Source organism: Leopardus geoffroyi, chromosome E2 (assembly GCF_018350155.1).
Source record: "Leopardus geoffroyi isolate Oge1 chromosome E2, O.geoffroyi_Oge1_pat1.0, whole genome shotgun sequence".
NCBI lineage: Eukaryota > Metazoa > Chordata > Mammalia > Carnivora > Felidae > Leopardus > Leopardus geoffroyi.
The window spans coordinates 8,445,919-8,577,686 of NC_059335.1; the positions used below are offsets into that span (position 1 = coordinate 8,445,919).

The following is a 131,768-nucleotide window of genomic DNA, read 5'->3' on the forward strand; positions in this document are numbered from 1 at the left end:
CTCTACCATTAAGTCTTTAGAGTCCTGCTAAACCATTCCAAGGGCCTGCTAGTCTGTGTCCCCCAGAACCATCAAAGTGCCCTATGGGCTCTGAGAAAATCTCTGCAGTCTTTCCCCCGTGTGTCCCAGCATCCTGCTTCCGTCACCATCCTCAATGGCCCTAGTTCATTGCATTTATTTCCTGCTGCCGCTGTAATTAATAACTGCAAACTCGGTGGGTTAAAACGACACAAAATTTTGATCTTCCACTTCTGGAGGTCAGACGTCTACATGGTCCACGGGACTGGTTCTTTGTTGAGGCTCTGGGAGGGAGAATCTGTTTTCGGGCCTTTTCCAGCTTCTACAAGCTGCCAGCCTTCCCCAGCTCATGGTCCCTTCCTCCAGTTTCAAAGCCAACAATACAGCCATCTTCTCTCCTTTCTGTTGCTCTGTGCCTGTCCGTCCATCCACACATCTCTCTGACTCTGATCTCCCCCCTCCCTCTTTTAACAAACTTTTTTATGAATTATTTTTAAGGGTTTTTTTTTTAAGTTTATTTATTGATTTTGAGAGACAGAAAGAGTGTGTGCGAGTAGGGGAGGAGCAGAGAGAGAGGGAGAGAGAGAGAATCCCCAACAGGCTCCACGCTGTCAGCGCAGAGCCTGACTCAGGGCTCGAACCCATGAACTGTGAGATCATGACCCGAGCTGAACCCAAGAGTTGGATGCTTAACTGACTGAGCCACCCAGGTGCCCCACGTTTTTTTGTTTTTGTTTGTTTGTTTTTCTTTTTTTAAAAAGTAATCTCTACACCCAACATGGGGCTTGAACTCATGACCTGGAGAGCAAGAGTCACATGCTTTTCCGACTTGAGCTAGCCAAACACCCCCTCCTTTTTCTTAAAAAATTAATTGTTATTAAACATGAGAACTAATGCTTTTCTCTGCCTGTTTGAGAAGCAAACCCGTGACGTTGATGTTATTAGTTTCACATTCTACCCAACTGAACTAACCAGCCCCCCAGCCCCCACCAGACCCCTCTTATAAGTACTCTCCTGATTACATTGGTCCCCCTGGATAATCCCAGGTCATTTCCTCATCTCAAAACCCCAAATTTAGGGGCGCCTGGGTGGCTCAGTTGGTTAAGTAGCCAACTTCAGCTCAGGTCATGATCTCATGGTTCGTGTGTTTGAGCCCCACATTGGGCTCTGGGCTGACAGCTCAGAGCCTAGAACCTGCATCAGATTCTGGGTCTCCCTCTCTCTCTGCCCCTCCCCTGCTCACGCTCTGTCTCTCTCTCAAAAATAAATAAAACATTAAAATTAAAAAAAAAAATCCCAAATGTAATCATTTCTGCAAAGTCCCATTTATCCTACTGAGGTAACATAATCACAGGTTCTGTGGGATTAGGGCATAGACACCTTTGGGGGACCACTGTCCAGCCTAGCACAGTCGCGAGGGATGCCCTTCCTTGCCCCTGCTAAAATATCCTCATTCTGAGCTCCTCCTCCCAGGTTTGGCACTGAGGTCTCTCAGTTGGCCAGAACATTCCCCATAATGTCCCTGTTTCCTGTTACAACAAAGTCCTCAAGGTCACTTGGTACCCACTGGGAGTTGCTTCTGGGTCCCGGGGGTCTTGCTGTGTCTTCAGGGGCCATTTACAGTACCTGCTGGCTGTCCCTTCTCATAGTCCCAGGTTCTTGCTCTAGTGATCCTGCCTCTATGCCCTCTAGCACCCCTGGGGCCCACTATACTATAAAGAATAGAAATATATTCTTTCTATAAAGAATAGTGTCCCCAGGGGCCCACTATAAAGAGTAGAAAGTCCAAGGCAGGACCAGTTACTTAATCTGCGGGGCCCGGGGCAAATGAAAATGAGGGGCCCCTTGTTCCAAATTCAAAGACAGCTCAAGCAGAGCATTGAACCCAGTGTGGGTCCCTTCTGAACGATTGCTTCAGTCGCGTGGGGAGCTCATCCAGGAGACCTCCTTGGCCCTGGGGACTGTGTCTGCCCCTGCACCGTAGTGCCCCCTACTGACCCCAAGGGACAATCACACATGAGTTCAAAACCAAATGCTGCCTGTTCCAGGTTGGCCTCTCTGAGCCTCCGTTTCTTTATCTATAAAATGGGAACAACAGTCATGCCAGCCTCAGAGAGGCTTCAGCGAATCGAGAGTTTGGCATGGGCCACATGGTAGGGCATAGGTTCCTAACACTTGTTCCCCATTTTTTGTTTAAAAAAAATTTTTTTTTAATTTATTTTGAGAGAGCGAGAGAGAGAGAGCAAGCAGGGGAGGGGCAGAGAGAGGGAGAGAGAGAATCCCAGGCAGGCTCTGGGCTGTCAGCGTAGAGCCCAATGGGGGGCTCTAGCTCACGAACTGTGATATCATGACCTGAGCCGAAACCAAGAGTCAGACGCTTAACTGAGCCACCCAGGTGCCCCACTTGCTCCCCTTAATGTACCCCGCCACCCCACTCCCAGTTGCTGTTAAGGTCCCAGGGATCTCAGACACCAGGCTCGGGATTTGTCTTGCTCACTGTTGCATTCCCAGGGGGCCAGCACCGTAAATCTATGTAGAACGAATGGTGGCAATAACGAATGACCCGGGGCTGATTTGGTCCCTAAGACGTCTGGAATGGCTTTGGTGTCCTGTTAGAATGTTGTAGCAGAAGCTATGCTGTAGGCCTCTGTTATAATATATCACAGAGCTGGGACCTACCAGTATGTTAGATCCCAGGATTTTCCCATGATGGGCTCGGGGCTGTGCTGAAATATGGCAGCGGGGACTGCTCAAACACACCGGGAAGCCACTACAATTCGGTTTCCCTGGACTCCACGCACAGACCTCCGGACCAGTTAAACGAATTCACAAATAACTACCGCTACACAAGGAACGCTCACGGGCTGGCTAGAATATATCCCAGGTGTACTGCAACCATTAACAGGGTCTGCTACAGGACCCCTGAGGTCCTGCTGTTATAGAATACAAGGGGCTGCAACAGTGTAGCTACCATGGAATATTCCAGTGGCCTGCTGCGAGAGTTGCATGGCTATGATACATTGTGATACCGCCAAAAGGTGCCCTGTTTTCCTGTAACAGGCCTGACGCCTGCTGTCATCATAAGCCTAGTACCCTGCTATGAAACTGTGCCTGCAGCTAATTTCTCTGAGAAATGGCTATGCCATGGGGACCTCCTGCTAAATGCATGCAACAGAATATTCTAGAAGCATGCTAAAATAGATTCAGGGTCCCATGCCAGCCCACCTGGGCTTGCTATCATGGACGCAGGTTGCACAACCATATACTTGATACCTCTGGGGCCCCCTGTCAAAGACTCTTGTCCTTGGACCTTCCTGGAGGGACCCAGGGCCTGCCACCCTAAGATAGCCTGGGGGCCCCTCTCGAATAGGCTCAGGGCTCTGGAATAATTACTTCCGTCACAAGTATGACTTATTAGAATTACTTCCACTCCATTAACACACGTGAGCATGTTTCCTCCTCCAATAGGGGAGAGAGGCAAGAACCCACTTTACAGATTAGCAAGCTGAGGCTCTGTGGTTGCCGGGAGGGGCGAGGTGGATCACCTGCTAACGCGTGGCAGGGCAAGAAATCAGAACAGAGCCTGCAGTCATAATGCTACCGCTTGGAGGCATGTGCTCATGGTCACTTCTTCCGGTTACTCCAGGCCTTGTGATCTTTGAGATGTAAATCCTATGGGATTTAAATCCTTGCGGGATTTAACTTTAATTCGGTTACTCAACTAGATGTGAATGGAGCGCTTACAGCCTGTCCAGGCGCCGGGGATGCAGAGATCCTTGCCCTCAAGAGTTCACATTCCAGCGGCTACTAGGTAAACAAACATGCAATATCGCACGGGATTTGTACAATAAACATACAAATATACAAGAAATGGGCGTTATCGGTCTCTGTAGGACAGTGAAGCAGGGAAGGGTGGCTGGGAGGGGACCGGAGGTTTTGCCAGATGGGACAAGGCTGGTGAGCCTGAGGGCCTATGGTGCAAACCTGAGAGCTTCCAGACCCAGGGCACAGTCAATGCAAACGCCCAGAGGAGTGAGCAGGTCTGGCGGAGTGAGGAGGAGGGAGAGCGATGGGCACAGGGCAGAGCAGAAGCGCTGAGGCTGTGATGGACTTAGGAGCTGTCTCTGCTTGTGACCCGATTCTCAAAAGGGTAGACGCCGTGGTGACCTCTCTTTGGACACAAGTAGTGCGGATCCAGGGCCTCTCTCCTTGGTCTTTGCCACCTGACCCACCAGGCCCGGCAGCGCTGTCCTTGAACGCACACCAGGCAAGTGCCCCACCTGCAACGAGGTGGTCTCACACGGCGGGGTGCCAAGGAGACACCCCAACGACCGCTGGGAGGGACACGGGAGCGAGGTTGCTGTTGTAAACACGGCAGCCCCACCTCAAACGGAAACACCTGTGGGGGGGGGGCGGCCTCCGGGAGCAGCCTCACCACCCTTCCTGGGTCCCGGCCCCCTCTCCCCCTCTCCGCAGGGTCTCTGTCCTCCAGCGTGGGGTGGGGCGGGCTCGCAGGCTGAAACTCCGGGGCGGTGCCCCCCTCTGACCTGTCCCTGCCCCTTCCTGCCCTCTTTGATGCGGCCCCACTTCCTCTGGCAGGAACCCCCGCCCTTACTGGGTCTGGGTAAAAAGGAGCCGCTGAGCCGGTCCGGAGAGGCGGCGGCGTCCCTGGAGGCGGCAGCTCCTCTCTTCTCACGGCCCTGTCTCCCAACCCTTGTACCAGTGCTGTGGCTCAGTCCCTGGTACAGGTATGGGGGGCAGGGACGTGTGGACCCCAGCAGCACCGGGCCCCAAGGGGTGAAGCCAGGAGGGGACTCCAGCATCTTCCTCTTCTGTGCCTCCATCCCTGCCTATGATTCCGGTGAGGGTCTCTCCAGATTTTGGAAGTCAATGCCGTCTGCCCCTGCCCCTCCTGCCTCGCTACCCTTAGTTCTATCATCCCTAACTTTGTGTTCAAGGTCCGTCTTTTTCTGAAATCTGTCACTACCTGTGGTCTCCGTCCTTGTTCAGAGTTCAGCTGACCCCTGTCCTTATCTCTGCAACTGATGACTCAAGGTCCCTCTCCCTTTTCCCAGTTTTTCTCGATCAGAATGCTTTCCACTGCTACCCTCAACCTTTCTCCCTTCCCCGTTTTCCCGATACTCAAGGTCACTGTCTGGCTAGATCTCTTTTCCTGCAATTTTTTTGGTCTTTCCTTGCATTTGCCTGACCCTGTCCCCATTTCTCCCCAACTCCCAATTTCTCTCCTTCCCCAAAGCCACCCCAACACGGTCTCACTTCCAGGGGCTTCCCTAAGCCATCTCTGAGTGGCCTGCAATTAGGGGCTGCAGAGGTGGGTTCCAGCCTGCCTCCAGCTTGGCCTCACTATACCACATGCCTTCAAAGCCAATTTCCTTGGATTTTCAGGCAAAGGAAGTCTCTAGAACCTTAGGCCTGGAGCTTGGCTACTCACCGAGGGGAGAACCTGCCCCCCTCAGATGAGTTTGCTCATCTGCAAAAGGGGCCTGGTGCCGGCCCAGGAGGGGGCAGTGGGGTGGTGGCGGGGGGGGGGGGGTGGCTGCCAGGCTTCCCTGGGCCACTCCACCCAGGAGACAAGAAATCCCAGCTTGAAGTCAAGACCCCTGAAGTTCAGAAAGAGGCAGCACAGAACTCTGCAAGCCCACCGACCTCCCCCCACCCCACCCAGACCCAAGGGTGGCTGCTTCTTCCTCCCCCCTCCCAAGGAGGCCAGAAAGGGCCCAGACCGGAGTTGAGAACCCAGGGGCCTACGCCCTCACTCACTTCCTCCCCAGAGACTGAGGGGTGAGGGGGGACACGCCCCGACCAGGTAGGAGACTTTACTTACTCTGACACCAAGAGGTGACATGGACCAAAAGGAGGCCCAGAAAGAGAACAACATCTTAACACAGGTTCATATCTTCACCCAGAGAGACGAGAACAGACAGGAAGGGTTTGGCTCCCAGTCCCACCCATACATAAGGGGGTCCAGAGGATGAACGAGAACCCCGTGTTCCCATCAACCCCAATTCCCAGGGACAACCCCTCTGGTAAAGGCGCAGGTACCCGGAGCCAGGCCCGTGACTGGGAAAATAACTTTATTTTCTTCGGGGGTGTGGACAGACGTCTAGTCTCAGAACTTCTGGAACTGCTTTTTGGTGCCAGCGGCCTTTGTGACTTTGAGCACGTTGAAGCGCACAGTCTTGCTCAAGGGCCGGCACTCGCCCACCGTGACAATGTCGCCGATCTGGACATCCCTGTGGAGGTGGGCAGGGGCTGTGTCACACGCTGCGCTGCCCCACTCAGGCCATTAGAGGCCAAGGCCTGTCCTCGTGAGCTCCACCAAACCCTCTCCCAGCTCCAGCTTCCAATCCCACCTGCCCCCAGTCACTGTTTACGGAACAGAGCGTGCAAGGCACTGAACTCAGAGCCGTGCAGAGAACACTCCAGCCCTTCCAAGGGGCCTCTCAGGGCAGAAGATCGCCATCAACCCTCTCCACCTGACACACACAGGGGGTTCCTGAGGACATCTGCTGGCTTCCAGCAGTCTCCTCATACCGTCTCCTATAGTTTCCTGCCCACACAGCAGCCGGAGCGCCCTGTGAGCCCGGGCCAGGTCCCAGGGTCACTCAGACTCGGGTGCAGACCACCCCCTCCTCTCCACCTGGGAACCCGAGGGCCCGCCATGTTCACCTGAAGCAGGGGGACAGGTGCACGGACATGTTCTTGTGGCGTTTCTCAAAGCGGTTGTACTTTCGGATATAATGGAGGTAGTCCCGGCGGATGACAATGGTCCTCTGCATCTTCATCTTGGTCACCACACCTAGGGGGAGGGGACAGATGGTAGGTCAGCCCCCCTGGGAGGGAAGGGGAGCCTTGGGCCGCCCAGAACATGCTGAGAATTGGGATCCCAAACCCTGCTTCTGACATCAGCTGTGCCAAGTGGCTTTCTCAGCAGTGCCCGTGGTGGGCATCTGAAGACCATCGTGAGAAGACATCATCTGCCAGCGCCCTCCTCACCCAGGAATCCAAGCGTCCCCCAGATGCAGACGTCCTCACCCAAGCCCCCAGAAGTCCTCACTCACCAGACAGAATCCGCCCTCGGATGGAGACGTTACCAGTAAAGGGGCATTTCTTGTCAATATAGGTGCCCTCAATGGCCTGAACGAGGGAGAGAAAGGAGTGAGCCTGGCTCATGTAGTTCCTGAACAAAATAGGGGGTGTGGCCTTAGGTACACAAACTACAATTCCCAACGACCCCGGGAACTGCCACTCCGTGTGTACCCACGTGGGAGGACACTGGGGTCTCCTTCCTTCTGAGTCTCTCCAACCCCCTACCTCCTTGGGCGTCTTGAAGCCCAAACCGATGTTTTTGTAGTATCGTGGGAGTTTCTCCTTGCCAGTTTCTCCAAGCAGGACCCTCTTCTTATTTTGAAAGATGGTTGGCTGCTTTTGGTAGGCACGCTCAGTCTACGTGGATGAGGAACAAGCTGGTAAGCTCTCGGAGCCAGCAACCTGGCCTGGAAAACCTCCCCAGAAACCCCCAAACCCCACCCTCTCCAGCCTTTACTCCCTAAACGTCAACCTCCAAAACCTGGATAATGACCATCTACAACAGTCACACCAAGAGCTGAGTTCAGACCCAACTCTGAACCGGAGTTACCTCCGTATTTATGCTCCAAAACACTTCCCATCACCCGAATTCATTCCTTAAAACTCAGACAGAAACGATAATTCCTCTAACAACCTGAACACCTTTTGGCAAAGATTCTCCCAGACACAAGGGCGCCCACTCAGGATTCTCTCCTATGATGTACGCGACTTCGGAAATAAATACCAAAACGATGGGCTTCCTGGATTAACCCAATGGCCCAAGGCCTCCAAAAATACCTCTCCTAAGGCTTGAGCCTCTCCTAAACCCCACGTGGGGGAGACCCTAGTATTTACGCGGTGCTAATTAGATTAATTCACAGACACGCGCCCTCTGCCCGAATTAATGTCTGGAAAATCGAGGCCGCCCTGCATTAACCCCCAAACTGGGGCGCGGGTCCTTCTCTCCAGGACGCGCCCCTGACGCCGGGACTGGACCCCGCCACCTCCGCGGCGGCCCGGAGCCCGCACCTGAATGTCCGCCATCTTCCCGGCCGCCTGGAAAAAGGAAAGCCGCGGCGGCGTCCGGGTTTCCTTATCGACCGCACAGGGGCTAGAGAGGAAGTGACGAAAGGGGGCGGGAGCACGGTTTGGGGCGGTGCCTCGGACGCGACGGTGATGGACAGGAGGCCCAAACACAGCCCGCGATTCGGAGACTGCAGGGACCCCCACAAGTTGAAGGGCCGAGGGTCGGGAAGCGGCGGACACTGTCTCGCGAAAGTCAGGCCGCGACTGCGCTGGGCGCCCTAGTTCACGTTGGGAAGGCGAGGCCAGCCTTGAGCCTGCCTACATTATCGCGAGAGTTACAGGGAGGCGGTCAGGGTTCGGCCGGGCTAAAATCACGTGGGATTTGAGGACCGCGTGGCTTCGTTTCTGCAGATTTCAAACGGGATGCGGTGGCGGCCATCTTTTTGCGGGGCACGCGGCTGGAGGGTCTTAGGAGCTTGGGTAACGGCACCGCCGTCTTTGTGAGGGGCGGGCGTTAACCAAGAGTGGTTTTTTGTTTGTTCAAATTTAAGGAACGTTGTTGTTTCATTCCCAGACAATGGTTTCGCGAATAAAAACCCTTCTGCTGATGTACCAGCACTGTCCGTAACAGCACTGTTGAGAACTTTTCTGCAATGATGAAAATGTTCTGTATCTGCACCACTCAGCACCTGGCCCCTGACACTTGAAATGTGTACGAGACTGAGGACCTGAATTTTTAACTTTGTTTAATGTTATTAGGTTTAAATTTAAATAGCTACTTGGAGCTAAGCCTATGGCATTGGGCAGTGCAGGTCTATAGTTGGATACTTGTTATTTATTATTTTTTTCGAGAGTTTATTTTTAAGTAATCTCTAAACCCGCCCAAGGTGGGGCTCAAATTTACAACCTTGAGATCAAGAGTTCCATGTTATACTGAGCCAGCCAGAATCCCCCTTATTTGTTATTTTATATACATTCTTAGAAAGCAAAGTCTTACGAAACAGGGTTTTTTTGTTTTTTGTTGTTGTTTTGTTTTTTTAGATTCAGCTGACAAAGGATTGCTATCGGGAGAGTCCAAACCCTCCCTTGTCAATTTGTGTACTTCTCCTGTAGCGTGGGACACTGGTGCAAGACATATGAAGGAGCTAATCCCTTGTGATCTGGCTCTTGTCTCTGTTTTACGCTCTTAGAGCCGATGCTCTTTTCCTCCTCTAATTTACATCTACATCTAATTTTTTAGAAGTTTATTTATCTTGAGAAAGAGAGCATACAGGCGCTAGTGGGGGAGAAGCAGAGAAGGAATCCCAGGCAGGCTCTGAGCTGTCAGCGCGGAGTCCCATGAGGGGCTCCATCTCACAAACCTTGAGATCATGACCTGAGCCCAAATCAAGAATCAACCTACTGAGCCCCCCCGGGCGCCCCTGAAGGCAGGAATCTTTATCTGCTTTGTTCTCCAGAGCATCTGGCAGCTGTCTTATACTGGGTGCCTAATTTATACTTGTGGACTAAATCACCAATGAATGAATGGAGGATTGGGGGATGTGTCAAAATGTCCACCATTACAGGCAGCCGTATAAATCACGCCATAGCTCCACCTTGGAATATTCTGCAAGCACTTAATAAACGTGAGGTAGATCAATCGATCCAGAGGTGAAAAGATTGCCAGCTATATTTTGTTTCTAAGTTTGCAATTCTGAATCGGTATTTCATGCGCGTGGTACGAAATTCAGAAAGAACAAAAAGCGAGAGGTGCCTGGGTGGCTCAGTTGGTTAAGCCTCTGACGCTTGATCTTGGCTCAGGTCACCATCTCCCCATTTGTGAGTTTGAGCCCATCGGGCTCTCTGTTGTCAGTGCAGTTCCTGCTTCTGACCCTGTCTCCCTCTGCCCCTCCCGCACCCTCTCTCTGTCTCTTTAAAAAACACCAAAACCCACAAAACTGCAAAATTGAATGGCTCTCTCTCCTACTCTTCTCCCCAGACACCCACACCCAGTTTTCCTCTCTAGAAGCAACTGTTGTCATCCTGCTATCAGCTTGCGATGTGTCTTCCAGACTATTTTACCTTCAGATGAATTTATACATGGACAAAGCAAACTGCAGAGCAAAGGCATAGTATGACCCACAAAATCAACAACAAATACGTATTGACAATCTATGGGATGACTGCCTTTTTTATAGCTGGGTACTGTGATATAATTGTGGACTATATCTATTTGTAGGTATCACAGACTGCCTTGTTCAGTAATGTAGCCGAGAGTTACATATGGTTATTTACATGTAATCTGAGTGACTGGGGAGGGGTGGGGGGTGGGGGGTGCAGCTCAGTGCCAGAGCCAGTGCTTCCAGGTCCTGGGTTCCTGGGTTCGAGCCCTGGCAAGTCCAACCACTGGCTCTTCATTCTTTTTTAAAATTTTTTGTAATGTTTATTTATTTGAGAGAGAGAGTCAGTCAGAGTGTGAGCGGGGGAGGGGCAGAGAGAGAGGGAGACATAGAATCCAAAGCGGGCTCCAGGCTCTGAGCTGTCAGCACTCGAACTCACACGTTGCAAGATCATGACCCCTGCCAAAGTCAGAGGCTTAACCAACTGACTGGCTTTTCATTCTTTTTTTTAATTTTTTATTATTTTTTTAATGTTTATTTTTGACAGAGAGAGACAGAGAGAGACAGAGCATGAGTGGGGGAGGGGCAGAGAGAGAGGGAGACACAGAATTTGAAACCGTCTCCAGGCTCTGAGCTGTCAGCACAGAGCCTGACACGGGGCTCGAACTCACAGACAGCGAATTTGTGACTTGAGCTGAAGTCGGACGCTCAGCCAACTGAGCCACCCAGGCGCCCTTGGCTCTTCATGCTTTAAGAGATACAGATTAGATTTAAATTGAATAGAATTTAAAACTCAGTTCCTCAGCCGCTCTATTCATATGTCAAGTATCCAGAGGCCACATGTGGCTTGTATATTAGAGAAGATTCATAACATTTTTATGAACACAGAAAATTTTGTTGGACGGCCCTACTATAGAGAAATACATGTGTGTGTGTGTATATACATACGTGCACACATATATGCATATATGTATAAGTATAAATAATAGTCTTATAGTCTTTAAGTTTAATAACTTCAGAGATGTAAACGCTACAAACTTACAAAAACCAATTAAAAACTTAATTACTTAAATTTCTTTTGCACTTAATAGCTTTGTGAGTTCTGAAACATTTTATTGTTCTGGTCATCTGTACACCCAAGGCGGGGCTTGAACTCACAATCCCAACATCAAGAGTTGCACACTCCACTGACTGAGCCAGCCAAGCTGTCAGGGCAGAGCTGGATGTGGGGCTGGGGCCCACGAGCTGTGAGATCACGACCTGAGCCGAAGTTGGGCGCTTAACCAACTGAGACTCTCAGGCGCCACTGAGTGAAACTTTTTTAAAAAGTTTATTTATTTTGAGGGAGAGAGAGAGGGAGAGAGAACCAGTGGTGGAAGGGCAGAGAGAGAGGGGGACAGAGGATCTGAAGCAGGCTCCACACTGATAGCAGAGAGCCCGATGCGGGAATCGAACTCATGAACTGTGAGATCATGACCTGAGCCAAAGTAGGATGCTCAACGGACTGAGCCACCCAGGAGCCCCCATATGGAAGATTTTTCAATGTAGTTGTTTCAGTCCCTTTGACGGTAGCATTAGAAGGGAGGGACTTTTCATTTTTCTGTTTTATTTTTAAAAAAATTTTTTTTTCAACGTTTATTTATTTTTGGGACAGAGAGAGACAGAGCATGAACAGGGGAGGGGCAGAGAGAGAGGGAGACACAGAATCGGAAACAGGCTCCAGGCTCCGAGCCATCAGCCCAGAGCCCGACGCGGGGCTCGAACTCACGGACGGCGAGATCGTGACCTGGCTGAAGTCGGACGCTTACCCGACTGCGCCACCCAGGCGCCCCTCATTTTTCTGTTTTAAAACCTTCTATATTCCACCCCACCCCCCTGCAACTGACCTCATAGTAGGTTTATTTTTTTACACTTGATCTTAGCCAAAAGGCCGAGAAGCAATTAGGTTTATTTTATTTATTTATTTTTTAACGTTTACTTATTTTTGAGACAGAGAGACAGAGCATGAACGGGGGAGGAGCAGAGAGAGAGGGAGACACAGAATCAGAAGCAGGCTCCAGTCTCTGAGCCATCAGCCCAGAGAGCCTGACGCGGGGCTCGAACTCACGGACCGCGAGATCGCGAGATCGTGACCTGAGCTGAAGTCGGATGCTCAACCGACTGAGCCACCCAGGCGCCCCAATTAGGTTTATTTTTTTAAAGAAAAAAGTAATTTCTGGAGTGTCTGAATAACTTGATAAGGATTTATTATATTTAGTTAAAAAAAAAAAAAAGCAGGCCTCAAGAGTTGTTATCTGCAATGTGTGCTAAACTATGTACAAAAGTGACTTAGAAAAAAGCCTGGAAGGAAATGCATGATGCTGGCCCTGGTGGTTTGCATCTCCAGGTGGTGAGATTAAGTGTGATTTCCTCTCTGGTTTTTAAAATGCTCAGTATTTTGCAATTTGCTCAGAATAGCTGGTGAGATTTTGATGATAAGGGAAAAGGGAAAAAAAATACTGCTTCACCGTGAAGGGGGTGAGGGCAGTTTGGAGATATTTAGCTGCACAGCTTTTAATGACCACAACCCACAGTAGGAAGTACATTCTGCATTGTGACCAAACACCTGTTTCTCTGTCCTCCTCTTCCCTTCCTTCCTCTTGCTTTCTTTTTTTTCTGAGTTTATGTATTTATTTAAGTAATCTCTCTACCCAAAGTGGGGCTCAAACTCACAGCCCCGAGATCAAGAGCCGCATGCTCTTCCGATTGAGCCAGCCAGGCCTCCCCTTCCTCATGCTTTCTAACTTAACTTTCTCTTTTCCTTCCTGCAACTCACTGATTTTTTTTTCTGTTTCTATTTCTATATTCATTTTAAGCGTGGTTGGACCACTATCCTCGATTTTCAGACCTGCAGTGTCAAAGAGCCTTGATGTCCAATAACCAACTTCAGCCAACCCTAGTTATTACCACTCGAGCGAATATTTCCTGCCCCTGCCGGGTTTCAGGCGTACTTACCAGTGTTTCACAGCGGAAATGCAAACCCTCCTTGACCTGGAGCTCACGTTCTCCAAGATGCACCCCAATGCCTAGCAAAATAAGACCCTCCCTTGTACCCTGCACATGGCCCAGGATGGGAAAGGTTGCTATTACCTGGTGGAGATGGGCCAGGCGTGCCCACGCGCTGCTGGGGGGGGGGGTGCCTTGGTGGTGAGCGGTTGGGCGAGTTGCAAGATCGAGCTCTGAAAATGTTTCTGCAGCTGACCCGGGTGTTGGGAGTCTCCGTAATTGCCCTCCAGGAAGGATTAGGGGATGCCCAGAAAGTCTATTTTCAAATGGTAAATGATGTCCAGCAGCTTCTCATGTGTTCATTGACTTGTAGATCTTTTTGGGTGATATAGTTCTCCAAATTCTTGCTCAAATTTACTTGGTTGTTTCTTTTTTTCCCTTTATACACACACACACACACACACACACACACACACACACACACACACCTGGGATACAAATTCTTCAAAAGAGATGATTTGCAAACATTTCCTCCCAGTCTGTGGCTTGTTTTTTTTACAGATGAAAAAAATTTTTTTTTTTAACGTTTGTATTTATTTTTGAGAGAGAGAGAGCGTGAATAGGGGAAGGGCAGAGAGAGAGGGAGGCACAGAATCCAAAGCAGGCTCCAGGCTCTGTCAGCACAGAGCCCTGCGTGGGGCTCGCACTCACGAACCTCGAGATCATCTGCACCAAAGTCGGCTGCGTGACTCAGCTACCCAGGCGCCCTAACGTGGTTGGTTTTTCAAGTGGCAAGTTGTACGTGTTTATCAAGCCGAGTGTATCTTTTTAAGGGATCCTGCTTTTGGTGGGACTATATTGTGCTGCTTCACCAGGCAGTTTTGTTAACAGTATTTGAACTCTGTCGGTTTTGGTCGCTCCTGGAGGCACCTCCTGTGGCGAAGGGGAACCCCGGGCAAGCTAAAGGTACCACTGATCTGTTAAACGATTCTCAGCGAAAACCTACGCCACTGAGTTTGGACATCTTGGGAAGATTAACCACGACAGGACACGGGAGTTATAACTTGCCCTGCGAATTACACAGTGAAATGTTTAACATATTCAAGTAGTTTTCTTCGCACCGTTAGGCATTTGAATACTGACCTAAATTAGAAAATTTCCAACTATTGGGCACCAGGGTGGCTCAGTTAAGCGTCCAGGTCTTGGTCTTGGCCCAGGTCAGTATCTCTCAGTTCGCAGATTTGAGCCCCTATCGAGCTCTCTGCTGACAGGGTAGAGCCTGCTTGGGATGATGTCTCCCTCTCTGCCTTTCCCCCCACTTGGATCTCCCTCAAAAAACATTAGTTTTCAAGCCTTGCCCATTAATCCCTAAGGGCACGTTAACAGGTGACAGTTAACTGGGTAGCTGCTAAATGCTCCAGGTCTAAAAGGTCTAGCTTTTGTCTTACAAAGCATCACGGAGGGGCGCCTGGGTGGCTCAGCGACTAGGCTTCTGACTTCAGCTCAGGTCACGATCCCGTGGCTTGTGGGTATGAGCCCAGCGTCAGGCTCTGTGCGGACAGCTCCGAGCCTGCTTCAGATGAGGTCTCCCTCTCTGCGCCTCCCCTGCTCATGCACACTCCCAAAAAGAAACATTAACAACAAAAAAAAGGCATCACAAAATTTGCAGAACATTCCCTGTCCCTTTCTTTCCAAAAAAGCCCACACTTCCTGGTGTGGCACAGACCAGAAGGGCCCATAGGACCGCGAGGATGGGACTGGGTCTGAGATGGTGGCAACTCCATACTTTACAGCTGACCCGACAGCTTCACCCACTAGGCAACCTCGGGCCGTGGCGGTTTTGAGAACTACGCGGGACCCTGGAGGAAATTCCTTGAAGGGTAGGTTACAGGGCAACCGTTGTGACAAGCCCACTTTTCTTGCTCAGGGGGCCTCCCTCCCCTGGGCCTGCCTCCGCAGCAGACACACATTGCCAAGACACCACATTTGTTTAAAAATAATTTATTGGTTTGGGATCACAAAGTACAGGGAAAGTCAGAGGGCAGTGCCTGTGACCCCCAGCTGTCCTTCCCTGTGTGTGCACCTGGAAATACCTTTGTGGACACCAAGCTTGGCCCTCAGCACCCTCACCCTAACAGCTGCAGCGTTAGCACCTGACCGCGTGGGAAGTTTGGACACACCCTGTGCACAACGCAGGGTCCCCCTCGGATCACTTGCCAGGTATCTTTTTTTTGCGAATGGTGAAACCGCCCTAGTTGTTGCAACTGTCAACTTCTTAAAACTTCGTGAATGAGGACGCCACGGGCAACCTATGCCTCAAAGCTCTTAGAGCCGTTTGAACATTTTAGGAGGCCTTCCTGAGCAGCAGTGACTAAAGCCCTGTGGTCCCAGTATTCTAAGGCCCAGGCTGCCTGTGGCACCTAAACAGGGGCCCCCGGAGTCCCCCACATCCTAGGGCGGCGATGGAGGAAGCGCAGGCCAGGCCAAGCATGAGGAATAAACGGTCAATTTTATTGGGCTCAGACCAGGAGTCCGTGGGTCTTGAGGACCTCTGTGTATTTGTTGATTTTCCCCTCCACGTTCTTTTCGGCCTGTTTCCGTAGCCTCTGTGGGGTGAGGAGGACAGATGCCGGTCGGTGGCTGCCGCCTGGGACACTCCTCCTCCCAGGACCCCACCCGATCCCACTCCCCTCCCGGAGTTGGGCCTCAGAGAGGCCTCCGGGTCTGAACCACCGCATCCAGACACGCGCCCGCCCCTGCCCCCAAAGGCCCTGCCCGGGCCTGGTGCCCTTAGCTTCCAGCCCATCCTCACCACAAGCTGCTTCTTCTTCCGGTAATGGATCTTGGCCTTCTCCTTCCGCTTCTCCTCCAGGGTGGCCGTTACTGCCTGGTACTTCCAGCCAACCTCGTGAGCCAGGCGCCCCAGGTAAGCAAACTGTGGGGGAAAGGGGAGAAGTGAAGTGGAGCCAGGGTGGCTAGGGGACGGGTGACAAGCTGTCACAGCAGACCCTGCTTTTCTCAGCAGGCATGAGCCAAGACACAGCCGCCCCTGTAAGGGCTCCCCGCCCCCTCCTCCTGGCATCAGCTGAGCCATTGGCGTTGTCGGCACTGCCAGCAGTGGCATCCGCAGACCATCGTGAGAAAGAGACATCATCTGCCAGCCTCTGGGACCTCAAGTCCACCCCCCCCGCCCCGCGAGACCACGCTATGTAACCGACAGCTCACCTTCCGTGTAGGCTTCAGCCGCACAACTTTGAGGGCGGCGGGAACCACCATCCGCTTTTTCTGTTAGAGAAGGAGAGGGGCTTAAGAAACCTGGAGTGAGGGACAGACAGGGGACAAGGCTGGCTGGAAGAGCGTCTCAGTCAGTGCTGTTCTCACGAGGATCAAACAATGTAGGTACAACTGTGCAACATCACGGACGCCGCGCACACGAATGCGGCACGGGAACATCACGCTCACCTTGTCGTAGGGGGGCGGGATCCCATCAAACACCTTGAGGCGCTCCAGGGCGGCCTGGCCTCGCTTGGTCTTGTGGGGCAGCATGCCTGTGGGCAGAGGGGCGGGCGGCAGGCTCGCTCACCGGGGCTCACGAGGACCCCCGCCCCGCCGGCGCACAGGCGGCCTCAGATGGTAGTGCATGTGGAGTCATCTCATGGTTGGGGAACTCGAACACGAGTGGGAGAAGTCCTCATCACTGGCCACCCGGCCGTCCCCGCCTGCGGTCCTCGGGCCCAGCTCACCTCGCACTGTCCGCCAGAAGATGCGGCTGGGCGCGCGGAAGTGGTAGGGGCCTCGGGATGGGTTGGTGTTCATCCGCTTGCGGAGGAAGGCCAAGTACTTCACTGCGGGGAGAGAGCAGCGCGAAGGCTCAGCCCCAGACACACGCACATCCACACTCCCAGGGACCTTTTAGGAACTCACACGGGCACTTCCCACCACCTGCGGGCTCACTTTTGGAGCCAAGGAAGCCTGAGGCTCTCCCAGGTCAATCCTCTCTAGCCCTCCTCCCACGTCTGAACTTACGCTTGTTTCTGTAGAAATTGCCAGAAATGTTGATGCCCTCGCAGCGCACGACGACGACCTTCCGGCCTAGAGAAAAAGGAAAACGAGGTGACGGAGGAGAACAAAAGCTTGGTAGCCAGCCGAGGGCTTTACCTACAAACTGGCCACCACACACCTGCCCGGTTACGGCGCGGACCCGGAAACAGGGATCCTCCCCTGTATGGAACTGACCGTAAGGCACAAGAAACCCAAGACCCTGGCAGGGGATCCCCTTGCCCCACCCAAGTCACAGAGCTAGACTTGTGCTTAAATTAACAGCCAAACAGGAAAAGAACGTTCCATGTTGGAGCCCCCGACCCCAGGACAGGGAGGGGCTGGCAGGTCTCAGAGCGGTGCATGGGGTCGATCTCATGGTCGTGAGACTCAAACGAAAGATGGTGATTGTTGCTCATCACGGACCTCTGGGTGGGACTCGGTCGGGGGGGGGGGGGGGGGGGGCAGAGCAGACTTACCCAGCAGCACCTGTTTGGCCACAATGGCCGCCAGGCGGCCCAGGAGATGGCCTCTGCCATCGAGCACCAGGACCTGGTGGAGATGGGGGGAGAGCTTAGACACACCCACGGCACTGACTACCCACCCCCCAAAGCAACCATTGCTTTCTACTTGATTCTTTCACCTTCTCCCCCAGAGCAATTCCTATCCATTAGCACGCCTGGAAACTAGGACCCAAGGCCCATTTTACAGATGTGGCCAAACAAGCAAATGGGGGACTCGAGACTTCAGTAAATGGAATAAAACAGAGACCTTGCCTCACATCTCACAGCTGCCTGAAGGGCAGGAATTTTTCAAGCCCAGATTACATTCAAGGCTGAGAGAACGTGCTGGGATTTGAACAAAGACTGGCAACTCTGTCCACGGACCCAGGTAGAATTTATCATCGGTGACACCAGCTGCGGGAATGCTGACGGATTCTCTCTCTCCTGATCTCAAGGACAAAATCATTTCCAGCACAAACCGAAGAGTAAAGGAAAACGGGCCCAGTGTGGGTGAGGCTCTGCGGTGTAGACAAAAGCCTGTGCTGGGTTTTACATGGACTAACTGTGTCCCTGGGTGAACTGCTCAACACCGAATCCTCAGCTCCTTCACCACGAGCAAAGTCCCCACTCTTACCGAGTGCTTGTTATATACTTGTGATTGTTGGAAGGCAGAAGGGTACAGAATCTAAAGCCAGACTTCCTGACAATGTGACTTTGGCTAAAAATCTCCAGCCTCCTCACCTGGAAGATGAGGATAACAGTATCTGCCTCAGGAACGTTATGGGAAGGTCAGGGAATTACACAAAATATAACACAAGCCGTGCCAGGAACACGTGTTCAGAGAACTTCTCTACCACTTTCCCCAGGGCACACACTTGCTTTTTCCTTCCTCGACCACGACTCCTTACATGAAATTCACATGGGGACCGTTTCCCCGAGCCATCCCCTCCTTTACAGAAAAGAAATGACAGGAGTGCGGGCCCTCAGACCTAAGCTTCTGCTGTGTCCCTCGAGGTCCCCAACCTCCCCCCCCCCCACCTCCCGTTTAAGAACAGTGTAGGTCCCGGGGTTGTGGAGCCTTTTTATTACAGGTCCCTCCTTTCAGATCTTTAAAATCAACCCCAACGAGCAAGAGAAAAAGAGGAATTCGTTCCTGCACGCCCTGTAGGCGAGAACGCTCTGGACCCACTGCCTAAGTTTCCTACGAAAACGCTCAAAGCTGCAGAACACGGATTAGCAGTCCCACGAGGTTGAAGCAACGCGCGACTGGGGCATGTTGGTCAGTCCTCGGCGTCTCACCGCCGCGAGGCCGCCCAGGCGCTTTCTGCGTGCTTCCCCGCCGCTGGGGACACACGGGTCTCATTCGGCCAAGGGACAAAGGCAAACGAGACCTAATTTTAAACTAACTCTTCCCGTGCTGGGAGCCCCCATAATCACCCCTAAGGGAGGAACGATGCCGCATTTTAGTCAGTCACCGACCAAAAAAAACCCCCGTGTATCTCCTATTTCCCCCGTTGCTGACTCTTCTTAGACCAAAAGCTGCCCCGTTTCGCTCAATTAATCTAGATTAGATCTCACAATACACCTACGAGGGGAAAGAGGGTATAACTCGGCCCCGGCCTGGATCCCACCCGGCCCCACGCCTCCCCGGTCCGCGCGGAGCCCGCACCTGAGCCTCCGCCATCTTCGGCAGCCGCCTAGGAAAGGAGGAAGGCTCTGCGCAGGGTTTCTTATCCCTTGAAACAGGGGCGGAGGAAGTGACGCCGCATGGGCTGTGCGGGCAGCTTTCCGTCTTTGTATTGGTTGAAGCGTCTAGCGCGTGCGCAGAGAGGCCCCGCTAGAAGGCGGGTCGTCTCCCGACTGTCCAATCCGGGTCCAATTCTTCTCGCCGGCTCTTAGATAGCCATTGCTGTGAGGGGCGAGAGATCACGTGGGGGTAGGACGGCTCAGCTGGGGCGGGGCTGGCCAGCCTCGGCCGCCATATTTTTGAGGGGCTGCTAATCTCCCTCTAGGGCGGGGGCTCGCCCGCTAACGCGAGCGCAGGCTGCAGGGCACGTGGTGGCCCGCAGAGGGCAACGAGGCTTTCTGTTCGGGGCCCAGTCTAGACTGGGTAGGTCTGGGTCCGGTGCCTGGTGTGCCTCCTTATGACCTGGCCAGACCCCTGGCCTGTCTAGACCTCAACGTCCTCATCTGTAAAACAGGTGGAAGTCGTTTTCCCTATGCGATCTGAGAGTGTGTGAGGGAATGACTCCAGATGGCTTCTGCTGCGTCCCTTACCTGCGATGTCCTCCTCTCCAGCCCCACCTTCTAATATCCGGCATGTCACAATCCCAGTGCTTTTTGGCTGGGGTCCTTTCCTCCAGAGAGCTTCCCCGGTGTCTGGGGCTGGGCCGGGTACCTCCTCTGGGCTCCCACAGTGCCTGTTCTCCTGCCATCGGAACGTGTCACGCTGTACTGACCCCAGAGGGGTCCCGTGTCTTCTCCCCCATAGATCAGGAGCCCTGAGGGGGCTGGGTGGGTTCTGACTCGCATCTGGGTCCCCGCAGTGCTATGCACTGGCTCTGGGCCCCAGGAGGCGTCAGAAAACAGCTACTGAATGAAGCCTTGCGTTAACCGAAAAACCAAGACTCACACGCAAACTGCCCCGTCCACACCATGTCCCACCTACAGACAGGCCTGGCCAGAGCTGGTAGAAAAGGATGATTTATATACAATTTCCTGGGGACAAGGACTTTGTACAGAGGGGGATAGGTGGGTCTGGGGCTGGCGTTGGGGGCTGGCGTTGCCTCCATCCCGGGGGGAGAGTGAGCGGGGCAGCGTGGTCGAGGAAGGAACCAGTCTCTAGCTGAGTTTCTCCGAGTCCCGGCTCTGTGTCCTCGGGCAGGTGATTCCTCTCTCTGGGCCTCAGTGTCTTCCTCTGTAAATGGGATGATACATGTGTCTGTCTCACGGGGCTGCTTGGGGGGTCCGTGGAGAGAGGAGAGGAAAGCATCAAGTGCAGGGCTACTGAAAACAATTCCATTTGCAGTGAGCGCTCGCTGTGTTAGCGCATCGCTGTCCTAGACAAGACGGTTCTCTCAGACAGCGATGGGAGTAGCGGGATCTGAGCTCTCCCAACACAGCCACAAGGCAGCCCCATTGAAGGTGAGCATTCCAAGGCAACTAAGGAGCTGATTGTTACATTTTACCTAATTTAAACTTAGGCAATGGTGTATTTCTTAGGAGAGCAGGAAGCAGAGTGGATAGGAGCGAGGATGGGAGGAAAACTCAATGGATGGCCTTAAAAAAAAAAATTGTAGGGGCGCCTGGGCGGCTCAGTTGTTGGTTAAGCGTCTAACTTGGGCTCAAGTCATGATCTTTTTTTTTTTTTTTAATTTTTTAAAAATATTTATTTATTTTTGAGAGAGACAGAGACAGAGCAGGGGAGGAACAGAGAGAGAGGGAGACCCAGAATCCCAAGCAGGCTCCAGGCTCCACAACCCCCACACCTGTCACCACATTCCCCCCCCCCCCCATGCAGGGCTCAAACCCACACCGTGAGGTCATGACCTGAGCCAGTCAGACGCTTAACTGACTGAGCCCCCCAGGCGCCCCTACAGATGAAGCATTTCTAATAAAAATTTAGTGTCGCATGCACACTGGATTCTAAAGACTTGGTATGAAAGAATGAGTAAACTATCTTGGGGCACCTGGGTGGCTCAGTGGGTTGAGTGTCCGACTTCAGCTCAGGTCATAATCTCGAAGTTCGGGAGTTCAAGCCCCACATCGGGCTCTGTGCTGACAGCTCGGAGCCTGGAGCCTGCTTCAGATTCTGTGTCTCCTCCTCTCTCTGCCCCTCCCCCACTCATGCTCTGTCTCTCTCTCTCTCTCAAAAATAAACATTTAAAAAAATGAGTAAACTACCTCAATAATTTTTAAAAATATTGATTACATGTTGAAATGACAACATCTTGGATACACAGGGTGAGATAAAATATATTAAAGTTACCCGTTTCTTTTTACTTAAAAACATGTGGCTACAGGATGCCTGGGTGTTAAGCGTCTGACTTTTGATTTTAGCTCAGATCATGATCTCACAGTTTGTGAGATCGAGCCCTGCATGGGGCTCCGCGCTGACAGTGTGGAGCCTGCTTGGGATTCTCTCTCTCTCCCTTTCTCTCTGCCCCTCCCCTCTCCTCTCAAAATGAATAAACGCTAAAAAAAATTAAATTTAATTTTAAAAAATGTGGCTACTAGAAAGTTTTTTTTTTTTAATTTTTTTTTTCAACATTTATTTATTTTTGGGACAGAGAGAGACAGAGCATGAACGGGGGAGGGGCAGAGAGAGAGGGAGACACAGAATCGGAAACAGGCTCCAGGCTCTGAGCCATCAGCCCAGAGCCCGACGCGGGGCTCGAACTCACGGACCGTGAGATCGTGACCCGGCTGAAGTCGGACGCTTAACCGACTGCGCCACCCAGGCGCCCCGAAAGTTTTTTTTTTTAAGTAATCTACATGCCCAATGGGGGGCTCGAACTCACAACCCTGAGATCAAGAGTTACATGCTCTACTGACTGAGAGAGCCAGGTGCCCCAACTATTAGAAAGTTTTAAATGACATGTGTGGCTTGTGTTCTATTTCTGTTGGACAGCCTTGCTCTGAGGGCTTTGTGTGTGCCACTTAACCTCCAGACAACTCTATGGTAGAAAGAATATTATTAGAGTCTTTTGTACAGATAAGGAAACTGAGGCAGAAGAGGGAAAGGCTTAGATGCCCAGAAAGCCCAGAGTCAAGCCTTGGCTCTGTCACTCATGCGCTGTGTGACTTTTGGCAAATTATTTGCCTCTCTGTGCCTTGGTTTCAGCCTCTGTGAAACAAAATAAAAATGACACTAGCTTCTCAATTAAGTAGGTTAATTCGTAGAAAGCCGCAGCATAAGGGCCGTAACTCTAAGGCATTATATGTGTGAACAATTACTGCAAACTGCTTCTTCTTAGAGTCCTCTGGGCCCATCAGGAACCCACTAAGGCTTTCTGTCCTTTCTCCCTCCTGGCCCACCTGCCTCCTGCCCTCACACCTGTTCTCACCTTCTTTTTTCCATCACTCACCTCCCCTGGTTCCCTGCTACCCGGGACAGGAAGTCCCAGCTCCCTTGCTTGGTGTTTGAGGCCTAGATTTTCACACCCACACTCCGCTCACAGCTTTTTCACACCTGGAAGTCTTTGCAAAGATGGTCCCCTCCCCCTGCTTCAGGAGGCTACTCTCTCCTGGCTTGCAGACTCCTGTAGCCAAATGTCTCCCCTGGGGCCCCCTCATGCACCCAGGTCCCCGCTGAGCTCACTCTCTTTCCCTAATCTCCCTTGTCCCTCAGGTTCCCCACTGGGCCAGACCCGGGGTCCTCTGTGCCACCTGCCCAAGCCTGTCAACCTGCAGCCCTGTTCTTTTTGTCTTGTTTTTTAAAGATGTGCTTTTTAAAGATTTTATTTTATTTTTTTATTTTTTTTTACATTTATTTATTTTTGATAGAGAGAGACAGAGCACAGGTGGGGGTAGGGGCAGAGAGAGAGGGAGACACAGAATCTGACCCAGGCTCCAGGCTCTGAGCTGTCAGCACAGAACCCGATGCGGGGCTTGAACTCACAAACCGTGAGATCATGACCTGAGCCGAAGTCGGACGCTTAACCGACTGAGCCACCCAGGTGCCCCTATTTTATTTTATTTAAACATTTTTTTAATGTTTATTCATTTTTTGAGAGACAGAGTGCCAGTGGGGGAGGGACACACACACACACACACACACACACACACACACACACACACACAGAATCCCAAGCAGGCTCCAGGCTCTGAGCTGTCAGCACGCACAGAGCCCGATGCGAGGCTCGAACGCATGAACTGTGAGATCATGACCTGAGCTGAAGTTCGACACGTAACCAACTGAGCAACCCAGGTGCCCCCTAAGATTTTCTTTTTAAGTAATCGCTACACCCAACGTGAGGATCGAACTCACAACCTGGGGATCAAGAGTCGCCTGCTCCACTGACTGAGCCACGCAGGTGCCCCCGCCCTGTCCTTCTTGATCCCTGACTCTTGAAACTGCCTGTCCCCTTCTCTCCATCCCCATGGTGCCAGTCCTGGCCCTGACTCAGGCCTTGTCCTCTCTCCCGGGACATCCTCTCGCCCAGCATCCAGTCTGTCTGGTCGTCATGGCCCCAGAGTGGTCTTCCTCATCCAGAGCACACTCCCCCCCTCCCCACCCCTGCCCTACACACACACAAAGTCCAGAGTGCTGGGCTTGGTGAAGGATTCACCGAGCCGAGTCAATGCTCCACGAGCCACAGGGGCAGCACAGCCCGGAGCCTGGAGGCGTAAGCGCCTGTGGCCTCCACAGGGTCCGTGTCATCCCCTCAGACCTCCCCAAGCCCTCTGTCCATTCTGCTGGCTCACCTGCTCCCTGGGGCAGGGCGTTCTCCATCTCCTCCTTCGCCAGTGCAGGCACCAGGCAGCGGACATCAGCAAGAGAGCCACAGGCAACAGCAGCAGGAGGAGCAGCAGAGGGGCCTGAGGGGCTGGCAGGGCTGTGGCCTCCAAGGCCCTGGGGCTCCTTGGGGGCAGTGGGGTGGAGGAGTCTGCTGGGAGACAGGAGGCTGGGTGAGTGAGGAGAAGGGCTGGGTCAGAGAAGGGCAGAGCAGGGCAGAGCAGGGGAGGGACCGAGAGAGAGGGAGACGCAGAATCCGAAGCAGGTTCCAGACTCTGAGCCATTAGCACAGACCCCGACGCGGGGCTCGAACCCACGAACCACGAGATCATGACCTGAGCCAAAGTCAGACGCTCAACCGACTGAGCCCCCCAGGAGCCCCTGGAGAAATATATTTCTAGGGCTTATGTATTGATTTGTTTATTCCTCTTTTTCCTCCAATCGGCTGTGAGCTCCATGCGGGTGACAGGAACCTCATCTGTCTTATTTATTGCCAGACCCTACTACTCATTAGTGCTCATTAAGTAATATTATAATAGCTTAATTTCATAAATTAAATATCTGGCCAAATGACAAATTGACAAATGGGCAGATAATAAAACGGTCAAAGACCCTTCCCTGTATACGCTCACCCCATTCTCTCTTCCCTTCACCCACTGGGCTCCAGCCACGTGTGTCCCTTCACTCTTCCTTAAACACATAGGCAGGTTTCCGCCTCAGGGCCTTTGCACTGGCTGTTCCCTCATTCTCAACTTTCAGTGACTTTCCAGCCAACCTTCCATCACCCTGTTGTAATTTGCCTGCATAAGGCTCCTTATACTCAGCTGTTTTCCTCTTTAATTATTATCCTTACATGTTTATCGTCTTTCTCCTCAATTAGTGTATCAGCCCCCCATGTGCAAGCACTTGGTCTTGCTCTGGGCTGTGTCGTCACCAAGGACATGGTTCATAAAATGTGGTCAAATGAATGAATAGTCATAAATGTAAGTACCAATGACAAATGAAGCTTGATTTAGATGGCAAAATGATTGGAAGTGTGGGGAGAAACTGAGAAAATTAGGATGGAAGGTAGCTTAAAAAAAATTTTTTTTTAATGTTTATCCTAGAGAGGGAGAGAGAGCGCGAGCTGGGAAGGGGCAGAAAGGGAGAGAGAGGGAGACACAGAATCTGAAGCAGGCTCCAGGTTCTGAGCCACCCGTCCAGAGCCTGATGAAGGGCTCAAACTCACAAGCTGTGAGATCATGACCTGAGCCGAAGTCGGACGCTTAACCGAATGAACCACCCAGGCGCCCCAAAAGGTAGTGTTTAACCATCCCTCTCAAGGGCACCAGACGGGCTCAGCCAGGGGAGCGCGTGACTCCTGATCCTGGGGCTGTGAGTTCCAGCCCCGGGTGTGGTATAGAGAATACTAAACGAAAACAGAAATAAAAACCAAACAATCTGACAGATCTAGTAACAAGTACCAGGACAGGAACCTCCAAATAATACCATAGTAAGGTGGGGAGAAAATATGGACACACAGATTCAACTCGGATCCTGCCAAAAAATAATCTATTTTTTTTCCCCCCCTTTTCCTCCTAAGACAGGGTCAGTTACAGAACGGATTATGTACTTGGCCACAGAGGAAACCTTACTATGCTGAAGAAGTCGTGTTTTCACAGGGCGTAGTCTCTCATTATATTCTGATTATGTGATTTCCCATTGATCCTTTAGAGTTGGTGAGTCCCCTCCCCCAGCCACTGTTGACACACCTCCTACGAGAGTCTGAATTCACATGTGTCAGCAGTGTGAAATGCACACTGGTTCCTAAAGATTTAATGGGGGACAAAGGACGTGAAATGTCACACTAAATAATTATTTATTTTTGTAAAAGCCTATTTATTTATGGGCCTGGGTTCGAGCCCTGAACTGGGCTCCTCGCTGATAGCACAGAGCCTGCTTGGGATTCGCCTCTCCCTCGCTGTGTCCCTCCCCTGCTTGTGCGCTCTCTCTCTCTCTCTCTCTCTCTCTTTCAAAATAAATAAGTGAAACTTGGGGAAAAAAACCTGGAAAAAAAAAAAAAGAAAAAGGCAGGGATGACTGTTCCCTTCTCAGAGATGGGTAAACTGAGGCCTAGAAAGAGGAATGAACTTGGGGGGACATGCCCCAAGGTCACACAGCCATTGGGAGCAGAGCAGGGTCTGGGATGGCCTGAGGGGAAGGGGTGAGGGGCTGTGGGATGCGAGAGGTGAGGGTAGGAGGTGGGGGCTTGGGGGGCTTGGGGGGGCCTTTACCGGGCTGACACTGTAGCTCCAGGCACCCCGAGAAATTCCTGCGGGTGATCCAGGGCTTCAAGGCCGCCAGCTGCTCGGAGGTGTCCTGCAGGAGGTGGGAGATGTTGGTCTGGACGAATCGAAGACAGCTGGGGAGGGGCTGGGGGCAGGGGAGGGAGACGTCACCACCGCATCACCCTCCGCTCAGGCCAAGGGCCTTCCCTGCCTGGCAATGCCTAAGAGGGTCCCTTGAGGGTCTCCAAGGGAGAGTTTGGACCCCTGCCCCCAGGATTGCTAAGGGGAGATGTCCTTAGCGATGCACAGCGAGCGGGCCCAGTCAGATCTGGGTCCCGAGGGGTTCGGATCGCCTCCTTCTGGTTGCTAGAGGAGAGAACCCCTCAGCAACGCCCAACAACGGGCCTGAGAAATCAATTCAGAACTGGAGCATTAGGCCCAGGACCCTCGCCATCCTTCAGTGCCCAGGGAAGTGTTCTTTTCAGCAGTGGGGCCCCCCAGGGGGACTGGGGTTCCAGCCCCACCACCCGTGGGTTGCTGGTCTAAAGAAATCTCCAGTAAGTAAGCCCTAGGAAGGCATTTCACGCACTCCCCTAGCTGTCTCCCAAGTTCAGGGCTAACCTGGAAGGCACACAAGGTGACAAAATGTATCTCGGTGTTGACCGCCTCCAGCAGGCTTTGCATCTGGGACCCAGCCACAGCCTTGAGCCGACCCATCCAGCGCTGGGCCAGGACCAGGCGCCAGAATGGCCCACAGAGCTCGTCCTGGGAGAGAAAACCCAAGTTCAGGGGCCCGCCGGCGGAGGGGGCTGGGGGCCGGTGCTGGTGGGGCTGGAAGGATGAGGGGCCAGGGCCTGGGGTCCTGCATCCCAGGGGAGGAAGGGGCAAGTCGGCCAGCTGGTGAGTTCCTCCCCCCCCCAGGGGTGGTGCTTCCTGAGTCTACCCCCGCCCCAGCCCCTCCCATCTGCGACTCACGTCCTGTAGGTTGGAGGCGACGGTGACTGGGTAATCCTGAAGCAGGTAATCAGACTATGGGAGAAAACAGGGTCAGACCCAGCTGAAGACAGGAGAAAACGGAACTATGGAGACCCAGAGAGAGAGGGATAGGGAGCCACAGAGAGAGAGGGGGACAGAGAGCCAGAGAGAAGGGGACAGAGAGCCAGACACCTAGAGGGGGGAACTTAGCCCCAGTGGGCGCAGAAAGGCGCACCGGAGACGATGGGACCGGGCCCTCACCAGCTTTCGGATGGTGACCTTGAAGGTGGAGGAGATGGGGCTGTGGCTGAAGGAACAGTCGGGGGACCCGCGGAGGCCAGGGCTGAGCAGTAGCAGCAGCAGCAGGGAGGTCTGCGGGCGAGGCACGGGGTGGGGGCGCCCTCTGTTGGCTCCACTCGCACCCCTCACCTGGGCACTCACCCCCCACCAACCCCGGCCCCCTTCTCTCTGTCTCCCCTCTTTCTCCCTTCCCAGGTCTCCTTCCCTCTCATCCAGCAGTCGGCCTTCCTGCTTGGGGCTCCCGTGCCCGTCTCGGACCAGCCCCCCCCACCCCCCCACGCTTCCTCTCTGCCTGTATCCGATGCTGGCCCCGTCCGTCTCCCCAGCTCCCCATTTCCCCGCTGCGCCCACGGCTCCCCGTGTCTGCTCACCTCAGCCCGGGACTTTCTCTCTCTGTCCACCTACCTGCCCCTCTCCGTCCCACTCTCCTCTTTCTCCACGTGGGTCCTGCCTTCCCCATTTGTACCTCCGTTTCTTCCCCGACCCTGTCCATCTCTCCCGTACCCCTGTCGCTGTCCCCCACCCCTGTCCAAGTCCCCCTCCTCTGTGCATGTCTCCCACCCTTGTCCGTCTCTCCCCTGCCCCTATGTCCCCCCGCTCTGTGCGTGTTCTACCCCCTGTCCAGGTCCCCCACCTCTCCATCTCCTCTCTCAGATCTGCCCATTTTGATCCGGCTCTGCCTCTCCCCCAGCTTGCCCCCCAGGTATACGCACAGTTGGGCTCCAGGCTGGCGCCAGCACTATCATCTCGGCCGGAGGCCCCTCATGCCTATGGCCAGATCTTGGAAGGGACAGAAGAGGGAGTCTCAGACCCCCACACCCCAGCCCCTTCCTCACCCGCCCCTTCACCTCCCCACCCCTCCCTCGGCTCCTTGATGTGGCTAAGTTTCCGCCTCCTACTCCCTCGGGCTTCCTGCATGAGCCCCAGTTACGGTGAAAACTCATCTCCCCTTCTAAGAACCCCGACGTCCGGTCCCCGGAACCCTCCCCAGGCCAGGGACCCAGGAACCTGACCCCCATCCCTCCTCCCTCAGCCAGGAGGGGGACCCCAGCCCCGCCCCTCGGGGACCCGGAGTCCATTTCTCCTCACGCACCAGGCTTGCCCCGGCTGGGCGTGGAAGGGGCCAGGCCGGGTGACAGCCAGAGATCGAAAGCGAAAGGAAATTTTGGGGGGCGATAGTGAGCCCGGGGTGGATCGGGCTGAGGCAACGGGCGCCACCTGGTGGTGACAGGTGGCGTCTCACGCGCGCCCCGGAGCACCGAGTTGGGTTGATTCCCAGGTGGGACCCACAGCGAATGGGGAGCGGGCTCCAGCCAGAACCAATGCACGCGGGGCAAGGAGAAGGTCGCCCTGAGGACCTCATCCTCTCCTTGAATGGGGAAGGCGGGTCCGAGATGCGCACAGGAGTCAGAAGGAGGAGGGCCGAGCGCTGGAAGAGATGGAAGGAGAGCTGGGAGGGGAGAAAGAGGGGAGACAGAGAGAAGGGGGCTGTGTGTTGGGGGGGGGGTCGTCCAGGTGAGGGGTGCGAGTGGAGCCGACAGAGGGCGCCCCCACCCCGTGCGTCGCCCGCAGACCTCCCTGCTGCCGCTGCTACTGCTCAGCCCTGGCTTCCGCGGGGACCCCCGACTGCTTCAGCCACAACGCCATCTCCACATTGGATGCGTGTCCTAAGCGTAGCTTCTGGGAGCTCCGGGGTTCCTTGGCTTGTGTCTGCATATCTCCATCTCTGCCTCTGTCTTCACCTGGCCTTCTCTAGAAGTGTCTCCCCTCTGGGTGTCTCGTATAACAACACTTGTCATTAGATGTTGGGCCCACTCGGATAACCCAGGATGATCTTTTTTTTTTTTAACGTTTATTTATTTTGAGAGAGAGAGAGAGAGAGAGAGAGGCAAAGAGAGAGGGAGAGAGAGAATCCCAAGCAGGCTCTGGACTGTGATATTATGACCTAAGCTGAAGCCAGACACTTAACCAACCGAGCCACCCAGGCGCCCCAACTCAGGATGTTATCTCGAGATCCTTAAGTTAATTATATCTGCAAGGACCGTTTTTCCAGAGAAGGTCGCATTCATAGGTTCCAGAGGTGAGGACAGGGACGTATCTTTTGGGGGGGGGGCACTATTCAAACCACTACAGCCCCCCCCCCCCCAGCCGGGCTGTTTCCCACCTCTGGGCCTTTGCACATGCTGTTTCTTCTGCTTGGGATTCTCTCCCCCTCTCCCTCTCTGCCCCTCCTGCGTGCGCTCTCTCAAAATAAATAAACTTTCCAAATAAATAAATAAATAAATAAATAATATGATGTAGCAATGCCACTTCTGTTATTTCTCCAAAGGAAATGAAATCAGTCTCTCAAAGAGATATCTGCACTCACGATAGCCAAGATACAACCTAAGTGTCCACTGATGGATGAATGGATGAAGAAAATGTGGTATATATACACAATAGAATATTATTCAGCTATAGGGGCGCCTGGGTGGCTCAACCGGTTAAGCGTCCGATTTCGGCTCAAGTCACAATCTCAGGGTTCGTGGGCTCGAGCCCGGAGTCGGGCTCTGTTCTGACAGCTCCGAGCCTGGAGCCTGCTTCAGATTCTGTGTCTCCCTCTCTCTGCCTCTCCCCTCCCTTGCACTCTCTCAAAAGAAATAAACATGTTAAAAATTAAAAAAAAAAAAAAATTACTCAGCTACAAAAACAAGGAAATCCTGCTGTTTGCAACATCGCAGATAATAAATCTGGAAGGCGTTGTGCTACGTGAATTAAGCCAGACAGAGAAAGACAAATCATGTATGGAGTCACTTCTACGTGGAATCTAAAAAAGTTGATTCATAGAGTCAGAAAGTAAAATGCTGGTTGCCAGGGGCGGGGGAGGGGGCTGCCAGTAGGGGAAATGGGGAGATGTTGGTCCAAAAAGTACAAAGTTTCAGTTTTTTGTTTTTTTTTTTCAACGTTTATTTATTTTTGGGACAGAGAGAGACAGAGCATGAACGGGGAAGGGGCAGAGAGAGAGGGAGACACAGAATCGGAAACAGGCTCCAGGCTCTGAGCCATCAGCCCAGAGCCTGATGCGGGGCTCGAACTCACGGACCGCGAGATCGTGACCTGGCTGAAGTCGGACGCTTAACCGACTGCGCCACCCAGGCGCCCCCAAAGTTTCAGTTTTAAGATGAGTAAAGTTCCGAGGATCTAATACAGCATGGTGCCTATCATTAACAAAACCGTATGGTACATTTGAAATTTCCTAGGAGAAACGTTTGTTTTGCTTTTGGATATATCAGAATTTTCTTTTTTTTTTTTTTTTCCAGAGGCACTGAGCTAAGAGAGTGGATCTTCAATGTTCTCATCGCACACAGAAAAGGTGACTTTGTGAGGCAATGGATGTGTTCGTTCATTAAGTTGATTACGGTTAACTATTTCACGATGTATAGGTATAGTAAACCAACACGTTTTATACACTTAAAAAAATCAGGTCGTATCACCGAAATATATGCAACCTTTGTCAATAATACCTCAACAAAGCTGGAAAGAAAAAAAACAAAAAACCCTGAACGCACACGGCACCTTCCTTGGGAAGGTGGCCGCCGTCCCTCACCCTCCCCTTGCACATGCGCATTCGGGTTGGATAGGGTGACATCTCTGGGTACCCTGAGCTCCTTCTCATATCATAACACCTGTCACCTCAGGTTACGTGGTATCTTCCAACCAGAGCTGAGCCTACCTACCTCTCTTCTGCTCACACACCTTCTGTGGCTCCCTATTGCCCTTGGAACAGCTTTCTAGCCCTTCTGCCGTGCCACTCACTTCCTCTTTATCTCCTCCCCGTTCGCCCACACCAAAACTCTTATAAGATCCTCAGTCTCCAGGTGGTTTCCCCCCCCCGCCCCGTGTCCCCTCCACAGTCGCACAGATTATGGGTCTCCCTGGCACAGGCCAGGAGCTTGTTGTGTTGCTGGGGTCTGACCGTCCTCTGGGCCTCTGGCTTTGTCCTGCCAGGGCCCGCGACCCAAGGGGACTTGGGGAATAGGTCTTGTTGCATCAGGCCTGGCAAATATCACTTTTAGCTCTGGCTGGGTCATTGTGGGAGCTTGGCCAGCCCCTTATCCTCAATAAGCCTCAGTTTCTTCGACTCCAACCTGGAGGTAAATGAGAAAATATAAGGTCCCTTCCACATCCGTGCTTCTCTGAAGCTCGTGCTTGGCCCACCCATCCCCGGAAGGATTGTTCACAAACATCCGGGGGCCTTCCTCTGCAGGAGTCTAGGACCATGTGCCCTGTGGAACTCAGGCACAGTCACGTGACTCCCTTGGGCCAACGAAAGGAGGGTGGAGGTGCCGAGTGTCACTTCTGGATGGGGATTAAGTGGGTCAGGGAGTGGCTCTGTAATGACACAAGCCACTTTGAGATCGGGCCACAGTCAGCCTGGGTCCCTGCGTGGCTCTGAGGAACGGAGGGCCCCTACCGCCCCTTGATGGACAGGTTACCGTGAGCGAGAAATGAACTTTGTGGTTGTCGACCGCAAAGGTCTGGGGGTTGTTACTGCAGCAAAGCCTCACCCAACCTGTGATATCATCCCTCTCTCCTCCTTGCCCTCTTTACCTCGCTTCCTGTTCAGCCTGGCGTAGCTTGTCACGCCAGGCAGATATTTTCTCGATTATTTAGTTTTGTGTCTCCTCTTGCAGTGGGCAGAATGGCTCTCGAAGATGTCTACTGGAGGGGGGCCTGGGTGGCTCACTCGGCTGAGAGTCCGATCCTTGGTTTTGGTTTTGGCTCAGGTCGTGAGCTCGGTTTGTGAGATCGAGCCCCGTGTTGGGCTCAGCACGGACAGCTCGGCGCCTGCTTGGGATTCTCTCTCTCCCTGTCTCTCTGCCCCTCTTCTGCTCACACTAGTTCTCTCTCTCTCTCTCTCAGAATAAATAAACTGGGGCCCCTGGGTGGCTCAGTTCATTAAGAGTTTGATTTTGGCTCAGGTTGTGACCTCATGGTTCGTAGGTTCAAGCCCTGTGTGGGGCTCTGTGCGGACAGCACAGAGCCTGCTTGGGATTCTCTCTCCCTCTCTCTCAAAATAAATAAATAAACTTAAAAAAAAAAAAAAAAAAAGATGTCCAGTGGAACCTGTCAATGTTACCTCACATGGCCAACGGGCCTCTGCAGACAGGACTTGTCTTGAGGTGGGAGATGATCATGGATTGGGGGGCTACAAAGAGCAGCACAGGGTCACGTGCCAAAGAAAAAGCAGGGAAAACATTCTTCCCTTGAGCTCCAGTCAGGAACGCAGCGCTGCTGACACCCTGAGTTTAGTTTGGTGATGCCCATTTTCAGACTTCGACACCCAGGGCTAAGATCAAACACTTGTGCTTAAGCCGCTAAAACTTTGTTGCAGTGGCGACAGGAGCCTGACACAGCTCTCGCCCGCTAGAACATCAGCTCCTGAGGCCTAGCTTCTCTTGTTCCTGGCCGTCTCCCCAGTACGTGGAACAGTGACTGGCTCAGAGTAAGGCACTCAGTGGACAGCTTCACAGACGAGGAGCTTCCACCCCTGGCCAGACATGATTGATTGGCCGAGAAGTGTATGCCTGACCCAAACTGGCCAGATTTCCTCTCCCTGGATGCAGCACGGACGCTTGCCAGAGGTCAGGGCTGGGGTTACCTTGACCTGGTAGTTGCCCTTGGCTGGTTAAAGCCACAGGATTAATGGGAAGGACACTGAGGCAGCCCGTGGAATTCCAGAGGGAGTTGTCAAAACACAGACAGAAACTAGAGCCTTCCAGGGACTTTCCTCCAACTCTCTCCAAACGTCCAGATCCTGGGAGAGGTAATGATCCGGTCCAGCTTTAATCAGATACTCACAGGAGGCTTCTTAGTCTCATTTGCCCCATGACAGAATCAACCTCTATTTAACAGCTAACACTGGTGAAGCATGTGCTGTGTACCCATCACTAAGTTAACCAGTCTGGTTAGAACTATTAGTCCCATTTTACAGATGAGGAAACAGGCTCAGAGCAGTTAAGAAGCTTTCCACATGGCTGAAAGAGTTGATTGAGGCAGACAGGTAGAGATAGAAAACCCCAGAGATGGGGCGCCTGGCTGCCTCAGTGGGGGGAGCATCCAACTCTTGATCTTGTGGTCATGAGTTCGAGCCCTATGTTGGGTACAAAATTACTTAAAAAAAAAAAAATTCCAGTGATCACATGCCCACAGAGAAAGGACCAGCCTGGTTCCTGCCTGCATCTAGGTTCTCAAGACCTGGGGCACCTCAGATGCATGTCTTGCCCTATTTTCTGTAAGACATCTCCGTAGCCTTCTAGAAAATTCCTTCATCCTGAGCTAGCGTGAGTGGGTTCCTTGCATCAAAAAGAATTCTAGGGGTGCCTGGCTGGTTCAGTAGGCAGAACACGTGATTCTGGATCTCCGGGTTGTGAGTGCGAGCCCCACATTGGGGGTAGAAATGACTTAAAAATAAAACCTTTAAAAAAAGAAAAAAAATAATTCTAAAACATGATGTGCTCGAGCCGCTCCGATTCGCTCATGGGAGCGGACTGTTGAAAATTTAGGAATTCTGGGGACGCCTGGGTGGCTCAGTCAGTTGAGTGTCCAACTTCTGGCTCAGGTCTTGATCTCACAGTTCGTGGGTTCGAGCCCCGCATCTGAGCTGTCAGCGCAGAGCCGCTTCGGATTCTGTGTCTCCCTCTCTCTCTGCCCCTCCCCCGCTCATGCTCTGTCTCTCTCTCAAAAATAATGAAACATTAAAAAATTTAGGAATTCTGTTAGCCTGTTGTTTAGTCATCGGGAACATGGTGGGAGCGTTTATACCATAGGAATTGGGAAAAGTAACTTACCAGGGTTTTTATTGTATTCCAGAGAGCCACTGTGTTTTATTGTTTGTCTGCAAGTTATGGGTCCTAAAACTATGCATAGGCAGAGAAAGTCAAAGGGGAAGAGCTACACGATGGAGAAGACCAAGGGGGAAACATGAGGCTCTGAGGGCCTGCCTGGGGCTCTTCAGAGTTCCCTTTATCTGTCTCACAAATACCGGGTTATACTGGAGCCAGCCCACCCAGCTGCTGAGTCTTACAATTCAAAAGGCCTCAAACAGAACAGAAGTCGCTGCTCCCCCACTTCCTCCCCTGAGAGGCACAGCCAAGGTTGGTCAGAGTTTATTGGAGGGCATCGGAGCCATGATAAAAGAAGGCTCCAGGCTTCTGGTGTCTGTCGGGGTCCATCTCTCCTCTGTCCAAGACGGAGTGTGGGGGCACTCAGGCATCAGTCGCCCATGGGCAGCCACAGGGCCTTGGTCCGTGCTGCCCGCAGCCCCAGCTCTGGGCCTGCTCCCTGGGCTTCCTGATCCCAGGCCCGAGGGCGGCCCCTGTTCACCCACACCGGCTTCAGGTTTCCTGCTGAGGCCCACTCCACAAACTGGGAGCCCTGACACAGAAAAGGGGGATCAGCCCTTCCGCCAGCTTGGTTGCCAAGCAGCTGCTTCCTTGGCAACCAGGACTATTACTGCGGAGGGGCCCCAAGGCTTGACCTAGGCTCTGGTGCTACAATGCTCAGCTTGTAGCAGGCAAACCTTCCAGATGTGAGGGAGACAACGTTGACCTTTGCGGACGGGCCCCAAGGCTTGACCTAGGCTCTGTTGCTACAATGCTCAGCTTGTAGCAGGCAAACCTACCAGACGTGGAGGGAGACAACATTGACCTTTGCGGCTGGGGAATTTCCTCCCCATTAACAGCCCACATTCAAAGGAATGAGGCCTGAGGTTCTTATGACAAGGAGTTCCCCTCTATCACCTTCAGGCTTGGGGGTGGACTGTGGGCTTCTGAGTCTGTTACAGGGTGTGGTCCCTTAGCAACGGGTTGTCCAATGAGATTGGGTCTTTGGGCCGGGCAGGATCTCAGGCCCTTGTTGCTATGCTAAGGAGATCCTCTCCCTTAGCAACAGGGACTCTGGAGGGCGGGATCTCAGGACCCGGTTGCCAAGGAATTTCTCCTCCTTAGCAACGGGAATTCTAAGGGGGCACTGCCAGGTTTCCAGAAAAGGAGGAGACCGTTGGTGAGGTTTAGGACGCTGGAGAGATGGCAAAACAAAGGGTACCTGGGCAGATCCGAAATACCACAGGGCCTGGACGTCCTGGTGCAAGGCCAGGCAGCGGGTCAGGTGGTCCCGGTCTCCAGTCACCACATTCACCAGGCCCGCTGGCAACAAGGTGGCCATATCCTAGGGGATGGGAGAGGGGGTCGGGAGGGAAGGGAGTCAGAGACGCCGAAGGCAATAGGTTGGGTGAGGAGTGAGCTTCCGGGGAGGGCTCACGGGGTCCATGAGCAGTGCAAGCTTGGATGGAGGGCAGGGGCAATGGGGACTGGGGTTGCCGTGGTTACAAGGGGGTGGGGCTAGTGCAGGCCTTGGGACACCGTCCATCCCTCTGCTGCCCCAGGGGCTGCTGGGAGCAGCGGCAGGAAGGCGGGCAACCGTACCTGGCAGACCTCCAACGCGGGGATGGGGCAGACCCCGCTGGGCACCAAGACCACGGTGTTGCCATGGGCCAGGGCGGCGGCCAGCAGGGACGCAAAGGCAAGCAGGGGCCACTCATCAGGGCACACGATAGCCAGCACGCCCAGCGGCTCCCGCAGCCGGAGCACAGGGCCTCTCAGCTCTGCCACCTGCAGGGACAGGCAGGAGGTCAAGGGCTGGGTTGAAGAGCCTCATCGTCTGCCCCTTTCCTCCTCTATCTATCTTTGCTTCTCTGTTACAACTCCAACAATAATTAACCAGGTGACGGTTCAGAGCAGACTCGGGCCAGGCAGCTGGGTTGAAGTCCCAGCTCTGCCACTTACCAGCTGTGTGACCTTGGGTGAGTTACTTAACCCCTCTGGGCCTCAGTTTCCCACCTTTCAAATAAGGCTCATAGTGCTTACCTCGTAGATTTGTTTCTAAAATGAAACAAGTTAAGGTGTGTAGAGGGCTCGGAATCTGGCCCATGTTTTGTTTCTGTGTGTGTGTGTGTGTGTGTGTATGATTAAAAAAAACCTACAAAATTTTATTGAATATAATTGACATTCACTAATCTGCATGCATTTTAAAAGGTACAATTGGATAATTTTTTTTCTTTTTTTTAAGTAAGCTCTACGCCCAACATGGGCTTGAACTCATGACCCTGAGATCAAGAGTTGCATGCTCTAACGACTGAGCTAGCCAGGTGCCCCAATTTGATACATTTTGAGATCTATATGTACTCCTAAAACCTACACTATAATCAAGGTAATGAACTTCACCCTTCAAATCTCCTTGTGCCCCTTTGTGATCCTTCCCTCCTGCCTCCATTTGTTTTTTTTTTTTTAATTTTTAATTTTTTTTTAACGTTTTATTTATTTTTGAGACAGAGAGAGACAGAGCATGAACGGGGGAGGGGCAGAGAGAGTGGGAGACACAGAATCGGAAACAGGCTCCAGGCTCTGAGCCATCAGCCCAGAGCCCGACGCGGGGCTCGAACTCCCGGACCGCGAGATCGTGACCTGGCTGAAGTCGGACGCTTAACCGACTGCGCCACCCAGGCGCCCCTCACTCACTGTATGTTTCATATCAACCCTGTATTTGGTTGCCTGTCATGTATATAAACAAAACCAAAGTCACACGAAGCAACACTCTATGTAAGACATTCTATATTTCCTGTTCTATTCTGTTTAAAAAAAAAAAAAAAAAAAAAAAGCTGGGTGGCTCAGTCAGTTGAGCGTCTGACTCTTTTTTAAAAATTTTTTTTTTTTTCAACGTTTATTTTATTTTTGGGACAGAGAGAGACAGAGCATGAATGGGGGAGGGGCAGAGAGAGAGGGAGACACAGAATCGGAAACAGGCTCCAGGCTCTGAGCGGTCAGCACAGAGCCCGACGCGGGGCTCGAACTCACAGACCGCGAGATCGTGACCTGGCTGAAGTCGGTAACTCTTGATTTCAGTTCAGGTCATGATCCCAGGGATGGGGGATCGAGCCCTGTGTCGGGCTCCATGCTGAGCGTGAAGCCCGCTTGGGATTCTCTCTCTCTCTCTGCCCCTCTCCCCTGCGTTCTCTTTCTGAAAAGAAAAGGAAAGAAAAGAAAAGAAAAGAAAGAAAAGAAAAGAAAAGAAAAGAAAGAAAAGAAAAGAAAAGAAAAGAAAGAAAAGAAAAGAAAAAAAGAAAAGAGTAGAGGGGCGCCTGGGCGGCTCAGGCGGTTAAGCGTCCGACTTTGGCTCAGGTCATGGTCTTGCAGTTTGTGGGTTCGAGCCCCGCGTCCGACTCTGTGCTGTCAGCGCAGAGCCAGCTTTGGATCCTCTGTCTCCCTCCCTCCCTCTCTCTCTCTCCGCCCCTACCTTGCTCGTGTGCACTCCCTCTCTCTCAAAAACAAATAAACATTAAAACAAAAAAAGAGTAGGAAGAAAATCATACTGCAACCACTAAACTGATTTTACGGTCCAGAAATGGGTTACTAACGACAATCTGAGGTGTTACACTGTGATGCAGACCATATGCCCATTACACAGATGAGGAAATCGAGGTGCGGAGAGGGGAGGCCACTTGCTGGTGATCGTGTGCAGCTGGGATGCTGTGTGGCTGGGCTCACTCCAAAGCCCTTGCTCTAACCTCTACTGCAGACCGCCCGCCCCGTCTGCTGGTCCCCAGAACCCTCTCACCTGCAAGAGGTGGCCTTGGGCCTGGGCGCGGGCCCCCCACGCCCGCAGCCGCTTCGCGCTAAGCTCCACCTCCACCTTGGCGGTCTTGAGCTCCACTCCGTGCCTCTCCAGCGCCGAGGCGAGGGCAGGCTCCCGGCGCTCCAGTGCAGATGCCAGGGCCCACAGCAGGGACGCCCGGGCTCCTGGTGGCTGGCTCACCCAGCTGGGGGAGGGCAGTGCACGTTACGGGGCGGCTTCCTGCTCCTGGTTCTTTCCAGGTGCCCCAGCTCTGTCCACAGCCCCTACTGCGGGGCTCCAGACCCCACGGCCCATCTGCATGGGGAGGGGTGTGACCCATATCCTGTCAGCTTTGGGAGCTCAGCCCTCAGGACCCAGACCCCAGATCCCATCAGCCCTTGGGGGAGGGGGGTCTCAGGCTACCCTCTGAAATGCCCCACGACCTCTGGGTTTTCCCACGGGGTTCCCCTTACCCAGGGGCAGCCTGGTGAGCGGCCTCCACGGCACCTCGGATATCCTTGGCTCCGCCCTCAGCCACGTAGGCATGGAGATTGCCTTTCGAATCCTGGATGTGTCTGGAGCTCCGGGCCCCAGGAGCTTGGAAACGGCCCCCGATGAAGAGCCCATAGGGGGCCGCTGGGCTGGAGCAGGGTGAGGCGTGGGGGTGGGTCCTGGGGCCAGGTCTACTCGGACCCCAGGCTCCACCTACTGAGCCTCTGGGAGGGCACTCCTTCATTTAGCAGAACTGAGACTCCCTTCAGGCAGGGGTGAGGGGGGTGGGTGTGAAGCCACAGACTGAGAATGCAATTCTGGGCAGGACTCGGGGACCCCCCTCAAGATGGCTCTAATGAACCCCTCCTCCAGTCCCTGGGCAGCCTGCTACAACTTCCCTTCTCCCCGCCTGCCGTACGCCCAGAGATTCTGGGAGTTGCAGCTCACCTGGGTCCTATTTCAGGCCCAGATGGTAGGGTCAGGGGGACAGCAAGGCCAAAGGTGTCATAGTTCAGATTCTCAGAAAGGGAAGGCAGCCGGGCAGGGGTCCCGGAGGGCCGCAGATACTCGTACAGACCCTGTGAGAGGGGCAGAGTGTCAAAAGGACGCAAGGTGGGCACTGGGTGGTTGAAGGGGGTGCTGATGGGGGGCAGGAGGAGGGAACTCACGTCTGGGCCCCCGTGCCAGGAAGACCCACTCTCCTTGCAGCCACCTGTGGGCACTTCGGGGTGTCTAAGGCCGTGGGCGTTGATCCAGACCGTGCCCACCCGGAGCCTGTGCGGGGAGAGGAGGACATCAGCAAGAACAGAAGGTTGCAGGGGGTAAGTGGTCGGAGGGGCAGGGTGGAGAGAGACCCAGAGACCCACAGAGAGTGGAATGGAGACCTCAAGACTGACAGAAAGAGCAGAAGCTTGAGCCTCCCCCTCCCCCCGCCCAACAGACTGCCTTTGTGCCCCAGCAGGCGCCGACTGACCCATAGCCCAGCTCCAAGGCCTGCCCTAGTCTCTCGCTCCACACACTGGCACTGCCTCCTCGGGGCGTCCCGTTGGCCACGGCCAGTGCCTCCTTAGCTGTGCGGAATGGGGAGGCCACGACCACAGGCCAGGGCACCTGGAAGGGGTGACGACGGAGTTCAGGTGGCCCGGCCAGCTCCACCCCCCCCAACACCCCACCCATTCAGCAGCCCCCAGACCCGGACCAAATGGTCACTCCGGGGGCCTCTGCAGGTGTAGTGTTGCTGCCCATGTGTGGCGGCAGACGGCTGGATGGAAAAGGACTTCCGGGGCCCTGAAGGGCTCACCTCTGCCTGGGTACATGGGGAGGCTGGGGGCAGGTCAGAGACCAAAGTTGGGGGGAAGAATGGGCTGACTGAGGGAACATCGCCAGCCTGGAACACCTGAGGGGAAAGGAAAGATCTAAGGTACACCCCCAGTCCCTCCTCCCTCAGACCCAGGAGTCCAGACCCCCAGCCCCTCCTCCCTCAGACCCAGGAGTCAGGACCCTCAGCCCCCTCCTCCCTCAGACTCAGAGTCTGGGACCCCAGCCCCTCCTCCCTCAGACCTGGGAGACTAGGCCTCTAGCCCCTCTTCCCTCAGACCCAGCATCTCGGCCCCCAGCCCCTCCTCCCTCAGACCCAGGAGTTGGGTTTCCAGGTCCCTCCTCCCTGTACGCCTTGCTCACCTGTGCGCCCTGACTCTGGGCCTCGCGCACGTAGCGCTGGGCCAGGTCATGTGCGGCAGCCCCTCGAGCCCCCATGTCCACAGCGCCGTCCAACCCTCGACCGCCCCGAAGCCGTGCCATGCGCTCCTGAAGCCGCCTCATCGTCTCGTCCCATACGGACTCCTGGATGAGGAGCCGGAGTCCCCCCTGTGAGGAAAAGGGATGTCAGGGCAGGCAAGGTCGGGGCTCACGTTGAGAGGACGGGCCCCCACAGAGGGTGGAGACTCGGGGATGTACATACACAGATCAGAGGAGGGTCAAGGGGGGGTGGCTGGGGACCCTAGAGACTCACTGAGGCCCCAAACCCAGGCAGGAAGTGAAGTTACAGAAGTTGGTGATTCAGAGTGAAGACAGAGATCGGAAAAGTAGGGACACGGATACTTAGAAAAGTGAAGAGAATCTTAAAGAACAAGAGACGCGAGCCCCCTGCAAAAACTGGAGAGCCGGGATGTGGAAAGGCAGAAATCTGAGGTGCGGGAGCCCCACACGCGCCATGGTGCGGACACAGAATCTGAGGCACAAGGAACTGAAAATTATAATCAGTGGAGACATGAGGCCCTGAGGTCTGGAGACGGACACGCACGATCCCCAGGACTTGGGGGCACACGAGTGCACGGGCCTCACCGCGCTGCGGTCGGACCAGGCTGCATCCACGACGCCCTCCACGGCCGAGTCCACGTCCGCCGCCTCCGTCAGCACCAGCAGCGACTCGGCCCCCAGTGCCAGGCCCAGCTCAGCACCCTGACCCGCCAGGGTCCGCCGAAGGACACGTCCTTCCTGCAGGGCCCCCGCGGGATTCAGCCGAGGGGGCCTTTGGGCCTCCCCGCCACGTCCCGTCCCCCTCCCGACCCCGAAGATACCTCGACGGCTCCACAGAAGGTCACCTTCTGGACTCCAGGCTGGGAGGCCAGGATGGGGCCCAGGGAGGCAGGGCCGTTGATCACGTTGAGGATTCCTGGGAAGGAGCCTAGCTCCCCCGCCAGCTGGGCCAGGAGGAGGGGTGTTGGAGAGCCTGGGGGCACCAGCACCACCACAGTGCACCCTGGGAAAGGTGGGCAGTGCAAAGATCCTGGAGTCTGGGCTCCCGGCCCCTCCTCCCTCAGACCCACGAGTCCCAGCCCCCTCCTCCCTCAGACCCAGGAGTCCGGACCCCCAGCCCCCTAATCCATCAGACCCAGGGGTCAAGGCCCCCACACGCATCTTCCCTTAGACCCATGAGTCCCAGCCCCCTCCTCCATCAGACCCAGGGGTCAAGGCTCCCCAGCCCCTTCCTCCATCAGACCCAGGGGTCAAAGCACCCAGATCCCTCCTCCCTCTGACCCAGGGGATAAGGTCCCCACACCCCTCGTCCCTCAGACCCACGATTCCCAGCCCCCTCCTCCCTCAGACCCAGGAGTCCAGGCCCCACAGCCCCTCCTCCCTCAGACCCAGGGGTCAAGGCCTCCCAGCCCCTTCCTCCCTCAGACCCAGGGGTCCAGGCCCCATCAGCACCGTCCTTCTCAGACCCGGCCCATCAATTACCCACAGCCAGGGCAGGGCAAATTCTCCACATCATCTCAAGGAAGGAGAACGTGGGGGACAAGATGAGACCAATCACTCCTGTAAAAGTGAATAAGACAATCGGGGCAGGCACTGCTGGTTCACGAGGGAGGAAGGGGCTGGGGACCAGGACTCCTGTGTCTCACCCATGGGCTCCCAGCCTGCCAGCGTCTCCTCCTGGGTGTATGCCTGGACTGCATGGCATTGGAGTAGCTGCTGGGCCAGTGGGATATCCCTGTCTCGAACCTCTCGAACGGCTCTCCCAGTCACCAGGGACTCCAGGGTCCAAAGTAGCCGCTGGTGCTTCTGGATCATCTTGGCCAGCCTGTAGAGAAAGCCAGGGGGAGAGTCATTTCCCATTGCCTCTCAGTCAGAGTCCTGGAACACCCCCTACATACCTGGACTACAATCCCCATGATCGCCTCCACCATTTACCAGAAGCGAAGAGCACCAAAGATTTATGGGAAATGTAGTCCGAGAAACACAAAACCCGAGGGTGCCTTTTGCAGATCTCGGCCGCCCGCAACCCCCAAAGGTGCTGAGAAATTGGAAATTCAACCTTTAATCTCAATTGCATTTTAGAAAATGGAATGTTGGTCTCTAGTTGCTCCAAGAGTATGATGGAAAACGGGTGGCGCTGAGGCTCCAGCAGCCCCAATGAACTGCCAGGAAAATGGGGCCTCGATGAGGCCCGAGGCTATTCTGGGAAACAGAGCTTCGTCATTACTAGTCCTGGTGGATGGATGCTTTAGCTGCTACAGGCTCAAAGCATGCTGGGAATGTGAGCCTTAGCTACGCAATCAATTCCGCGAGACATCGAGACATCGGGAAATAGAGTCTTTGTTCCCAGAGTCTCAAGTGGTTGCTTGAGGTGCTGGCAGGCTGGGAGCCCATGGGTGAGACACAGGAGTCCTGGTCCCCAGCCCCTTCTTCCCTCATGAACCAGCAGTGCCTGCCCCGACTGTCTCATTCACTTTTACAGGAGTGATTGGTCTCATCTTGTCCCCCACCTCCCAAGGTCCACACCTCAACCGCATCACCTGGTCAGGTACTGGGCCCGAGAGGCTCCAGGGAGTCTGCTCCAGGTCTCCCACGCAGTCCTTGCTGCCTCCACGGCTGCCGCCACATCCTCAGCCTGTGCCTGGGGGCAACTGGCCAAGTTCTCTCCTGGGGAGATGAAAGGAGGGACCCCAGATGTGCCCCCCCAGGCAGTAGAGCTGGTCCCCAGCCCCACTCTGTTATAAGTATTTTGGTTGTAGGGGCGCCTGGGTGGCTCAGCCAGTTGAGCATCCGACTTCAGCTCAGGTCACGATCTCACGGTTTGTGGGTCGGAGCCCCGCATCGGGCTCGCCGCTGTCCGTGCAGAGCCCGATTCAGATCCTCTGTCCCCCTCTCCCTCTGCCCCTCCCCTGCTCGCAGGCTCGCTCGCTCGCTCTCTCAACAATAAATAAAACGCTAAAAATATATAAATATATTAATCAAGGAAGGGATCTTGGTAGACACTGACTTCAAAAAGCATCCACAGGCACTTGGAGCTATTATTTGAATGACTTTAACAGGAAGAGCCAGAAATCTTGGGCTTCTCCCCCCACTGGCTACTTCCTGCCTTCAGGGCCCTGAGCAAAGAGAATGGGGTGTTGTTGGCAGATACGGCTGGGGATATGGATGCCTGCCTCTCCCTCCCCGAACAACCGGGGGACACTTCATACCTGTGATAGGATCCCGGCAAGGTACTGAATTCCTGTGTTCCGGCTTTAGCCACTTTCCATTTACATAGTGACCCAAGTGCCGGTCTTGGGTGTCCAGCCAGGCCTGGGGGAGGCAAAGACAGTTTAGGACAACGTCTGAGAGGCAGCTAGGGGAGTTCGGTCCCTACCTAGGGTCCTCTGGGAGGGGGACACTTGCACCCCTTCGCCCCACCTGCCAATTCTTTGCCGGTGTGGCAGGAAAATGCACATAAACATAAGATACGTGTACCAAATGGAGCGCCTGGGTGGGCTCAGTCGGTTGAGTGTCCGGCTTCGACCCGCGTCACGATCTCACGGTGCGTGACTTTGAGCCCCGCATCGTGCTCCGCGCTGATGCGAGAAGCCTGCTTTGGGTTCTGTCTCCCCCACCCCCACCTCTCAAAAATAAATAAAGATGAAAAACAACAACAACAACATGGAACATAAAACCCACCACGTTAACCATTTCAAAGCGTACAATTCAGCGGCATGGGGTACGTTCACGATGTCGTGCAACCATCACGACCTAGTTTCAGAACATTCTCATCCCCCCAAAACGAAACTCGGCACCCATCAGGCAGTCACTCTCTCTTCCTCATGCCCCTAGCCCCTAACTGCTAATCTGCTTCCTGTTTCTGCGGATTTGCCTTCTCGGGACATTCCACGTGAATCGGGACCCCACAACACGTGGCCTCTTTGGCTGGCTTCTTTCACCCAAGATGGTGGTTTGCTTTTTAAATGTTTTCACTGTTTACTTATTTTTGAGAGAGAGAGAGAAAGCACAGGCTGGGGAGGGGCAGAGAGAGAGAAAGCCCGAGGATCTGAAGCAGGCTCTGAGCTGTCAGCACAGAGCCCAATGCAGGGCTCGAACTGACAAACTATGAGATCATGACCTGAGCCGAAGTTGGACGCTTAACCGACTGAGCCACCCAGGTGCCCCCAACATGGTGTTTCTGGAGCTCATCCAAGTTGTAGCACGTATCAATCATTCCTTTTTGTGGCTGTAGGACATTCCATTGTCTGGAGAGGCTACGTTTTGTCTCTGTTCATTATCACTTGACACATTCCGTTTGTTTCAGCCTTCTGGTTAATGTGCACGGTGCCGCTGAGGCAGTTTCCCGTACCTGATTTTGTCTGAACACCCGCCTTCACTTCTTTTAGGCAAATGTACCCAGGAGCGGAATGGCTGGGTCATATGGCAACTCTCTGGGTAACCTCTTGACGAACCACCAAACTGCTTGCCATGGTGGTTGTGCCATTTTACGTTCTCACCAGCCACACGTGAGGGCTGTCCTACTGACTTTGACATGCGGCTTCATAAAACCCATTCCAGTTGGGTGGCTCAGTCGGCTGAGCGTCTAATTTCAGCTCGGGTCGTGACCTTGAGTCCCTGGGTTTGAGCCCCACGTCGGGCTCCATGCTGACAGCTCAGAGCCTGGAGCCTGCTTTGGCTTCTGTGTCCCTCTCTCTCTCCCCGTCTCTCTCTCTCAAAAATAAATAAACATTAAAAAGCAAAACAAAACAAAACGAAGCGAAACAAAACAAAACAATCTGTCCTCCTCCATGCAGAAGTGACCTCAGGTGAACTTTTCTAATACTCAGGGAACCTGAGACAATTCAGCTGTATTACCAGACAACAATGACCCCTGAATGGTCCACTGCACCTGAACGGGACAACTGGGGACACACCCTAAATATCCAATGGGAAGCCAGGGCATTGAGGCTGTCTGGAATTGTCTGCATTCTTTTTTTTTTTTTTTTTTTTTTTTAATGTTTATGTATTTTTGAGAGACAGAGAGAGCATGAGCAGGGGAGGAGCAGACAGAGAGGGGGACAGAGGATCTGAACTCTGAAGCGGGCTCTGTGCTGACAGCAGTGAGCCTGAGGGTGGGGCTCGAACTCACGAACCGGGAGATCGTGACATGAACTGAAGTCGGACGCTCAACCCACTGAGCCCCCCAGGTGCCCAGAGTCCTCTGCATTCCTGTGATGGGGCATATACCGTGGGGCGTATAAGACTCTGGAAGCAACGCCCATGACACTGTATTAGGCACCATCGGGTTCTTTTTGGAAGGTGGGGTTTCTAAGCCAGGTAGTCCCTGCACCCAACCGTGTGATGGCATTCCCTCCCCCCTCGGCAGCCGTCACTTAGAGGAGCAGTGTGGACCCCCAGTGAAGACACAGGCCCCACACGTGCAGCTTCTTGGGCTGAGCCCCAGGCGCGGCACGTAGGCATTGCCAACGGGGCAGCATGTGTGGATTCGAAACCCGGTTCTGGGACTGAGCGGTGCAACCTTAGCCAGGGTGTTATCACACTCTGGTCCCCGCAAGGTCACCTGAAAGATGGGGATAATCCCAGCCCCTCCCTACTTCACAGGGTTGTGGCGAGGATGAAATGGATCAATGCACGTGACACTCTGAGAGCAGCACTACGTAAGACTTGCTCTTAATCTCTCCCTCCACGTCTGCTTCAGATTTCTCTCCCTGCTCCTGTCCCCCCCCGAAATCCTCGCTAAATCCGAGTCACGCTTCCCATTTTTTCCTTCCACAGATGTTCTCTCTCTTCTCTTAGCATCCCAAATGCCCCATTCTCCTAATCTTTCTCTTACCCTGCCAACTGGCTCTTCGTATGGGGCTGGAACACGAACGGTGAGATCATGACCTGAGCCGAAATCAAGAGTCAGACGCTTAACAGACTGAGCCCCCCAGGCACCCTGACATTGGATGATATTAAAGAATGACCCCTAGGGGCACGCCTGGCTGGCTCACTCAGTAGAATGTGTGACTCCTGGTCTCAGGGTTGCGAGTTCCAGCCCCACGTTGAGCGTGGAGCCTACTTAAAAATATTCAAAAAAATTAAAGAATTGGCTGCTAGTGTGAAGTATGAAAAATGGCCAGGTGGGTTATGTTATCAAGTGAGTTCTTATCAGTTAGAAAAGAGGATCCAAATATTTATGGGAAGATAACATGACATCTGGGATTTAAATCATTCCAGAAAAAAGAGAAAACCAAAGAATACAACTCTGGCCCAAATGCTGACGATTCCTGAAGCTGAAGTAAATAGCAATTCATAGTATCAAGTTCTCTGTGGAAGTTTGCAAATCCCCCCCCTCCCAAAGAAAAACAAAACCCTAAAAGAATGTCTACGGGGTCCTGGCAGGTCACGCTAGTGTGAGAAGAGGGCCTGGCGGAGACTGGGAACTCACAACTTTCCTAAAAAAGACCGTCACTATTGGATCCAGATGATTTTTGTCAGGGAATGTGAGCCAAACATTGCCAAATTTTGGGATTTTATTTTCAAAAGAAGCTGGAATCCTGGGATGTTTCCATGGAATTCGTTGACCACGAATTCACATTTTCAAAAATAAAGTTCGGGCCAAAGAAAACAATTTGTGGGGCGCCTGGGTGGCGCAGTCGGTTAAGCGTCCGACTTCAGCCAGGTCACGATCTCGCGGTCCGTGAGTTCGAGCCCCGCATCGGGCTCTGGGCTGATGGCTCGGAGCCTGGAGCCTGTTTCCGATTCTGTGTCTCCCTCTCTCTCTGACCCTCCCCCCGTTCATGCTCTGTCTCTCTCTGTCCCAAAAATAAATAAACATTGAAAAAAAAAAACAAAAAAAACCAATTTGTTGGATGAATCGGGCCCACATGTTGTAAGGTTGAGACCTTTGCTTGGGAGGCGGTGGGGGAACTGTGAATCCGAGGGTTCAGGTTCAAATCTCAGCTTTACCTATTTTAAACCGTGTTGGCTGTGGGCAAGTTACTTACCCCCTGAAGCCTCCGTGTGCTATCACTAAAAGGATGACAACCATCCCCTCCCACAGCTGTTCTGGGGATTAAAGGAGATCACACTGAGCACAGAGGCTGGCACATAGAAAGCACCCAGTAAATATAAGCTATTTCTCCATTATTGCTATTTCAGTATATTCCATCTCAAGCCCACCTTCAACTGTGGGAATTCTGTGTGCTCTGTCCCAGATCATCACTCCCACCGTCCAATGGTCTTACGGTGGTGACTCCCAGGTCCCCGTCTCCAGTCCTGAAAGGCTCAAGCCCAAGTAACATCAGACTCCTGCACATAACTCAAGGCTGTCCCCGGATCCCTCACACTTTCACCATGCGATAATCACGCTCAGGGTCTTTCCTTGCAACTCTAGTCCTCCTGGGTTCCTCCCTGGTGGTGGTGGTGGAGGTATGGAGACACAGCTGGACCCCAGGCATTGCCCTTGCCCTCTCAACTCCTCAAACGGTTCCCCTGCCTCATCCCCTCCTATCCACCTTATCCATTTTCACAGCGGGCTCCTGGCTCTGACCTCATCTTCTTCCACTTGGACCACGGTTCTAGACTCCTCTTCTCTCCTTGAAGAGAAGCCCAAGCTTCTCATTCCTGGGTGCTAGAAGACCCTGTGCCATCACGAGAGCCCCAGTGAGGGAATTCTGAGGGGGCTAGGTAATTACAGGATATTCGAGCCACCCTACTTCTCCCTAAGAACCACAAGAGGTTCTGGGGGACCCTGAGGGATCACAGAAGTCTCATGAGGATTTGAAGAGGCCCTGAAGAATCACGGGAGCCCCACGGGGGGTATTCTGAGATGGGTGAGGGGGTCATGGGAGCCCCATGGGGATATTCTGGGGGGTGTAGGTTAATTACAGTTTAGTTCTGATGTATTCTGGAGTTCTCAGTTCACAAGATCCTAGGAGACCCTCAAGTATTGGTGGGGGCCTTGAGGAATCCCGGGACTCCATGGGAAGGCGGCGGGGGGGGGGTGGTACTCAGGATCATGGGAGCTACAGGATGTTCTGGGAAGTCTACGGGGCTTCTGAGGGTCCTTGGAAGATCAAGGGAGCCCCACAGGAATCTCGAGTCCCGGAGGATCCCGGGAAGTTCTGAGGGGGCTGGAAGAATCACGGGAGCCTCCGGGGAATCCGAGGCCTCGAAGCAATCGGGGAAACGCCATCCCAAGTAGGTACCAGGGAGCAGGAGAGCTACTACCAAACAACGGAAGAGGATCCAGGGTTAAGAAGAAGCAACCGCGGGGCGCCTGGGTGGCGCAGTCGGTTAAGCGTCCGACTTCAGCCAGGTCGCGATCTCTCTGTCCGTGAGTTCGAGCCCCGCGTCGGGCTCTGGGCTGATGGCTCAGAGCCTGGAGCCTGTTTCCGATTCTGTGTCTCCCTCTCTCTCTGCCCCTCCCCCGTTCATGCTCTGTCTCCCTCTGTCCCAAAAAAAATAAATAAACGTTGAAAAAAAAATATTTAAAAAGAAGAAGCAACCGCAAAGGCTTAAAAGAATGCCCTTCTAGGGTGGGTCCCAAGGGGTGGCGAGAATCACGGGAACCGAGAAGGGCGGAGCTGCTGAGCTGCCGCGGTGGATCACGGGAGTCCGCGCGCTAAACTGGACCTGGATGCCTGGTTGGGGGGGGGGAAGGAGGGGGCGGGAATGGGCAGCGCTGAACGGCAGGCCCTCACCAATGCGCATGCGTGGCTCTCAGGCACGGGTCCGTACTCCAGCGTGGTGAAGATCTCTCGGGTGCTGCGCTGTGCGTGCGTCGCAGCCATCACTCGCCCGGACCGCTTTCCACGAAGGAGTGCGGGGCCCCCGCTCTGCCCAGAGGAACCTTGAGGTCGAAGGGCGACACCGCCCCCTCCAGCCCAAAGGGCGGGGCTACGGGAGATAAAGCGTAACCCCACCTTAGACCCGGTGGCCCCGCCCATGCCCCCAAGCTGGGAAGTGTAGTTTGGAGCATGCGCAGTCCTCAAAGTGGGGGCGGCGGGGAACCGAGATGTGGGCGCCTGGCCGGTAGTTAGGGATGCTCCAGATTTAGAAGAATGACCGTGTGGTTCTTCCCGCCACCCTTTTTATACTGAGGACAGGAAGTATATTTAGTCCGAAGTGTATTTACTAGAGAATCGAATCTAGCTCTGGGACGAAGCGATAGTTCATAGATCAGAAGGGAATCTTTTAGGATGGACACTGAAATGAAGGTTTTGAAAGTGTGCCAGTCTGGACTCCCCCGTAGTTTGGCTAGATGTTGTTGGGAGGGAGAAATACGGCTTTAATCGGCACAGGAAGTGTGGCATTTAGAGACTAGGTTCAGGATTTAGTTCTGATTGGTTGAGGTGAGAGGCGGGGCTTAATCCTTAGATTATGATTGGTCGGAACGTAATGAGGTTGCAGGATTGGTGAATGAGCTTTTGAGGCAGACGGAAGCGTGGTCGGCCGAAGTCCTTGGTTACACAGTGACTAGAAGCGTGGCTGTCGTTTACATAGCACGTAGGACGTAGAGAGCATCTGGAAATATTGGCTCCAAACAGATTTGACAGTCGTATCTGGTCTGAGTGGAATTACAGTTTCAGGACAGATTCTTAGATTTTCATACGGAATAGTGGGCACCAGGAGCCGGGGGGTGGGTCTGGCAGCAGGCTCCACAATTCGCATCCTGGAGAAGGTTCCCGCTCACGTCGGAGTTACTGAGGACGCCTAGGTCTTTTCCCCAGGGCCATGGCGGACTCGAAGCTGCTGGTGCCCGAGCTAAGCGAGGCAGAGAAGATGGGCGCTGAGACCATGCGTTTCGAGGAGCTACTGCGGCAGGTGCGGACTCACCGGCCTCCGGGTCCTGGGTCCCTGGGTATTCTGGGGATGTGTGTGTGTGTGTGTGTGTGTGTGTGTGCGTGCGTGTGTGTTGTGTATATGTGTGTTCGCCCGCGGGTGCTCTGAGATGGGACTACATTCCCAGAAGGCACTACGTGGGATTGTAGTTGGTTAGCTCCAAGTTTGCTAGGATCTGGAAGAAATGCAGATGGGGTTGGGATTGTTCATAGGGGTCCTCAAAGGAGGAGAGGGACATAGTATGTCTTATTCTGCTCATATCTCACATGCACAAAATTTCTCCATAAACTTTTGAAGAACAAATGAGGGTCTGATAGCATAGACACCGTGACTGGAGGGTGTTTTCCTTCACACAGGCCTCCAAGGAGCTCCAGCAAGCCCAGACAAGCAGACCAGAATCCACACAGATCCAACCTCAACCTGGTAAGAAAGGCAGAAAGCCAGAGAGAGAGGGATTGAGTCTCAGAGAGAGGTGGACAGAGACTGGGGGCAGGGGACAGAGACAGAGGAGGCAGGAGAGAGGCAGAATAATGGAGTATAGAGGTCTTTCACGGGGAGAGGGGGAGGGACCAAGAGCTAAAGAGAGAAGGAGGAGGACAGGAGTGACTGGGGGACAGACTCAAAGATAGAAGGAGAGTCAGAGATCCCAGGAATGGGGAGGGGAGCAGGCCCAGAAAGCAGAGGACTGAGACTCAAAGCAGGGACAGATCAAGGGAAGGACAGAGACGCACACAGAGGCAGACATCAGGACAAACCCATTTCCACCAGGTTTCTGCATAAAGACCAACTCCTCCGAAGGGAAGGTTTTCATCAACATCTGTCACTCTCCTTCCATCCCTCCTCCGGCTGATGTGACCGAGGACGAGCTGCTTCAAATGCTGGAGGAAGACCAAGCCGGGTTTCGCATCCCCATGAGCCTGGGAGAGCCTCATGCAGAACTGGACGCAAGTCAGTGCCCTCGGGGGACCCAGGAAGCTAGCTCCCTGGGTCCTTTCTTCCCTAGGATCCAAGATCCAGGGCCCAAGATCCCCCTCCCCCCTTTCCCCCTAGAAATCTGGCCCCCTTTTCCTAGGAGGCCCCCTAACCTCCTAGGCCCCCTAGGAGGCCCCCTAACCTCCTGGGCTTCCAGTGCCTGCTACACGGGGTAGTTCTGTCCTCGTTCTGCCCACCTGGCCAGGCTGGCACTTCTCCCTGCCCTACCCCACAGTGAGGGAGAGCTGGGCGGGTGTCCTCATTAGCTGGCCAGACCAGCTCTCAGTCTTGTTCCTGTTTCCTTCTTCACTCTTCTCCCCTGTCTCTGTCTCTCTGCCTTGTCTCACGTGTCTCTGTTGAGTTTCTGTGTCTATATGCTGGCTTTTTCAATTAACGTATGTCCCCTGAAGCCTCCTGGGACCAAGCTTTGGGCAGTGCCCTGGGGAGTAGGGACTGATCCAACCCAGAACTTGCCCTTGAGAGACTCCTAGTCTTCGGTGAGGGCAGAGAAGACAGATGCAATTTCATTATGGTGTGATCTTTGCTGCTCTGGAGTTGGAGGGGGGTGGGCTCTTTCCCCGAACTGAGGAGTCAAGGAAGGCTTCCTGGAGGAGGTGGCAGATATAAGATGCAAAGGAACCGAAGGAGTGTGTCAGGCCAAGACACAGAAGAGGGTTAGAGGAGTCCAGAGGCTGGAGAGAATGGTTGAATTGGATCGGTCAGTAATTGAAAGAGATCGGAAGAAATTTAAAAGGACGAGGTCCCCAACAGAGAAGTGAGCTTCTCTTCAGGTGGGAGGAGCTGACCACACAGGGCCTCCAGCGCCAGACTGAAGGACACAAACCTTCGTCTGGGGCGCTGGGGAGCCATGGAAGGGCTGTGAGCAGGGAAGGGGCAGGGTCATTGCTGGGATGTGGTGGGAAAGGACCAGAACAGTAGAGAGGAGGCTGGTATGACTGGCGAGAGCCCTCACTTTATAATTGTCTCTGGGTCTTTCTGGTTCGTGTGGCCGCTGTCCTTTATCGTTTTTGCCTCGTCGTTATCTGGGCGGTGGGGTTCCTACCGAGGGCTGGGGGTCTCACCCCCTTTCTCTCCCCACAGAAGGCCAGGGTTGTACCGCCTACGACGTAGCGGTGAACAGCGACTTCTACCGGAGGATGCAGGTTGGGGGCGGGGCTGCGGGTGAGGCCTGGGCTGGGGCCTCTCCCTCCATCCCGAGCCCTCCGGCAAATCTCCCTCTCTCACTTCTAGAACAGCGATTTCTTGCGGGAGCTCGTGGTCACCATCGCCAGGGAGGGCCTTGAGGACAAATACAGTCTTCAGCTGAATCCAGGTGAAGGGCGTGGCCTGCACTAGCGGGGACTCGGGGAGCCAGAGCAGCTCGGGGACAGCCCTTGGAAAAGGTGGTGCTGGTGTGGGCAGGGATTGTTTTGGTCCCCGGGCTGCGGGTTACAGGGAGAAGGTGAGGCTTCCCAAGGTGGGGGTGAGGGTGGAGATGGGACTGGCCCAGGAGCCAGATAAGGGGCGGGGTCTGGCGAGCCAGAGGGCGGAGCCAGGAGCACCTCTGGCGACAGGTCCCGCCCCCCCATACCCCTAGAAGGGCGGGGCTAAAGTGGGCAGATTTCCTGAAGCCAAGCTCGGGGGTGTGGCCAGATCCCTGGCATCCTGGGAGGGGCGGAGACTTTCCCCTGAGGCTCTTGCTGCGTGGGGACCGCTAGGAAAGCCAAGGGAACCCGCGCTTGGGCCACCTTTGACCCTGAGCTTCCTACTCACAGAGTGGCGCATGTTGAAGAACCGACCTTTCCTGGGCTCCATCTCCCAGCAAAATATCCGCTCCCAACAGCGTCCTCGGATCCAGGAGCTGGGAAACCTATACACTCCCGACTCCCCGAGACCTGAGGAAGGGTGGGCCTTCGCTGGGTTCTGTCTCTCTCATGTCTCCCCAGTAATTTTTGGAATCCCTCCCTCAATCCTGCCTCCCCATAGGAGGCGGTGTCCTGGGGCCCTGGGAACCCAGAGAGGGGGGGAAGCAGGATGGCCACTGAGAAGGCTCCCCGAGGCAGCAGGGTTTGTAGGAGGGAGAAAGGGAAAGAATAGCTTTGGCAGAGACCTAGTGGGCTCTCCTCAGTTTTGGGTCTTGGTCTTTCGCAGCCCTGAGAAGCCTCACCTGAACCTTTGGCTGGAAGCCCCTGACCTCCTCTTGGCTGAAATTGACCTCCCCAAACTGGTGAGTGTACCTCTGACCAGAGTGGGAGAATGAGGTCTGGAAGGGTTGGGGTCCCCGAGGGAGACTGAGCTGGGCATATGCAGACAGCGCTGAGCCTGGAGCCTGCTTTGGATTCTGTGTCTCCTCCTTTCTCTGCCCTTACCCTGCTCGCGTGCTGTCTCTGTCTCAAAAATAAATAGACGTTAAAACAACAACAACAACAACAACAACACACAAGCCTTTTGTTCCTGGTCCATATTATTACTGGCCTATTGCTGGGAACGGAAGGGTGGGCTCACTCCATTAATATTCCCAGGATGGAGCTCTGGGGCTGTCGCTGGAGATTGGGGAGAACCGGGTAGTGTTGGGGGGCCCCCAGCAGCTGTACCATCTGGATGCCTATATCCCCCTGCGGATCAACTCTGAGGAGAGCAAAGCAGCCTTCCATAGGAAGAGAAAGGTACCTGGGGAGGTAGAGGGAGGTGTGCAGGGGGAGCGGGGACGCTGGGGAGGCCTGGGCTCCTGGTCCTGAATCCTTAATCTGTTTCCTGTCTCTCCTAGCAATTGATGGTGGCCATGCCCCTCCTGTCGGTGTCTTCTTGACCTGCTTTCTTTCTGTGCTTCTAAGTGGAGAGAAGAGGCTCGTGGCTTCTCTAAAATGGAAATAAAAGATGTTTGCCTTTGTTCTGTGTCTGGCTAGGAATGCACGGGGAGCGGGAGGGAAAAGGGACATTGGACCGTGTCCTGGAGTCACAGAAAAGTCACTGTCCCCGCTGAGGCCTCAGCCTCTCCCCACCAGAGCCCCTCCCTGGCCGCCAGTCTCTCCCGTCGTGTTGCACACGATCCCAGAGCCGACCCTCCCCTCTCCACTTCAGGGGTCCTCGGCTCCCCAGGGTCCCAGGAGAAGGTCCCAGAGCCCCCTGCAGCGCAGCACTCCAGGCCATGTGTGGTGTGGTCCCCTTTATGCTTCATCTTCTCCCTGTCCTTCCTGTCACTCAGTCCCAGCACAGTAAATGGTGTCCTGAGCACACCTGTGTTTTGCAGCCCCTCTTTAGTTTCTGCTGTACCCGCCCCCCCTTAGTGTGCCTTGTCAAACCAGAATTTTTTTAAATTTTAAATTAAAAATTGTTTGATGTTTACTATTTTTGAGGGAGAGAGAGAAAGAGACGGCGTGAGTGGGGGAGGGACAGAGAGAGAGGGAGACACAGAATCCCAAGCAGGCTCCAGGCTCCGAGCTGTCAGCACAGAGCCCGTCGCGCGGCTCGAATTCACGAATTGCGAGATCGTGACCTGAGCTGAAGTCAGATGCTCAACCAGCTGAGCCACCCAGGCGCCCAAACCCAGGGAATTTCTAATTGTCTTGCCCTCCCAGGGGGCCTTGCCCAAGTCCATTGGTGATCCGATGCATGCCATCATCTCCAGCCCCCCCTGCGTCTCGTCCTGGAACAGTGCCTCATGTCACAATCACACAAAACTGTGTCCCACTTTCCAACGCGGCAAGCACCGTTTCCTGTACCGCGGACACTCCCAAAGTTGTCCCTTTCAGTGAACTTTCTCTGGGAAGCTTTTCCAACTTCAAGCTGTCTCTGGTCTCCCCTGGCTGAGTTAGATTCCTCCTGTGGCAGTGGCGGTGTCTGGAACCAGTGTTACCTGGTTGTAGCTCCGCCCCTGTGGTGCGGTAACGCTTTACAATAAGCAGGAACTCAGGAGTTAATGAACGAATGCTAACTCTCTCCTTCCATAGTGAGTCCTAAGACGATAGGTAAACGGAGGAGCCTCAGTGGTAAACGTTGGAAGAACGGCGAGACCAGTGCGGTTGGAATGGAGTCAATGAGGTCGGGTGGCAAGGAGTAGATGGTGAGAAGGTGAAAAGGTAGCGGGGATGATCTCCGGTAGGGTCTGTTGGACCTGAAGGAGCGAGCGTGGGCTCCGGCGTCCACCAGAGGGCGCCTCGCAGCCTCAGGCTGTTGTCTCAAAACTACAACTCCCAGCGGCCCTCGGGGAGCGCGGCTCTTCTGAAGCGACCGCTGGGACTTGTAGTTAGCACGGGGACCCTCCGTGGGAGGCCGAAGAACTCTTTTTCAGGTCCCCAAAAAAGTGTGGAGCTGGGTCCTTTCCGCCTTCTTCGGTCTCCATGGTGACGGTTCCGGCGCAGGCCCGGGATTTGGCAGCGGCCGGGGCCCCCCTCCCACTCCCTCCTCTTCACCATCTGCTCCACCTTCACACCTGGCCCGGAGCCGCGGCCGCCGCCTCCGCACCCGGGCCGGGGATTCTGCCGCCACAGGGTGGCGCTGGTGGACGGCTCCGCGGGCTACTCCTCCCACAGACCCGGGAGTCCGGGTCTCCAGCCCCTCCTCCCTCAGATCCTGAGGTCCCGGCCCCCAAACCACCACCCCTTACCAGGGATGCGGGGGGTTCTCAAACACTGGCAAAACTGTGAGCCCCAGGGACCCAATGGGACAAGGCGATAAACGGGAGGCCGCGGTGGGCAGTGGCTGCCGGGCCACCGGGTCAGTGGCGCCCGCCCGCCGCGCCGGCTGCTCCCTCCCAATCCACTTGAGGGCCTGTGCCACATCATGAAAATTTAATCCCAAACGCATTTGCGGCCCGACTCAGGGAGGCGGAGAGGAAAGGAGCACCCTCCCGGCGCTTGGATCTGGAAGTGGCCTCAGCATCGGGGAGAAGGGCTGGTCTGGAGAAAGGAGCAGGGGCAGGATCTGCCTGCGGACCAGGGACCTAGAAATAGTCCGGGTTCAACCCCAAAGGGGCAGGGCTGGAAGTCAGAGATGGAGTAAGAGGGCGGGGACAGGTCCTAGCAGGAGGGGGCACAACTCAGGGGGCGGAGAAAGAACTCCGGGTGTGGGTGGGGACAGAACTCAGACGGGCAGTTTCCAGGGGAAAGGGGCAAAAATTAGGGCAGGGACAGATGTCTGGGGAGGGGACCGAACTCAGGGAGCGGGTAGACAACTCGGGGGAGTGGGGACAGAACTCAAAGGGCGGGTTAGATTCCAGGCTGGGAGGGAATTATGGGGGTCGCAACTGGGAACTGGTATATAACCGTCAGGGGTTAGGAAACAGAGGATGCAGAAACCATGAGGGGCATGCGCCCCAAAGGGAAACAGAGATGGAAGGGGGTAGAATTTTAAAAAGGAAAGACGGAAACAGGTGGATGGAAGTCCAGAGGGAAGAAACTGGGTGGGGGAAGAACAAGAGGGGACAATGGGTGGATCGAAATGGGGAGTTGGAATTCAGGGGGAAAGAATTCTCTGAATGAGAAAGCACCCTCTGAATGAGGAAGTCGGAGCTGAGGGACGACGCGGGATGGGGGTGGAATTCGGGAGGCGGGATGTGGAACTGGAAGGCACAGAAACTCGGGGGGATAGGGCTGGAGAATGAAACGTAGAAGATGGAACCGTAGGGGGCGAAAGCGCCAGGATGAAATTAGGGCGAACTAAAAAGGAGAGGGAAACCTCAGGTGGGCAAGAGAACTCGGGAGGAGAGAAAAGAGATAGAAGGAGCTGGGGGGAGGATGGAAACGGGGGGGGGGGAGTAACTCCGGGAAGGGATAGAATTGGGGCGACGCAACCCGGAGGAGTGAGTTCAGAACCCAGAGGCGTGGTCTTGGAGTGGAAGGGGCAGGCGGAAAGGAGCCGGAGGGCTGCGGGAGGGGGCGGGACTAGAACACAAGAGGCGTGGTCTATCGAGGGTGGGCGGGGCATCGCCACCGCCCGCCCCGCCCCCGACGCTGAGTCCACTGACAGCCCCTAGGCAGCCGGCACACGCAGCCTCCTTCCCCCCGAGCGGAGCTGCGGGGCCGGCCGGGCCGGGGCGGACCCCGGGAACCCGGACGCGGCCGCCCGGGCCCGCGGGCGGGGGGATCGGCGGGGGGGGGGGACCGGCGGCAGGGGCAGCCACCATGGAGTTCCGTCAGGAGGAGTTTCGGAAGCTAGCGGGTCGCGCCCTCGGGAGGCTGCACCGGTGAGCGTGGTGAGGGTCCTGGGTGGGGAACAGCCCGAGGGTCCGAGGAGGACGCACATTCCCACCTGGACAGAGACGGACAGTTGGACGAGCGATACCCGTGCATGGGGGTTCCACTCATCTGTTCTATTTTCTCCCTCCTCCAACAGTCCGCTCTCCCTGGTCCAGTCTCGTCCATCATCTCATTCATTTTTCCGTGTCCCACCCCACCCCAGACTCTACCCTTTCCCCTGGGACTGCCTCTTTCCTTCTCTTTGGATCTCTGACCCCCTTCCTCACTTTTGGGTCTCTGTTCACTTATCTTCACTCTGTCTCCTTTCTTGGGATCTTGCCCCCTCTCTGAGTCTCTATTTCCCTTTATCTGCAAGTCTCTGTCCCCCCCTCTCTCTGAGTCTCTGGCCACTGGTCTCAGATCTCTAGCAACCCCTCTCTCTGGGTCCCTGCTCCCCTCTCTTGGGGTCTCTGACCCTCTCCTTTTGGGTGTCTGTCCCCCTCTCTCTGGGTTTTTATCCCCTGCCCTGGGTGTCTCCATCTCCCTGTGTCTTTTTCAGTGCCCATCTCTCAGAGAGTTTAATCTGAAGCTAAAGCGGATTGGGGCACATTGGTCCTTGTCCTTGGGGAGAGCTAAGCTGGGAGGAGAAGCCAGGGTATCCTGGGTCTCTGGGGGGGGAAAGAAGTTGCAGGCCAAAAATTAGGCCCTGGGGTACGGTGGACTTCCCAAAGGATATAGACTAGAGCTAAGAAGGACTTTTCATCATCCAGGGAGATGACCCCAGTGACCTGGGTGTCCCCAGGACAGTCTGCTGGACACCTCCACCCAAATCTCTCACCCCCAACCCCAGCCCTGGCTCCAAGTCAGAGAAATTACTCAGCTGCGGAGAAGCCTAAAAATATCCGGCCACAGTGCGGGGAGGAGATGGCCTCATCAGGACCATGCCCCTGCTGCCATTCCCTCGGACCCTGTCCCCTTGGCCCTGACCCCGTCTTTAGTTGACCCTCAGTGCCTCTCCCTAGGCCATACAAGTCCTTCTCTAAGACTGAACACCGGTCCTCCTTGCTGCGGATCACTTCCTAGCTCCAAAGTTCCCCCACCCTCTAGTAACTGGAAAGATGGGAATAAGGCTGGACAGAAGGGAGGGGGCAGGAGGGTGGTGCAATGGGGGGCGGGGGAGCTGAGATAACCTCACCCCTTCTTTCCCCAATCTTCCAGCCCCTCCCCACCCTTTTTCTCGCCTCCTTTCACGAGTTTCTCAAAATACATCAGTGCGAAGTCAGGAGAGGGAGAGAGCCGTGCTGATGGAGGGGGCTGGAAGGAGGGTGGTGGTGGGAGGGATGTGTTGCTCAGGCCCCCTCCCTCAGCCCCTGCGTCTCAGCTTCTCGTGTGTGTCTGGGCTTCTCAGTCTGTCTGTGTCTTACCTTCACCTCCCTGAGCTGCCTCCTGAGCCTCTAGAGACCCCAGAGCTCAGAGCTGCCCCCAAGACAGTCACCAAGGAGCTGGAGTTTGAGAAGAGCTTTGCAGCTGAACCCTGGGCTTTACTTCGATGGCTGGGGACAGGCAGAATGCCTGTACTGGACGTAACACCCTGATTCCATTAAATCCTTTAGACAAAGCTGGGGAAACTGAGGCTCAGTTCGAAAAGGGGGGAAAAATCAATGGATTAATTACAAATGCCGTCATTCGAACCCAGACCAGCCCCTCCCAAGCCTGGGATGGAGGCTGCAGTTTCCTCGAGATGAGTGATCCTGGAGTGGGTGGGAACTCCCTCAGACCAGGAAACAGACGGTCACCCGGAGCGACTTGTGACAAGGACATGGCAGGGGGAGGGGAATGCAGGAGAGACAGGAGCCAAGGTGCCTCCTTTCTGAGAACCAGGCCTTGGATGGGGCGATGGCAGGGGCCAGGGAACGCTCAGAACCCGTCATCACACTCTGGTGTGTGACCTTGGACTTGCTACTTCTGCTTTCTGAACCTCAGTTTCCCCAGTTGTGCGATGGCAGGAGACTACCAAGGGACATAAGGGGACAGAAGCCTGCGAGAGCAGGGGAGCGGACAGAGAACCGGAGAGAAGCAAAGACAGAGACCCAGGGAGAGGGAGATTGTGACACCTTCTTCATTTTGGTGAACTGCTTCCTAAGCGCGGCATTCCGGGCACCCAGGAAGGGGAGGAGGACCTCCCTCCAGGCCCTCCCCCTCTCTGTTCTTGTCTTCTGGGAATCACTTGGGTCGCTTCATCTCTGCACCCTGGTTCTCTTGTCCTGAGATGATCAGTATCACCTGGCAGTTCCCTCCTTGTAACTTCACATTCTACCCTGGTCCCCATTTTATAGATGTGGGATACTGACACCCTCCCCCCCCCCCCCCCCCCCCCCCCCCCCACCGCTGCAGCCCATTTAGAAAGCCTTGGTCAGGTATCTATCTGACACATTGGAGTATCCACAACGGGTATCAAATTTCAGGGGCTGCAATCACATCCTGAGTTTCAGGGTCCAATAGCCTCTGATGGTAACCGGGGTCAAAGTCTACTCGCTATGGCTGGCAGGTTCTGATGTGGGGTGGGGGCAGTCTCTACCAGTCTGAGCTTACATTCTGGGGCATCTATTCCCTGCCCCCCCCCCAATCTGGCTCTCTTTCCTGGTCCCTTCTGGGTACTGTCCACTCCCCCAGTCTCTTTCTCCTACCCCGTTTCTTAGCTGCCCCCCCCCCAACCTCCTTAAGTTCTAGGATGGGGAGGGTGGCTGTGTTCTCTCATCGCTTCCACCCGCCTCCCCCCAGACCGTCTGGCTGTTCTTTCCTCCCCCGTCCCAGTCTCCCTCGCCTCCATCTGTTCTAGCCCCTTCCTGGGATCCAGCCCGATCCCCTGGCTGCGTACCCGTCTCAGAGAGGGGCCGCATCTCGCAAATCACGTCCCCAGCTTGTTTCTCCTCAGTCCTTTGGTCTCTCCATCTTTCTCTGCATCTATGTGTCCTCTCTTTTGGGTTGCTGTCCTTCTCCATCTCTGAGGTTCTGTCTCCTTCCCTCTCAGGGTCTCTGGTCTGTTCTCCCTTTTCTCTCTGGGTCTCTGTCTGTCCTTCTGTGTCCCTGACCCTCTTTGTTTCAGCCTCTGCCCACCCCCACCCCATCTCTGTCGCCCTCCTTTTGGACACCCTGTCTCAGAGCACCTCTCTTTCCCTGCAGCCTCTCTCTGGGTTTGAGGTGGTTCTCCAAATACCCTATCCATCATCACAGACTCAATTCCAGAACGGGCGGGGGCGAGAGCCACACTGGGGACTGAGCCAATCCCCCTACCAGGGCCATCTGTCCCTTGCCAGGACACCACCCGCCACTCCCCCTCCCTACCCCCTAGCAGACAGCCTGAACTCAAGGTTCCCCAGGGATGTCTGGCTGGGCTGCTGGATTCCAGGGACCCTGACTTCTCCCCACCCTCAGGGAATGGGCTTCCGGTGTCTGAAGGGAGTCAGCTGAATGTCAGCCCCACACCTGGGGCCTGGAAGCAGGGAAGGGCATGCCGCAGGGGGCAGGAGAGGAGGGGGTCGGTATATATAGCAGACGTGGCTGAGAAGCATCTGTTCTTTTGACACCTTTGCTGAAGCATCTCCTTAGCGCTTTTTGCTTCCTCAAATAGACTCATATCTGGAAGAGGGGGCTGGAGAATCTCTGGGCCTTAGGGTGGGGGCTGGGGGCACAGGTTCTTGGATCACGAAGCGTACTCTGGGGTCTAAAACTCCTGAGTCGAGAGATAACAGGGCTGGGGGAGAAGGAAACTGAGGACCCCCATATCTGAGTCTGCGAGAGAAGGGAGCTGGCAGTGTGAATTCATGGTCTGTGGGGGATGGAGAGAGGGGGGTCCAGATTCCTGGATGGGGGGGGCGAAAGGAGTTAGGGCCGGACTCTTGGGGAAGGAGGGAGTGCGGGCTTAGAATCGTGGATCTTGAAAAGCAGGTTTTGCACTGGACTCATGGGGAGGAGGGGGCCGGGGGCCTGGACTTACGAGTCTTTGATTCTTGCTGCCCCGCAGCCTTCTGGAGAAGCGGCAGGAAGGTGCAGAGACGCTAGAGCTGAGTGCGGACGGGCGCCCGGTGACGACGCAGACCCGGGACCCGCCGGTAGTGGACTGCACCTGTTTCGGTCTCCCTCGCCGCTACATTATCGCCATCATGAGCGGTCTGGGCTTCTGCATCAGCTTTGGGATCCGCTGCAACCTGGGCGTGGCCATCGTCTCCATGGTCAACAACAGCACGACCCACCGCGGGGGCCACGTGGTGGTGCAGGTAGTTGAGGGGCGTGCCCCGGCACGCCGGCCCACCTGGCCCTGCCCACGCCCCCTGCTGACGTCACGTTCGTCCACGAGCAATCCTGGCTCAGCCCCTTCCCATCGCAGCCAGAGTAGCCCCGCCCATCTGTGCGTCCCCTACGCCTCCCCTCTGCTCTAGGGGTCTCCTCTTCCTAAGCCCTGCCCCCAGTTAAATGAAGCTCCGCCCCTATTTTTCTCGGTGTCGACTTTGCGCCAGCATTGGGTTCCCTACGTGTTTTGCCCCTGCCCCATTTTGGGCCTCCTAGCAACTTTGCTCCACCTGCCATCCATGCCTGTCACCAGTGTCACAACTTAATCCCAGCCCCACGGCAGGCTCCACCCTGAGTTTTGATCCTGGCGTTTCTGAAGTTCAGTCGCTGCTAAATCCCGCTTCGTTGAGTCCGGCCCTTACCTAAAGCCCGCTTCATCTCAGACTTCCTCCCTATTTTTAAAAAAAAAATTCTAAAAAAACCCCATTTATTTTGAGAGACAGAGCATGAGTGGGTGAGGGGCAGAGAGAGAGACATACCGAATCCGAAGCAGGCTCCAGGCTCTGAGCACAGAGCCTGATATGGGGCTCGAACCCACGAACCGTGAGATCATGACCTGAGCCAAAGTCAGACGTTTACCAGACAGAGCCACCCAGGCGCCCCAGACATCCTTCCTATTTTAATTCCGGTGTAGATCGTGCCCGTGCCCTAGGAAAAACTCCTGATTTAGGCATTGGCCTGCCTGTCTCGCCTCTTGCTCCCTTCCAGTCAGGCCGCCCCTTTGGCTACTTCCGGTCCCTGGCCAGACCCCACCCAGTCACTCCGCAAACAGTTCGTAGGTTGGTTAAGAGGCGTAAGTGGAGAAAGAGTCCCCACCCCGTTTATGCGCCCCTAGACAGTCAAAGCTGGGGCACTGAGACAGCGAAGGCTTCTAGGCAGCAGCAGGCCCCGTTGCTAGGGCAGAGCAGCCCCCTGGAAGCCTACCCGGAGCAGAGTTGGGAGGAGGACGGCTTGAATTCTGATTGGCAGGTGTTTTGGCGCGAGAGGGGAATCCCTGTTGCTGATTGGCTGAGGGACTAAATCTGTCTGTGCTGATTGGTGGAGGGGCAGAGCCTGGGGGCGGAACAGCTCGTTTGACGTGCCTTTTGGCCCGCAGAAAGCTCAATTTAACTGGGATCCAGAGACTGTTGGCCTCATACACGGCTCCTTTTTCTGGGGCTACATTGTCACCCAGATTCCCGGAGGATTTATTTGCCAGAAATTCGCAGCCAACAGGTACAGGGCTGGGGTCTCGAAGTGGGCGGGAACTACAGTTGTGTGGGTGGACTTAGTGGGTGTGGCCTGGCATTTAGGGGCTGGCGGGGGGGAATGGGAGGAGCCTGTGTTAGGGGCGGGGTCTTGGAGGAAGGCGGGGCTTGCGATTGTGGAAGGTGAGACAGAGGTGGGAGTCGGGGGTCTTGGAGAACACAAGGCCTGGCCCGCCGTGGGCAGAAAGAGCAGAATCCTAGCTTTGGCGGGAGAGCTGGACCCTATTCTCGTACTACGGACTCTTCCCACCAGGGTTTTCGGCTTTGCTATTGTGGCTACATCCACTCTAAACATGCTGATCCCCTCGGCTGCCCGAGTCCACTATGGCTGTGTCATCTTCGTGAGGATCCTGCAGGGGTTGGTAGAGGTAAAGCCCTGCTCCACCTGACCCTGTGCCCGTTCTGACTCCGCCTCTTCTCGTTGACTTTGGTTTTCTCCTACCTAGGGGGTCACGTACCCCGCCTGCCACGGGATCTGGAGTAAATGGGCCCCGCCCCTAGAGCGGAGTCGCTTGGCAACAACAGCCTTCTGCGGTGAGAGGAAGGGGCTGGGATCCAGACTTGCGGGTCTGAGGGAGGAGGGGCTGTGGCCTGTACTTCTGTGTCCCAGAAAAGCAGGGGCTGGAAGTCCACATTCCCGGATCTGAGGATAGATGAGCCTCTTCTACATGTTGCACCCTCCCCCTTAGGTTCCTATGCTGGGGCGGTGGTCGCGATGCCTCTCGCCGGGGTCCTGGTGCAGTACTCAGGATGGAGCTCTGTGTTCTACGTCTACGGTGAGGGTCCGGAGCCTGGGTCCGGGTGGTGCTGGGGCGGAGCGAGGCCGGTCATCGCCTCGCTTCCGTCCCCCTCCTGATCCCCCCAGGCAGCTTCGGGATCTTTTGGTACCTGTTCTGGCTGCTCGTCTCCTATGAGTCCCCGGCTCTGCACCCCAGCATTTCGGAAGAGGAGCGCAAGTACATCGAGGACGCCATCGGCGAGAGCGCCAAACTCATGAACCCGGTCACGGTCCGGGCCCAAGCCTGTGGGGCGGGGGAGCGGTGGGGCAAGAAGAGATATCCAGGCAGGGAGGCAGGAGAAAAGGGGACTTCGAACCTGCACGGAGTGTAGAGTGTAGATCGTGTTGGGTTGCTGTAGACTCTCAGAGGGAGACAGGAGGGGGACGCACAGTGGGCGGGGCTAGAACCTAGGAGGCGGGGTTAAAGCCCGGGGAAGAAAGGATCAGCAGGTGCTGAGCGCAGGGCTAGGTTGCTAGGTGGACAGAACCAGTATGAGACGTAGTTAAACCGGCAGAGGCGGGATTCGAGTGTGGGGGGTGGGTTGCTTAGACGGGTGAGTGAGGCTAGAATTGGGGGGCATAATGGAAATGGAAAGAGACTCCTGGGCTCACATTTATGGGTCCCTGAGGGTCATCATGGGGTCCGCACACCTGCGAACCTGAGGGACACCGTACAGTCGGGATGCCTGCATCTCTGAAGTGTCACTGTGAGGCTAGGATGCCAAGGTCCCCACAGGGACGTGGTCAAGCTGGTGCCCCTGCGTCCCCAGAGGTTTTAGTGAAGTCGGGAGACCTGGGTCTCTGTGGGACTATAATAGGGTCCCTGAAGGGACACGGAGAGCACCCAGCCCTGGTCTCGATCTTAGCGGCCGCTCTTCTCCCCCACCCCCAGAAGTTTAACACACCCTGGCGGCGCTTCTTTACTTCCATGCCAGTCTACGCCATCATCGTGGCTAACTTCTGCCGCAGTTGGACGTTCTACCTGCTCCTTATCTCCCAGCCCGCCTACTTCGAAGAGGTGTTCGGCTTCGAGATCAGCAAGGTTGGGCCCAGGAGGGGAAAGCAGGGGGCGCAGCGGGGGGAGATGAAGCAACCGGGCCCGGATCCCAAGAGGTTGGAACGAGGGACAGGAAGGAGCCAGTGGAGCACTAACCGGGTGGAGATGTCCGGCCGGCAGCCCCTGAGCCCTCGCTCTGTGCGCTCGCTGGTGCAGGTGGGCCTGGTGTCAGCGTTGCCCCATCTGGTCATGACCATCATCGTGCCCATCGGCGGCCAGATCGCGGACTTCCTGAGGAGCCGCCGCATCATGTCCACGACTAACGTGCGCAAGTTGATGAACTGTGGAGGTGAGTGGGGCGGGGCCCCGAGCCGGGTCTGGGACCGCCTGGGCGGGGCGGAACCAGGTGAGGATGGAGGTGGGGCCAGGGGCGTGTCCAAAAAGTCCCGGCGCGGGCGAAGGAGGGCGTGGATGGAACAGAATCCCGGGCTGCAGTCTCAGGGCCCACCTGGTGGCAGGGGCTGGTGCGTGTGACTATGCAGGGGCCTGGAGCTGAGTCTTTAGGGCGTGGCCTAGTCGGGGCGTGGGGCCACGGAGGACCCAGCGGGGGCTGGGGGTGCTGGCCCCCGTACACCTGGTTGAGGACCAGGGAGGTGAGGGTGTGGTTAGGGCGGGCGCGGGCGGAATGAGGGACGAGGCGGGCTGCACAAAGCCAGGGACCGGCATGGAGGCGGCCGGACTGGGGCGGGAACAGGCTGGAGAGGCGGTGTGGGGAGGCCGGGGCTCAGATGAGACGGCCCTCCGGCCCTCCGTAGGCTTCGGCATGGAAGCCACGCTGCTGCTGGTGGTCGGCTACTCGCACTCCAAGGGCGTGGCCATCTCCTTCCTGGTCCTCGCCGTGGGCTTCAGCGGCTTCGCCATCTCTGGTGAGAACCGCGGATCCGCAGCTTGGCGGACTCTGGACAGCTCTGTAGGGAACTCACTGGCTCAGGATAGGGGACCTTCCAGCCTCGCAAAAGGTGGTCTGGAAAGAGCCGGGGTGGGGGTGGGGGGACGTGGGGGGTGGGGCGGCTCAGTAGGAGTCCCTCTGAGTGAGATTCACTGAGTCAGAGTGACGCCTTCTGGCTTGCCTCGCCAGGGTTCAACGTGAACCACCTGGACATCGCCCCGCGCTACGCCAGCATCCTCATGGGCATCTCCAACGGCGTGGGCACGTTGTCAGGCATGGTGTGCCCCATCATCGTGGGTGCCATGACTAAGCACAAGGTCCGTGCACTGGCCCTGACCCACTCGCCCTCCGGGTTTGTGTATGGCACCTTCCCGACGTGCGACAACCTCTCCGGGCTCCATTCCCTGCCCTCTCCTGGGTCTTTCCGCTTCTCTCTGGATCTCTGTCTCCCTTTCTCTGCCCGTCCTCCCCCCCCCGCCCCTCCCCCCCCCCGCCTTTTCTCTCCCCCTCCTGTTTCTCTGTCCTCTGACCTCACCTCTCCATTGTCAACCCCCCCACCCCCACAGACTCGGGAAGAGTGGCAGTACGTATTCCTAATCGCCTCCCTGGTGCATTATGGGGGTGTCATCTTCTACGGGGTCTTCGCTTCTGGAGAGAAGCAGCCGTGGGCGGAGCCTGAGGAGATGAGCGAAGAGAAGTGTGGCTTCGTTGGCCACGACCAGCTGGCTGGCAGTGACGAAAGCGAAATGGAGGATGAGGCTGAACCCCCCGGGGCACCCCCTGCTCCCCCTCCTTCCTATGGGGCCACACACAGCACAGTTCAGCCCCCAAGACCCCCACCCCCTGTCCGGGACTACTGACCATGTGCCTCCCACTGAATGGCAGTTTCCAGGACCTCCATTCCACACGTCACTGGCCGGAGTGACTGTCAAGGAACCCCAGTCCTCTCTGTCCTGCTGCAGGCCTAAGAAGCACTCGCCCTCTTCCCCAGTGCTGTCAAATCCTCTTCCCTTCCCAATTGCCTCTCAGGGGTAGTGAATCTGCAGACTGGCAGTTTCAAGGATACCCAAATTCCCCTAAAGGTTTCCTTCTCCACTTGTTCTGCCTCAGTGGTTTCAAATCTCTCCTTTCAGGGCTTTATTTGAATGGACAGTTCAATCTTTGACTCTCTCTTGTGGTTTTGAGGCACCCTCCCCACCACCTTCTCTTTAACCCCTGGGACTCTCTCGGGTTAAGCCCTGAGATTACTCAGCCTTCCTCTCCTTTCAGAAAAACTGAAGATCTTCCTCTAGAAGTTCCCAACCTCTCCCGATTCTATTTTGCATTTTCCAGGTTGGGTTAACCAATCGCCCATCCCCGCCATTCTAGGGATTGATTCTCACCAGCGTTTCTGAGGGAAAATGGCGGTTTCAAGCCCCCCTCCCCCCTTCACCCCCTCCCTCCACCAGCAGGTTCTGCTGAAGCACCAAATTCCCCAAGACCTCCCTAGCTTAGCACAATGTCTAGGGAAACAAGATGGCGGTTTTAACACTATGCCTCTCTCCACCCCCATGCACTTTTTCTGACACGTTTTCAGGTCTAAATAGTGGCTGCTCAAGTCCATCCACTCAATGGTGTGAAGCCACCATCACTGAACTTCCCCATGGTGGTTTCAAGATGCCCCTCTTCTCCCAGTTCCTTGCACTTTATTCTCCTGGGTGGTTTCAAACTACCCTCATTTTCTCAGTGGCCATTTGTTGTGTCCCTCAGGGGCTAAAAGACTCAGAACCTGGGATCCTTCCCCTCTCAGACTCCCCTCTTTCGGCTTAGAATTTGGGGAACCTATGCAGGAGAAGTCACAGAATCCCAGGAAACGGAATGGGGCTGGGGGAGAGGGGTGTTTTTCCCCGGAGCAGGGTTGTGTCTTTGTGTCTGTCTCTGTGACTGTGAATCCTGCCCTGCCCCACTCCCAATAAAATGCTTTGGTGTTCACACTCAGTCGTCCTTGGCCTTGGCAGTCACAGGAGTCTGGGCCCCCAGCTCCCTCCTCTCTCAGACCCGGTATCCTAGGGTCCCAGCCCCCTCCTCTCCCAGGACTCAGGCCAGAGTACGTGTCGAACTTTGGGAACAGTTGATTTATTCGGCCGCACTCAAGACGGTCACAGCGAAAGCTTCTCTGTGGGTGGGACTTCCTATCCAGGAGGACTACTAGGTAGCAAAGCATGCCAGGAGGTCAGGACCTCTGGGTCCTTCCTCGGCCTGGGGATGGCGCAGGTCTGGCGGGACGCGAGCGGGGCTCACACGAAGTTGTTGGGGAGCGTGGCGGGGGAGAGCGGCTCCAGGCTCTGGGGGCGCCTCCCGCAGGGCGGCGGGGGCAGCTTGGGCGGCAGCGGGGGGGTGGGCGGCGGCTGTTTGGTGGCGATGTGTGAAGGGACCCAGGCATCCGGCGCGTAAAAGTAGAGGTCGTAGGGGTCCTTCGGGGCTTCCAAATGCATAACTGTGGGAGCGAAGGGGCGAAGTCATCCCCAGGCAGACAAGGGGCCTGTCCCCTCACTGTGCCGCTGGCCAGTGAGAAGGCGGGAGAGAGGATTACGACTGTTCTTTAGAACTGGGTTTTCAAATTAAAGGGCGGGCGCCCCATTCCCCAAATGGAAGACGAGGCGTGGCATCCTCGTAGCAGGGGCGGGGCCCGCAGTGGGGGGGGCGGGGAATGCGGGGCTCCGGCCCCGCCCAGGGAGGGGGAAGAGGCGGGGCTTGTAGGGACGCTTGGCTCCCAGCCTGCTGCAATTCCCAGCTGGGCTGGGGGCGGCGCTGGACTCTGTGTGTGTGTGTGTGTGTGTGTGTGTGTGTGTGTGTGTGTGTGTAATTTCGGAGAATTGGGGGCAGGATCATGGAGAGGGGTTGGGGCTTCTACGGATCTAGGATGGAGGACCTGTACTTTTTGGCAGGCGAAACCAGGTTAAGGGAGCGTGCCGTTGCTGTAAGGGTCGCTCACCCGGTTCATCTCCGTCGTTTGGAAGCCGGTGATGTGCGAAGGGCCGGTGTCGAGCCGCCCGGCGGTAGAGACACCACAGCAGCAGGAAAATGCCGATCAGCAGGCCGATCCCGGCGAGGAATAGGCAGAGGGCCCCTCCCGCCGCGCCCCGGGGGCGCCCCACCAGGGTCACGCCTGAAGGACGAGGGGCCAGGAATTGAGCAATCTAAACCCCTAACCCCCTTCTTCCTGAGACCCCCCTCTTTCCTCAGTCCCAACATACCCGTCCTCAGCACCCTCCCGCCTTAAACTTAGGAGCCAGGTCCCCAGCCCGACCTCTCCGAGACCCAGGAGTCCCGGCCTCCAGCCCCTTCTTCCCTCGGACCCAGGAGTCCGGGTCCTGGCCCCTCACCGGTCTCCTCCACTCGTTCCACCACGATGATAGTGTTGACTCTCTCACCTCGGCTGCGCCGCTGGGGGACCCGCGGAGTGGCAGGGGCCAACTGACTGGGGGACCCTGGAGGAGCAGGGGGGCCCGCAATCCGGGCTGAAGGAAGAAGGGCGTCAGGCCCTTTAGGGCTAGAGTCCTGGGAGGCCTTCAACTCAACTGTGCCAGGAGACTCTGAGGTGGGCAATTTAAGGGAGTCAGGCTGGGTGACTGCAGGGGTTTCTGCTTTGGGATTCAGGGGCAGCTCATTTAGGGCAGCTGTTGCTTCGTCCTTGAAAGGTGTAGTGGTTTCTGAGTGAAGACTGGCGGAGATCTCAGGGTCCGAGGTCATGGGGTTCTCTGTTGCATCTTGGTAGTGGGTTGTGGGGGATTCTGTCTGGGGAATTTCAGTGGGGTTGGGGTTGCTGGTTACATGGGATTCTGGGTGGGGGCTTTCAGTAGAGTCAGGATACAGGGTCTGGAGGAATTCAGAGTGGGGGGTTTCAGTGGTGTCAGGGTTTGGGGTTTCTGGAGTTTTGGGGTGAAGGCTCTTGGTGGGGTCAGGATTTGGCGTCTCAGGGACTTCTGCACGTGAGACTTCGATGGAGTTAAGTTTGGGAATCTCTGGGGATTCTTGGTGTGGAGTTTGTGTAGGGTCAGGGTTTGGGGTTTCAGGAAATTCTGGGTGTGAAGTTTTGGAGGGACTAGGTTTGAGGGTCTCAGGAGATTCTGGGTGTGGGATATCAGTTGGGTCAGGTTTGGGGGCCGCAGAAGATTCTGGATGTGTTATTTTGGAGGGGTTAATTTGGGGGGTCTCCAGGGAGTCTGATATTGAGGTATTGAGTGAGTTAGATGTAGGAGTCTCAGGAGACTCTGGGTGTGGGCTTTCTTGGAGGTCATGGTTGGGAGTCTCAGGGAAGTCAGGGCGGGAGGGTTCAGGGGAAACTGCATGAGGTATTTTGGAGGGCTCAGGATAAGTAGCCACGGGGGAATCTGGGTTAGGCTGGTCTCCAGTGGAATTGTCAGAAGCAGGAGGGGAGGTCTGAGAAGGGTGGCCCATCTCAGGGAGGTCGGAGCCTGTAAGCGGTGAGGCCGAAGGGTCAGCCTTGGAACCCAGCCTGGCGAGGAGGAAGATGAGGACGAAGAGGATGGGGCAGAGGGATTTCATGGCTCTGGGAGACGCCTATAGCTGCGGGGAAGCAGGAAGGAAGGGGTTAAAGTTGGAAGCCTCCTGGGAACCCCCGCCCCCGCCCCTGCCTGGAGGCCACGCCCACTGGTCCCCAGGTGGGCCGTGATCCCGCCCAGCTCCGCGCCAGGGAAAGGAGGACCTAACTGCAAAGCCCTGAAGGCTGTGCAATAGCTAAGGGAGACTGAGGCGCGGGGCTTCTTGGGAGTCGTAGTTAATTTCCTTATGTATTTCCCCGAGGCAGGGGGTGGGGGGCAGGAAAATTGGGAAAGAATGACACCTCTCCAAGCCCTCACACCTCCTCAACTTCTATTTCAGAGGATGTAGACCTCCAAGGAGATGCAGGATCCCTTCCTCTCTGAGGGCTCCAGGGACACCATCAGGGCACAGTTGTTTACGCTAAAGCAGGCTCAGAAGGAATGGCTGGGGGTTGGGGGCCCGAATGCCTGGATCTGAGGGAGAAGGGAGATTCCTAGGATCTGGGGGAGAAGGTTGCTGGGGGTTCAGACTCGCTGTTTCCAGAGGGTGGAGGGCACTGTGGGTCTAAATTCCTGGTTCTTTAGAGAGAACAGGCCTGAAGGTTCACACGCCTAGAATTTTGAAGGGGGGGAGGCTGGATAACGGGGGAGAAAGGAAACAGGAGTATCGAACTCTAGGGGACTTGGAACTCGGAGTCCGAGTCTTGGGTCCTCCACAGATAGGTGTGGAGGGTTCTGGATTCCTTAGCCTTCAAGAGGAGAGAGCTGTGGGGCAGGACTCCTCTAGTCCCTCTGTTTATTGGCGATGGAGCTGAGATCCCAGACTCTCAGGACTGGTCTGAGGCAGAGACACCTAGGTCTGTGCCCAGTGGGAGGTGGAGGCGGCAGATACCTGGATAGGACAGGGCCACTTGGGGCCTGGGGTCTCTTACCTGCTCAGTGGGGTCCAAGATAACAGCAGGTGAGCAGAGCTGGATGCAGAGATGGGTGAATGTTGCAGAATGGCTCTGGGCGGGGCAGCAGGAGGTAGGGTCCCAGGGGCGCAGATGACGCACCTGACCCCCTCCCTGGGGAGCCTGGGAGCCTGGCGACAGGCTTGTTCTCTTAAAGGGACAGAGATAAAGAACATTGTTTCTGGAATGGGGAAGGGAGTTAGGGACTGGATCATCTATCCAGTGGAGGGATGTGGCCCAACCAAGCTATCTTTTCTTTGAAACCAGGCATCCAGGCCATCTTGTGTCTCCTACATGCGAACCCAAGAGCCTCGGTCCCTGGTGCCCTTTTACTTCAAGACCCAGGAGTCCGGGCCTCCAGGTCCCTCCCCTCAGATCCAGGAATCCAGGTTCCCAGGCCCCTCCTGCCTGGGAGAACTAGGAGTCCAGGTTCCCATGTCTTGCCATTCAGATACCCAGATGGCTGCCGCCCTTTGGGACTTCCCAACCTTGGCCTACCTCCCCACTGTGTAGAAAGCACCCTCTTAAGAGCCAGTGTGAGAGGACTGGGCCTTTACAGCACCCCCAAACTCCTCCCCAAGAAGGCTTAAACCAATGCACGGGGTCACTCTTGTCTCTTTCCCCTCTTTGCGGTTTTTCTGACTCCTGATTTTGCTCATCATTTTACCAGCCTTCCTCCCCCCCACCCCCCACCCCCCCCCCCGCCCCATACCCTTTGCCTTCTTCTGCCTTCCCTTCCTTGCCCTCTATCTCTCACTCTATCTTTCTGGTTCTCTCCCGCCTGGATTTATCTCTGGGCATCCCTGTCCGGGCTGGCTGTCCTTCCATCTCCTGTCGTTCTCAGAGCCTCCTCCCTCCACCCTCCATCTCTAGCTGGCTCTTTGTCTTCTTCCCTGTTCCCCCTTTCTTTCCTTCTTCCTCTGTTGCTCCCTTTCTTCCTCTCTGTCCTTTCCTCTGTCACCCTGTCTTTGTCCTTCCATCTCATGGTTACTTCATCTACGTGTCTCTGCTTCTCTCCATCAGTCCCTCTTCTGTTGCTTTCCCTGTCTCTTTCTCTGTGTCTCTGGCTTCTGCTCTGATGGTCCCTCTGCTGGTCTCTATTTTTATCCCTGTGACACACCTCCCGTGTCCACTTCTCTGTCTGTCTGTCTCTCCCCCTCCTGCTTCCCCTCGGGTCCCAGCTCCTGGTCCCAATTAGTTGGTGGCTGCCAAGGCAGAGGCAGGGCCCCCACTCCTGGCTCCTCATTACCGCTGGCGGCTCCTAATGAGCCTGGTGGAGGGGCTGACCCTGCGCCCCCAGCCCCCTGGTCTGCGTCACTGCCCGCTGCGGGGGCTGTGGAGGCGATATAAGGGGGCCGAAGCCTCGCTGTCCGAGCCCACTGCGCGGTATCGGGCCCTGCAACCGGGCGCAGGAGGTGGGTGGGTGGTGGGGTCCGGGGTTCTGGGCCAGGACGTGGGCCTCACTGAGCTCTTCCGTGTCTTTCCACAGGTGATGGAGACCCGCCAGGTGCCCAGGAGCCCCCGAGTGCGGCTGCTGCTGCTGATTCTGCTGCTTGTGCCCTGGGGCGACCACACTGCCTCAGGAGTCGCCCTGCCCCCTGCGGGGGTCCTCAGGTACCTGCGTCGCCCCGACTCCCGACTCCCAGGGAGGGGCGGGGGTTCCGAGAGGTGGGAATAGACCCGAAGAGAAAGGCGCACAGAGACTCTAGAGAGAGGAGGACAAGAGACTAGGGGTGGAGAGAGGTGGTGTGTGGACAGGGAATCAGCCCGAGAAAGAGATACAAGAAGATTCAGAGAATGGCGTTGGGAGATTTGAAAGGAGTCCAACAAGCAGCGGCGGATTCATTGCTTGAGCAAAGTTTACTGGGTTCTCAGTGTGTGCCAGGTCGTGCGCTGAGCGCTGGGGGTGGACACATGCATCAGACTGGGTCTCCGTACTCAGGAAGCTTCGAGCCCGGTGAGCAGAGAGAGACCCACACAGAGAGAGACGGGGGACTGAGGACAGACAGTGAGCCACTCCACAGGACGGTGCAGGGACAGGGCTTCGAATTAGACCGCGGGGGGCGGGGGTACAGGCAGCGGCTGGCGGGGGCCTGGACCCGCGGTAACCGCATCTCTTGGTCTCCTGGCAGCCTCCGCCCTCCCGGGCGGGCCCGGGAGGGCCCCGCCACCCCGCTGTCGCGGCGGAGCCTGGCGTTGGCTGACGACGCGGCCTTCCGGGAGCGCGCGCGGCTGCTGGCCGCCCTCGAGCGCCGCCACTGGCTGAACTCGTACATGCACAAGCTGCTGGTGCTGGACGCGCCCTGAGCGCGGTGCCCGCCCAACCTCAATAAAGATCCTCCCGAATGCCTCGGGTCTGCGCCTCCTTCCTGCGCCCTCCGTGTGCTCGCGCGGGGTCTGGGGGCGGGGCTTGCGTCGCTACTCCAGCGGACCTCTTCCCCGGTTCACTCTCTCTTTGCTCTCCCCATTTTTTTTTTTTTTTTTTTTTTGGTTTTTTATATCATCTTACAACCACCCATAGTCCCTCTCCCTCTGGATTTCTGCTCTGCCCTCCCTCCATGCCCCAGCTCTGTCCCCTCCTCTCTGTGCCTCTGTCTCTCCCCACCCACGGGTCTCTGTCCTCCTCTCTGGGTTTCTGTCCCTTTCTGTTTCCCTCTGAGTCTCTGCCCCCTTCTCTTATCTAGGCCTCTGTCACTCTCTGGGTATCAGTTCGCCTTCTCTGAGTCTCTGGCGCTGGCAGAGGCTCCTAATGAGCCTGGTGGAGGGGCTCTCTCTCTCTCTCTCTCTTTTTTTTTAATGGAACGCTTCACGAATTTGCGTGTCATCCTTGCGCAAGGGCCATGCTAATCTTCTCTGTATCGTTCCAATTTTAGTATATGTGCTGCCCAAGCGAGCACATGTCTTTTTTCACCCTCCTGGTTTGCTAACCCTTTGCCTCGTCTCTCTACTCTTCTTTCTGCTTCTAAAACTCTTCCTTCCATTCTAAATCACTTTCTTTTTTCTCTGCCTGATTCCCTCATGTCTTTTCTTTCCTCTGTTGTTTCCGTCTCACCTTCTTCCAGTTCTCATTTTCTCCTTATTTCCGCTCTCCCATCACTTCCTGACTTCTGTTTGGGCGCAGTGGGAAGATCGGGGGCTCTGGTGTGAAGAGGTACCTGCCATTCAAGACCAAGTTCCCCCAAACCTAGCTGTGTGGTATGGGAAGGACCGCTTAATCTCAGCCTTTTTCCCCCCTCATCTGAGGATTAACCCAGATACACCATGAGAAAACATCACAGCACCCGCGAAGCAAAGCGCTTTTGTTGGAGACGGGTTTCTGCCTCTCTAGCAGCAGCTTCCCGAAGTTTGTTCAGGGTTTTCTGACTGCGCCCTTCCCGGGAGATCATCAGGGCGCCACGTTGGGGCGGGAGGAGAGAGCAGAGGGTACCAGGCGTGAGGCTCCACAGGCACAGGGTGCGGGCTCAGGTGAAGCGAAGCAGCAGCTAATCACAATCTGTCTCTGTTTCTATCTCTGTTCCCGTCTCTCTCACCGGCGGCTTGGCCAACCCTTCATCCCAACCCTCAATGGTAACCATGGCAACCTACTCGTTCAGCTGCACTGACGGCTCTAAGGCGCGTCCCGGGGGCGCGGCTCGTGCGGACCGCGCGTTGATTGGCCTACACAAGAGGGCGGGGCTGGGAGCGTGGGCTCGCGGGGAAGGGGGCGGGGCTGGCGCTTGGTAACTGGCAAGCTCTCCTACTATTTATTCCTGGGAGGCGGACCGCGCCCTAATTGGCCCTTAGACTGCAGGGGTGGGGCTGCTTCTCTGATTCAGAAATATTGAATAATGAATGAATAACTATACTCCTCAACACCAACCCGGGTTGGCCAAATTTCACAAATAAGACTCTAAAAGTCAAGAGTAATTCCGCCAAGTTATCAGCGACTAGTAAAGGACAGAAGGGTAACTGGAACCCAAATCTGTAAAGTCTAGACCTTTCCATAACTCTCATGGAGAAATGGGATTAAAGTTATGTGCAGTTACCATATGCCGGTCACTCCTGTAAATATTGCACCCACATTGGCTCTTTGAAACTCACAACCCTGGGAGGAGCCTTACAGGCTTTTGGCTGGAGGGCCTGGTGGTTGGGTCTTGGCCTGCGCTCCTTCCATACCTTACTTCCTCTCTAGATGTCTTGACTAGCGTTTGAGGCTTTTCATGAAATGGTGCCTGGAAGTCTTCCCCTCTCCCCTCTCTTTTCCCCAGGAAATTTCAGCAATTCCCCCAAATGTCAATCACCATCCACAGGGAATAACACCTACACCCCCATCTCCAGACTGTGGGTTCAAGGCTGAGGGCTCCAGCCACATCTTGGAACCCTGACACTCACCCCATCCCACAGGGGCTCCGGTGTTCCCCCAAACCCACTCCTCCTCCTGGGTTCCTGTTTTGGAGATGCTTCACTGTCTACCGGTCACTGGGTCAGACCCTCGTGCTGTCCTTGCCCCTTCCTTCTTCATCCTCCTTCACAGCCATCAGTCTCTGTCTCCATCCTTCCCACTTTGCCTCTCTGCCCTTCCCCTTCTTTCCATCCACATCCCCAGTGCAGCTCAGGCTTCGTCTTCTGCCACCTGGACCACGGCTCTAGCCTTCTCCCCACCTCCTGCCTCCAGCCTCACTTCGTATTCATCCCCTGTGCAGGATCGAAGCTCTGTCCCCCACCCATCATTGATCCTGCCCTTTCCCTGCTCACAGCCCTTTCTTGGGCACTTGGGCTGATGTTCAAAACCCTTCATGGGCTCTTGCCTCTCTCTCTCTCCTTACCACCTCTGTAGCTTCTTTCCTGGCTCCAAATTCCGCCCCCCCCCTTTTTTTAAATCCCAGCAACATAGTGCTTTCTATAGCTCTCTACACACTGAGGCGCTTTCCCACCACCTGGTCTGCACACACACTGTTCCCTCTGCCTGTGACACCTTCGGTCGGTCCCTGCTCACTGCAACAAACCTTACTCATCTTTCAAGACTTACACACAGATGCCACCTAACTGGGACAAACTATCTTCCTGGGAGGGCGTAAGTGCATTTTGTGGGTTCACATGGAACCTACCATTACCTCTATCACTATCTGCCTTTAAATAGGGGTGACTCTGACCCTCCCTTGCTCAGAACTCTCCTCATGAAGCCTCTGCAGTGCTGAAACTGTTCTATATCTTGACCCAGATTTTGCTTTCATGGGTGTTTACATATGCAAAAATTCATGCACCTGAGACTTTAAGATTTTGTCCATTTATCTGTATGGTTCCAACTTTAGTATATGTGCTGCCGAAGAGAGCACATCCATTTATGTGTACATAACTTACGTCTCAGTTAAAACATAAGTAACCAAAAACAAGCAATAAAATCTCCCAGAGCTCCCATCATCCTTAGGAGCAAACCAGCACTCCCCAGCCTGGCATTGGAGGGCCTGTTTTTCTACAGCTTTATCTTCGAAGGTCTAATTGTGGCAAACAAATGAGCAGGAAGTGATGAGTGAACAAACGGCACACTGGTCCATTTCCCATGGGCTGTTTGCACCGCACAGGACATCTGTGGGGTGAGCCCGGCCCACATCTCTTTCTCCCTCTGTCTGCCAGGAGGGTGCTCGGTCTCCGAGCCTCTCTTGCATCTAAGAGTGGTCACAACAAGAGATTTTGGCCAGTGAGACATAAACACAGGTCTGCTGCTGGCCCTGAGAAGGCTACCGCTTTTTTTTTAAAAAAGGTGCACCCTTCCTGCAGGTGCGACGTGTGAAGCTATGCCTGCCATCTCCTGAGCAAAAGGGAAGGGCCAAGAGAATCATAGAGAATCACAGCCCTCCTGGCCCCCAAGTTGTGGAGACTCTGAGCTGTGGGCCCACAGCTGTCCTTCTCCAGACTTGTTTCATGAGAAAAATACACACCTAGTATTTAGTCCATTATTGGATATGTTTGCTATTAAGAAATGTAGTCACCAATATCAAAAAACCAAACCAAAACAAAAGACATCACCTAAAAACCCAGTATGGGGGTGCGGATCCTGGAGTACTGTATCTGGGGTCCCCGAACTGGGGTGCTCCCAGGTAACGATGGCACAACAATGGTAATAACAGTAGAAAGAGTCCCGGGGCGTTCATTGACTAGACCTTACTCGGGTGTCTCACACTGGGGGCGGCTGAAGGTAGCAGAGCTGAAGGTGGGGCCAGGTCGGAGGTGGGGACTGGCCCAGCAGCAAGACAGAGAGAAGCAGCAGCAGCAGCAGCCCCAGGAATGGAGCGGGGATCAGCGGGTGCCGGGTGACCCTGGTGGGGGGCAGTACAGAGTTTAGGGAGGGGCCAGGGAACTGCCAGAGTCTCAGCGGTGGGCAATGTCCCCGTGTGTGACCATCACCCTCCCTTCCGGGACTGTCTTGGGGCACACCTGAGCGGCTGGGGGTGCAGGGGGGCCAGGCAGAGCTGGCCCCAGTCCGGCCTGCTGACTGGGACCAGCTCTTTCACCACAGGCACCAGGGCTCGCTGCAGATCTGGCTTGGCAGGGCTGCTAGGCAGAAAAAAGGATGGGGCAATCATGCCGGACTTTCCCCTACCTCCAGGTCCCTTCCAGTCCCCGTGGGTCCTGTTACCTCTCAGGAAGGCTTCCTGGAATGTCTCCAGGGTGAGGGTCTCCCAGAGGGATGGGGAGATTGGCCTGAAAGGACAAAGGAAACGGACTTGAGACACTGGCTCCTGGATTAGGAGAGGCCTTTGGTTTAGCCCAGTGGACAGAAGTGACTGCATGGAAGGGGTTGGAACACAGTGGCTCAGTGCCGTGAGATACACCACCAGGTGGGCTTCCCAGCTCTGCCAGCTTCCACTGCGTGTCCTCTGGAATGTCACCCCACGTCTCCAGGCCCCACTTTCCCCATCTGGGCACAGGGTCGTTGACATGTACCCACCTCACAGGGCTGAAGGAGAGTCTGCCTGAGGGAACACAGGTAAAAAGCAAAAGAGCGGAGGGTGCTTGGAACAGTTTCTGGCACTGACTGAGCACTGGGTAATTGTGTGTGCTGTTCAATATTGCTAGCTCCATTTGCATCTGATTCTGGAAGGATCCAAGTTCCCAGAGGGCAGAGACCTCATCTTCTCCAGGAGTCCAACCTTGTGCTGGGCCTAGTCCAGCGTGGGCACTCTCTTTGGGTCTGTCTCCCTGCCTGTATCAGAACCTGCAGGTGCCTTAAGATTAAAGCCCCAAAGGGGAGCTTGGGTGGCTCAACAGGTTAAGTGTCCAACTGCAGCTCAGGTCATGATCTCGTGGTTCGTGAGTTTGAGCCTCTTGTTGGGCTCTGTGCTGACAGCTCAGAGCCTGGAGCCTGCCTGGAGCCTGCTTCTGATTCTGTGTCTCCCTCTCTGTGCCCCTCCCCCACTTGCTTGCATTTCCTCTCTCTCTCTCTCTCTCTCTCTCTCTGTCTCTGTCTCAAAAATAAACTTAAAAAAAAAAAAAGCCCCAAATATTTGTCCAGGGGCCATCTCATCCCCTCTGTTGCTCTCAGGCTTTCACACCCACACTTTTGTTCCATGGATGATGCTGATGGCAATAGTAACAATAATAAGGAATAACAGGAACACCAGTCTCAGCCACCACCTTGACCACTGCCACCTAATGTACACCTGTTCTGCGCCAGGCCCTTTACACATGGTCCTTAACCCTCACCCCACCCTGACAGCTAGGTAAAGATCATTGTCAAGTCAGCTGTGAGGATAACTGAGGAGGATACCAGTCTCCATGGAAGGGAGTAGGAGGTGGCTTTGGGGTCAGGCTGTTCAGAGAGACCACGTTGGATGGTCTGGAGCCTGAAAGAGCCCAGATACCAGGTGTACATTTGGGCTCTCACATTCCTAACCTGAGGACCCAGACTCCTCACCCCTCCTCTCCAGGCTTCCTTCCTTCCCTTTCCTTGCCAGAGAATGGGGACTGTCACCCGCACCTCACCCTGTGCCCTGCCGCTTTGAGGAACAAAGCAGCAGGTGTGTGTGGTGATAGGCAAGGGGGCTGTGACAGGCGCTGTGCCCCAGGGAGTTCTGGGGCTGGCTGGGGAGGGCCCGGCCCCTTCCTGTGTGTGGGCGCATGTGCGTGTGCATTTTCGCATTCCGGGGGTGTAGCCACGTCTGTGAGGCCTGTGGCTTAGCGGCTGCAGCCCTGTGTATGTGCTTGGGGGGTCCCCTGGGAACATTCTGGCCGCCCACTGGCCTGCAGGCCTCCCCCCACAGCACTGTCCGCTCTCATTAGCTATAGCAAGGGCCTTGTTATCTCTTGGCCAAATGATTTTTCTGTCTGCTCAGGAGAAGTGGGGGTGTGGGGTGAGGGCTGGGAGGAGCTGCCCATACATCAACCTCCTCCAGGGCCTGGAGTAGGTAGGGGCTGGGGAGGGGTGCTGGGGACTGCCTACCCTGACCTGGGTCTCTGCTTCCTCCTCTTCCTGTCTTCTGGGTAACCTGAGAAGACAAAAAAGTCACTGCAAGCATCTTCCCTCTGCCTAGCTTCCCTTTGCCCACTATGCAGCTGGATGAACCTTTAAAGCAGGGGTCTTAATGCAGACCGGGCATCATGGATGAGCGTGGGGGTGTCCTGGAGCCCCAAGAGCAAACTGCTGTGTGTAGGTCAGCGTATGTATTTTGCAGGGGAATTTTCAACACGCTCTTCGTACAACTGGCTTTCTCAGCTGCTATGTTTCCAGCTGATGCCTTAGCTGGGAGCCACGGCTTCTCTTCTCCTACTCTCCCAACACCAGAGACTCAGGGCTCTCCCAGACTCCGGGGCAGGTCCAGACCCCACCCCCCACTTTGTGCCTGGTGGGCTGTGCCACTTTTAGCGAGTCTCAGTCTTACTGGATCTACTTTTAGGACTGAGATTCCAGAAGCCAACTGTGTGAGCAATTCCCCCCACCCCACAAGTCATTCTCTGGGGTGGGCAAGCATCCACCCTCTGCTCCCCCGAGGGCTACAGCTCTCTGAAGTGCCTTTTTGGAGACTCAGACCTCAAGCTGTCTGGCCCAAATGCCCCTCAGAGACCCAGACGTCCACACCACCAGCTACCACCTTCATTTGGGTTCAGGGATCCATCCTCCAGCTACTACCACTTTGACAACTTCAGGACACAGCTGTTTCTTCAATTAGCACCCCAAAGTCAGCTAGGCTGGTAAGCCCCCAGTCAGACACAGAGGTGTCTCATCCCCTGGGACTTCTACTTGGGACCCAGGTGGCTCCTCCCCCAGCTCCTCTTGGATCCGAGCCTTCACCCCTACCCATTGTTAGGGACCACAGGATTCACTACCTCCCTTGCTTCCCAATCTGTGAATCACACTGTCCTGCTCCTGGGAAACTCCGATGGCCAGCCCCCGCCCCTGTCGCTGCTCAGCCCCTTCTCCCCTCCCTCCCCTCCCTGGTGACGCTAGGGAAGGTCATAGCTCTGGAGCCCCCCTCCCGCCCAATCTCAGCTTTCTCAGAGGAGCCCAATTAGAGGCTGGTGGCAGGAAGCCTCATTAGCTGCCTCAGCGGAGAGCCTGAAAAAGAGGAGGGGGTGTGGAAGCCCCAAGGCCAGGGCCCCGGAGGAGAGTGGGCCCAGACATCTAGTGCTTTATCTCTCCTTGGAGGCCTGCATCTAAGCTTCGGAACAATCACAAGGCCCACCACCCCATCACTAAGTCACCAAGCTGGGATTTGAACCCAGGCTGTCTGATTCTAGAGTCCCCAATTGTCTTGTAACTACATGGGTGTTCGCCCTTGACCCAATGGGTTTCATTCATCCCAGGGTTCCCTGGAGGCCTTGGGAGAAGTGTGTTCAGTGACCTAGTGACTGAGCTGTCCCATCTGCCTGACAACTGTCTTCTTGTCTAAGAGTCTCCTAGATGAAAATTGCTCCTACAGGACTCCATTCAAGCATTACCTCCCAGGGAAGCCTCCCCCGCAGGTGGAATGAAGTGTCAGATGTTCTCACAGAGCCAGCCAGGTCAGAGTCTGTGTCCCTCTAGGCTAGGAGATGCTGAAGGCAGGGCTGGGTGTGACTCATCCTGGGTCACAGGCCCAGGGTAGCCTCAGTGTGAAGGAATGAGTGAATGAATGAATGAATGATGAGCAGCTCCCCCAGGGCTCTTCCAGTCCTTGTATGCTATTCAAATTCATCCAAGAATTTGGTGTTACCTCAACACAGGGGGATGGCTCTGGAAGGAACAAGCTTCTTACCACATCGATTGCTCCTTCCTTCCTCCTTGAGGGTGCGCTGGCTCTCCCTGGAAATTTCTCTGTGGGAAAAGAACAGGTTAGGTCTCCCAGGCTGCGACGCCTGCAAGAATTCACCACCTTGGGGCGCCTGTGGCTCAGTTGGTTAAGCGGCTGACTTTTCAAGTCATGATCTTGCAGCTTGTGAGTTTGAGCCCCGCGTTGGGCTCTGTGCTGACAGCTTGGAGCCTGGAGCCTGCTTTGGATTCTGTGTCTCCCTCTCTCTCTGCCCCTAACCCACTCGCATTCTGTCCCTGTCTCTCTCAAAAATAAACATTAAAAAAAAAAAAAAAGAATTCACCGCCTGCATCTAGGACCTGCCCTCCTCTTGGGCTCTGTCACTGAGGCTGGCTCTGCATCCCTCTCAGAGCAGAAGCCAGAAACGGGAGAGTTATTCTGGACCCCTTTCTATTCAGGACCCAGGAGTCCAGGTCCCCTAAACCTCTCGTACTCCCACAAACTTCTCACACTCACGTGGACCCAAAGGAGGCTCAGTGTTTCCCTTCAGATCCCCTTTCCCTCCCAGGTTCCTGGTCTTGGGCAGCTCCACAGCTGTTCTCCTTCAGGATCCAGGTCCTGTTTTCTCCGGAGACATCTCCGTGTGTGGCCCGGACCACCGACTTGATATTGTTTTCTAAATACATTCCTGAGCTCCAGCCTTGTGTACCCATTGACCTCAGGTAGCCCCCCAAATGCCCCTCAGGATCTGCATCTCACTAGGTCGCAGTATAAGTTTGGCATCTTTCTGGCTTCTCCCTTCCCAACACTCTGCGTGCCCAGCCCACTTGCCTGCAGCTGTGTCCCCCCCGCCCTACTTTTCTCTGCCCATCATTCCTCTTTCTCCATCCCAGGGCCCTGGCCTGGCTCAGACTTCATCCTCTGGACTCTTGCCCCAGCCTCCTCCCTGGCCTCCTGGCCTCTAATCAGAATCCATGTGGCCCGCAAGGGGTCTTTCTACATTCAGAGCTGACCTCGTCCCTCCCCGCTCTCAGCCCTCCTGTGCCTCCTGTGGCTCCTGTGGCTCGATGGAGAAAAGTAGAGTCTCCCAGCCTGATTTTCAGGGAATCCCTGTCGTGATATGGCCTCCCGGCTCACTAGACACCTCAACTCCCTCTGCTTTCCGAGCATGTTATATGCTTTTGTGCTGCCAGGAAGGCATCTCTTTCCTCACACCACTTCTCCCTCTAGTTTTCCCCAAATAAGCTCAAGTGTCAGTTTCCCTGTGACACCTCTCCAGTCTCCCACCTGACACAGGTGCCCCCTTCGCTGGGCTCCCTCAGGGCCTGCCGCCCACCTCTGCACACCCATCGTCCTGCATTAGGATGGCTGCTCTGCACAATCTCTCCCTCTGGCTCCAAGCGGCTCCACGTGATAGCTCCAGGACCCAGAGCAGGTGGCAGCCAGAAGCCTGGGTCCGTGTCCCCCTGGATGGGGCATCAGAGAGCTCACAGCAGAATCCACTCTAACTTACACCTCCTCTGAGGGCTGTGACTCTGCTGCCCATAGGCTGTATGACTGGGAATGTGTGACCTATCTGAGCCTCAGTTTCCCATACGTGACAGGATGAGGGATGAGGACGTCTACCTCACAGAGATGCTGGGGGAGGTAAATGAAAAATCAAACAGCACTGGTGTCGAAGGGAAACACAGAAGCATCTCTCAATCCAGGGAAAACGTGAGCAGAAAGACAAATTTCTCCTTTAAGAATGGTAAACAGGGGTGCCTGGGTAGCTCAGTTGGTTGTGTCCTGACTTACTCTCGACTTTTGATTTCAGCTCAGGTCACAATCTCATGGTTCGGTTCATAAGTTCGAGCCCTGCACTGCTGGTGCAGACTCTGCTTGGGATTCTCTCTCTCCCTCTCTCTCTGCCCCTCCCTGCTCGTTCTCTTTCTCTCTTTCTTAAAAATATAAATAAACCTAAAAAATTAAAAAAACAAAAACAAAGAATGGTAGGCACACCTGGGTGGCTCAGTCGGTTAAGCGTCTGATTCCAGCTCAGGCCATGATCTCACGCTTTGTGAGATGGAGCCCTGTGTCAGGCTCTGTGCTGATGACTTGGAGCCTGCTTCAGATTCTGTCTCCCTCTCTCTCTCTCTGCCCCACCCCTGCTGTTCTCTTTCTCTCTTTCAAAAATACATAAGAATAAACATTAAAAAACCCAATGGTAAACAGGTAATTCTGAAGCAGTATAATTCTCAAGATGATGCAGTTACAGAGCTGTGAGCAATATTTTCTCTGGAAAAAACAAAAAACAAAAAACAAAGACTTCTGGCACGAATGGATTAAAATCTCACTTTTCTGTTGTGGACACTGAAGATGAGCTGTGCCAGTTGTTTCAAAGGGTGTTGAAATACTGTTCAGGCAATTACAGAAGTCCTAAAACAACAGCTATTGGTTGAGTTCAAGATTTCACAGTGGGCTTGATAAGCTTTTCCTAAAGGTGCTTGCATCCAAAAAGTAAAAGTTTTAGAAAAATAAAACCAACAAAAAAACACACAAGCAAAAACCACCCCCCCCAAAAAACCCAAAAGTAAAAGCTTAACGTATCTGTCCGGTGTCTGGAAGAACACTTCACGTCTTACCTTCCCCCTGCAGACCCTGGTAAACAATGATTCCTGACAGTGTCTTCCACCTGACAAAAACTACCAGCAGGCAATTTGTGTTTGCTTTGTTTACGGTCTATTGCACTCCCGAGCTGGTCTCTAGGGGGCAGGGATGGTGTCCTGTCTGGCTTGGGCTCTGTGTCCAGCAGGCCCTTCAACACTTGCCTGTGGGATGGGCAACAAGCTGGTGGCACGTGGAGCCCCAGGCCCCTTTCCCAGGTCCTGGACGCCGGTGGTCTCTGAGCCCCTCCCATGCTCACCTCTGCCCCAGCTGGGGCTTCAGGTGGAAATTCAGCTTCCTCGTCTGTCTCAGTCTCGATGATGACCTCCTCCCACTGCCACACTCCACAGAGAGGGCTGGAGAGAGCGGAGTCTGCCACTTCTTGTTTCTGGGAGGGAAAGCATTTCTGAGACCAGGGATGCCAGGGTGAAGGCAGAAGATGGGGATGGAGATGGGCTGAGGCATAGGGTGGGGTAGGGCAGGGGGCTGGCGTGAGGCTGGGTTGGGGTAGGGATGGGGTTGAGGACGGAGATGGTCCTGGGGGGCAGATGGGGTGGGGTGAGAATCGGGGCTGGGTCAGAGCCGTGGCCGGTCGGGGGTTGGGGTGTTTCCATGGAGCTGGGCCCACCTGCCGAATGGCCTGGATCTCCACGCCCAGTGACGGGGGCAGCACCTGGGTCCAGCCCGCTCTTCTCACCTGGGCCCCTTCCGGTAGCCTGGTGACACCATCAGGAGGGGGAAGGCTCTCTCTGTGCCTGCCTACTACCTCTCGGTCCACCTACTCTGGGGTCGTGGCCCTGCCCACCTTGTGGCTGGAGGCCAGGGGTCCCTGCCTTTGGGCTCTCCTCCTGCCTCCTCCACCCCTGACGTTCCACTCACTCATCCGGCCCCTCATGGATCTGACTCAGCTGCTCCTCCAGGTGTGAGATTTCCAGCCTCAGTTCCTGCAAAGGGGGCAGTGGGGGACCCTGGCCTCTCTGTTCTTCTCTACCTCCCAGCCTTGGGCTCCCCTTACCATCACTTCTACTTCCCCAAATTTTTTGAGCTCTCCAGACACATATTCCCAAGAGACAAGGAGAAGAAACTTAGGAAGCCAACAAGAGACAGAGAGCAGCAGGAACCTAGAAGGTAACCTACTGGCCAGGAAAATTAAGAAAAGGAAGGCAGAGATGGAGATGCACAGAACAAAAGACATGGATGGACACAGATTCACAGGGGGGCAAAAGACACGCGGGGTGTAAGAGACTCATAACAACCAGGGACCAACAGAGAGTAGTGACCCCTGGAGACGGACAGACTAGATCAAAGAAAGGCAGACACAGAGCAAGATGAGCAGGGGAGATGCGGTGAGAAGACCCCTACAAAGAATGAAAGTGGACCCAAGATGGAGATACACAGAGTGAGAGAGAAAGGAAGGAGCAGAGAACAAGAGAAAAGGCAGAGAGAGAGATGGAAACAGAGAGGGAGAGACACACAGTAGTAGAGATGGAAGAAACCAGGTATAGAGACTCCACAAAAGATGGGCAGGAACAGAGAGAGGCAGCAGATCCCAGAGATGGCAAAAGAGCGGGGCTGGGCAGGGGGCCGAGGGTGGGAGGGCAGCCGCCTACCTGGGTCATCGTTCTGTACTCCTCCAAGGTCTTGGCCAGACTCTCTGCATGTTGAGTACGCTGGGAAGGCCCAAAGGTAACTGAGACTGGGCCCAGCCCCAGAGAGACACTGAGGCAAGGGGTAGGGGAGACTGGAAGGGTGAGCTTGGGGGGGGTGGGGAAGAGCTAGGGCCTGAGGGAAAGCACCAGGTTTCTAGATCCTGCAGGGTCATGCTTGTGAGCCTGGTGTTGGGAGCAGGGAACCCTCTGACCTCTCCAGGCTGCATATCCATGGAGGAGATCCTGGCGGGACCTCCCTTTCTAGACTAGGGGCGGGAGATGGCCAGGCACATATGGAAGGTGAATGTCCCCTTACCACCCTAGGGCCCCTCACCTCAGAGAGGACAGCATCTCGTTGGCAAATGAGGCGTTCACACTCAAAGAGTTGCCGCTGCCAAGGAAGGAGCCCGTCCATCTGTCCGGCCTTCCGGGACTTGCCTCAGCAGGCGCTGCCCTCCCTGGCCCACCCAGCTCTCTTGAGCCCCTCTCCTCAACCTCCCACGATGTCTCTGGACATCAGCTATCCCGAGAGGGATCTCAGCCAAGCTGCCCGGAGCCCTGGGAGCCTGATGGCTTGATGGAAGTCCCCGGTTCTCACTAAGCCAGAGTGGCTGAAACTGGTAAAAATGGCAGGAGGAAGAGGTTACACCTTCAAAGCGTCCTTTTCTGTGGCCAGCTCCTCACTTCTCCTCTTCACTCCATCCCGCTCAGCCAGTAGTTTCCCGTTCTGGAAGAACGAACAACCGGTCATGTCCCCTCCGGCACATGTTAGTACTCAGAGCTGACATTTCCTGAACAGCTGATATGCAGTAGGCCTCATGCTAAGCACTTTCTATGTTTTGGCCCATTTAATCCCTCCAACCATCCTGTAAGATCTCAGTTTTGATTTCTCTGTGCATCACTGGGTGCTTGTCTATAAAAACAGAGATGAGAGCTGCCTGGGTGGCTCAGTCATTCCAATCTCCGACTTCGGCTCAGGTCATGATCTCAAATTCATGAGTTTGAACCCCGCGTTGGGCTCTGTTCTGACAGCTCAGAGCCTGGAGCCTGCCTCAGTTTCTGCATCTCCCTCTTTCTCCACCCCTCCCTCACTCGCATTCTCTCTCTCTCTCAAAAGTAAATAAACATTAAAACAACTTATTAAAAAAATGGAGATGAGATAGACCTACTTCATAGGGCTGCTGTGTGGATTAAATGAGCTAATGGTGACTGCTAACCTGTACTGAGTGCTTTGCAAGTGTTAACTCATTTCTTATCCCCCATTGTTTTTTTTTTTTTTTTTTTTAAGTTTATTTCTTTTGAGAGAGAGAGAGAGAAATAGTGGGAGAGGGGCAGACAGAGGGAGAGAGAGAATCCTAAGCAGGCTCCACACTGTTAGCGTGGAGCCTGATGCAGGGCTCAAACTCATGAACTGTGAGATCATGACCTGAGCTGAAATCAAGAGTCTGTCGCTGAACTAACTGAGCCATCCAGATACCCCTTTACTACCTCATTGTAAAGATGAAGGCAAGTCTAGCACAGAACAGTTGTGCAACTTGCCCCGAGTTATACAGGTGATAATTCATGCAAACACATGTTACTACATATAATAAGCACAAAACATATATGGTATATGGTAATTGCCTGGCACATACCAACATGTTCAGGAAATGTAAAATGTATAATTTTAAAGGTATCTTCAAAACTTTGTAAGTGGTTTTCACACACATACGTGAAAATAACAGTACAATGAATGTGCATGGCCCATCACCCAACCTTGATAATTATATACATTTCTCCAGTTTCTTCCCTATCCTCCAAGGCTTTTGTTTTGTTTAACAGATGATTCAAAAGCAAATGCCAGATATCACATTATTTCACCTATAACTACTCTGGCATTTTTATTTCCTACTTGAGGAATTTTTACTTCAGTAAACTCACAATACCACTATCATCTTAAGATGGATCATTCCTTACTGTTGTCTCATACTGAATTGGTGCTTAAAAAAAAAAAAAAGTTTATTTATTTAAGTAATCTCTCTACTCAACATGGGGCTCGAACTCACAACCCTGAGATCAAGAGTTGCACGCTCCTCCAAGTAAGCCAGCCAGGCACTCCCTATATTTTTGTTTCATTTTAGTTATCTCACAAATGTCTTTTCACACTTATTTAGTTTGTATGAGGATCTAAATGAGGTCCACTGTGGCTTTTAGTTGAAATGTCTCCTTTTCATCTGACAGTGGTCACCCACCTCCCCAACCATGGCATTTTTTGGGGCCCTTCTTTTGTGGAGGAAATCAGGTTATTTGTCCTGTAGAACAGGAGCACTTGGATTTGACTTACTGAGTTCTCATTCCCTGTGCGGGATGTTCACCCCGTTCCTCCAACCTCTTTATTTCCTCTAAACTGGTGAGTAGATCCAGGGCCCTGGCCAAGCTCCTGTTCCATTTTTTGGCAGGAAGAAAGATTTCACGGGTGCTGCTAAACGTGTCCTCTTGCACCATTCAGGAAGAATGTAATGTCTGGTTGTCCCAAGTGTTAATGTTTTTATCGGGATCACCTCCCCGTCCCAATTTTGCAGAGGAAATTGAGGAGTGGAGGGACTAAGAAACTTTAAATGGTGAGTGAGTAGATTCAAACCCAAATCTGACTCTAAATGCTGCAATTATAACCCCCAGACTCTCTGAGCCAGACATAGCCCTGGGTGAGAACAGGGAACCAGCTTCGTCTCTCCCCTCAGGGGAGCTCATTGCTAGAGGTGGAGACCAGTGCAGAAGTAGATGATGACAACATGGGAGGCAGACTCTGATGAGGCTTAGCCCCTGGGCCTTGTGGGAGCCCGGATGAGGGGGTTCCTGAAGAAGCAGTGTTGGGGCACCCTGAGTCCTCCAGGGTGAGGAGAATTATCTGAGAGAACAAGGGGGCTGGGAGAGGGCAGCACAGGCCAGCCATGCTGTGAGATCTGAGAATAAAATGGCCCCAAATCCAGTCTGGAGTTTCCAGGCACCAATACTATAGCAACTTGCACTGACTTCGATGGGAAGCAGCCATGGGCAAAAAGCATTTCAGCGCAATGAGGCAGGTGGACTTCCCTCGCCACACCCCTCCTCTCAGTGCCCCTGGGGATACCCAGGCCAGCTCCTCCTTCTCTCCAGCTGGCTCGGCTCCAAATCTTCCATCAGTGGGCCCTCACGCTCAGTCTCAGCGGCCTGGGCTGCCAGGTGAAGGGCAGAGGAAGGACGGACCAGGAATGCTGTGTCAACATCTGTCCACCTGGTAGGGGATTTGCAGGCTGGATCCTGGGCCACTCGGCAGGGAACCTGGTTACTCAGCCTCTCCCGCCTTCTTCTGCAGTAACCGGAGCCCTGCTCTGTAGATTCTCTGTAGGAAAACTGAGTGTCTGAGTGTCCCCTACTCTAACATTATTCTACTGTAACTTGAGAACTCGATCTATAGATGCTCTGTAGGCTGCCGAGGGGAGGGAATAGGTGGAGGGGAAGCAACCAAGAATAGCTCTGGTTTATCGAGCGCCTAGGATGCCCCAGGCACCGCTCAAGGCACTTGACCTGGCAGTGGGCCTTCTGGGCTGGGAGGAGGCCCAGACTTCAGGCTGCAATTCACCCTGCTTATTCTTTCTTCTGCTTTCATTGGGGGTCCACTCTCCACATGGGCAGGTGGGTCCTGGTCTGGGGTGAATGAGATGGAAATCTCGGAGGATTCAGAAGTGGCTTGTTAGCTAACCCAGCAGCCATTCTCACCCCCTCTGACTTGTTCATCTCCCACTCCAGAGGCTGAGCCTCCCTCACAGCTGGGGGTGTCATGCGATCCAGTTCTTGCCAGCGAGATGGAAGAGAGGTATGCTGGGGTGGTGGATACAGTGGGGGTGCTCCTGGGAAACCTTTTCCTTCTGATGAAAAGAGAGCTATGGGAGAAGCATTAGCTGGGCTCCCCTGTCCCTCTTTGTCCTGATTTGGATGAGACCGTGAGGGCAGAGCTGCTGCAGCCATCTGTGATCACGAGGCCACAAGCAGATGAACAAGTCTGAATCACCAAACCAATCCAGAGACCTTCAAAGCCTCTTGTTACAGAAATGAGTGCCCTTTGGATTGAAGCCACCATTTCTTCTGTGTTCTCTTCCTTGGAGCTGTAAGTATTCTGGCCCATCAGCGGTTGGATTACCCATGCCAGGGAGTGGTTTGGCTATAATCATATGATATCACTTTGTCCAGTAACATAGAAGAGGGAGGTTCTGCCATGGGGCTTTAGGGAGAATTTCTCCCTGTTCTTAAAAAGTGATGTTCTGGAAGAAACAGTTACTTCCTGGCTACACCCCATGCCTCACATTGTGGCAGCCATCTTGCGGCAATTCCCATTGTTCCGAATGATGGAACTCTCATGGAAGAGCCAGAGAACAACAGTGGAAAAGTTTTGGATTTGAATACAAAAGCTACAATACAGATGTAGGACAAAGAGATTTGGGGGGATCGGGCAGAATCAATATCATTGCCTGGACTCAGCAAAGATCTTTAGGTCAGGGGAGGGGTGCAGGAGGGTCAAAAAAGAGAGCAGTAGAGGGGAAACATGCCCTGAGCCAGCCCCCAGCCCCGGGTTAGCTAAGGTGGGGGGTGAAGAGGAAGGATGCTATTGAACAACACAACCCCTGGGAAGTCTGGGAATCAGAGAGCATTTCTCAGCTCAGTCTCAGCCCCAACAAGGCCTGTGAATAACAGAATAGAGATAGCTGTGTGAGAAGCAGAGGCTGAGAGAGACCCACGAGGCCCCCTATGGCCACAAAGAGTCTCAGGGAAGTAGCCAAGCCTCCTCTTTGGCCCCTGAAGGGTATGGAAGTGGCTGAGGGAGAGCCCCAGAGGCCCCCGTGTGCTGGGGGGTCCAGAGGGCCACCACCAGCAGATGCAGTGAGGACTGTACATCCAGACACCAGAGGCAATGCCCGCCTCCCAGTGGATGCCAGCGTGTGGTGATGACTAAGGACGAGGACCAGATGGGATGATGAACATCAATCTTGTGACCAGCAGAGAGAGCAGATGTTGAGCGAGGACCGCCACCTCCTGGAGCACTAAGATGCTGTGTGGGTCTCCAGCAACTTAGATGCCACCTTGTGGGGGGTAGTGACGATTTTCATTATCAATTGATGAGTTTCATTTCCATCTAAGATGACTAGATGGATCTGGATTTAACAAAGGCTCGGGAAGGAGAAGTCACATGCCTAAAGGTGGCCCATCTTGTAAGTGGCAGAGATGGGATTTGAACTTGCTGATTTCAAGACCTGTATTCTTTCCACCATAAAAATGCTAATATATGAACAATACTGGTTAACTTTCAGTGAACACTTCCAATGGTCCTGCCTCATACCTAATACTCTATAAGCATCCTTTTGTTTAAATCTCACACAACCCAGTGAGGGAGATTCTATTATTTTGCCCATTGTTACAGGTGAGGACACTGAGGTACAGAGAAGCAATAGACTGACCCATGCTTATGGAGACAGCTCCAGCATGGACCCAGGCAGTCCGCCCCACGCCCCTCACTCTTACTAACCATAGCAGTCCTCACATGCAGTGATGTGACCTTCAGAAACATTCATATGTTATTGGGATTCTGGGGTCTCCCTCTACAGACTGAAAGAATAAGTGGGTACAGGCTACTGAGGATGTTTGGGGCAGACGGGGTGGGGAGGGGAAGATCCTGAGGACCGGGGAAGGGATGGGGTGGGCACTGGGCCTCAGCTCACCTCCTCCTGCAGAGTCTCCATCTCGGCCACCAGATGCTGCTGTTCCTTTTCCTGAGCAGCCGCAAAAGAGGACAAAGGCTTTCTTAGGACCTCCTTGCCCCCATATTGCCCTTCTCCCCCACCTGGGAACACATCTCGGGTCTGGGTCATTAAGGAGCAAGGCTGGGAGAAGGGGTCTGGGAGCCCTGATGGCTCCTGCTGTCCCCTTTGTCATAAAAGGGATGGCAAATCGATCTGAGCCCTAAGTCAGGAGCAAGCAGGACCTGGAGGAAGGGAGGAAGCCAGGGTAACCTCTGCACCTTTCCCATTTCACAGTCAGACACCGCTGCTCAGACTCTTTAAGAAAGGGAGAAGGCACCTTCGTGCCCCTTGCCCAGAACCCACCGTCTGTCGGGCCTGGGCCAGGAGGCTGCGATTCTGCTCCTCCAGGCTCTTGGCCAGAGTCTTCAGATCCTCCAGCTCCTCATCCACAGCCTTGGCACACTGCAGAGCCTGCTGGGTACTGAGTGGGGCGGGGCAGATGGGCCACGCAGGAGGGAAACAGAGACCATAGAGATAGATCCACTCAGAGCTGGAAGTAACAGAGACCTGGGGGTGGGGCACAGAGACCCAGTTTCTACCTAAAAGACTAAGGGGGTGGGACAGAGACCCAGAGAAAGCAGGAGGACTAAAATAGGGGAATCATGATGGACAGGAGCACAGAGAAAGGGATAGGCTGCTGATACGGAGACTCAGAGAAAAATGAAGAGGGAAGTCTGAACCCAAGAGGCCAAGAGACAAGAACTAGGGAGACACAAAAGAAAAAGAGCAAAAGAGAAAGGGACAGTGCAGGGTTGAAGACAGGGCAGGAGGTGCGGAGAGAGCATGTGGAGAGGAGAGTGACGGGGGTGAGGGTGGGGGAGAAAAGCCTGGTCAGGAGGGACACAGGTGAGCCGGCCCACCTGCGAAGCTGCTTGCGCAGGGCTGCAATCTCCTCCCCGAGGCGCGCAGATCCCTCCTCCGCTGTCTCCACGCTGCGCTGGAGCTTGGCGTTCTCCCCGGCCAGCCTGCGGTTGCTGAGCTCCAGGTCCTCCAGGCTGCTCAGCAGGTCAGCTGTGGCGGGCCTGGGGTCAGGGAGGGGCAGGTCACTGGCCACAGCTCCGACCTCCTTTCCCAGGTTGGGGTGGGGGTGGTGGGGACATGAGGTTCTTCTGGAGAGAGAGAAACAGGAGAGAGACTGCCCCGCTCTCCTGGAGCCATCAGCACAGCACCCCTCCCCGCATCCCTCACCCACTCCCGAAGGACCCCAAGCCCTATGACATGGAGGCTGGAGGGCAGCGGGGGAGAGAATAGGTACAGCTCAGGTCTGGGGTCTTCGCCTCCGAAGCTCTCCAGGTTGGCTGGTTCCTCAGCTTCTGAGCATCCTGGGGAAGACAGACAGGGTGGTGGGCTCCCCGGTGACCTTAGGTGTTGGGCCACCCCAGAACTCGGGCTTGGCCTCCGCTAGCCTCGCCCTCACATTTGTTGTGGGTCATGTCATCTACTCCTGGGGCTACAATTACATCCACCAAGTGAAAGGCCTTTTGCTCACTGGTACCTTGAGCAAAAGCTGGCCCTCACTCATAGCCCCGATTCCGTCACATCCAAGATGAGGCAGCACCTTAGCTGCCCCCAAACCTGTTCTTCCTCCCAGTATCCCTCCCTCCCGGCCACTGGGCTGTCCTGGCTCATCCCCACAGTCCACTGGAGCCCAGGCCCTCCTGCCCTCCTCCCCCATTCTCTGTCCTCCTCTCCTCTCTGTGTCAGCCAGTCCTGGCTCAGGCTTTGCCCTCTCCTCTCGCCCTCTCCTCTTCCTCGCCCTCTCCTCACCACAACCTCATCCCCAGCCTCCTGGCCTCCAGCATTCCCCCACCCAGAGGGGTGTTTCCTCAACAGGAGCTGACCTGACCCTCCCCTGGCCCCCAAGCCCAACTGGAGAAAGTTTAAGGGAATGTCCAGGAAGCTGTATTTTGTTTTGTTTTGTTTTGTTTTTGTTTGGTTTTATAAGGTATAACGGGAACACTTTTTACGGCGCACCTCCTGTGTGTGAGGTCCTAGGGATAAAATGGTGAGCGAATCAACTAACCAAATAGCATGGCAGGTAACTTAATCGGTTAATCATGTTTTTACAGGAAAGGAGGGCTGTGAGTGAGCCTGGACTGCCAGGGACCTTAGCCTGGGGCCTCCCAGGGCTTCCCCACAGAGGGTTCCCCAGGTGTGGGAAGTTTAGGGGGAATAACCTGAGGGGAGGACCGTGGTGGGCAGGCACTGAGTGCATTAGAGGCTGAGCCAGGAGGCCCAAGGGAGCAGAGACTAGAGAGCAGGCGGGAGCTGGAGAGAGCTGACAAGGAGAGGTGGGCAGGGCCTTACAGGCCTCTGTGATAGGCTGGGGTTAGGAGGAGGACTTGGAACCAACCCCTGAAGAAAAAAACCCCAAAAGGTCAAGAAAGGAGGGAAGGCAGTCATGGAGGTGCCTAGAAAGCCAAACTCACAGCTCCAGGATGGAGCTAAGGTTCCAAGGGTCCCACCCTATGCCCCTGGCTCTGTCTCCAGGTGGGAAGTCCCCCCACTGTCTGACCCCGGGCCTTCCTGCTTCATTCTATATATAGTAGTCTCACCAGATGGCGGTTGCTGGGAGGTCAGGGCCCCCTCGAAGGCTGTCTCCTCTTCCAGCTCTAATCCCCTGTATCAAAGGGATGAGGCTTAGAGCCCCCTGCAGCCACCCCCAATCCTGACCAGCCACGAAGGGGGATTGCTGGTGGCAGGAGGAGGGGCCGGGTCAGGTGAGAGCCAGAGAGCATGGACAGCACCACCGTGGGGAGGAAGGTAAGGCCAGATGGCAAGAGCCCTGGGCCAGATGGAAAAGCAGGAGAGGCAAGGCCTGCGTTTGGAGAAGGGATGGGGAGGGGCCTCAGTCAGCCCCCTAACACCCCAACTTTTCCTTCCAGCCTCTTTTATTTCTGCCTCCCCATCCCAGGAACTTTGTCTTCAGACTTTCCACCCCATTCCCCCCAACCCCATCTCTTTACTTTTCACTCCTCCTCAGCCTCCTCCAAACCACAGTAGGTCCCTGTGCCCAAAGGGTGCTGGCTGCAGTAAGCAGGTATGAATGAGGTTAGATCTCAGGAAGGACTTCCGGGGGGGGGGGGGGCGGAGGGGAGAGGTGCAGAGACCCACCCATCCAACTGACAGGCAGCAATCCAATCCCGCATGACAACCAGGAAGGTGTCCAAGTCCACAGTGGCCTGAGGGCCCTCTCCATTGGGGTCCAGGTTGCAGGCCAGTGTTTGGAGGCGTGCATCCTGGGAGCCCCGTCCTGTCACAGCCTCCAAGTAGGCTAGTACGTGGGTCACAGTCACGATACCTGGGGACAAAGCATGCCGTGAGGGAGTCTAGGGCAAGTGGGGGGGAGGGGAGTAGGGACAGGCAATGGCTTGAAAGCAGAATGCCAGTGGCTGGGCTGGCAGCACCTCTGCACCATGGCTTAACTGAGACACTTTGGGCAAGTCCTTTCCCCTCCTCTAAGTTGAACTCTTCACCTGGAAATGGAGCCCAGTCATCACCACTCACAGGGTGGACCCAAGAGGACCTGCTATGCCCCATCAGGCCCTCAGTGGCTGCCCTCCCTCCCTCTCCCTAGGCCCTACCCTCTTCCATTAATGTCCTCACCCTGAAAGGCCTCGGTCCCTTTATCCAATCCTTCCAGAAGCTTCCTACAATCACCCATTTGTCTGTAGGACCCCCAAGAAAGGGCCCTAGCCCATCCCTCTCTTTATGGCTCCCCAGTTTCCAGCCTCCCCATCTCTGTCCCTTATTATTCCTTGTGTCTCCCAGGTCCAGGGCTGCCAGGCTCTCATCCTGTCCCCCACCTGTCCTCTGGGGGTCACAAGCTTCGAACGTCGAGTTGAGTATTTGCTCCTCTAAGCTCAGCAGCGTCCCCAGGCTCCCCTCCTCCAGCTGGTCCCAGAGATACACTGAGGAGACAAGAGGGCCAGCCCGCCCATGAGAAGGGGAACAAGAAGAGGAGTGACCCCAGGTCCTGTGCTCCTGCAGAGGGGAGTGAATTCATCCTGAGCTACCTGGAGTTGGGGGGGGAACAGCAGGAAGCTCGGGCTGGGGACAGCAACAGTAAGGGCCTCCTTGCTCCCCATCCTGAGGATATGGGCCCCCTCTTTCAGGCCAGGAAGTCCCCCGTGCTTCTAATCCTTTGTGTCTGAGCAGCTCAGGAGCCCAGATAAGAAACAAGGCTTTGAAATCACCCTTTCCTCCTCTCTTCCCTGGCCTCCCAGGCTCTGCTCAGAGGGGGCTGGGGCAGAGGAGGGCAAAGAAGAGAGGATTCTGGGAGGAGCTGAGGGTGAAGGGGGGCCCAGGAGCCAGGAACAATCCAATAAGGCGCGGGCAGCCTGGATCGATTCTGCCGGCCACATCTCCTGTTTCCCAGACTGCCTGGGGGGCCGGTTGTCTTTCCCACCTGAATCCCCAGGCGGGGCTGGCGTCATTGCAGCCCACAGCCAGGGGCCCGAGATGAGAGGGGATGGGTGATCTAGGTAGGGTGAGTGGTGGGGGAGTGGTTAGGAGCTCATAGCCCAGCTACGTGACTATGGGCAAGTCCATTCTCCTTTCGAAGCCTCAGTTTCCCCACCAGTAAAATGGGCAGGTAGTGGTTCCTCCTTACCAGGGCTGGGAGGGTTAGGTTTGTGTGTGGGAAGAGACCTCCCAGCACAGACAAACAATGTAAACGCCCCCACGTCTGTTTGTCCACGGCTGTATCAACAGTGCCTGCATATACAGGCACTCAATAAATTCTCCACGATACAGGGGAAGATCCTCTACCCCAGGGATTACTGGGGTCCACTTCTCTGGGACTGGAAGTGACCTGCAAGGCTCCCTACCCTTGAACAACTGGGTATAGCGGCAGGCCTGGCACAGGCTGCTGGGTCTGGCTGACCCAAGGGGCAACCCGAGCAAGGAACGCAGACTCTCTGAGCCTCAGTTTCTTCCTCTGGAAAATGGGGCTGGTGTTCCCTCCCTCTTAGAGAAGAAATGAGAAAATCTGGAAAGGCTCTGGGCAGAAGGCCTGGCCCATGGTGGAGGCTCGATAACAGAATTGAACATTCATTTAGCAAATGAGTAGGTGCCCTTCCTCTTCTGAGGGTTTGTATGGACCACGGCCACTGCTATTTGTAGCCCCACTTTACAGATGAGGTGAGTGAGGCACAGAGTGGTTAGGAACTTGCCCTGGCTCTTTTTTTTTTTTTTTTTTTTTTTTTTAAGTAGGCTCCATGCCCAATGTGGGCCTTGAACTCACGACCCTGAGCCAGCCAGGCACCCATGGGTGCTCTAATTCCTTTTAATCTCCAGGGTTCATTGTAGAGAGCTAACATTCAGCCCCCACAGGTTTGAACCCATGCTATTAGGGAAGGGGAGAGGGAACCCACAATTAGAGGAGACACCAGGGCCCATGCTGGGGCTTTACCTGAATTTGTAGTGTTCGCCTCTCACTGTGCTCCTCAGGTTATGAAGGAGGACCCTGAGGTCCAGCGAGGTCACTCCCCAGGGCTGCTCAGCCAGAGTCAACCCAGGACGTCTGGCTCAGAGGACCCCCACGTGTCTATCTGGGGCCCCTCAGGAAGATGTCACTCTGCCTGTGCTGTTCTGTTCCTTTCCCTTCATTTCCATCCTCCGTGTCTCTACCTCTCTCTGTGTCTCTGTCTCTGCCCTTCTCTAGTTTTCTCTCTGGCTCTTTCTCTCCCTCTTCCTCCCCATCTCTCTCTTCCTGGGGCCCTGCCTCTCTGTCTCTGTGTTCCTTGCCCCCATTTTCTTCCCCGTGTCTCCAGCTCTGGGCTTCTTTTCCCATATCTCAGTGATTCTCCATTCCCCAAGCCTTCTCTCTCCTTGCCCTGCTGTCTCTCTGGCTTTTTCCCCCCAGCCTTCCTCTGTCTCCATCTCTCCCGGGTGTGGCCTTCCCTTTCCTTCAGGAGCCTCCCAAAGGCGGCTCAGCCCCGGCCCAAGGGATCCTCCGGGCCCGCACGCCCTCTGCTGGTGCCGGAGAAGTTTTGATGTCGGTCACTCGGTCCGCCAGCCCTGGCGCTGCCTCCCGCACCCAGGTGTCTGCCTCCTACCTTCCCCTCTGGAAAGACTCCTGAGGCCAGAGTCCAGGCCTGCGGCTTTGAGAAAAGATGCAGGCTCTGCTGCTGGATGCTGGGAGCCTCTAAGAAAGCGGCCCTGCCTCTCCCCAGGGGTGGGAGCCTCCTCCCCCATCACATTGGGCTCTCCCACTTAGCAGATGAATTTCAGAGAGGGCAACCCAGCGTCTTCCTCCCCAAGCCGGCTTTCACACCCCCTTGGTTTGCATCCATCCAAACAAATCAAGAACAATAATTGAGCTCCTACATGTCAGACATTGTTCTAGGGCAGCGCTAACCAATAGGGCAGCCACTTGCCACATAAGTTTCTTGAGTGCTTGAACTGTGGCGAGTGTGAATTGAGATGCTCTATTAGTGTAAACCACACACCAGATCTTGAAGTCCTAGTGTGAAAAAAAAAAGAATATCTCTAATATGTTTTTATATTAATTACATGCTGAAAGGATACCATTTTGGACACATCAGGTTAAGTAAAATCTATTATTCCCATTCCATTTTGCCTGTTTCTTTTTACCTTTAAATGTGGCTAGTAACAAAATTTAAAATCACATTTATGGCTCACATGTTGGTCAGCACTGCTCTAGGGACCAGGAATGCCAGAGTGAATAAAACAGACAGACCCCCATGTCGGGACGCCCGGGTGGCTCAGTCGGTTGAGCTTCTGACTTTGGCTCAGGTCATGATCTCACAGTTTGTAAGTTCAAGCCCCGCATCAGGCTTGGGCTCACTGCTGTCAATGCAGTGCACAGCCCACTTCAGATCCTCTGTCCTCCTCCCCCTCTGCCCCTCTCCTGCTCCCACTCTCTCTCTCAAAATTAAATAAACATTAAAAAACAAACCAAAAAAAAACCCCAAAACAAAAAAAGACCCAACTCATGTCCCAGTGGGAGAGACAGAGACTAAGCAGTGCTATGAAGAGAAGCAGGAGAGGGGAGGGTATGTGAAAGGCTTTTCAGAAAGCAGAGATCTGAATGACTAGTGAGGGGCAACCCAGCAGGTCATTAGGGAGGAAGGAACAGAGCTTGCTAAGGTTTCTGCTGTAGTTTCCCCAGAGCAAAGGAGATACGGTATCCAGACAGGTGGGCGCACATCGGCACTTCATCAAAGATAGCTCCCTCCCTCCCACCCTGGCACCAAAGTGGAGGCTCAGTCACCCTAAGCCACCTCTCTCAAGTCCCCAAGCTGGCACCCACTCACCCACTGCCCCCTCCTCATCCTCCCTGGGGGGGGAACAGGGGCCCAGCCACCTACTTTTTGCAGCGGGGCCACCCGCCCGGCCCTCTGGGACATCCATGGGCCACCCTGGTCGCTCCACAACTGCTGGAGACACTAACAGCCTGCCCCCATCACTGGGAGGGACTGGTAAAGGATCGTCTGCTCCAAGAGCTCCTGGAAGGACAAAGGGGAATGGCCTCCTCAGACCAGCCACCCTGCCCCACCTGTGCCCCAGGCCGCTCTGGGTTCTCAGAACCTGTTTGCCCACCCCTGCCTCAACCAGAGCAGCTCCCGCTCAGACCTGTTTTATGAATTGGAGGTGTGGGCTGGGAAAATGGGGGCCAAGGAGTGGGCAGCAGAGATCAAAGAGGGGGCTGGTGGATGGGGGTCACTGCCTCCTTGCTTCCCTCCCCCACCTCCTCCCCACAGCCTGTCAAGTCCCTAGCCTTGTCCCTCTTGCCCTATGATTCTAACTTGACCCCTCCTCTCCTTCCCTACAGCTCTGGGTTCCATCCTCTCTCCCTGGGCCCTGGGCCCACCCTCCTCCCGGCCTCCCAGTCTCTAGTCTTTCCCTCCCCGTCCATCCCCAGCAGCACCCCAGAGCTGACCTCCCAGTGTTCTCCCGTGGCTCCCCAGTACCCCAGGGACAGAGCCTAGACCCTGGACCTGGCATTGAAGGCCTTGCACAGCCTGGCCCTGCCCGCCTCCCTACCCCAAATCACACTTGCTGTTCCAGAAAATCTGAACTGCGTGCTCTCCCCCAAACTGGACTGGCTGTCCCCACCTCGGGGTATCTGACTGGGACGCCTTCCTTTCCAGCCCTTCCTGCCTTGGCTTATCTATCTCCTCCTCTGGGAAAATGTTTCTGAACCAGCTGCCGTCCCTGGGTTCCCACACCACCCTGGGCTACCGACATTCTGCCATATCAGTCTGTATTTGGAACTACTGGCCTCCTGTGCGAGTTGGACCCCATCTCTCTCCTGCGCCAATCCCTGCCATGGATCCCTAGTGCCCTCAGGGCTAAGTCCTAGCCCCTCTGGCTGGTGTGGGACAGAGTCTTCATCCCTGCAATTCCTTGCCCCTTTTTGTCACTTTTCTCTCCGCTGGCTGACCTCTAGGTCCCTCCCGCTCCTCACAGCCGTGGGAGTTCTGCCCCTTTGCATGGTCTTCCCAGGCCCAGGTGGTACCACACGCACCATCCTCACATGTGGCCCCTGCCCTGGCTCACAGCCTCCCTGGGAAGCCTTCCCTGAGTCCCTGGGGTCCCCTAGGGACCAGTGAGGGACTCCCTCCTCTGTGCCCTGACAATGCCCTGCCCTACCTCCATTATAACCAGGTTGGCCATCCGTACGACTTATCGCCCCAACCCGGGACACTTTCAAGAGTGAGAAGAGTGTTGGGGCACCCAGGTGGCTCCGTCGGTTAAGCGTCTGACTCTTGGTTTTGGCTCAGGTCATGATCTCACAGTTTCGTGAGTTCAAGCTCCACGTCGGGCTCTGTGCTGACAGTGAGGAGTCTGCTTGCGATTCTCTCTCTGCCTCTCTGTCCCTCCCTAGCTCACACTGTCTCTCTCAACTTAAAAAACTTACAAACTTAAAAAAACTTTAAAAACTTAAAAAAAAAAAGTAAAAGAGTGAGAAGGGTGCCATTAATAATTACACTGGACAGGGGCGCCTGGGTGGCGCAGTCGGTTAAGCATCCGACTTCAGCCAGGTCACGATCACGCGGTCCGTGGGTTCGAGCCCCACGTCGGGCTCTGGGCTGATGGCTCAGAGCCTGGAGCCTGTTTCCGATTCTGTGTCTCCCTCTCTCTCTGCCCCTCCCCCGTTCATGCTCTGTCTCTCTCTGTCCCAAAAATAAATAAACATTGAAAAAAAAAAAATTACACTGGACAACTATGCCCATCAGGGCTGCACTGGGCACACTGGGGCAAATGGTCCACATAGGGTCACCTGGGGTCTGTCTGTCCTCACCCCACCTGCTCGTCATGCCTTTCCTCACCAAGTACTCCCCACACCCTGCTCTCCCTGGCGCCAGCCGGGTCCACAGCCATGGAGTGCACGCTTCTTGGCAGCTTTTAGAATGCTCTAGAAAAAGCAGCCTTTGAAGAGAGAGCCTTCCAGGGTTTGGACAATGCTGGAGGGTGCAGGAGGGGGGTGATGGCTGTGGGATCTGAGCGGGGTGGTTGGGGGGGAAGGGTCTGGCACCGGGTGCTTCTGACAGGGACTGAGGGATAAACTCCCCCTGAGGGGCTGAGGGAGGCTCTCCTCAATCACGGAGGGTCTTCCACAGGGAGGCTGGAGCAGGAGGAGGACACAGGCAGGAATTAAAGGGGTTCGGATTTTAAAGGGGTCTCTGGGTTCCAAGAGGGTCTCTGACCAGATTTCTGGGGCGTCTCTGGATTTCTGGGGGTGTCTGGATTTCAGAGGTCTCTGATAGGATTTGGGAGGGGAACCTGACAGGATTTTTGGTGGGTTTGACAAGATTTCCGGGAATCTCTGACAGGATTTCGGCGGGGCGCGGGGAGGGGTGGGGGGGTTCTCTGATTTGGGAAGGGAGCGTAACAGGATTTTTGCGGGGTAGTCTGGCAGGGTCTGAGGGAGAAGTCTGACAGAATTTCTAGAAGATTCTGACAAGATTTCAGGGGTCATCTATCACATTTCCTACGAGTCCCTCTCAGTATTTCTGAGGGGTTTTGATCAGGATTTCACGAAAACTTTTAACAAGGTTTGGAAGGCCTTGATATTGGGGACTGTGCCCTAGGATTTGGGGGGGCTCTGGCAGGGCTTCTCTGGGGAACCCCACCACATCCCGGGCGTCCCTGAGCCCACGTCCCACTCTCAGGACACAGCCGGGGCCCGCGACCTACCAACGGCAGTTGCTTGGGAAGAAGGTACACGTGCGCCGTTCCCGCCAGAAAAACGTTGGGGCGAGACCGAGGTCGCGCGAGCGGCGCCTAAGCCCCGCCCCACCTGGGCGCCTCCCACGACGCAGGCGCACACCGGGGGAAGGCTCGCTCTACTCTTGTCGGTTACCTGCACCCGGGACGCCGCGCATGCGCAGGACTGTCCGGGCGCGCACCCAGCCTGGCCGAGCGGGTGCACGCGTATCGGTCGGGAGGGCCAAAGCTGGAGGGAGAGCGGCAGGCAGCGGAAGCGAGGGGCGCCTGCGTCCCCTACGTTGGGGTCTTCTCTCCGGCCTCAAGCTTGGGTGCCATGGGCCAGTTGGATTGAGGGACCCCTTGTCCATCCCCCACTTTTCATCAGCTACTGGTCACGCCCTTTTTGCCCTCTCTTCCGTGCAAGGCTGCCCATCGCCGTCACAATGATGTTCCTACACCCCGTCTTGCCTCACCACTTCCGCGCCCTTTGTGGCTCTAGTCACGATGTATTAACAGATCCCTGAAAGACTGTTTCTCAAACAGTTTCATTCATTCCCTATAGGGGGGAGTGGGAAGTATTCTCAGCCTTTCCGGCTAGAGAGAAGAGAATGACATCCAAAATTGGCTCCCAGGAATGGGGATTTGGGACAAAGATGCCCCATCCACTCCTCCTTTCTGCTAGCTGAGTCACAGGAAAGGAATTCTTTTGCATCCTCCGGTTCACCCCACCATCATTCATTTCTCAGAGCGACCTTTCCCTGCCACGCTGCCTCCATTAGGCCCTCATCTCACTAACCACCGTTAGAGGTCCCTATCTCACGACCTGACATATTGTAGATTTGTGTAGTGTCACCCCCACTGGAACGTGAGCTATATGCAGTAGGAGGCTGTTTGGGGGCTAGAACGTGGCTGACCCAGTGAGAGTGATTAAAAAAAAAAAAAAAAGTGTTGAATAAATGAGTGAATGAGTGGACAGAATCCATGCCTCTTAACTACTGGGCAGCGTTGGGTTGATGACAAGGCTATGGGCCTGGAGTCGGACATTCTCAGGTTTGAATTTTGGCTCCATCCCTTCCTAGCTGTGATCTTGGCACAATGGCTGGCTCTCTCTGAGCCTCAGGTTTCCTCCCAGAAACGGAGGTAATAATTGCTTCTTTTGTTACCTTGAGGTCTTAAGGCGGTATTCCGTGTTAACTATTATTATGTTTATTACATGGTAACTTGTCATAAGGCCTGGGAAAGAACCTGTTTGAGGTGTGATGTGATGAATGATTCCAAGTGTGAGATATGGAATCAGACAAAGCCAGGGCCACTGCTGTGTGACTTTGGCAAGTGACTTCACCTCTCTGAACCTCAGCTTCTCTAAAATGGGAATAAATAATATCCACCTCAGGGGGGTCTTGAGAGTTCAATTAAGAATGTTTCCCACGTGTTTTCTTAGCACAGGCTGTCAGGTGGTGGACTCCTTAGCTTTATTAGCATAATTTCATTCTTTCTGTTTATTTCTTCAGTATTTCACGTTCCTCCCTCCCTCCCTCCCTCCCTTCTTTCCTTTTTTGAAGCCTGGGTAATTTTGTTTGTTTTTATTTTTTCTTAATGTTTATTTAATTTTGAGAGAGAGAGAGAGAGAGCAGGGAAGGGACAGAGAGAGTGGGAGGCATAGAATCTGAAGCAGGCTCCAGCTCCACGCTGTCAGCACAGAGCCCCATGCGGGGCTCAGACTCACAAACCACAGCATCATGACCTGAGCTGAAGTCGGACACTCGACTGACTGAGCCACCCAGGCGCCCCAGAGGCCTGGGTAATTTTGTAAAACCTAAAAAATTTTTTAAAATTATAGTGTCGCTGTAACATATACAAAGTGCTAAACATTAAGTTATAGCTCAGTTAAATCTGTATAGAGTAAATACATTAATGAAAACACCCATATAAATATGTTAAAAAATGGGAGTAATGGGGCGCCTGGGTGGCGCAGTCGGTTGAGCGCCGACTTCAGCCAGGTCACGATCTCGCGGTCCGGGAGTTCGAGCCCCGCGTCGGGCTCTGGGCTGATGGCTCGGAGCCTGGAACCTGTTTCTGATTCTGTGTCTCCCTCTCTCTCTGCCCCTCCCCCGTTCATGCTCTGTCTCTCTCTGTCCCAAAAAAAAAATATATAAATGTTAAAAATGGGACTATTGCCCGCAACCCAAAAACCTTATTCACACTTACTTTTAGTCATTCCTTTCCAAAGGTAACCACTTTTGATTATGGCTTCTTTTGCTGAACATTATGATTATGAAAATCATAACATGGCCCTTTCTTTTCACTGTGGTATAATTTTCCATGGATGAATATGCCACAATTTAAACATTTCACTCTTTTTTTAAAAATGTCCATTTATTTATTTTGAGAAGGAGAGAGAGAGAGAGAGAGAGAGAGAGAGAGAGAGAGAAAGAATTTCAAGCAGTCTCCATGCTGTCAGTGCAGAGCCTGACACGGGGCTTCACCCCACAAACCGTGAGGTCATGATTCCAGGAGTTAGGCTCAATCGACTGAACCACTCAGGCACCCCTAACCATTTCACTCTTGGTGGGTTGTTCCTGGTTTGTGGCAATTATGATGAGTTCTGTTGTTATGAATTATTTATTTAGATTTTCTTCAATTGGTTTCCGTAATGTTTCATAGTTTTCTGTTAAGAGACCTAACAAATCTTTTGCTAGATTCATTTCTAGGTATTTTGTTTCTTATGCCAATGTGAATCATATTTTTATGAATTTCATTTAATTTTTTTGTTCTAAGTGTTTAGGGATGTAATTGATTTTTTTTCAATGTTAATTTTTGAGACAGAGAGAGACAGAGCATGAACGGGGGAGGAGCAGAGAGAGAGGGAGACACAGACTCTGAAGCAGGCTCCAGGCTCCGAGCTGTCAGCACAGAGCCCGATGCAGGGCTCGAACTCACAGACTGTGAGATCATGACCTGAGCAGCAGTCGGAAGCTCAACCGACTGAGCCACCCAGGTGCCCCAAGGATGTAATTGATTTTTTAAAAATGTTTATTTATTTTCAAGAGAGAAAGCCCAAGTGGGGGAGGCACGGAAAGAGAGGGGGACAGAGGATCCAAAGTAAGCTCTGAGCTGACTCCGAGATGACACCAGAGAGCCCAATGTGGGGCTGGAAACCGTGAGATCATGACCTGAGTAGAAGTCGGGTGCCCAACCAACTGAGCCACTCAGGCGCCCCTATTATTATTTTTAAGTAGGCTCAACGCCCAGCGTGGAGCGCAACACAGGGCCTGAACTCACGACCTTGAGATCAAGACCTGAGCTGAGATCAAGAGTCAGACGCCTAACTGGCTGAGCTACCCACGTGCCCCCAAACTAGTTAATTCTTAAATTAAAATGTGAATATTGTAAAAATTGTACTCTTTGGCTCGCATTGTCTTCCTTTAGAAAGGATTTGATTTCCTTCTATCGTGCAGACAGAGTACGTATGGATAGATCACCGGGATCCAGATGAGGCTGACGTGTTTTCGGTTTGCCTTCCTGCTGGCATGTGGGCTCTCCTGTCTCTCCTAGGAAGGCTGGAGGTGTTTCCTAGGTCCCTTCTCCTTAGCAGGTCCTCAATTCCCATTCTTGTTTCCCTATTACTACGAGACTGCCAATGTCTCTTCTTGGCTTTTTAGTGCTTTGGAAGCAACTTGCTTCTTGAATTCTTGGTTTCTGCTTGATTTCTTTCTTTTTTTCTTTTTTTGAGTTTGCTTATTTATGTATTTATGTATTTATGTATTTATTTTTAAGCCATCTCTACACCCAACGTGGAGCTCGAACTCACCACCCTGAGATCATGAGTGACAAGCTCGCTCTTCTGACTGAGCCCGCCAGGCGCCCCAGCTTCATTGCAACTTCCTTTCTTGGTGTTCTCCCAGCATGGTCACACCCTAGGGCGTGGCAAATGCCTGAAGGGGATTCTGCTCGCAGACTCTCAGGCGCATCTCATCACATTTCTCTCGGAGATCGTGATTCTTTCTTTCTTTCTTTTTTTTTTTTACATTTATTTTTTGCGAGGTGGTGGGAGGGGCAGAGAGAGGGAGACAGAGGATCCAAGCAGGGCCCGATCGATCGACTGGGGGCTCCGACTCACCAACTGCGAGATCATGACCTGAGCGGAAATCAAGAGTAGGCCACTTGACCTACTGAGCCACCCAGGCACCCCATAGAATATGAAACTCTCGATCTCAGCATTGTGAGTTGGAGCCCCACACTGGGTGTAGAGATTATTAAAAATAAATGAATGGAACCTGGGTGGCTCAGTTGGTTAAGCATCCGACTGCAGCTCAGGCCATGATCTCTTGGTTTGTGAGTTCAAGCCCTGTGTGGGGCTCTGTGCTGTCAGCACAGAGCCTGCTTGGATCTTCTGTCCCCCTCTCTGCCCTCTCCTGCTTGTGTGCCTGTGTGCTCTCTCTCTCAAAAATAAACATGGGGTGGGGGTGCTGGGTGGCTCAGCTGGTTAAGCATCCGACTCTTGGTTTCGGCTCAGGTCACAATCTCACAAAACCTGCTGGGGGTTTTCCCTCCCCCTCTCTCTCTGCCCATATCCCACTCGGTCTCTCTCTCAAAAATATACTTAAAACAAATAAACATAAAAAACTAAAAATCTTTAAGGAAACCCCTCAATTTTCAAAAGAAAGTTCACTTTTATTTCTGCCCATGTGTTTCTAGGCTCCTGAATGTGCTGGGTCTTTCTGTGGGGTGATCGGACTCTGAGCCTGGGCTTCAAGGGAGAAAGTTCCTCATGTCCGCATCCCCTGCAGGACTCAGCTCCAGGAAGACCCTGATGTGCCTTCTAGATGAGGGAGAGGTCTTGAGGGAGGGTTCTTGGAGGGAATGGATGTTGGGGCAAAGTGGACAGGGCTGTGAACTTCCAGGTTTGGCTGAGGCATCAGGTCTGGCCGGCAGAGATAGAGTCTGAGGTGTTGACACAGATGGACAGGCAGAGGGACAAAGGGAGAGACAAACAGAGTAAGTCGAAGATCAAGTCAGCATGTAAGTCGAGAGTCAGGGAATGAAAAGATCAAAACGAGAGCGTGAGAACGGGCAGGTGTGGATGTTAACAGAGAGGGGGCTGGAGGTGACAGGATCCAGACCTGTGGTAGGAGAATACTAGTCCCCAAAGATGGCCATCTTCTCCAGTTCCTGGATCCTGAGAAGTGTGCTGTCCTGGTGGGCCCGATCCAATCCTGTGAGCCCATAAAGGCAGAGAGAACTGTCTCCCGCTGGAAGAGGAGGAGAAGGCAGAAGGAAGATGGGGCAGAAGGGAGAGTCTGAAAGATTCTGGATCTGAGGTGTAGGGTACACACACAAGGACCAGAGAGAGGCTTCTAGGAGCTAAGGATGGGTGGCCCCAGGTCACAACCAGTGAGGAAGCAGGGTCCTTGGGACAACCCCAAGACTCGATTGTGCAACAATCCTCCCCTGTTGGGAACAGGAGGGCAGACAGGGCAGACAGGTGACAAGGTCAGCGACTGAGGGGATGATGGATGGGGATGGAGGGGACAGAGCTGCTCAGTGAGCAGACAGACAACGCCGGGGAGTGAGAAAACTGAGCCCGGCGACCTTGGCGGCGAGAGCCTGTGGCACAGCCAGATGTCACTTTCCAGGCTAGGATTGGGGGGAGGGGGCTTGCCATGACCCAGTCGGCTGAGGCCTGGGGACAGATCCTGAAGGGACAAAGTGCTGCTAGATGTAAGAACTTTATTTCCATATGGAGCTTGGGGTGGGGTCTGGTGGGGGGTACATGCAGGTGTTCTCCAGCTCCCTCCCCACCCCTATAGCTGCTGGGAGGGCCTGAAGATGTACAGGAAGTGGGTCTTGTGGGCGGGCAGCTTTGAGTGGGAGGATCCCTGGGTCCCCTCTTTGAGGCTGTCCTCGTGGGTCCCCTCGCGGAGCCCGTCCCGGATGGCCTGCAAGCGGTGTCGCTTCTCGATGAGCCAGCGGCCGCCCTCCTGAACATCCTGGTGGGATCTCCTGCGTGGCAGCTTCATGATCCAGAAGGAGACGCGGGGATGGGGTTCAGGGCGGAAGGTGTCGATGGCTTTAGGGACAGGCACCAGGGCCTCCTTCTCCTCTATCTTGGGCACCTGGGGAGGAGGAACAAGGAGACCTATTAAACTCCAAGTGACAACCCCAGGATGCTGAGTTCCCAGCTGGCATATTCAACCCATTTTGCCCACCTACAGGGCGCTTTGGGAGTTTAAATTTTTTTTTTTTTTCCAACGTTTATTTATTTTTGTGACAGAGAGAGACAGAGCATGAACAGGGGAGGGGCAGAGAGAGAGGGAGACACAGAATCGGAAACAGGCTCCAGGCTCTGAGCCATCAGCCCAGAGTCTGACGTGGGGCTCGAACTCACGGACCGCGAGATCGTGACCTGGCTGAAGTCGGACGCTTAACCGACTGCACCACCCAGGCGCCCCATGGGAGTTTAAAGCTCATTTTGTGCTTTACAAAAGTACTGGGTTTACAAGTGCTTTTGCGTTAAAAATACTGAGATTTATAGACTACTCTGGGATTGAAAGCACATTTTAGAGGTTTCGAAAGCATTTTAGGATTAAACCTACTCTTAAGGTTTAGAAAGCAGTTGGAAATGTACAAATCACTTTGGGATTAAAAGCTCTTGGTTTTACTAAAGAATGACTACACTTGCAACGTGTGATCCTTTTTTTTTTTTTTTTTTTTTTTTAGTTTGTTTATTTTGAGAGAGAGAGCACGCAGGGTAGGGGCAGAGAGTTGGGGGGAGAGAGAATCCCAAGCAGGCTCTACATCGTCAGTGCAGAGCCTGATGCAGGGCTTGAGCTCACGAATCGTGAGATCATGACCTGAGCTGAAATCAAGAATCAGATGCGTAACCGATGACTGAGCCACCCACACACCCCACAACGTGTGATCTTTGATTGAATCCTGCATCAAAAATCAAATTGGGGGGGGATGGGCTAAATGGGTGATGGCACTAAAGGAGGGCACTCATTGGGATGAGCACGGGGTGTTATATGTGTGTAAGTGCTGAATCACTAAATTCTATCCCTGAAATCATTATGACACTATATGTTAACTAACTTGGATTTAAATTAAAACAAAAATCAAATCAGCTCTTATGGACAGCTTTCGGTCAACTGGGGACATTTGAATATAGACTGAATGTCTGCTTGGTCCTTGCTACTCAAAGCGTGGGCTGTGGACCAGTGGCCTCAGTAACCTTGGGAGTTTGGTAGACACACAGGTTAGCAAATTAGATGTCCAGACCTACTGAATCGGAGTCTGCATTTTTCTGAGAGGTCCTGCAGGAGATTGTTATGGGTTGACTTGTGTCTCCACTTCCCCACCTCCATTTGTGTGTTGAAGTCCTAACCCCCAGGACCTCAGAATGTGATCTTACTTGGAAACAGGGTCATTGCAGATATCATTAGGTAAGACGAAGGTCATTAGGATGGGCCCTCACCTAATATGCCTGGTATCCTTATGCAAAGGGAACTTTGGACATAGGGAATGCACACAGGGAGAAGGTCATGTGAAAATGAAGACAGAGACGGAGAAGGGATGCTTTCTACATTTCAAGGAATGCCAAAGATTTTCAGCAGACCACCCCGGAAACTAGGGGAGAGGCATGGAACAGATTCTCCCTCGCAACCTCAGAAAGAACCAACCCTGATGAACACCTTGATCTTGAACTTGTAGCCTCCGGAACTGGGAAACAATAAATTTCTGTTGTTTAAGCCACCCAATCAGTGGTACTTGGTTATGGCAGCCTGAGCAAACGAATGCAGAGACAATAGTGTGATTATCAGTGTTAAATTTCTTGGGTGTAAAAATAGTACTGTGATATGGGGTGCCTGGGTGGCTTAGTGGATTAAGCGTCAGACTCTTGATATCATCTCGGGTCATGATTTCACAGTTTGTGAGAATGAGACCACACACACACACACACACACACAAGCACTTTGTGGTTAGACTCGCCCTTAGCAGTTTACAAAGGTGAGAGACGCAAAGCATTAGGGATTCCTAAAGCACTTTGGAACGAAAAATCACATTTTGAAGTTTATGAGAGTGAGATTTCCCAAGGCCTTTGGGGTAGATTAAAAAATACTTGGAGGTTTGCAGAGTACTTTAGATAAAAGCACCCTTTGAGGTTTACAAGGGTGAAGATTAAAAGCGCTTGGAATTAAAAGCCCTTCTGGGTTTACAAACTTTTCTGGGGCTTGCTATGTGAGTGGGGATATACTCTGGGGTTGTAAACCTCATTTCTGAGAGCTGGTTTGTCCATTTGACAGATGACAAAACTGAGGCCCGGAGAAAAGAAGTGCTGAACGGTCAGAGTGGGAATATCCACTCATCTTCTCCCAAACGACAGAAAATGTTCGAGCTGGGACACATTGTCCAGGGCAGGTCCTAACCTTCCAGTCACTCTCCAAATTCCCCTCTCCCGGCTCAATGGACGCCACCACCTGCTCAGAGATCAGCACCTCTCCAGTTTTGTTGTCTGTCACCTGCGAGGACAGGAGGAGAGAGTGAGAGCAAAACCACTTTCTTCCTCTGCCTTCCTCCCCACAGATACTGCAGCATGAGAGATCATGGGAGGACTCCAGGAGGGACTTCCCAGCATAGGCACCTTGTCGATCTGGAGGTGGCTAGAGAGAGTGTTGTTCCCCAGCCGGTGCTCCTGGTTCTCTTCTTGGTGGTAATTCCTGGGGAGGCCCCGGAAATCCATGGGGGCAGAGAAGAAGCTGTCCATGCCCCGCAGAAAGTCATCCTGGGTGGGGGGGGGGGGGGGAACCATTGTTCTGTTGGACCCCAAGACTCCCCAGTAAATCTGAAGCCCTGCCAGCATGCTGTTGAGGCCTTGCCCCATGTACCTCCCATCTCCTTCTCTCTCTGTCTTCTGACCCTTAGGGCCTAACCGGGTCACCTTCTGCCCCATCCCCCATCTGGCCTGTCTCTATTCTGTCCCATTACCTTCCTATTCATGCTCCCCCCTCCCCGCTCCGTCCTACAGTCTCTATGGCCCCATACAGTCTCTATGGCCCCCTTCTCCTTCCGAGTCTCCAGTCTCTGTCCCATCTCCCTCTCTGCTTGATTTCCTCTCTCTCTTCCTATCACTCAGTCTGCCTGTCGCTCTCTATTCATCTCTCTTTCCCTTTGATTCCCTCTCTTCCTGTCTGTCCTTTGGCCTGGCAGCAACCCGTCTTCCATTCTGTCTCTCTCTCCGAACCCCTTCCATCCCTCAGTCTCCATCCTCTCCACCCCCCCTTCCCTCTTCTCTTCTTTTTACTTCTTGTTCCCAACCCTCGTCATTGCTCACTTTGAGGAACAGCCGGGTGAAGCCTTGGATTAGGCTCTGGAGGCCCAGAATACCCGAGGAGCTCTCCTGGGCATCAGCATCGCGGATCGGTGCTGCAGCGGAGGGGGGCACCAAGGCAGACGGGAGCAGCAGCAGCAGGACCAGAGGTTGCCACATTGTAGGGCGGGCAGGGAGGCTGTGGCAGCGGTAGGGGTCAGAGGCCCCGCCCTCAACGAGCCCCGCCCCCTAGCAGTCACACCCCCTCTACCCAATACCTTCACCCTTTTCCCGTCCGAGGCTCAGTCAATTCCCCACATCTCCCCGCTCCCCTGTACACCCACCCTACCCCCTCCATCGCGTCGGGCCCTCCCCCTCCTCCCGGGCCCGGCTCTTCTGGCCTTACACACGGTTCTCAGTCCTTTCCTTCACCCACATTCATACCCAGATCTCATTCCTCACCTTCTCCCACGCCCTGCCCCTTCTTTTGGGCCTCGCCTTTATGCTAGACCACAGCCCGGTCACCGGACTCCCAGACCCCGGCCGTCCGTCCACGGACTGTTAAATCCAAACAGTTCTGGTCTCGAGCCCAGGCGGGATTACCTGGAGCGTTGGATGAGCTCCGCGAGCCTTAGCCTCGCTCCTACTATCTGACCACGCCCCCATCCGCTGACCTCACCCGCGAGCCAGGCCTGCTACTGGGTGGTCACGCCCTTAAGGGCAGAGCCACGACTCTATTTGTTAGCCACACCCCACCGTCAGACCACGCCCCTGTCGGTTGACCTGGGCCCTCAAGATCCTGTGTGGCCTGTGTTCTCGGATTTTGGCCCTCTCGCCCCCCGCCAATCTCAGATGGCCACGCCCCTTGACTTAGAGCCATGCCCCCACACCTGGGCCATTCGTCTGTGCCCCAGATCTTGCCGCCAGCCCCCTCAGTTCCATTCTTAGGCTGCCAAATGCGTGGAAAGCCCGAGACCGAGCAGTCATTCTGGTTCACCCACTCCTTAGTTTTGCATTTATCTCTGAGTTTCTCCGTGTTCTTTCTCATCTTCTCCAAGATTTGAAACGATTATTGCACTCCACAGAGTGCAGTGCAAGGGACGCTGAACTGGGGTCCTCTTCCGTTCCACTGAACAGCCCCGACCTCTCTGGAAACCTAAATCCAGTCCTATGTTCTACCTTCCAAGGAGCCCAGAATTCAGGCTCCCTTCGCCTTAGGGCCCCAGAGTTCGGACCACAGGTCCCTCTAGTTCCCTGAATGTGAACATCCAACACCTCACCTTTAAAGGACGCAGGAGGCCGGACCCTAGCTCCTCTCCGCTCAGGCACCGAGGGTCTCTCCCGGTCTTGGTCCATTAGTGTGTGTGGAGCAAGAGTCTGCATCTCCAATAAACTCTCAGTACGCTTGCCCACCTCTTTAACTCTGGTGAAGTCACAAGGAAACCCGGGTGTCCTAGAAATCAATCGAAAATCCATCTCACATAACGCAGATATACTCAAGGCTGAAGAGAAAAGATTCTTTTGTGTTCTTATCACTTCCACGTCCCCAACACACAAATACACTGGAGGGTGGTAGCCAAAAGTCCAGGCCCCCACACTCCTCCTCCCTCACACCCAGGTTTCTTGGCCCCCGTCAACCTCCTCTCCGAGACCTAGGAGTCCGGATCCCCCATCCGTCACCTCTCCCAGGGATGCAAGCATCTGAAGCCTGAAGTTCCTACTGGGCCCTTGCTAGACTTCACCTCTCCTTTGCCAAAGCAAAAATCCTCCTGCGAACTGTCACCGTCGGATCCCTCTTCCCTGTGTCCGGCGCCCGGGCCCGCCCCCCCCCCCCTCCGGTCCCTCCCACTTTTCCCAAACAAAGCTCCCGGGCAACTTTCTCCCTCGCAGCGCCCCGCCCGCCCGCGGCTCCCCAGCCCCAGGCCGGGAGGTAGGAGGGCTCCGGCGGGAGTCGGGGATCCAGCTTTGGGGTGTGTGAGTTGGGGTGGGAAGCTACGGGTTATGAGTTGAGGTGTTTGTGGGACCGTCTCAGAATTGCTTGCCGCCCTCTTTTTGCCCGGGGCCCCGAGTTTGCGCTTGTGACCGAGTCTTAGTGAGGTGTTGGAACTTTCGCCGGAGTTGGGGTGTCTGGTGATGGGTCTGAGTCTGGGATTGCGCGCTCGGGAGTGGGTGAGGGCCGGGGGCTTTGGCGGGTGTGTCTGGGGGGTGTGAGTGTATGCGGCGATGTGGTTTTGAAGTGAGAAAGGACCCCGTGCGTGTTTGTGACCGAATTGGTTTCCGTGTGTCATTTGCGGGCGCCTGGTCCTCCTAATGGAGAAAGGAGGCCCCCGGGGTGGCATAGGGCGGGCTACAGTGCTTTCTGGATCTTCAGTCTTGCCTCTTCCGAAGTTTAGGGCCTGGGGCGGGAAATTAGTGGGGACCTTTCTTACCCGGCTCCTCCGTCCCTTTGTCTGGCCACATGGGGGAGAGCTGGGCTGGGATTTTGGCCTACGGGGGTCCTGAACGCCTCAGCGCCACTGGGCTCGGCCTGGGGTCTTTGTCTCGGCCTGGGCTTCAGGGTCCGAGGGAGGAGGGGGATGGGAGCCTGGACTCTGGGGTCCTGGGAAAACTGTGGAAGACGTGGAGCCGCCTGGGAGGCGGGATCTGACTGTATTGGAAAAAGTTTTTCCCTGTTCCTGGCCTCCGGAAAGTCACTGGGAACTTGAGTTGGATCCGAGCCCAAGGCGCAGGGGGAGGGGAGGGAAGGGGCGGGGCCGGGGGCCAGAGGGGAGGCGCCCTCGCCGGCCAGCCCCTCCCCTGATGGGGGTTGTGGGAAACTGGGGGAGGGGACGCCGGGGCCCTTTGTTCTGGCTCTCCTGATGGCAGGGCGCCCCTGCCCCCCAGTTTGTGGTTCTGTGGGTCTTTCCTGGTCTCGGCTTGAGTCTCTGCCCTGAGTCTCCGTCTCGCCTCTCTCTGGGTCTCTGTCCCCTCCTCTCTGGGTCTGTCCCCCTCTTTCTCTGGATCTCTATCTGCTCTCTCTCTGGGTGTCTCCCCCCCACTCCCACCCCCCCACTGGATCCCTGTTTCCCCCTCTCTGGGACTCTGTCTCATGCTCTCTGGGTCTCTGTCCCTCTCACTGGATCTCTGTTCCCCTCTCTGGACACCCCCCCCCCCCATCTTACTATGGCCTAGGCCCCTCCTTCTTTTCTAGCAGCTGCTGTCCACATCCTAGCACCTGTTCTTGGGATGGGACTGAGAAGATCTCATCCACACCCTGGTTCCCTGCAGCTAGGCCCCGACTCCTGTCTTCTTGAAACCAGTAATCCTTACCCAAAGGTTCGGCCCTCATGGGCCCTAGGCCCTACTCTGGGGTCTTCAAGACTTCGCCACAACCCAGGCTCCCCTGGAAACACAGAGGACATTCTCACCCTCACCCTAAGCTTCCCCAGAAATCCAGCCCCTTTCTGCAGGACGTAGGGATCCCGGCTCCCAGCTTCCCTCAGACCCAGAAATCCAGGCGCCCAGCCCTCGCCTCCCTCAGACCCAGCAATCTGAACTCCCAGCCCTCCCAGCCCTGAAGGCTCTCTGGGGTGGTTGGGGAACCTTGCTGAGCTCTGTGTTCCTCCAGGCCCAGATGGGGGAACCCCGGGCTGGGGCCCCCCTGGACGATGGCAGTGGCTGGACAGGAAGTGAGGAAGGAAGTGAGGAGGGCACCGGCGGCAGCGAAGGGGCCGGGGGAGATGGGGGCCCAGACGCAGAAGGTGTGTGGAGTCCAGACATCGAGCAGAGCTTCCAGGAGGCCCTGGCGATCTACCCACCATGTGGCCGGCGGAAAATCATCCTGTCTGATGAAGGCAAGATGTATGGTGAGTCCACCCCTCTCTTTTGTCCTTGGCCCCCACTGATTAATACAGATCATGACCAACATTTCTGGAGCCTTAAATGGCGTTAAGGTCCAAGCACATTGTATGCTCACAGGGACTCAGGCAGGAGCCGGCATCGCGGTTTGCACAAAGGAGGAAACTGAGGCACAGAAAGGTTCAGTGATTGGCCGAAGGTCACAGAACCAGTAGGCGGGGAAGCTGGGATTTGAGCCCAGGCGGGTCTGGCTCCAAAGCCTGAGGCGGTAACGCCTCTTCCACACAGCCGTCCCAGCTGGCAGCCATCGCTTCTGTCCCCTTCCCTGGTGCCCTGTTTGTTGGGAAGTCCCGCGAAGGTCTAACTCTGTTCCATCTTTGACTCTTCAGGTCGGAATGAACTGATTGCCCGCTACATCAAGCTGAGAACAGGGAAGACCCGAACCCGCAAACAGGTCTCAGGACTGACTTGTGGGCTTCTCTCTGGGGCGGGCTTGTCTTCTTGGGGCCATCCTACCATGGGTGGGTTCAGGTTCGAGAAGGATCTGGTTCGTGTGCTTTTGTCTGTCTTGGCTGGCACCTCTGTTAGTTTGCTGTACTGTGCGTATTTTGGTATGGATTTCTTCCCAGTGTGTTAGAGAGGGAGCTGGACCAAAAGAGCCAAAGACCGGATTTGCTGGGTCTGGGGAAGATGAGTAGGGTTAATGAGAGGAGACTAGCCTCTGTGGACACATCTGTGTCAGCAAGCACCTGCGACAGCTACCATGTTCTGTGTGTTTGTCATCTTTCATGTTCTGGTAGCTCCGGGGGGCACCCGGAGGGTGGGAAGGGAGAGGGCGTGCAAAAGGCAAGTGGCGGTGGCCTGAGTCCACTTCTTTGTCACTCCCCGCAGGTCTCTAGCCACATCCAGGTTCTGGCTCGAAGGAAATCAAGGGAAATCCAGTCCAAGCTCAAGGTATAGACTAAGGCAGACACCCAGAGCGAAGGGGACTGAGACCCTGAGAGAGGGGGACAGAAACCCAGAGAGAGGGGGACAGAGACCAAGGGAGGGGGGGGGCAGAGACCCAGAGAATGGGGGACAGAGGATCAGGAAGAGGGGACCCAGAGAGACCCAGAGAGAAAGAGAAAGAGGGACAGAGGTTCAGAGAGAGGGAGACAGAGACCCAGAGAGAGAGGTCAACAGAAATCCAGAGAAAGGGGGACGGAGAGACCCAGAGTGGGTAACAGAGAACCAGAGATGGGGACAGAGTCACACAGAGAGGTAGACAGATTGAGGAAGTAGAGATCCAGGGTGGGGGGTTCGTGGCCCAGCCAGGGGGGTGGATAGAAGCCCTGGGTGGGGAAGAGATTCGTAGAGAGAGGGGAACAGAGATTTAGCTGAGGGCAGGCAAGAAGGATAGGGTGTCAGGCCTCTCCTCTGGCTACTGCAATCTTCCCCCTCCCTCTCCTCTCCTCCTGATGGTCCCATCTTGTGCTATGAGAACCTCCTCTTTGTCTCTTTCTGGTTCATCTTCCCATTTTTTTGGGTCCCTGGCTGGCCTGCCTATTGTTTCCGTGTCCAAAAATCTTCATTTTGTTTGGAGATATTCACATCCCTTTTCTTCATTCTCTGGATTTCCGCTTCCCTCTTGGCCTGAGACCCTCAGGTTCTCCTCCTCTGGGTGTGAGGGGTTTGGTTTTGTTTTATTTTGTTGGCGCCTCTTCCTTTGGATTTGGGGACCACCACTTCCTGTTCCTTTTTTTTTTTTTTTTTTTTTTTTGTACCCAGAAGCCTCCCTCTCCTTTCTCTCCAGGTCTAAAAAAAATCTTCACTTCTGGTCTTTTCTGGACCTCGCTGTCCTGTCTCTATCCTGTCCAAGCTAGGGAATGTTCGCTGCCTATTCCCTCGGGGCCTGAAATTCTCATTTCCTGTTGCCTGCATATCCGGAAACCTTGACTTCCAGCTCTTTCTTGACCTAGAAACCCTCATGCTGTGTACTGTCTTATATTCTGGGTATAGGAGCCCCTTTCCCCCTCAAGGCCTGGCCCTCTCTCCTTCCTGTTCCATATTCATCCTTGCTCCCCCTTCCTCCCATTTTTCAGCTCAGGGTGGTGGAGCTATAGGGATTGAGAGGGCAGGAAGGTGAGAACTCAGGCCTCACTTCCTAAGTCATGTTTTCTTTCCTCCTTTGGCACACCCTCCCCCACCCCCACGGGCAGGCCTTGAATGTGGTAAGTGCCCCTGCCCATCCTACCCCTCCGCTCCTTTCCCCCAGACATTCCTGAGGGGGCCAGGAGGGGCAGAGGGCTGTAGGAAGAAGGATTTGTGCCCTCCCCCAATCGCCTTGACTCCCCAACTCTGCCTCTCCCCTTGCTTGCCCTTCCCTGGCATTGACCTACCCCTGCTGTGTCGACTGGGACTCCCCATTAATGTGGACCCCCAACTTCTCCTCCAGGACCAGGTTTCCAAGGACAAGGCTTTCCAGACAATGGCCACCATGTCCTCAGCCCAGCTCATCTCAGCACCTTCCCTGCAGGCCAAACTGGGTCCTGCTGGTCCTCAGGTGGCTTAGGGATTGTGGGAGGGGTGGGGCTGCGGTTTCAAAAGGGGACTGACTGACTGACCCCCTTCTTTTGTCTCTTTTTCAGGCCTCTGAGCTTTTCCAGTTTTGGTCAGGGGGCTCTGGGTCCCCCTGGAATGTTCCAGAGTGAGTACTTTCTGTTCTGGGTCAGCATCCCCCAGGCCTGTTTCCTCCACACAGACCTTTCTTACCCCACCTTCCAGCTCCCAACTCCTTTGTGAGCACGGATTCTGCAGCTAGCTATCTGCATTTGAATCCCAGAGAGGAGGCTGTGTGATGGTCTGGAGAATAGGATGAGGCCTGAGCTGGCACAGCGAAGGGGGACAGGACAGACAGAGTCAGGAGGAGGGGTGGGGCTGGGGCCTCATGGGCTGGGAGCCAAGGGGCAGAGGAAAGGACCGTGCCTGGGGTCTTGCTGGTGACTGGGGTTGGTGGCACAGTCCGGAGATGTGTGTCCTGGGGCAGGGGCAGGTTTGGGGAAGAAAGGAGCTCAGTGTGGGACTGGATGAATGTGTGGGGCCAGGAGGATGTCCACGGGGATAATGGCATCCCAGTGAGATTGTCTGGGCCCCAGAGGCTCATGGGTAGGCTTGTTCCCATCCCACAGAGGTGTTCTTGGACCTGAGGGGAGAGCAGGAGTCTTTTTTCAGAGTCGAAAGGAAGAAAATAGGTCCCCAAAGTACATGGGAATGTCTATTTTAGCCCCGAGAGAGCCCTAAGGGTGACGGAATGTGTTTCCAGCCTAGCAGAATAGAAACAGGCTCCAGAGACTCATGGGAAATGCAGTTTTCAGCCCAGAGAGGAGCCAGTGGATCGAAGCTGGGTGTTGGTGGGGCATTGTGGCCTCAGGACAGTGACGAGTGGTGTTGAGGGTGTTGCCAGAGCGAGTGAAGTGCCATGCTGTGGCATCTGGGCTCCACGGAGAGAAGAAAGTTCCCTGGGGGGGTGCTGGGACCCTGGAAAAGATCAGGACAGGTCCCCTGGGCTGAAGGAACTGCAGGTTTGCGGGAAGGGGGCTGAGCTGGAAGGAGGGGTGGGTCGGCACTGGGGTCCCACCGTTAGGGGAGCTGATAGTCAACGGGGAGACAAATGTTAACGAACTCATCACCTGCCTAAACACAGAATCGAAGAGTACGTGATATGGTGCAGAGGACTGCAACAGGTTCTGGGTTGAGGAAGAGAGTTCTGGGAGTTTCTCTGAGGAGATAACGTTGAAGGCAGAGCAGCACTTAACCAGGCGAAGAAGGGGGGTTGGGAATATTTTAGGCAGTGAAAACAGCATGTGCCAAGATCCTGAGGTCTGGTGAGTTCCAGGAAATGAGAGAAGGTATTAAGCTGCCGGCCAGTCAGATGTTTATTGAGCACCTGTTAAGTGCCTGGTCCTCCGTTTAGATTGGGACACAGCATTCCATAAGTGAGACAGAATCCCTGCCTTCATGGAGCTGACGTGTTTGGAGAGGCGAGGAGAGCAGGAAGGAAAGCAAGGTGTATGTGCTGTATTTAGACAGGTGTCAAGAAGGGCCACTCTGAAGGGGTGGCATGTGGCCAGCAGCCCTGATGACAAGAGATGAAGTCAGTGGGTAGGGTACTGGAGTTGAGATTTCAGAATTGGGATGATGAGTACTGGGCCAAGGGCCCTGGGAGTCGAGATCTGAAGGTCCCTGGAGTTTGTGTCTTTCTGATTCTGGTCTTTTGACTTTTTAAATTATTTATTTATTAAAAAAAAATTTTTTTTTCAACGTTTATTTATTTTTGGGACAGAGAGAGACAGAGCATGAACGGGAGAGGGGCAGAGAGAGAGAGGGAGACACAGAATCGGAAACAGGCTCCAGGCTCTGAGCCATCAGCCCAGAGCCTGACGCGGGGCTCGAACTCACGGATCGCGAGATCGTGACCTGGCTGAAGTCGGACGCTTCACCGACTGCGCCACCCAGGCGCCCCTTTAATGTTTATTTTTGAGAGAGAGAGAGACAGAGACAGAGGGTGGGCGGGGGAGGGGCAGAGAGCGAGGGAGACACAGAATCCGAAGCAGGCTCCAGGCTCTGAGCTGTCCGCACAGAGCCTGACGCCGGGCTTGAACTCATGAACCGTGAGATCGTGACCTGAAGTCAGACACTCAACCTACTGAGCCACCCAGGTGCCCCTGGACTTTTAAAAAAAATTTAAGAATTTTTATTTTTTTTAAGTGTTTATGTATTTGTTTTTGAGAGAGAGAGTGTGTGTGCTTGAGAGCGAGTGGGGGAGGGGCAGAGAGAGAGAGAATCTCAAGTTGTCAGTGGAGAGCTGGATGCGGGGCTCGATTTCACGGCTGTGAGATTACAATCTGAGTTGAAATCAAGAGTCAGACGCTTAGCCGACTGAGTCCCTATTTTTATTATTTTTTCAAGATTTTATTTTTAAGTGATCTCTACACCCAATGTGGGGCTCGAACCCACAACCCCGAGATCAAGAATTGTATGCTCTGCTGACTGAGCCCGCCAGGTGCTGCTGGTCTTTTTGACTCGTGACCACTTACTGACCTTTGACCCCAAGTGTAGTCTCCATGACCTCTGACCTTTCAATCTCACCATCATCTTCTCAGCTACCCATAGGTAATTGGTTTCTAGAGCTGTTCTGTCAGATACTACAGTCACTAGCCACAGCCTGTTATTGAATCTTCAGTTAATTAAAGTTAAATCAAATGAAAAAAGTCAGTCCCTCAGGCACTCTAGCCACATTCGTGCTCAGTAGTCATGAGTCATGTGCTCAGCAGCAACGTGTGCCTGGGGGCTACCATATTGGACAGGGCAGATGTAGAGCATGTCCGTCATCGTGGAAAGTTCTATCGGACAGCACTCCTTTAGATTTTGTGGCGCTGCTTCCTCACCCCAGACTTTGGACTAATGTCCCACCTCCTGACCGTTGGTCGTTTTCTCCTACCCTCCTGACCCTCACCCTCCTCTTTCTCCACATTTCCCATTTCTTCATGTGTGTTTATTTTTGAGAGAGAGAGAGAGCGAGAGCGGGGAAGGGGCATGAGAGAGGGAGACACAGAATCTGAGGCAGACTCCAGGCTCTCGGGGGCTGTGAGGATTCAGTGAACTCTCTTTCTTTTTTTTTTTTTTTAATGTTTATTTGTTTTTGAGAGAGAGAGAGAGAGAGCTTGAGCGAGCTGGGGAGGGGCAGAGAGAGAGGGAGGCAGAGGATCTGAAGTGGGCTCTGAGCTGATAGAAGAGAGCCTGATGTGGGGCTCGAATCCACGAGCCGCGAGATCATGGCCAGAGCTGAAGTCAGATGCTTAACCGACCGAGCCACCCAGAGGCCCCGATTCAGTGAACTCTTGCCCATAACATGCTACTATAGGGTCTGGCTTTTGGTGTCCCCGAGTAAACATTAGCCTGTATAGTTACCAGTTTCTACCTTGCTGACCCCCAGCTTCCTTTCTCCCTCAGTGTGAAGCCATTCTCACAGACGCCGTTCTCGTTGTCACTGACCCCCCCATCTACTGACCTCCCAGGTAAGAGTCTGCTCTCCACCTTCCTTGTCTCCCCGCTCTCCTCAATCCCAGCTGCCTTTCCTTCCCCTTCCATTAATCAGGAAACGCATTTCTGTATAGGTCCAGGTCTGAGGAAAGATGAGTGATAGAATTTGTAGTGGTTAATATCGTGGCCTCTGAATCCGGAGACGCTGGGTTTGTGTTCTGCCACGTGCTACCTAAAGGACGTTGAGGAGGTGTATTAGTCAAGATTCTTCCAGCTGCAAGTGGCGGACACTCAAATCAAGCTCGATGACACAAAGAAAAAGAAAAAAAAAAAGAGTTTGTTGGCCTAGGTAACTGATATTTCAGGAGTTGTGGCTTCAGGCATGGCTGGATCCAGGGGCTCAAGTGGTAGTGTCAGATTTGCTTGGTTCTGCTTTCCCCTGTGGCGTGTGGTGGCTTCATTCCCAGGCAGGCTTTGCCCACCTGGCAAGAAAGACAGCTTCCGGAAGTCCATGATGCTATGGTCCTAAGAACTCACACTGGTGAAAGAGAACTCTCAGGTTCCACAGATTCATCAATTCGAAATGCTTTTGGCTGCAAGTAACAGAATGCCCAAGTTAATAGTGCCTTAAGTAATAAAGGCTTTAATGATTTCACCTAACAAGGAATCTGGAGGTGGGGTGCTCCTGTGCTGGCTCAGCAGCTCAGCAATATCAGACCTGGCATCTCTATAGGTCCTTTGGCCTCTTATTGTCCCAAGATGGCTGTTGTGATTCCAGGCATCGTGTCTCAAGCAGCACTTGACCAGGGCCAAAAGCTTTCTCCTCCCAAAGTTCTGTCTTTTTCATTCAGGAAGAAACTCCTTCTCAGAAGCCCCTCAGCAGATTTCCCCTAACGTCTCATTGGCCAGGACTGTGTCACATGGCCATCTCTAGTTGCAAGGGAGGCTGGGAAAGTGAGTATGTAGCTTTTTTAGCTTCTAAGCGGAGGCAGGCAAGAGAGAAGAATGCTTGATGTATTTAATACATGTTAGCAATTTTTGTTGTTCTTTTCTTTTCTCTTTCTCTAGGGTACGAGCCCCCCCAAGCCCTCTCACCCCCTGCCCTGCCCCCACCTGCCCCGTCACCCCCAGCCTGGCAGGCTCGGGCCCTGGGCACTGCCCGATTGCAGCTGGTAGAGTTCTCAGCCTTTGTGGAACCGCCGGATGCAGTCGACTCTGTGAGTGCAATTTTAGAATAGTCACTGGCGGGGGGTGGGGGGGTGGGGGTTGGAATGCAGAGAGTTATAGGGAGGGAAAGCATAACGCCGTGGTTCTCAAACTTTAGCAGGTATCAGAATAACGTGGAGGGCTTGTGGAAACACAGACTGCTGGGCTCCACCTTCAAATTCTGATGCGGTAGAGTCTGGTGTGGGGCTTGAGAATTTGCATTTCTAACCCTCTCCCAGGCATTTGTTGATGCTGCTGGTCTGGAGACCACACTTTGAGAACCACTAGCGTGGAGGGACTGGATGGTCACGGGGTCACGGTTAGGTTGCTCAGAGAAACTCCCCAGGCCGTTGCGTGTTCACCCGGGAAACATTTTTGAGTGCCTACTGTGTGCCAGGCTTTGTGGTGGACCCTGGGAACCTGGAAAGGCAGGTCTTGTTTCTAGGCCTGAGCTTTTCCTGGCCTAGGATGGAGACAGATGCCATATTAGTCAGGGTGGGCTGACTGTTGGAAGAAATAACCCGAAACCCTCAGGGAATGAACATCCTAGAAGTTTCTCTCTCCTGTAACATTTCCATGTAGGTGTCCAGTAGGAGGCTTCCACACAGTGATTTCGGGAAATTCCAGGCTCCTTCCATTTTGTGGTTCTGACATTTTCTAGGGCTTCAGAATCTGCTGCTGGATTCCCTGCATCTGGCCAGCAGATGGTGAAAGGGAGAGACTCAAGAATTGTGCAGGAGGTTTTATGGATCTGGTTTGGAAGTGGCAACTACCAGGTTCTGCTCGCATCCCATTGGCCAGAATTTAGTCATGCGGCCACACCTAACTGCAAAGGAGTCTGGGAAGTGTAGTTTTGCTGCGTGAAAGGAACAGGGGTTTGTGAACACATAGTAGTCTCTGCTACAGCCAAATAAACACCAATTGCTGTGTATGGTGGTCCTGTAAAACCCAAGTTAGATCAGGTTGACACCCTCCCATCTCACTTGGAGCAAAGGCTAAAGTCCTCTCAGTTGCCCACAGGGCTGTGCACAATCTGACCCCCATTCCTGCTTTGTCCTCGCCTCCTGCCCTCATACCCTTGCCCACTCTGCTCTAGCCACACTGGCTTCCATGCTCTTTCTCAGACACACCAGGCCCACTCCTGCCTCAGGACCTTTGCATCTGCTATTCTTGCCACCTGGAATATGTTTTCCTCAGATGGTTCCCACATTCTCCCCCCATTCACTCAGGCCTTTGCTTGTCTTCTCAGATTGGCCTTCCCAGACCGCTTCATGGAAAATACCAGCTGCCATCACTCTTGACCCTCTTACTGTGATTTTTGGGAATTTTTTTCAAAGAAGTTGTCACTCTCTGAGATTTATATTATCTGTGGGTTGAGTTTTAAATTTTTCTTTCTTTCTCTTAAGCTATTTTTTTAGAGTTTATTTTTTTATTTTTATTTTTTAATTTTTTTTAACGTTTATTTATTTTTGAGACAGAGAGAGACAGAGCATGAACAGGGGAGGGGCAGAGAGAGAGAGGGAGACACAGAATCTGAAACAGCCTCCAGGCTCTGAGCTGTCAGCACAGAGCCTGACGCGGGGCTCGAACTCACGGACCATGAGATCATGACCTGAGCTGCAGTCGGACGCTTAACCGACCAAGCCACCCAGGCGCCCCTAAAGAGTTTATTGTGAAGTAATCTCTACACCCAACATGAGGCTCAAACTTATAACCCCAAGAGTCACATGCTCTACCAACTGAGCCAGCCAGGGACCCCTAAAATTTTCTGTCTTTGCCAGCCGACTCCATGAGGCCAGAAATTTTGCCTGGTAGCCCTAGGGGCCAGAATAGTGCCCACACAGTAGGTCTCTCAGGAGATGTCTGTTGAATAATGAATATGTGCTGGGATAGGGGAGGCTCAAGTTTTTGCGGGTGTACAAAGGAGTCATTCTGCCTGGGAAGTTAGTGAAGGCTTCCTTGAGATGACAACAGTTCAGTTGGGCTTTGAGGGTTACATGGGAGTATACCACGTGCAGAACTTTATGTTCCAGAAACAGCATGAAGTTCTCAGGAAAACAAATAATTGAATATGGTGGGGGCTGGTGAGGCTGCCGACAGGTGGGCAGGTGCTGGTTCTGGAGGACGTGGCATTGCCAAGCTAAGGGACCCAGACTTTCTCCTGAGTGTGATGGGGAACCATAGAAAAGAGAGGTCCCATCTGATTGATCAAGCGAGGCTTTCAGGAAGAGGAAGATTTGCATAGGCTTGGGCCTTAGAAGATGGAGGGAGGACTTGTATTGAAAGAGAAGATGGGGGAAGGTAGGAGAATTTCAGAATACGGATAAGAAGTGATAAGAATGGAGAGATGGGGAGTCTTGATCTGGGCTGTGTGGATTCTATCCATCCATGCATCCATCTTTCCATCCATTGAACATTTGTGAGCATCTATTTGTGAGAGCCTCCAGGTTGGGGGGGTGTGGGCTTTGTCCTGGGTGCTCTGGGGAGCCACGGAAGGGTTGTGAGCAGGGGAGGTCCAGGGCTCTGGGAGTCTGTAAGGGATGACCTGGAGAGTAGAGATCGGAGGCTGGGAGGCCAGGGAGGAGGCTGGGGTGAGAGTGGGAGATGGGGGCAGTGGGGATGGAGAGCAGGGGACAGGGCTTGGGGACTGAAATATTGGGGGGCAGAAGGGAATGGTGACAGTTCTGGGGAGTCAGGCCCAGCATCTGGGTGGACGGTGTGAAACAGCTAGTGGTTGCCGGGGGTACAGTATGGGATGGGCTTGAGCAAGTGAGCATCTGTCACTCCTCATTCATGGCCGACCCTTCTCAGTACCAGAGGCACCTGTTCGTACACATCAGCCAGCACTGCCCCAGCCCTGGAGCGCCCCCCCTCGAGAGTGTGGACGTCCGGCAGATCTATGACAAATTCCCTGAGAAAAAGGGTGGCCTGCGGGAGTTGTACGATCGCGGGCCCCCTCACGCCTTCTTCCTGGTCAAGTTCTGGGTGAGTTCTGCCACCAAAACAAAAGTGCTCACAAGTCACATGGCCTCTGGCTCTAAGGGAGACAAGCTCAGGCCTCATGGCTCAGAGTGTCAGCCCCCTTGTAACAAGGAACACAGAGGAATTTTATCCCCAGGCCAGGAATGGATAGGACCAGCGCAGGCGTAGGGAGAGGACTTGGACCTCCCCGGGTCCCACTAGACTTTGCCACAACCAGTGGTGTGACTGATGTGGACTTAGGGATTGGCTTGCAACCTTCCAGACTTCCCTGCACCCCACCTGACCACGTGAGGCCTTGTTGCTAAGGAATGGTTCCCGTCCCTTAGCAAATAAGAGTCATGGAATTTGGTCTCTAAACAGAGGACAGACCCTAGCAGACCCTGTTATTAGAGAATGGTCTTGAGGAAGCAACTGATGGAACTGGAAGGGGCTTTGTGAAGGCATTTATTTATTTAACAGTCATTTATTGAGCACTTACTATATATAAGCCCTATGCCAAGTGCTATGTATGTAATCATGAATAAGAGGGTCCATCTTGGGTCTTTCTTAGGCCCACTTGGTTTGGTGTTCACTATAATGGCTGATGTTATAGGGGCCCAATAAACATCGTGGATGTTTAGGGGGTGTTAACTCTTGTTAACCAGAGCTGTGGCATGATCTAGTCTCCTAGAAGGAAGCCTGCCGAGGGCTTGAAGTTCATGAGCTTTGTGTGATTATAAAGTGTTCTAGTGTGTAGTGGCCCAAGGCGGCTCTGGGGATGTGCTGCCGAGGTCTTAGACGTGTTAGGACTTGAGACAGGCCTTATCAGGTCCCAGATCAGGAGAATGATCCCTAGGAAGCCCAGCAGCTGAAGGGATGCAGGGGTGCGGCTGGGAAGGCTGGGAGTAGCCATTGTCAGGGTGATGGATGGAGTCAGGGCCCTGAGGAGAGGACTAAACCACCTCAGAGAGAGACCTGGTCAGGTCAGCAGCTAAGGTTAGGAAGAGGAAGAGGTGTGCTTCCCAAAAAGGTGCCCAAGGAACTCAGGCCACTGGTGTGATGAGGTTTTAGGCTTCGTTGGGCCCTACTTGGCCTAATTAATGGACTGTCTGCCCCCTTAGCTGAGGATTGGCTGAAAGGGCCTGGGAGAGTGTTCTGGAAAGGAGTCTGGCTTCCCCAGGCCCCTTTGCTAGGGAGTAGCCACTTGCCTTAGCACCCAGGGCCATGAAGCAACTCCCTCTGTGAGGGAGTTTCTGGTTGCTAGGGAGTAGCTGGCTCCATAGTAACCGGAGGTTTGGAAGGGGCTGACCTCTTGAGTTGGGGCCTCCAAGAGAAGAAAGTTGAATTCCAGGGCTCCTTTGTTGGGGGTGGAGTTTATTGGAGAGAGAGTTATTGGATCATTTTAGGAAGCCAGACTTCTCCCATACTGATGGAAGGGTGGGTGTGTTCCAGAAACAGGCTCATGGAGAAGCAGGGACCTTGAATGCTAAGGAAGAGAGGTGGGCAAATGCAGGGCTATGGGGGGGGAACCAGGCCATGGGGCAGAGTTCCCACTTTAGAGGCGTCCCCACCATTTACAGGGAACTTCCTCTCCAACTCACCTGTGCCTGCCTCCCCATCCCCCAGGCGGACCTGAACTGGGGCCCTAGTGGCGAAGAGGTAGGGGCCGGCGGCAGCAGTGGTGGTTTCTATGGAGTGAGCAGCCAGTACGAGAGCCTGGAGCACATGACCCTCACCTGTTCCTCCAAGGTCTGCTCCTTTGGCAAGCAGGTGGTGGAGAAGGTGGAGGTGAGGCTGGAGGGATAGAATTCCGGGCGGGTGAGCACCCAGCCACCTGGCACTTTGGGGGTGCAACAGCTCATGCACTTGAGTGTCTGTGTGGTGGGGTGGGGGTGGGGGTGGGGAGTGTTTTATCCTCTTTGGGGACTTAATGCACGGGCTGGGAGCTAATGCTGAAATCCAAAGTTGCATGTAGGGGTTACTTTGAAGGCTCAAAGGTTACATGTGGTACAGAGATTTATAGTTGCTAAGATTCAGAAGGTTCTTAGGGATATGGGGGAATCTGCAGGGCAAGGAGGTTCAGGGGCCACACTTAGGGATTGCTGAGGACTTGAGGGGTCTTGAACTCAGAGGTCATATAGAGTCTGGAGACCTGGTGGAGGGGTCTTTGGAGGATGTGAGGGTATCTGAGGGCCTGGAGGTTAGTGCAGTTCAGAGGTCATTGAGGCTTCAGAGCACAGTTTTGAGAGGCTGGAGGGGTCCTTGGTTTGCAGGCTCAGTGATCCCAAGTTGGATACCTGAGGGTTCAGGTCCCATCTCGGGTCACCATGGATGGAGCAATGGTAAAATGACCGCAGTGGGGAGTGGGCATGGCATCAGAGAGGCACAGAGTGGGGCTCAGTTCCTGGGGTGACCCCAGTGTCTCTCAGTCACCGTCCTCCCTACTCTGCGCCCCCATCCTGGTTCAGACGGAGCGTGCCCAGCTGGAGGACGGGAGGTTTGTGTACCGCCTGCTGCGCTCACCCATGTGTGAGTACCTGGTGAATTTCTTGCACAAACTTCGGCAGCTGCCCGAGCGCTATATGATGAACAGTGTCCTGGAGAACTTCACCATCCTCCAGGTGATGCACTGGGGCTAGGCCGGAGTCGGGGCGCTGAGGTGGTGGGGAGTGCCCACAACAGACCCTCAGCCTGGGGACCTGACACAGGGGGATCCCTCCTCATGGGGGAAAGTGACCTCGAGGACATCCCGTGGTGGATCCTCAGTTTAAGGGACCTCCTCCATAGGGAACCTAACCTTAGCTCAGGGAACATGATCCGGTGGGACTCCTTTACCTCTGATATGCCATCTCATGTGAGTCCCCTCACTGCCAACACTTGAATGAAGAAATTGACATGTCAGGCATCCCTTCTCCCTACTCCCTAGGGAATGTGATAAGGTGGGGACCTCTTCCCTGGGTATTCCATGGCACCTTGGGGAGGGCACAGTGGTCCCCACTCTCCCTCTTTGTTTTGTTTTTGTTTTTTGCATAAATCCTTTCTCTTGGCCTCCTTGGCAGGTGGTAACAAACCGAGACACCCAGGAGCTGCTGCTCTGCACTGCCTACGTCTTTGAGGTCTCCACCAGCGAGCGGGGGGCCCAGCACCACATTTACCGTCTGGTCAGGGACTGAAAGGGGACCCCAAAAGTGGCTCATGCCCGGAATACCCTCCTTCCAGGAAGGACCCCCAGCTTTCTTCATGCTTATTTGGGGAGGGGGCGCTGATCCCTGTTAGAGGGGACCTTACAAAGCTGGGTGGCAAGCTGGAAGGTTGGATCCTGATATTGGGACTTCACAGTGGTGTCTGAAAGGACAGATCACTCCAGAGCATGGGAACTGGGGACAGGAGTGAGACAACCCTGAGGTATAGCACTGGTTTCTCAGTCTCTTAACAGGTGCCCTCCCCCAACTTGGTTCTGGATGTTTTGGGGGGGGGGGAGGGGCTTTGATATGGTTTGTCCCTCTGTCTTTCAGCACACCCCCATCTCCCTTTCTTCCCAACCTGCCTCTCCTTACCACCCTCACCCTGTGACCTTAAGATCAAGATCGAATATTGAAGGTTAACCCTTTCTGTGCCGGAGCAGAGCCAGGTGGGCCCTGGAAATATTTTTTTTTAATATAACAAGAGATATTTATAAGTGGGTATTAGGGTTGTGACTTTTTCTCAGCTGGGCAAGCAGTGGGGTGAGTCTTTTAATCTCATCCTCTCTTCTAAATAAGACGTGGGCCATGCTGTGTTGCCTCCCCTCACCCGCAAAGTGTGTTGGTTCGTGTTTTGACAGAGGATAAAACTATTTTACCAAAACGCAGGGGATTTATTTGGGGTTTGGGCGAAAAATAATCCTGTGGGAGGTGCGGTAGGCCAACACATGAGGCAAGGAAATGAGGTATCTTTGGGGGCAGGAAGCTGGTGACCAGAAGCCTCAGGTCCCGCGGGAGAGGTGACAGCAGATGGGCAGGCAGACATCTGGGTCCCCGGGGAAATGAGGAGGTTGAGGACTCAATGGCTGGGGCGAAAGGGGTTGAACAAATATTTACACACCACAGGGAAGCCTCTGGGGCACTTGAAGGGGTCAGGGCGGGGCTTTGGGAAGGGCGGGGCCTAGAGGTACCGAGCAAGCCGGTCGTAGACTTGGTCCAGGTTTCTGCACAGGAATATGGAGAGCGTCATGAAGCTGAGCTATAGAGAAAGGAGACCTGGTCAGAGAGGTCCAGGGGATGTTGGCGAGGATGATGGGGGTAGGGAGGATGGGGGTCCCGAGGGAGAAAAAGGGGTGGGGCCAGGGGATAAAAATAAAGCAAGGAGATTTGGGTTGGGGGCGCGGTCATGGGGGGCGGAGAAGGGAGTAGAAGGTGGGTGGGGCTAGAGGGAGAGCTGGGCCAGGTTGTGAAAGATGGGATCAGGGATGGGAATTTGGAGGCTTGGGGTTAGTTACTAAAGATGCGAGGGAGAGAGGGAGGATGGGAAGAAGAATAGGGTGGGGTAGAGGTGCCCAGCTGCGTCTAGCGCAGGTTTGGAGCCTGGGAAGGAGTGCGATCCGGAGATAGCCCAGGGTACTTTATTCCGGAGGCTCATCTGTCTCCCCCTCTCCCTCGGCCGCTAGTTCCACCTCGACCTCCACCTCCACGCTCCCGTTCTCAGGTTGTTCCTCGTCTTGATCCCAAAGCGGCCAGGGCCCCAGGGCCATGGGCAGCTTGACCTGTGGGGACTTGTTCCCCCAGTTGGGACAGGCGTCCGCCATGCCCCAGCCACCCCAGAGACCGCCGCTACGCCCGCCGCTGCTCAGCACACCACAGCGCCCGCCGCCTCCGCCATCAGCCCTGGGACCAAGCCCGGGGCTCGAACCATAGGCGTCCGGCACCTGCAGCTGGCGCTCCCGGCAGAGCGCCCTACGCAGTAGTAGCAGGCTCAGCCCCGCCACACTCACCTGCAGGGAAAAGGGAGGAATATTGCAGCTAAGAGCAGAGTGCTAGAACGCCAAGGGAGGCGGGAACGCCTACTCCCTGCGTACAACCAATCAGGGCTCACAGAAGATAGGTCTTGTGCGGAGAGGCAGAAGAGCCTGGATTGGCTGAAGCTCTATCACGCCCGCACCTTTCCCGGAGAAAGGGAAGGCGCGCAATTTGGGGGCGGAGCCATCTAGGGATTGTAGGGCTAATCGCAAATAGGGGCGGGACCAAATTACCTCAAGTAGACCGACGCCCAGACAAATGCCTACTATGGAGATGAGGTTGTTGTGCAACCACTTCTGGAGGCTCCGCGCGCAGCCCTAGGGATATAGGGAAAGGTTAAAGGTAGGGTCCTCTCTGGATTCTCCCTCAACCCCGTGCACACTGTTTTCCTTAGCCCAGCCCTCACCCCTCTTTCAGGCACCACCCCGCATCCCTAGTTACTGGGGTTCTCTAGTCTCCACCTTGTCCGGTCCAACCCTCCTTTCAGCCATGCTTTTTCTTTTAGGCCCTGCCCCCGCAAACCACGCCCCTTCTGGGAGCTCCACCCCTCCTGTTGTGCCGCTTTCTCGTAGCCCCACCCTACTTGCAGACTCCTCCCAGGTCCTGCGGCCCCGCCTCCTGGGGAGCAAACCCCTACCACAGCTCTACCCCCTCACCGGCCCCTCCCCTTCCTAGCGGGCTCCAAACCCTGCCTACCTCGCTGTAGATATCGCTGTTTGCAGGGACCAGGCAAAGGTCTGTACTGTGGCGGGGCCGCGCCAGTGGTCCCAGCCGGCTGAACTGGGGGAAGGAGAGTTTCTCGAAGATGGCGGAGTCGTTGCTCGCCGATGAATTATAGCAGGAGCAGGGCACGCGGTGCACCTCTGACTCGTTGCTGCTGAGGCTGGGGACACTGAACCAGTCCCGAGGAGAGTTCCAGCCGCAGCAGCGCAGCTAGAAGAGGGACAAGAGTCAGAGAGACGTGGACTGGAGGGATTCAAAATGATTTGGGCGTTCAGGGGACTGGGTGGTGTGCATGAGGTCATGTTGGGGAGCAGAGGGCCAAGTAATGGGTGTAGGTGATGGACCACACGCGGGCTAGGCTTGGGGACGTTAGAAGAACTTGGGGTTGGTGGAGACCAATCACGGCTGACATGGGGCCGTGGGAGGAGCTGCAGGATCACGCTGTGGATGGAAGATTGGGTGGGCGGTGCAATTCAACCTCAGGTGGGGAACAGGTGGATGAGAGGTCAGGGCCACGAGAGTGGCCAGAGTGGAGTCTCACGTGGGCCAGGTCCTGTGAGGGCCAGAGTCACTCAGGGTTAGGGAGTGGGGTCACGCTAGGGCCTTGGGGCTGAGGGCGAATTCTTATCAGGGCAGAAACCAGAGCCTCTCCAGGGTCTGGGAGCTGGGGGAAACGACCACACAGGAGTCAGTCGAGTTGCCATCTGGGGACGGGGCCACGCAGTAGGTAGGGTGGATGGATAGGGTTACCCTTAGGGTCCTGGAGCTGGGCG

At 54.5% G+C, this 131,768-nt stretch overlaps 12 protein-coding genes and 6 non-coding genes across 49 annotated transcripts in view; 4 read left to right on the forward strand and 14 right to left on the reverse strand.

Moving 5' to 3' along the window:
• Window positions 1-6,096: 6,096 nt before the first annotated feature.
• RPS11 (ribosomal protein S11) lies at window positions 6,097-8,383 on the reverse strand. Its single transcript, XM_045440529.1, has 5 exons — window positions 8,137-8,383; window positions 7,354-7,485; window positions 7,101-7,176; window positions 6,709-6,838; window positions 6,097-6,272 (listed from the first exon to the last, which is right to left on the reverse strand). Exons 1-5 carry the CDS (start codon window positions 8,149-8,151, stop codon window positions 6,149-6,151), a joined length of 477 nt encoding a protein of 158 aa, XP_045296485.1. The 5' UTR covers window positions 8,152-8,383; the 3' UTR covers window positions 6,097-6,148.
• On the reverse strand, window positions 6,936-7,021 carry LOC123579538. The gene has a single exon (XR_006702836.1). It is a non-coding gene; the product is annotated as a small nucleolar RNA SNORD35 (small nucleolar RNA).
• A 7,324-nt stretch (window positions 8,384-15,707) lies between the features above and the next one.
• On the reverse strand, window positions 15,708-22,100 carry RPL13A (ribosomal protein L13a). 2 transcript variants are annotated; one of them, XM_045440527.1, is made up of 8 exons: window positions 19,428-19,490; window positions 17,735-17,807; window positions 17,244-17,309; window positions 16,961-17,062; window positions 16,680-16,765; window positions 16,443-16,502; window positions 16,030-16,152; window positions 15,708-15,823 (listed from the first exon to the last, which is right to left on the reverse strand). In XM_045440527.1, the coding sequence occupies exons 1-8, from the start codon at window positions 19,440-19,442 to the stop codon at window positions 15,737-15,739; spliced, it is 612 nt and encodes a 203-aa protein (XP_045296483.1). In that variant the 5' UTR covers window positions 19,443-19,490; the 3' UTR covers window positions 15,708-15,736. The 2 variants fall into 2 exon arrangements, with proteins under 2 accessions (XP_045296483.1, XP_045296484.1); XM_045440528.1 differs by lacking the exons at window positions 17,244-17,309; window positions 17,735-17,807; window positions 19,428-19,490 and adding an exon at window positions 22,094-22,100.
• LOC123579539 lies at window positions 16,290-16,376 on the reverse strand. Its single transcript, XR_006702837.1, has one exon. It is a non-coding gene; the product is annotated as a small nucleolar RNA SNORD35 (small nucleolar RNA).
• Window positions 16,572-16,643, reverse strand: LOC123579536. The gene has a single exon (XR_006702834.1). It is a non-coding gene; the product is annotated as a small nucleolar RNA SNORD34 (small nucleolar RNA).
• LOC123579534 lies at window positions 16,838-16,922 on the reverse strand. Its single transcript, XR_006702832.1, has one exon. It is a non-coding gene; the product is annotated as a small nucleolar RNA Z195/SNORD33/SNORD32 family (small nucleolar RNA).
• On the reverse strand, window positions 17,601-17,684 carry LOC123579535. Its single transcript, XR_006702833.1, has one exon. It is a non-coding gene; the product is annotated as a small nucleolar RNA Z195/SNORD33/SNORD32 family (small nucleolar RNA).
• FLT3LG (fms related receptor tyrosine kinase 3 ligand) lies at window positions 20,446-28,960 on the reverse strand. Of its 5 annotated transcripts, none has more exons than XM_045440525.1 (8): window positions 28,851-28,959; window positions 28,471-28,537; window positions 27,719-27,829; window positions 27,458-27,511; window positions 27,104-27,247; window positions 26,489-26,573; window positions 24,185-24,366; window positions 20,446-20,675 (listed from the first exon to the last, which is right to left on the reverse strand). In XM_045440525.1, the coding sequence occupies exons 2-8, from the start codon at window positions 28,501-28,503 to the stop codon at window positions 20,463-20,465; spliced, it is 822 nt and encodes a 273-aa protein (XP_045296481.1). In that variant the 5' UTR covers window positions 28,504-28,537; window positions 28,851-28,959; the 3' UTR covers window positions 20,446-20,462. The 5 variants fall into 5 exon arrangements, with proteins under 5 accessions (XP_045296481.1, XP_045296480.1, XP_045296479.1 ...); XM_045440524.1 differs by having other exon boundaries at window positions 24,185-24,369; XM_045440523.1 differs by having other exon boundaries at window positions 26,489-26,627; window positions 28,851-28,958.
• Window positions 28,961-34,599: 5,639 nt separating this feature from the next.
• Window positions 34,600-49,593, reverse strand: ALDH16A1 (aldehyde dehydrogenase 16 family member A1). Of its 3 annotated transcripts, XM_045440531.1 has the most exons (18): window positions 49,348-49,459; window positions 46,494-46,546; window positions 43,867-43,969; window positions 43,198-43,324; window positions 42,304-42,482; window positions 42,140-42,217; window positions 41,479-41,660; window positions 41,243-41,395; window positions 40,580-40,765; window positions 40,200-40,295; window positions 39,873-40,009; window positions 39,568-39,673; window positions 39,347-39,477; window positions 38,881-39,048; window positions 38,411-38,612; window positions 36,223-36,408; window positions 35,843-35,965; window positions 34,600-35,173 (listed from the first exon to the last, which is right to left on the reverse strand). In XM_045440531.1, the coding sequence occupies exons 1-18, from the start codon at window positions 49,355-49,357 to the stop codon at window positions 35,012-35,014; spliced, it is 2,382 nt and encodes a 793-aa protein (XP_045296487.1). In that variant the 5' UTR covers window positions 49,358-49,459; the 3' UTR covers window positions 34,600-35,011. The 3 variants fall into 3 exon arrangements, with proteins under 3 accessions (XP_045296487.1, XP_045296486.1, XP_045296489.1); XM_045440530.1 differs by lacking the exon at window positions 46,494-46,546 and having other exon boundaries at window positions 49,348-49,593; XM_045440533.1 differs by lacking the exons at window positions 46,494-46,546; window positions 49,348-49,459 and adding an exon at window positions 44,339-44,455.
• Window positions 49,392-54,349, forward strand: PIH1D1 (PIH1 domain containing 1). 2 transcript variants are annotated; one of them, XM_045440536.1, is made up of 10 exons: window positions 49,392-49,502; window positions 50,377-50,470; window positions 50,845-50,911; window positions 51,257-51,436; window positions 52,562-52,623; window positions 52,712-52,793; window positions 53,236-53,365; window positions 53,612-53,687; window positions 53,983-54,126; window positions 54,228-54,349. In XM_045440536.1, the coding sequence occupies exons 2-10, from the start codon at window positions 50,381-50,383 to the stop codon at window positions 54,267-54,269; spliced, it is 873 nt and encodes a 290-aa protein (XP_045296492.1). In that variant the 5' UTR covers window positions 49,392-49,502; window positions 50,377-50,380; the 3' UTR covers window positions 54,270-54,349. The 2 variants fall into 2 exon arrangements, with proteins under 2 accessions (XP_045296492.1, XP_045296493.1); XM_045440537.1 differs by lacking the exon at window positions 49,392-49,502 and adding an exon at window positions 49,515-49,686.
• A 3,131-nt stretch (window positions 54,350-57,480) lies between these two features.
• Window positions 57,481-67,930, forward strand: SLC17A7 (solute carrier family 17 member 7). The gene is made up of 12 exons (XM_045440534.1): window positions 57,481-57,644; window positions 61,661-61,913; window positions 63,083-63,201; window positions 63,487-63,601; window positions 63,680-63,767; window positions 63,923-64,009; window positions 64,099-64,241; window positions 64,904-65,053; window positions 65,225-65,357; window positions 65,824-65,934; window positions 66,147-66,274; window positions 66,524-67,930. The coding sequence occupies exons 1-12, from the start codon at window positions 57,583-57,585 to the stop codon at window positions 66,815-66,817; spliced, it is 1,683 nt and encodes a 560-aa protein (XP_045296490.1). The 5' UTR covers window positions 57,481-57,582; the 3' UTR covers window positions 66,818-67,930.
• A 125-nt stretch (window positions 67,931-68,055) lies between these two features.
• Window positions 68,056-71,643, reverse strand: GFY (golgi associated olfactory signaling regulator). The gene is made up of 4 exons (XM_045440535.1): window positions 71,434-71,643; window positions 69,323-70,526; window positions 68,932-69,105; window positions 68,056-68,433 (listed from the first exon to the last, which is right to left on the reverse strand). The coding sequence occupies exons 2-4, from the start codon at window positions 70,503-70,505 to the stop codon at window positions 68,234-68,236; spliced, it is 1,557 nt and encodes a 518-aa protein (XP_045296491.1). The 5' UTR covers window positions 70,506-70,526; window positions 71,434-71,643; the 3' UTR covers window positions 68,056-68,233.
• A 550-nt stretch (window positions 71,644-72,193) lies between these two features.
• Window positions 72,194-73,805, forward strand: PTH2 (parathyroid hormone 2). Its single transcript, XM_045440538.1, has 3 exons — window positions 72,194-72,840; window positions 72,944-73,068; window positions 73,587-73,805. Exons 2-3 carry the CDS (start codon window positions 72,947-72,949, stop codon window positions 73,759-73,761), a joined length of 297 nt encoding a protein of 98 aa, XP_045296494.1. The 5' UTR covers window positions 72,194-72,840; window positions 72,944-72,946; the 3' UTR covers window positions 73,762-73,805.
• A 439-nt stretch (window positions 73,806-74,244) lies between these two features.
• LOC123579514 lies at window positions 74,245-74,351 on the reverse strand. The gene has a single exon (XR_006702815.1). It is a non-coding gene; the product is annotated as a U6 spliceosomal RNA (small nuclear RNA).
• Window positions 74,352-76,704: 2,353 nt separating this feature from the next.
• KASH5 (KASH domain containing 5) lies at window positions 76,705-102,205 on the reverse strand. 10 transcript variants are annotated; one of them, XM_045440542.1, is made up of 20 exons: window positions 102,101-102,205; window positions 99,102-99,239; window positions 95,574-95,678; window positions 94,882-95,068; window positions 94,323-94,387; window positions 93,023-93,089; window positions 92,628-92,789; window positions 92,071-92,188; window positions 91,687-91,737; window positions 86,604-86,681; window positions 86,289-86,345; window positions 85,916-85,975; window positions 85,185-85,249; window positions 84,934-85,021; window positions 84,565-84,693; window positions 81,666-81,724; window positions 79,880-79,919; window positions 78,071-78,135; window positions 77,869-77,985; window positions 76,705-77,750 (listed from the first exon to the last, which is right to left on the reverse strand). In XM_045440542.1, the coding sequence occupies exons 1-20, from the start codon at window positions 102,120-102,122 to the stop codon at window positions 77,609-77,611; spliced, it is 1,815 nt and encodes a 604-aa protein (XP_045296498.1). In that variant the 5' UTR covers window positions 102,123-102,205; the 3' UTR covers window positions 76,705-77,608. The 10 variants fall into 10 exon arrangements, 6 of the variants coding, with proteins under 6 accessions (XP_045296498.1, XP_045296497.1, XP_045296496.1 ...); XM_045440541.1 differs by having other exon boundaries at window positions 77,869-77,988; XM_045440540.1 differs by having other exon boundaries at window positions 79,874-79,919.
• A 5,454-nt stretch (window positions 102,206-107,659) lies between these two features.
• Window positions 107,660-113,034, reverse strand: DKKL1 (dickkopf like acrosomal protein 1). Of its 5 annotated transcripts, none has more exons than XM_045440560.1 (5): window positions 112,534-113,034; window positions 111,278-111,452; window positions 110,588-110,728; window positions 110,373-110,465; window positions 107,660-108,062 (listed from the first exon to the last, which is right to left on the reverse strand). In XM_045440560.1, the coding sequence occupies exons 2-5, from the start codon at window positions 111,431-111,433 to the stop codon at window positions 107,751-107,753; spliced, it is 702 nt and encodes a 233-aa protein (XP_045296516.1). In that variant the 5' UTR covers window positions 111,434-111,452; window positions 112,534-113,034; the 3' UTR covers window positions 107,660-107,750. The 5 variants fall into 5 exon arrangements, with proteins under 5 accessions (XP_045296516.1, XP_045296515.1, XP_045296514.1 ...); XM_045440559.1 differs by lacking the exon at window positions 112,534-113,034 and adding an exon at window positions 111,857-111,968; XM_045440558.1 differs by lacking the exon at window positions 112,534-113,034 and adding an exon at window positions 111,716-111,850.
• Window positions 113,035-113,096: 62 nt separating this feature from the next.
• TEAD2 (TEA domain transcription factor 2) lies at window positions 113,097-128,962 on the forward strand. 6 transcript variants are annotated; one of them, XM_045440545.1, is made up of 13 exons: window positions 113,097-113,183; window positions 114,861-115,098; window positions 115,480-115,544; window positions 115,982-116,044; window positions 117,289-117,300; window positions 117,525-117,632; window positions 117,718-117,776; window positions 121,082-121,146; window positions 122,180-122,328; window positions 125,129-125,302; window positions 126,905-127,066; window positions 127,708-127,899; window positions 128,338-128,962. In XM_045440545.1, the coding sequence occupies exons 2-13, from the start codon at window positions 114,867-114,869 to the stop codon at window positions 128,449-128,451; spliced, it is 1,395 nt and encodes a 464-aa protein (XP_045296501.1). In that variant the 5' UTR covers window positions 113,097-113,183; window positions 114,861-114,866; the 3' UTR covers window positions 128,452-128,962. The 6 variants fall into 6 exon arrangements, with proteins under 6 accessions (XP_045296501.1, XP_045296503.1, XP_045296506.1 ...); XM_045440546.1 differs by having other exon boundaries at window positions 113,123-113,223; XM_045440547.1 differs by lacking the exon at window positions 117,289-117,300.
• A 151-nt stretch (window positions 128,963-129,113) lies between these two features.
• Window positions 129,114-131,768, reverse strand: part of CD37 (CD37 molecule) — a 5,594-nt gene continuing 2,939 nt past the window's right edge. For 5 of the 6 annotated variants that reach the window (XM_045440555.1, XM_045440554.1, XM_045440552.1 and 2 more), the window contains 3 exons: window positions 130,969-131,205; window positions 130,506-130,589; window positions 129,114-129,499 (listed from right to left, as the gene is read on the reverse strand). In XM_045440555.1, the coding sequence (XP_045296511.1) occupies window positions 129,422-129,499; window positions 130,506-130,589; window positions 130,969-131,205 (399 nt within the window). In that variant the 3' untranslated portion in view covers window positions 129,114-129,421. The remainder of the gene's footprint in view (window positions 129,500-130,505; window positions 130,590-130,968; window positions 131,206-131,768) is intronic. The other variant, XM_045440553.1, reaches the window with a different exon arrangement.

What these genes read in the sequence shown, in the direction of transcription:
- DKKL1 (XM_045440560.1), bottom strand. Translation starts at nt 111,433, where the DNA reads ATGTGGCAACCTCTGGTCCTGCTGCTGCTGCTCCCGTCTGCCTTGGTG. An exon ending in TCACCCGGCTGTTCCTCAAA is followed by an intron (nt 110,729 to 111,277) that starts GTGAGCAATGAC and finishes CCCCCCACCCAG; the next exon opens with GATGACTTTCTGCGGGGCAT. An exon ending in ATTTGGAGAGTGACTGGAAG is followed by an intron (nt 108,063 to 110,372) that starts GTTAGGACCTGC and finishes CCTCCTCCCCAG; the next exon opens with GTGCCCAAGATAGAGGAGAA.
- RPL13A (XM_045440527.1), bottom strand. An exon ending in CTTCTGGCGGACAGTGCGAG is followed by an intron (nt 16,766 to 16,960) that starts GTGAGCTGGGCC and finishes CTCTGCCCACAG; the next exon opens with GCATGCTGCCCCACAAGACC. An exon ending in GGCTGAAGCCTACACGGAAG is followed by an intron (nt 16,153 to 16,442) that starts GTGAGCTGTCGG and finishes TTTCCCCCACAG; the next exon opens with TTTGCTTACCTGGGGCGCCT.
- RPS11 (XM_045440529.1), bottom strand. An exon ending in GCTTCAAGACGCCCAAGGAG is followed by an intron (nt 7,177 to 7,353) that starts GTAGGGGGTTGG and finishes TCCCTCGTTCAG; the next exon opens with GCCATTGAGGGCACCTATAT. An exon ending in CACCTGTCCCCCTGCTTCAG is followed by an intron (nt 6,273 to 6,708) that starts GTGAACATGGCG and finishes CCACCTCCACAG; the next exon opens with GGATGTCCAGATCGGCGACA.
- KASH5 (XM_045440539.1), bottom strand. Translation starts at nt 102,122, where the DNA reads ATGCGCGGCGTCCCGGGTGCAG. An exon ending in GCTGCCTGTCAGTTGGATGG is followed by an intron (nt 94,388 to 94,881) that starts GTGGGTCTCTGC and finishes CCTTTGATACAG; the next exon opens with GGGATTAGAGCTGGAAGAGG. An exon ending in GAGATGCTGTCCTCTCTGAG is followed by an intron (nt 85,976 to 86,288) that starts GTGAGGGGCCCT and finishes GGGCCTTCCCAG; the next exon opens with CGTACTCAACATGCAGAGAG.
- SLC17A7 (XM_045440534.1), top strand. Translation starts at nt 57,583, where the DNA reads ATGGAGTTCCGTCAGGAGGAGTTTCGGAAGCTAGCGGGTCGCGCCCTC. An exon ending in CAAGTTGATGAACTGTGGAG is followed by an intron (nt 65,358 to 65,823) that starts GTGAGTGGGGCG and finishes GGCCCTCCGTAG; the next exon opens with GCTTCGGCATGGAAGCCACG. An exon ending in GTGCCATGACTAAGCACAAG is followed by an intron (nt 66,275 to 66,523) that starts GTCCGTGCACTG and finishes CCACCCCCACAG; the next exon opens with ACTCGGGAAGAGTGGCAGTA.
- FLT3LG (XM_045440522.1), bottom strand. Translation starts at nt 28,503, where the DNA reads ATGATAGTGCTGGCGCCAGCCTGGAGCCCAACT. An exon ending in GGAGCTACAGTGTCAGCCCG is followed by an intron (nt 24,370 to 26,488) that starts GTAAAGGCCCCC and finishes CCTGTCTCCCAG; the next exon opens with CAGACTCCTCCACCCCACTG. An exon ending in CGCCCTGCCCCAGGGAGCAG is followed by an intron (nt 20,676 to 24,184) that starts GTGAGCCAGCAG and finishes TCCCATTTACAG; the next exon opens with AGGAAGACACTGAGGCCCAG.
- PTH2 (XM_045440538.1), top strand. Translation starts at nt 72,947, where the DNA reads ATGGAGACCCGCCAGGTGCCCAGGAGCCCCCGAGTGCGGCTGCTGCTG. An exon ending in CCCCCTGCGGGGGTCCTCAG is followed by an intron (nt 73,069 to 73,586) that starts GTACCTGCGTCG and finishes GTCTCCTGGCAG; the next exon opens with CCTCCGCCCTCCCGGGCGGG.
- GFY (XM_045440535.1), bottom strand. Translation starts at nt 70,505, where the DNA reads ATGAAATCCCTCTGCCCCATCCTCTTCGTCCTCATCTTCCTCCTCGCC. An exon ending in GGAACGAGTGGAGGAGACCG is followed by an intron (nt 69,106 to 69,322) that starts GTGAGGGGCCAG and finishes CTCGTCCTTCAG; the next exon opens with GCGTGACCCTGGTGGGGCGC. An exon ending in AAACGACGGAGATGAACCGG is followed by an intron (nt 68,434 to 68,931) that starts GTGAGCGACCCT and finishes TCGCTCCCACAG; the next exon opens with TTATGCATTTGGAAGCCCCG.
- ALDH16A1 (XM_045440530.1), bottom strand. Translation starts at nt 49,593, where the DNA reads ATGGGCGGGGCCACCGGGTCTAAGGTGGGGTTACGCTTTATCTCCCGT. An exon ending in TTGCCGGGATCCTATCACAG is followed by an intron (nt 43,325 to 43,866) that starts GTATGAAGTGTC and finishes TCATCTCCCCAG; the next exon opens with GAGAGAACTTGGCCAGTTGC. An exon ending in GGGCCTGAAATAGGACCCAG is followed by an intron (nt 39,049 to 39,346) that starts GTGAGCTGCAAC and finishes ACCCTGCTCCAG; the next exon opens with CCCAGCGGCCCCCTATGGGC.
- PIH1D1 (XM_045440536.1), top strand. Translation starts at nt 50,381, where the DNA reads ATGGCGGACTCGAAGCTGCTGGTGCCCGAGCTAAGCGAGGCAGAGAAG. An exon ending in TCATGCAGAACTGGACGCAA is followed by an intron (nt 51,437 to 52,561) that starts GTCAGTGCCCTC and finishes CTCTCCCCACAG; the next exon opens with AAGGCCAGGGTTGTACCGCC. An exon ending in TCCCCGAGACCTGAGGAAGG is followed by an intron (nt 53,366 to 53,611) that starts GTGGGCCTTCGC and finishes GGTCTTTCGCAG; the next exon opens with CCCTGAGAAGCCTCACCTGA.
- TEAD2 (XM_045440545.1), top strand. Translation starts at nt 114,867, where the DNA reads ATGGGGGAACCCCGGGCTGGGGCCCCCCTGGACGATGGCAGTGGCTGG. An exon ending in CGCCGGATGCAGTCGACTCT is followed by an intron (nt 122,329 to 125,128) that starts GTGAGTGCAATT and finishes GACCCTTCTCAG; the next exon opens with TACCAGAGGCACCTGTTCGT. An exon ending in AGAACTTCACCATCCTCCAG is followed by an intron (nt 127,900 to 128,337) that starts GTGATGCACTGG and finishes CCTCCTTGGCAG; the next exon opens with GTGGTAACAAACCGAGACAC.